Source organism: Euwallacea fornicatus, chromosome 11, assembly GCF_040115645.1.
Source record: "Euwallacea fornicatus isolate EFF26 chromosome 11, ASM4011564v1, whole genome shotgun sequence".
Classification (NCBI taxonomy): Eukaryota; Metazoa; Arthropoda; class Insecta; order Coleoptera; family Curculionidae; genus Euwallacea; species Euwallacea fornicatus.
In genome coordinates this window covers 5,046,995-5,186,891 of record NC_089551.1, presented here as the reverse complement: position 1 = coordinate 5,186,891, position 139,897 = coordinate 5,046,995, and the positions used below count along the sequence as shown (strand labels likewise).

Genomic DNA, 139,897 nt, shown 5'->3' with positions numbered 1-139,897 from the left:
CATACAGTAGTGGCAAAAATTAAAGCGACTTTATGAATTTTAGTATAAATAAACAATTATATTACTTTATTAAATCTACTGCTTATCGAAAGGCTTCTAGAACGTAAATAAAAAGTTCTCCCAATGGTCGTCCTATATATTTTTAATATAAGTATAATAAATAATAATTTTCTAAATTTCTTTAAAATCGGCTGGACAAAATTAAAGCGACTCTACAAATAATTTATAATTAGTGGTTGATTTTTCAAAGATATTGATCCTACTTTATTAGTATTTCGTCCAATAACCCTTATTGGCAATAACTGCCCCACATCTTTCAGGCATTGATCGAATTAAATTATCAATTGTCTCTTGTTTGACATGTTGCCATATTTGGACGATCTCTTGGTATAATAACGCCCTGTTCGAAAAATTTTTGGTTCCAATTTGCCTTGCCACAATCTCCCATAAATTCTCTATGGGATTTAAGTCGGGAGATTGTGGTGGCCATTTCAGAACCACAATTTTTTCGCTCATCAGCCACTGCTTCACCAGTTTGGAGGTGTGTTTGGGGTCGTTGTCATGTTGGAAAATGAATTTCAGGGGCATTTCCCATTCAGCATAGGGTTTCATTGTGTTTTCAAGGATGTTTAAATAGACGAACCGGTCCATGGTTCCCTCGATTTGTGTAATTGGACCCATTCCATAGAACGAAAAGCAACCCCAAACCATGACGCTACCGCCTCCATGTTTAACAGTGGTTGAAACATATTTTGGGTCCAGTCTTTTGCCTTTGGGTCTGTGTACGTAATTTGCCCCGTCACTTCCAAATAAATTAAATTTCGATTCGTCACTAAAAAACACCCGTCTCCAATCATTAAATGTCCAGTTAAGGTGACGCGTCGCAAACAACATCCTTGCATCCCTAATTTTTTTTTGATAAAAATTGTTTTTTCGCTGGTCTTCTTCCTGGAAGTCCAGCTTCGACCGATCTACGTCTTATCGTTCTCAAAGACACTTCTACATCTCCTAGGTCTGCCAGAATACTAGTTGAGGACTTCTTTGGTTTTTTTTGGATCCGCCTTTTGATGCGCCGTTCCAGTTTTTTATCGATTTTCCTAGGAGGACCTCCTCGTTTTAAATTAATATTGTAAGTTTTAACAATTTTGGTAACTACTTGTTTAGAAACGTTAAATTGGTCACTAATTTTTTTTTTGTGAACGGCCACTTTTGTATGCTTGAATGATCTTTTCTTTCAAATCAATCGAATAATAATGTCCGCAGGGCATTTTAAAAACTTAAATTAAATGCACTCAAGACATTGACACTCTTTAATAACGTATCTGTTGATAAATGAAGGAAGTCGTTCTAATTTTGTCCAGAAAATATTTAAGGAATTTCACAAAAAATTATTTGCAACTCTTGCAATAAACAAATGTAGGCTTTCTCTTAAGTTGTCTAGGGTTTTATTTCTGGGTTGTTACAATTAGGGGCTTACTTACTAACTTAACTAAGAGGATGCTTGCGTTCCTTCGCGACACTCCCGACACCTCGCCGAATCGTCACCTCGAGAAAAGAGAGCGTCCCCGTTTTCTCCAATACCTTAAATGCTATCTTCGGGGGCAATAAACCAGCGGCGTACCCTAACCAGAGTCCGATTCCCGATCCGCCATGTGGCCAGTCCCATCTGGACATCATAAACCATTCTTTGTCAGAACCCTGGTCGACTGTCCTTCGACCCTCTTTCCTGGTTCCAACAAAGAGATGCTCGACTTTCTCTTACTTCATGTGGCTCTCGACCAAGGGTAATTACAGGGAAAATTCCAGTAATGCTGCGAACCACATGAACTCAGTGACCATACACATGGGCGTATCATCAGGGTACCTCACTCCTCATTCCCCCAACATATCCTAAATTATAGCTACTTTACAATATACATCTTCCTATTTGCATCTCGATTTGGTCAGACGGCAACAATTATACTTATTAATTAATATATACAGAATATTGCAGCGATCTGACAAACGGATCCTACACAAATATGGGGACTAATGCTAAAAAACTTTCTTGGAATGTTTCACAGAGACGTATGATAGGCACTGAATTTAGTAAACAAGTAAATTTGTTTATTTATTGGGAAATAAAAATAGTCGCTCTAATTTTGTCCACTACTGTAAGTGCGCCTGAGTATTCAACGAATTAACTCTAAATTCACTTTCAACACATTTTAAAGACTTTTTACACTGATTTGAAAACTTGCTCGATCTATCAAACAACAAATTTGTCAGAAAAAAAATGTATATCTATCATTCAATATTATTTAATATCGTTTATAAGACTACATTCTGAATAGGGACTAAATTAACTTTTCGAAGGAGTATGCTTTAAAACAAATTATTCATAAAAAATATTTGAATGTCTTGAAAAAAAGTCCTATTTTGCGAATATGACAGAGTTTATCGGCGTCAGAATAAATGTACAACAAAATCTAAATGTTATCTTAAGTTACCTTTGTAGAAATAATGAATTCCTTTACGTAAAACATATTTAAATTCTGTGAATTTGTATTTTCGAAACTATGTATTTAAACTTATTTAATATACAGTCACAAAAGTCTACATACACCTATAAATTTTACTATAACTCGTAAATAAAAAAGTATAAATTCTTCGTTTAATTATGTAATTATAGCATTTAATTCACAATACAATATTATAACAATTAAATCAATATACAACCCTCCTTGTTCGAAATACAGGGTTATTCACGCTATACGGCGGGAAATATTGTGGCTAAAATACGAGGCTTGCAAAAAGTTTCACTTTTGGGCTATATGGGGATCTATTATGGCTCCTTTATAAAATTATTTTCATATTATACAAGGTGTCCCAAAAGCCCTAAAAGTATCAAAGTTGTGTTTTTTTAAATGGAACCCTCTGTATATTATTGCATTTTTAGATTTTCCGATCAAAATAAGTGTCTGTTTTAATAAGGTTTACTATACTTAAAACTTAAGGTTTTTTAAATAATTTGAATTTTATCAAAATTTGACCTAATTTTCATGTTTTAAACACTTAAGAAGTATTCAAGATATGCAAGTGTAATTTATGGTGTAGTGTAACAATAGATCATATTTTATATCTCAATCATGATAAACTTACCATTTTATACAGGATGTGCAAAAATTAAAACTATTCCAATAAGAACTTTAAGTAACTATAATTTGATTAATTTAAATACAATGCTATATTTTTTTAACTTACCAGGATATGTAATTTTTCGTTACCTATTGAATGGTGTTAGGGTGTTCATACCTAAGTCTTCGCATTTTTACAGAATACGCTAAATAATTGTTCTTTGCGCCATTTGGTGTTATTTAATGTGACAGAAAATGAAAACTTTTTCGATGAAGTTTTATTTAGTAATGAATGTACTTTCCATAACAATGGTCTTGTAAATAGACACAACTTTCATTACTATTCTGATTCGAATCCTCATGAATACAGAGTTATAAGAAATCAGAATAGATGGTCTGTTAATGTGTGGGGTGGAATACTAGTCCTATATTTAATTGGACCGTATTTTTTTGAAAGACCTTTAAATGGTGTGATGTTTCTAAATTTCTTTTTACACCAATTGCCGGTATTATTAGAAAAAGTCCTTTTAACTATTAGAACCACCATGTGGCTGCAATTGGATGGATCTCCGCCTCATTATCATCGCGAGGTTCGGCAATTTTTAAATGCCAACTTTAAAAAAAGGTGGATTGGAAGAAATGGATATCAAAATTGGCCTCCCAGATACCCGGACTTAACTCCACTAGATTTCTTTTTGTGGGGGTACATAAAAGGAATTGTCTACAATACGCCTCCGACAAATTCACAGGATATGAAAACACGTATGAGAGACGCGTTTGAAACTGTTACTACGCAAATGCTTTCCAGAGTTAGTAGTAGTTTATAAAAAAGAATTTGTAAGGGCCTAGAAATGGACAGTAGACATTCCGAACATCTATTATAATTTTTTTTTTCTGTTTTATTATAATTGATATGTGATTTAGAACTTTGAACTAAATAACATGAAATGGCGCAAAGAACAATTATTTAGCGTATTCTGTAAAAATGCGAAGACTTAGGTATGAACACCCTAACACCATTCAATAGGTAACGAAAAATTACATATCCTGGTAAGTTAAAAAAATATAGCATTGTATTTAAATTAATCAAATTATAGTTACTTAAAGTTCTTATTGGAATAGTTTTAATTTTTGCACATCCTGTATAAAATGGTAAGTTTATCATGATTGAGATATAAAATATGATCTATTGTTACACTACACCATAAATTACACTTACATATCTTGAATACTTCTTAAGTGTTTAAAACATGAAAATTAGGTCAAATTTTGATAAAATTCAAATTATTTAAAAATCCTTAAGTTTTAGGTATAGTAAACCTTATTAAAACAGACACTTATTTTGATCGGAAAATCTAAAAATGCAATAATATACAGAGGGTTCCATTTAAAAAAACACAACTTTGATACTTTTAGTGCTTTTGGGACACCCTGTATAATATGAAAATAATTTTAAAAAGTAGCCATAATAGATCCCCATATAGCCCAAAAGTGAAACCTTTTGCAAGCCTCGTATTTTAGCCACTATATTCTCCGCCGTATAGTGTGAATAACCTTGTATAATTAAAAACTAAAAATATATACTCCACAAAAGTCTACATACATTTGTATTTATTATCAATAATAATTAATATTTTTTGGCTAATACTTCGTGAGTCCACCATTAACATCAAGGACTGCTTTAAGGCGTTTTGGCATTGAAAAGACCAGGTTTTGCGTTACTTCTAACGGTATTTCTGACCAGGATGTTTCTAACGCTGCCTTTAACAATTCTCTATTGCTAATATTGAATTTTCTTATTCTTCTCTCCAACTCATCCCACAGATGCTCGATAGGGTCCAAGTCCGGCGACTGAGGTGGTGAATTCAGTTGTTTTGGGACATTATATAAAATCCATTCTCGCACAACTATAGCTGTATGCTTGGGATCATTATCCTATTGGAAAATCCATCGATCGCCAAGCCCCAGTTGTCTTACTGACGGAATCAAATTGCCTTGAAGTATATTCAGATAATGTCTGTGGTTCATTGTGCCTTCAATAAAAACCAATTTTCCTACCCCAGCCGCCGCCATTGAGCCCCAAACCATTACGCTGCCCCCTCCATGTTTTATCGTTGGCACAAAATTTTTAGGGTTCAGTTCTTGGCTCACTTTTCGCCACACTTTGCCCTTACCATCACATCCGAAAATATTGAACTTACTCTCATCCGTAAATAAAACTGTTTCCCAAAAGTCTAAATCCTTGTTTAAATGTTCATTGGGGTACTCCAGTGTTTTCTTTTTATTTGCCTCGGATATGAATGGTTTTTTTCTCGGAATTCTTCCATGATTGCCATGTGAATGTAATACTCGTCTCACCGTTTCACTATGCACGATTTTCCCGGTGGTACTTTCGATAGCTGCTGCGAGCTTTGGGGCACTTGATTGGGGTTCTAAACTAATTTTTCGTATGAGCACTCGAATATCTCTTTTGCTTAGTTTCTTTGGGCTTCCTGATCTTGCTTTATTAAGAATAGTTCCCCGATTTTCTTAGTTCCTAACTATGATTTAGACAGTACTTCGAGATAAACTTACGGCAGTAGCTATTTCTCCGAAGGATTTTTTTTCATTTTGCAATTTAACCACTAAACTTCGGATGGATGCTGAAATTTCTCTTCTCCCCATGATTTTAGCGTTAAGATGTTGGCACGTTCAATACAATATGGCTTTATTTGGATTTATTTCTAACACAAAATGCCCACTTTATGTTTATTTTAGTTCCGGCTAACTGATAAAGGTGCATAAGAAAGGGGAAAACAAACAATAATTCCAAGCGTATGTAGACTTTAATGGAGTAAAAATTTGTTTATTTAATTATTATCTCGAATTGGAATGTTGGAATAATACTTTTTTTTGTTATGATAATACATTGTTGTAAAGTACTTTTCGTTCATAATTAAACAAAGAAGTGATACTTAATCATTCATTACTTATAACCAATTATGGCGCTGTATGTAGACTTTTGTGACTGACTGTACATACTTCATATTAGTTTTTTCGTATGTTTGTTATTATTTAGTTACCTCAAAATAAGGAGCAAATCAACAGCAAAAAGTAAATGCTTCCCTTTCGCGCATCATATTAATGTGTAGAGTAATTTTTTAGGGGAAAAAAAAGTTTTTGAAAAAAATTATTTAAGTTCTCTCTGGTCGGTACTTAGATAATTTGGATTAGAAATGGGTGGATAAAATAATCTTTGTAAGGAATATATGAGACGGCCTATACAGGGTGGGCCACGAGTAACGCCTCGGAATTTCATGACAAATCCAAGACATTTTTTAACTGTTTCTTTTTTGAGGTGTATACAGACTAACTAGAGCTACATTTTCAAATGATTTTCTAAGTATACAGAGTGTTCCAAACACATGTAATTGATCAAAGTTGCATTTTTTTAAATGGGAACCCCTGTATATTATATTATTTTTTAACTCGACCATTAAAATGAAATTAAGTTGTATTAAGGTTTATGGTGTCTAACTCTAACAGTTTTTGTCAAGATGCAAGATAATTTTCAACACCCAATCTCTCATCCCATATTTAAGTTTTTAAAACAAAATTTTAATAGGAAGCCATCAAGGGACCAAATTTTGTGCTGTAAGTTTCAAAAAGTCGGCGAATTGTACAGGGTGTTCTAAAAATAGCGCCAAATTCGTTCAACTTTTAACTGTTAATAACTTTTTTAATTTAATTGGGACACCCGATATGTTGTGTTACTGTTAGATGTCAAATTTGTTTATCTATCGAATATCATTAGGGTTCTCTATACCTAGCTCTACTCATTTTCGCAAAAAACATACATTTTTATAAAAATATCTAAATCCCCAATTTTAACATTATGACACATGAAATTGCTAAGATATCCATGCAGTTTAATTATTTACTGGCTTCAACTCGATGGTGCCCCGGCTCATTTTCAGCACTCGGTTAGAAGATATCTGGACAAAAAATTTCCAAGTAAATGGATCGGCAGGAGTGGTCCATGCAATTGGCTAGCTAGATCACCGGACCTTACCCCCATGGATTATTTTTTATGGGGGTATGTAAAAAATGAAGTTTATAAGATTCCTCCTACCACGACCGATGATATGAAAATAAGAATTAGAAATGTTTTTACCTCTATTACGCCACAAATGCTAGAAAATGTCAGAAAATCTTTTGAAGAAACAATCAAAATATGCATAGAAGAAAATGGTCATCATGTAGAACAACTGATATAAATTTTTTAAATTATATTTAGTTTTCTTCTTTTTGTTAATATTGTTAAATTTGGCGCTATTTTTAGAACACCCTGTAGAATTCGCCGACTTTTTGAAACTTACAGCACAAAATTTGGTCCCTTGATGGCTTCCTATTAAAATTTTGTTTTAAAAACTTAAATATGGGATGAGAGATTGGGTGTTGAAAATTATCTTGCATCTTGACAAAAACTGTTAGAGTTAGACACCATAAACCTTAAAACAACTTAATTTCATTTTAATGTTCGAGTTAAAAAATAATATAATATACAGGGGTTCCCATTTAAAAAAATGCAACTTTGATCAATTACATGTGTTTGGAACACTCTGTATACTTAGAAAATCATTTGAAAATGTAGCTCTAGTTAGTCTGTATACACCTCAAAAAAGAAACAGTTAAAAAATGTCTTGGATTTGTCATGAAATTCCGAGGCGTTACTCGTGGCCCACCCTGTATAGTAGTTAGTTTTACACAAAAGGAGCTGTTTTTCAAAGAGGTTCCCTCATTTTTTTAAATATTTGATTATTACCGTGTGTCTTAAAAAAGTTCCTCTCTAGCATCATAGAATGATTTGAGCGCAAACCCGTATGTCTTTGAACCGACCTAATCTCAATTAAAAATACAAACTTGTTTCCTTGTGTTATTAGTTGGTTTATGTTAAAAATAGTCATTTCTAAGACTCCATGGACTTGTGCGTTTGGTAGTTAAAATTTTCTGACTGCAAAGAATGTTGTTTACATTCGAACAAAAAGCCTTTAGCATTGAGTTTTATTTTCAGATTGGCGACTTCATAAACAGAAAATGGACCTATAAAATTCAATCTTGTCTTCAAGACTTTCCTGAAAATTTTTCCCACATTGCAGTGCTGGATTTGCCATTTCGCGACACTTTGCATTATGTTCTGAAAGTGTCCCGTGAAACTGGCAGTTTTCAAATAAAATCGGATAGCGGTAGACCAACTAAATGAACCCCAGAACTTGTGAAAATATAAGACGAATAGTGAATGATAATAACTGCACATTTTTAAGAAGACTTTTCCAACAATTGGATATATTGCACAATACTTGTCATTTAGTTGTTAAAAAAATTTGTGATTGTATCTATTCAAGGTGAAATTGTTTCAGGACTTGCTCTCCAAATTATGAAGAGATTGAGATATTGCAATTGGTTTAATCAAACAATGTACGATAATCTTCTGGATTTGACATTTTTTACTGATTACTGATTATTTGTTGGCATATGTGAATTCACAAAATTTGAGAATTCATAGTGCAGAGAATCCCCATGTGTTTACAGAAACACCTTTACATCTCCCAAAAATCGGAATATGGGTTGCTATCTCACAAAGACGCTTAGTATGAGCAATTTTTTTTATGACACCTTCACAATTGATCAATATCAGAATATGTTGTGTGAATTCATTAGCTAACTTTGCTTTAAAGAACTGTGGTATGGTACTTCCAGTAGGATGGAGCATGTGCCTCTATGGCTTTGACTACTCTCAATTATTTTAGGGAAACATACAATGATAGGGTAATAGGTTCATGGACATACTGCATCTATCGACCAACTCAGAAATAAATATTTTTTAAATAACATAGGGCTCAGAACAGTAATATTTCTAAAATACATTCATATGTGTAATAATTGTAGCCATTATGACTTTCACATCCTATCATTTAAATTTTTTGAAGTTTTAATCAAATTAAAAATTTATTTTTTTATTGGAATTTTCAGAAAAGGTCTTCTGACACCAGGTATTATTTTGTATATAGAGACTGCCACAGAAATCAGTATGATACCCAAGAAAAGTACTACCATTAACTTTAACAATTGTCTGCATTAAGATCAAAATGATTACTACTTATGTCTAATTTGGGCACAACAAGTTTAAAACTGAAATAAGAGGAAAATGTAGATAAATTCCTTTCGGCTTAAGCACCAAACTATTTCTGTTCTTAGAAAACCTCTAGAGAGAAAATGAATGAGGGCTCGTATCTGCCTTCTTTGTTTTGATTGATTAATTAACACTGATTAGTTAGTTCCCATGAATTTGCAGTTTTAGTCTAAATGATTTAAATATAAGCCTTAAAAGGTTTTTGCAATTAACATTTTAACATATTGACTCTGCAAAGAATGTTATCAATATCGAAGTTCAAAAATGAACCTATATTTTTTCTCGTAGGTTCTCATGGTCAAACCAGAACAATCCTTAAATTGAGTGATTTATGAATTCTAATTTAATCTTTTAATATATTATAGACCCAAATTGAAATAAAACATGACGAGTTGGGTGGACATCCATCATTCTTTACCCTTTTACTTTTTTATACTAATTAATAAAGTTGTCTATAAGTCCCTTTCAGCCTGTAGACAATTTCTATCATAGAAAGTGGTCTTAAAGATGTGCTAGGATTGTCATCTATTGTCTCACATTTTCGACAAGTTCTGGGGTTCATTTAGTTGGTCTCCCGCTTCCTGATTTCCTTTGAACGCTGGCCAATTTAACAGAACAATTGCACAACACAATTCAAAGTGTTATGGCGGTGCCAGCTGAGCGTCAAGCTGTCAACTGTCAGACTATGACAGTTTGACGTGCACCAGAGAAACCTGTCGGTTCCCTAGGCGATTTAAACAGCCGGCGGGAAAACGGTCTCCAGAACTGCCAGCGGGACATTCCAGAAGGTTCGGCCGGGAGGGTGTAGAAGGCAGGGTTGCGCAACAACGCACCCTCTTACATCTGCGACGCTTCTTTTGTCTCGACACGGTAAAAACCTGGCTCTCACAATCTCTGGTGAACAAACTAATTGCATACATCTAGATATAAATTTATTGTGTAGTACGAAATATATATGTTCATAAAACCGATAATCACTCTACAGCCAGTAAGCAATCTCAAGTCAGGTAGTGAAAGTCCTACGCCTATCAGAACCCGACAGTGTCACGAAATGGCAATTCTAGTATTGCTGTGTGGGTAAATTTTTCGCGAAACCCTTGAAGACAAGGTAGAATTTTATAAGCCCGTTCCCAAAAAAAGACTCAACCATAAAAGCTCTTTGTTCAAGTTTAAAACTATTTTTTGTACTCAGAAAATTTGATCTACCCAACGCACAAGTTCGTAGAGTCCTGGAAAAACTATTTTTAATAAAAACCAACTAACAACATAAGTAAACAGAATTATATTTTTAGTAACGTTAGGTCGAATTTTAAGGATGGATCGCGATCGTAATGAAAAAAATAATTATTTATAAAAAATAATTTATTATTTAACAGGTTACGATCTGAACACACTAACCAATTCGACTCTTCCAGACTTAAGAACTAACTATATGTTTCGATCCCTTCCTTATACCAAAAAATACAATCATTAAGAAATCTGTTGTTTATGTTATGACTTCAATTAATTAGTACATGTAAGATGTGAGACTCTTCCGGTATCTTGAATGTTAGCCCAAGCCAAATTATGATTTCCCAAACATAACGTTCGCCTATAGATTTATCTGTTTACGTCTATAAAGCAATAAGACTTATGGGGTGGTTATATTACTTTACCACTCGTAAATAGCCATATAATTGTCGGCTCATTTATGTTCGAGATTACGCAGAATTTATCAAAGACATACAGATTTACGCTCAAATAATTTCATGACTGAGCAAATGGGGAATTTTTTAAGATACGGTATAACAAAGAAAGCACTGTATGGGCCCCGATATAGTTCTTACTGCACTCTAACGGTGATAATATGTATCACGCACTGGACAATGTAGTTAGATCTCTGTTTTCTAGTTGTTATGTTTATTTAAGGGGTTTGTTTCGTGCAGTGTCCCCTAATTTTAATAGTTTAATTTTAATTTGAATTTGTTAATATAATATTTCATTGAAAAGAACAAGTTGATAAATTCTTGTCGGTATTTATGTGTTCGGAAAGTATATTTTCTTTTTTTTGAGGTCTTTTTTGCAAGCAATCTATTTCAAGATGAGACTAAGCTATAGACTGATTACTGCTGCAACATGATTAGACACGCTGTGGTACGTGAAGGAGAGGTATGTTTTAATTATATGTAATTGTGCGGGATTGTTATTAAATATTATGTTTTATTTTTAGAAAATACACTGACTTTCAAAAAACCACAACACCAAGAAGAACGCATTGTATGTATTTGAAATTTTGGCATGATTTTAGACTTGTAAAGAGAAAAAAATGATAAAAATTTCAAGTTCGTATTTTAATTCGATATGAAGTTTTTCTTTACTTTTTTTTATCTGTGACGATAATTCTTTTTGCAAATTTTTTTACAGGCGGATAACGATAAAGGTACCATTGTTAGTACCATATTGAATGTTTGGTAGTGCTAAATGCCTCGTGTACGCCCAAATGCAATTTATCGGCAGTTAACCCTTTGAAAGGAGAAGAACTGTTGGTATGCATAAGGCAGGTTTACCTTTCCCCGAAATTGCACGTAGATTGGATCGAAACGCATCAACAGTGCTAAGAGCTTGGAGAGATTGGTCTAACGAAGGGTCAGTAAATCGTCATCGTGGTAGTGGCCGTCCAAGAATGACGAACCAATGCGAAGACCAGCAAATTCGTCGTTCAGCGACAGGTGCCCTGTTTGAAACAATTCCGTCTCTTGGTGCTGACTGGGTAGCCACCCTAATTCGAAGGGTTTCCCTTAGTACGATGTATCGCAGAATTCGAAGTTTTAGACTAAATTCATATCGTCCTATGCGTCGGCTTCCATTATCACGAAACCACAGGGTGGCCCGACTGGAGTGGTGTCGTCTGAGAGTGCAATGGGTGGATGAGTGGAGAAGAATCGTGTCCAGTGATGAGAGCAGATTTTGTTTATGGCGATCTGATGGACGGTTACGTGTTAGAAGGCGCAATGGAGAGCGATTAAATTTGGATTTTTTGGAAAGGCGTCATTCTGGTTTAACACTAGGTGTCATGGTTTGGGGTGCCATCCAGTATGGTAGTCGGTCTCCTCTTGTTTTCATTTATGATAGATTAAATGCTCAGAGGTACATTAATAGTCTCTTAGAACCGGTTCTTGTACCATACATGCATGACCATCCTGGAAGCACATTTCAACAGGATAATGCGCGACTACATGTAGCCAACGATACTTTCAGATATTTGGAAGCTGAAAATTTGGATACTTTGCCTTGGCCAGCTCGGTCTCCAGATTTGTTCCCAATAGAGCATATATGGGATATAATGGGTCGGAGACTTCAATGTTTAGCTCGCCCTCCAGAGACCATAGATGAACTCCGCGAGCAGGTGCAGATTGCCTGGGATACAATACCACAGGAAGATATTGACAATCTAATTTTAAGCATGTGTAATGGAACTCGCGAAACAAAACTCGGGAACACTTTTATAGGTTTTATTCCACTCGTTATGACACACACAACACTGAATCGTTACAAAACTAAAGATCTTAGGCTTTAATTGGCATTTAAAATGGAGAGAGTCAAGAGTTATATCAGTTCTATCGTTATTATTAGGGAAAAAGAATAGTGTAGAATAGAGAGTAGTACAAGGTTCGGGGTATCTTAAGTACTGAAACATGGGGGTCAGTACCCATAGGCGTACTCCGGGTTTAAACAATAGGCAACATAACCCACAGATGGTAACTTTCCAAATTCTTAACCCGTAAAGTCAAGACAATGGTAAGGAAGGATAATTTACAAGGGTGTTACAGCTGAAATCTGATTTTGGCAAGAATGAGGATACTTTAGTCTTTTGTCTTGACGAGGAAGAGGAGTGAAAGTTTTTTATGAAGGGTAACCCTTATTGGCAGATAATGGGTTCCCGACATATGGCCATCCTGGACATACCACTAAGGCAGTGGAAATCCATAGGCGTAGCCTAAGGGTACATTACACCTCCCCCCTTAAATTAGACATTGGGGAAACTGGCGAAGTTGTCACAATGGATAAGATAGTAGCACCTAGGGTACTTAGTTATAAAATAAGAGCCAGATATGGAAACATTGCACAATGATTTAGAAAAGATATACATGTCGGCGCCATCATAAATTTAGCGAATACCCCTAAGTAGACAGGCTCTGTGTATTGGTACGACCCTATGTAATCGATCGGGGTTCTGGGTTTTCTCGCTATTCTGTTGAAACTAAACCATTCATGTTCTTTATGATATGACTTCCAGGAACCCCAGGAATAAGGGACGCACTTGTTTTTAACACGCAAGGGGGGCAAAACGGAGCCAGGGGACGAAATGAATATTGTGTGACAGGGTAGTAATTATCGAGATTTTGGGTGGTAGAGATCTGGCTCCGGATTGTCACGTCTCTCATCCTTTGATTTGATTACTTTACGGTTTACCTTTGGTGCAAAGCGATTATTGCCTTAAGACATTCATTAGAATATAGGGTAGCCGATAGTTGGTCTGCTACATGTAAATTAGTGTAATCGTAGCGACAGTTGTTTTATTTAATAAATAGGCGGTGTTTAGTGACTATAATTAGTGTTTAACTTGGGACTCATGGCTTCTGAAAGCAGTTCTTCCTCTCATGATCCGACATACATGATACAGTAGCTTAATTACTAAATTATGAACTATACAGAATGTAAGTGTTATAAAGTAAATAGATACCTATTAGGTGTATAATTATATAAAAGTTCAAATAAGGATTATGAGTGTTTACAGAAATTTAAACATTTTCACTATATCGTTCAGTTTTGGAAATTCGTCACTAAAAACGTGCCTGGATCGACCTTAATAATTGCAAAGTAGTTAAAGCAAGAGTTAGAGGATAAGATTTAGGGTTTTAATCAGGATAATTAGGGAACTGACACAAATGCCCTTTTCAACCGATTTGCGTGGACTTTTACTGGTTTATTTTTTATCAGAATTGTGTAGTTTACGGGTGAGGGGTTATCTATAATTTTATATGGTCCATCATAATTACGATTGAGTTTTCGTGATTTCCCTGTTGGCAATTTTTCACTTAGTAAATAAACGTCTTCTCCTATAGTAAATGAGATGTCGTTTACCCTGCGATCGTAATATGATTTATTTACTTCTTTACTCTGGTTCAAGTTGCCCTTAGCTAGTTCATGAGCAGTTTGCATCTTGAATTTTAACTGATCTAAATAAGAGTCGTAGGTATATCTGAATTCTGGAGGCCTTAAAATTGCAGTCGGTAAGTTAGGTTTGATTCCAAAAACTAACTCGAAAGGTGAGAATTTTGTAGAAGAGTGAATTGTGGTGTTATATGAGAACATAGCGCAATCTACCCACTTGTCCCAATCGGTTTGTTCTTTATTGACGTAGTGTTTGAGATAGTCTGTTAGGGTGGCATGGCTCCTTTCAAGGGCGCCGTTACTCTGAGGGTGGTAAGCTGTGCAATTAATTTGCTTGATTTTGAAAAACTTTGCAATTTCCTTAAGTACTTTTGAAGTAAAATCGCGACCTTGGTCCGTAACTAGTGATTCGGGAATTCCGAATCGACAAATGAATTCGGGAACAAATTTTTGAGCTATCGTAAGAGCTTCGTGGTTGGGTAGGCTGTAGGCTTGAGAAAATTTAGTTAGGTCGTCTTGCAATGTTAAGATATATTTGTTACCAGACTCGGATAATGGCAGGGGACCTACTATGTCTAAGAAAACTTTCTCAAAGGGTTTCGAACTAGTGGTTGTGATTTCCATTGGCTTTTTGACTTTATTACGAACAAGTTTGTTTCGTTGGCATGATTCGCATGTTTTAATAAAATTCTTTATGTCCTTTTTCATGTTGGTCCATTTGTACGTTTGTTTAATTTTTTTATAAGTTCGATGAAAGCCAGTATGTCCTGCTGACGGCAAGGAATGATATTCTTCTAGTATTTGAGGGATCTGTTCGGGTTTGGGAGTCGAAGTCGTATTATGGCAAACAGTAATCTTTAAATTTACATTCTTAAATATTTCTCTCAACATGACTCTGATTTTGGTAAAGCTTAGTTTATTAAAAGGAGATTGAATTCGAGACATTGAAACTGAAGATAAGTCCAATTCTAACAATTTTCCTTTGAGTTTGATTAAAGAGTTATAGATATCTTCATGGGTTATATGTTCCCAATAGTGATTCGACAAGAAGCAATAAAAAAGGGTAGTTTTGTCCTCTCTGAGAAATATTATGTCACCCTTTTGAGGATTGAAGGTTTTTAAATGTTGTATATGATTGTGACGGTTACAAATTTCGTTTTGGTATGGTTCTGTCAAATTCAAGTCGCTTGATAAAAAGATGCAGATGTTGTCCTTGGAAGTCAAAATGTTAGTGTTGTCTTCAATTATGTTATTATTAATAATTGGTGCGTCTTGCAGTTTAAGCTTAAAATTTTGATACGAGTTGGACTCACTCGTTAAGTGGTTAATAGAAGTTGTTGGAAAATTGGAAAAGTCATTTGAAAAAGGGTTAGGCATGGGCGGCCTACTCAGGCAATCAGCGTTTTGATTGGTTTTGCCTGGTTTATATTCAATGGTAAAATCGTACTCTGATAACGTTAACTTCCATCGGAATAATTTAGAATTTGGATCTTGACAGTTCTTTAGCCAAATTAACGGTTTGTGATCTGTAAAAATCGTAAATTTACGGCCATACAGGTAGGGTCGATAGTGTTTTATGCTCCAAATTATTGCTAAGAGTTCGCGTTCTGTCGTGCTGTAGTTCGATTCTGCTCTATTTAGGGTTCTACTTGCGTAAGAGATGGGTAAGTCGGTTGGAGGATTTCCTTGAGACAAAATTGCTCCTATGGCAAAATTACTAGCGTCGGTAGTCAGGTAAAAACGTTTAGAAAAATCCGGGTATTGCAAAACAGGTTCGGAACATAATAAAATTTTGAGTTGATCAAATGAGTTTTGTTGTTGATCAGTCCAGTTGAAAATTTGATTTTTTCTTAATAATTTAGTTAGGGGTTGTGTAATTTTGCTGAAATTTGGAATAAACCGTCGGTAATATCCAGCTAAGCCTAAAAATGACTTGATGTCTTTTGAAGTTTTCGGATTGGGAAATTCCGAAACGGCTTTGACTTTATTTGGATCAGGTTTAACTCCAGTGGCCGTGATGATGTGGCCTAAGTACATTACTTCCTTGCGTAAGAATTCGCACTTGTCCGGTTGTATTTTTAGATTGAAATAGGATAGTCGTTCGAATACTTCGATTAATCGTTTATTATGATTTTCCAAGGTATCGGCATGGATTACTATATCATCCAAATATACAAAACATCGAAGATTTTGAATTCCGGATAGGACAGTGTTCATGAGCCTCTGGAATGTAGCAGGAGCGTTTTTCAGACCAAAAGGCATTCTATTAAATTGATAGTGACCCGTTGGAGTAGACAATGCAGTTTTGGGAGCGTCTTCCTCGGACATTTTAATTTGGTGAAAACCTGATGTTAAGTCTATTATGGAAAAGTATTTAGAGTGGCCTAACTGATCCAGAATATCGATAATGTTTGGAAGGGGAAATGAGTCGCCTATTGAGATATCGTTGAGTTTTCTGTAGTCAATTACGACTCTCCATTTTTTTGTCCCCGAAGCATCTTGTTTTTTAGGTACCACCCATACAGGCGAATTCCACGGCGAATTAGAAGGGGTTATGATCTCGTTTTTTAGCATTTCATGAATTTGCCTATCAACTTCTTCTTTATGGGTTTGAGGGTATCGATAAGGTTTTGTATTTACAGGTTTGGAGGAAGTAGTTGGGATTTGGTGACTTACCGCATCTGTGTATGATAAGGAATCACCTTCTAAATAGAACATGTGAGCAAAATCGTTACATATTTGTGTTATGCTTGATCGCTCTTCCTGGTTCATGTGTGAAGTTCGTAAAAGTGATTGAATCTTAGTTAACCTGTGAGGATTTGCTTCGGGTTTTTGACTTGAAATTTGAAAAATTTGAGTGTCTTGGTCTGTTGGGAGTTCTTCCAAAAGGACTTGAGCGTTTCTGATTTTAATTTCGTTATCTGTAGTGTTTAGAATACTGGTAATTGCATAGTCGTTATTAATTACTTTCACAATACTAGGACAAAGATACACTCCATCTAGTATTGTGAATTCTGAACAAATTCCTTCTTTGATTTCTGGATTTAGGACACGAATCTTGACAATAGCCTCACTTCTAGATCCCACGATATATTCTCTAAATTCTTTATTTTGCGGGTTAGTGAAGTTGAAATGTGAGTCTTCTACAAGTATTTGGATCGATTCATCTTTTATTTTAAGATAATTTTTATCGAAGTCCAGGAGACATGAAAAATGAGTTAGGAAATCGCTGCCTAATATACCATCGAATTTTATGGGCAAGTTATCATTTATCGCGTGAAATTGAAATTGAAATTGTTTGTCGTTGATGGTGAAATTAAGAATTGTAGAAAATAGGGTTTTATTTGGGTTCGAGACATTTGCGTCAATTCCACGGAGGGTTATGGGATTGCCTGTGCATTTATGAACATGAGGATTGAGTTTGGAAGTTTTGATTAAGGATATGTCTGCACCGGTATCGATAAGAAATGTACAAGAGTTCGGAGTGCTCTCATTTATGTGGAGGATGGCGTAGGCTGTGGCTGAGGTGTTAATAGCTGTGACTCGGCCTCGAAGGTGTGTACTCTCGTTTGGGCCGGATTGGGACGAGAGTCTTGGTAGTTTAAAGGATTCTCATTTTGGGGATGTTGGTTTGAAGTGTTTGGCTCATTACCTGGGGATTGTTGGTTATACCGATTTGCATTATTGTATGCTCTTTTTCTACATTCCTCTATCACATGTCCGTTTTTCTTGCAATATCTACAGAAGCTTAATGTTGGATAGTGATTGTTAGAATTGGTATTAAGGTTGTGATTCGAAGGGTTTTGGTAGGTATTTGAATTTAAATTAGGGACGTTGTGACTACTATATTGGGAATTTGGCGGTTCGCTTGAGGGAAAGCGTCGGTTATTTCTACAGTTTTGCGTGTAGTGACCATATCTTTGGCAAATTTGGCAGAACTTATTAATTGACGAATTGCCTACTGATTGATTTTTAAAAACATCGGTTTTTGTTTTTAATTCCTGCTCTTCATTTATTGCTAGGGCGATAGCTCTCTCTAATGAATTGGGGTTTTGGCATTTTAATAAGAGTCCTAGGTCTCTTGATAGTCCTCTTATGAAAACATCACGAGCCTGATTTTTGAAAAGGTCTTCGTACAATCGTTTTGCTTCTTGGGATAAATTTGACTCTAAGCTATTAATTAATTTACTGTAGCAAGTTTCAACCTTACTGGCAAAACTTGAGACAGATTCTCCAGGAAATTGTCTACAAGAGTTGAGCTCCGTTTGACACTGGCTTGTCGTGAGCCTTTCTGAATAGGTAGTTACTAAAAATTGTTTCAATTCCTCCCATTCATTAAAGCTTCTATGATGAGATATCGCTCTTGCATGACCTGTTAATTTAGTCTTAATGATAGTAAATAAAATGGGCTTACTACTAGGCTTAATATGTAGGAAGGCGGCATCGCAATTGTCTAAGAATTCGTGAAGTTTGGTTTTATCGCCGTCAAACTTAATTAACATTTTTTCGGCGATCTCCAAGGAAATGTATTGTGTCATAGTATCGTTAATATCAGACGAATTTAATCCTAATAAATTGGGAGAATTTGATCTTGAAGAATTCGATGAGCTTGGAGTTTGACTCGTTGTTTGGATTTGATCCTTAGTTTCTTTGGGATTAGGCTCAATGGGCATAACTTACGGTACTATGTAGTGTCCTAAAGGCTTGTTTGCTTGTCCTTATAGTTCTGGATTCTTGCGCTGTACCTTCTGGAACAGTTCCTTGAAACCCCACAACTGGATCGCGGCTGGTTCGTACGTCAAGGCACTTACTGTTTCAGGACGTTGTAGCTGCTGCAAGATCCCACTTCTGACACCAATTTTGTAATGGAACTCGCGTAACAAAACTCGGGAACACTTTTATAGGTTTTATTCCACTCGTTATGACACACACAACACTGAATCGTTACAAAACTAAAGATCTTAGGCTTTAATTGGCATTTAAAATGGAGAGAGTCAAGAGTTATATCAGTTCTATCGTTATTATTAGGGAAAAAGAATAGTGTAGAATAGAGAGTAGTACAAGGTTCGGGGTATCTTAAGTACTGAAACATGGGGGTCAGTACCCATAGGCGTACTCCGGGTTTAAACAATAGGCAACATAACCCACAGATGGTAACTTTCCAAATTCTTAACCCGTAAAGTCAAGACAATGGTAAGGAAGGATAATTTACAAGGGTGTTGCAGCTGAAATCTGATTTTGGCAAGAATGAGGATACTTTAGTCTTTTGTCTTGACGAGGAAGAGGAGTGAAAGTTTTTTATGAAGGGTAACCCTTATTGGCAGATAATGGGTTCCCGACATATGGCCATCCTGGACATACTACTAAAGCAGTGGAAATCCATAGGCGTAGCCTAAGGGTACATTACACCTACGATCTACGAGGTCCCATAAATTTTCTATCAGATTTAAATCCAGACTTTGGGCTGGCCACTTCATGGTAGTAACTTTTTCCCGCTCTAAATACTCTTTTACAAGTTTGGCAGAATGCTTATGATCATTGTTCTGTTGAAAAATGAAATTAACTGGCATTGCTTCAAATGCATAGGGTTTCATTATATCCCGTAATATGTCACGATACATAAATCGATCCATTTTGCCACAAATGCGATGAATGGGGACCATGCCATGCCAAGAAAAACATCCCTAAGCTAGCACATTACCGCCCCCATGCTTGACAGTAAGCTTAATATATTTTTTATTGAGTCTCTGGCCCTTTGGACGTCTTACATGGACTATACCATCACTGGAAATTAGGTTGTATTTCGATTTATCACTGAAAAGAACTTTTTTCCAATCTCGTACTGCCCAGTGAATATGCTCGAGTGCAAATTGTAACCGTGCTTTGATGTTCTTCGTTCGTAACAATGGTTTCTTAGCTGGACGATAGGATTTTAGGCCATTTTGTACTAACCTTCTTCTAATAATTCTCGATGATATTATAGGGTCTTCATCGGCCATAATTTTTTGCAAGATTTTTGAGGGTGACTTGAACGGATCACTATTCGCAAGGTTGATCATTTTTTTATCCAGTCTTGCAGTTGTGTTTTTAGGTCTGCCTGAACTTTTTCCCGGGATGACATGACCATTTGCTTGAAATTGTTTGATAATTCGAGACACAGTATTTTTCCGGAGGTTTAATCTCGTGGAAATATCTTTTTGTTTAATACCTTGTTTATAAAAATCAATAATTCTTTTTCTGAGATCAACCAAATAGGCTTTGCCTTTTGCCATTATAATTGATTCAGATATCAAACCGAACTGACCAAGAAAATAAATAAAATATGCAAAATATGCCCTTTAAATCCGATAAGAAAAAAGTTTCAACTATTTTCTTCAACATGATACGATTATTATTATTTTTTCCTATAAAAAAATGCAAGCTAGAAATGTTTACTATCATTTTGTTGTTGAACGTATTAAGGCATATTGGCCATGTTGAATTTGTTCACATTAGAATAGAGCTATTTTAGTAATAGAGAAATTTTGGAAGTTCCAAGTATTTTGGCCAATACTGTATCTGTAGAATTTGGGATCCAGCTCGAGATGCAATCTGAATATCACAAATCTGTATTATATAGATTATAAGTTAAGGGGTAGAAAGTATTCGAAGGCGATTCACGGTAATGACACATCTATGGTCGTTGTTGACCATCACCCTGGGTTCTGGCCAGATGTGAGCGTAACGGTCCGCCAGGGAGGGCGGCTTACAGGCCCCTTTTTGAACTTTAGACGGAGTACGCTCATGGTTTACAGCCATGAATGGGCCTACTTAAGGGCTGGAAGAATGAGAAACTCTCTTTTTTTTTTCATTACTGATCGACTTCTGGTTCTTCGGCCCATCACTCGAGACTAAGAAGTCGCGCCCGCGTTTATTTCTTCTTGTAAACTCTAGTCTACCTAATTATCCAATATACGTATCGCTAAGTTAACGCGATTATCATTGAAGAACCCCAACATTCCCCTAGGCAACAAAAGAAAAGCCTACATATCTTACAATCAACTCGAAATTTTCCTTTTTTTCCACCCTCTCTCTCACTATATTCACAGTTGTCAATCTTTGCCGTATCCTTATACACAGTTCCTCCCTTTTATCTCGCCATTGCATACATCTAAAAAAAGTATGCTCCGCATCATCCTTTTCTTCATAGCAGTTGTACAAGAGATCTTGAAAATCCCCTGGACAATGGTGCTAATCAGTGGGTCCTGCTTCCGCAGCTGGTTCTGGGGTATTTTTGTTGTGTTCCGAAGGACCACTCTCGGTTTTTGTCAGGCCGAGAGAAAACTGAATTGTACTCAATTGAAAATTTAATTACCTTATCTTTATTTACGACTAAGTTCGTAAATTAACTAATCGTTGTAATCAACGTTAATACGATCACACGGTTGATGGTGCCTCACTTCTCTGGGTTTTCAAAACTGAAGTTCTTTTTCTTCCCTTTTTTCGTCACAAGTGCGGTCACCTGCTGGTATATAAATCGTTCTGCGTCTCTTCTTCCCTTCAACCTGTTTTTCCCCCGCTCCACCCTTAGTTCGGGTGTTACTCAAGGATAACTTAAGATTTATTCCTTTTTGACATCTGGTGTGTTTTGTTTCTCTCGATTGCAACCACCAGATGTTGGCTATCACCTATCGTCCGTTGGAGTGGAGTATTTTGGAAGATTCCTTTATTGTGGACAATAAATCAAACAGTCCGACTACTTGAGTCACGTTAAGCGCTTTACCCAACTTTATGATTTGCCTTTCTGTACCCTTGTTACAAAATTTAGGAATTTTCCCAAACGTCTGAATTGAATTCAGACAGCAGTGTTTACATTTGTAATGTACCCTTAGGCTACGCCTATGGATTTCCACTGCCTTAGTGGTATGTCCAGGATGGCCATATGTCGGGAATCCATTATCTTCCAATAAGGGTTACCCTTCATAAAAACTTTCACTCCTCTTCCTCGTCAAGACAAAAGACTAAAGTATCCTCATTTTTTCCAAAATCAGACTACAGCTGCAACACCCTTGTAAATTATCCTTTCTTACCATTGTCTTGACTTTACGGGTTAAGAATTTGGAAAGTTACCATCTGTGGGTTATGTTGCCTATTGCCTAAAACCGGAGCACGCCTATGGGTACTGACCCCCATGTTTAGTACTTAAGATACCCCGAACCTTGTACTACTCTCTATTCTACTCTATTCTATACTATTCTATTTTCCTAATAATAACGATACGACTGATATAGCTCGACGCTCCCGAAATCTTGAAAATCCTGCATCCTTAACTCTTGACTCTCTCCATTTTAAATGCGAATTAAAGCCTAAGATCTTTAGTTTTGTAATGATTCAGTGTTGTGTGTGTCATAACGAGTGGAATAAAATCTACTAAAGTGTTCCCGAGTTTTGTTTCGCAAGTTCCATTACACATTTTTCGCTTTCTATTTTCCCATTTTTTTTAAATATGACTGGTAATACCCATGCCCTGTCAAGAATTGTGTCAGGTGAAAAATATTTTCCTCATGTCACCTCTTTGTCCAGGTCTGTATCTCAGATATTAGTGTTTTAGTCCATTCACTTCCCGTTTCCTCCCATCTACGTTGCCATTTCTCTATCGTTTTTTCTTTCCTTTAACTTTCCTTCCTGATCGTTTTGCCAAATTTCACCCCTCTCCATAGCCAACAAATCCAGGGGTATTTGACCACTTATCGCCAGTATCAATGATGTTGAAGCTGTTCTATACTCTCGACTAATTGCAAGTGCAATTTTGCGTTTGCAAGGTTATAAGTTTTTTTTTATTTTCCGATTTAATGCCTTTTTCCAAATTGGTGTTGCATATAGAACTATTGATTCAGTCACCCCAGTCAACATCCGTCTTTTTATGTCCTTTATCCCCCCTGTCCTTGGCATTATTCGTTTCAGACTTGTAATAGATCTCTCCGCCTTCTCAATAACTACATTTAAGTGTGCATTCAAAGTCATTCTCTGATCCAAAATTACTCTTAAGTATTTTACTGTATTTGCAAGTTCTTTTGTATGTCCGTCGTATGTTATATTAAAGTTTTTACTTTTTTTCCTCTATAAGTAATATTGCTTCCGTTTTTTTAGGCTCCATCTCTAGTTTATTCTCAGACATCCATCTTTTCACCAACTTTAAAGTTTTTTCAGTATACTCTTTCAGTTCAATTTCACTTTTTTCTACTGTAGTTATAGCTAGGTCATCAGCATAAGCAACACCCTCTACTCCGTATGGCAGAACTAAGTTCAAAACTCCATTATACAGGGTGTAATAACTTTGAAAGCGTATTCTGCAGCTAAAATAAAAGTAATTTTGTTATATAAACTATATCCCGAAAATGCTTCATTGCGGAAATACAGGGTGTAAAAATGTCTTTAAAAAATTAAACTTTTTTAAATATTTCCGAAACTACTTGAGACATTTTAATGAAATTTTACAGGGTTTGAGAGTTAGTAACGGTGCGTATTTTACGCTAAAAACAGTGGCTGTTGCGTAATCAGTGGAGTGCGGGCAGGATAATTGCTGGACATTTTAAAGGAAAAATGTGGTACGCCACTGTGGTTTTCCAATATTTTGTTCCGTGTTTAATTATGTGTTTGATTTGGAAGAAAAAAGGTCTCTTGACTTTTTTTCGTAGGATGCACCGTTTTCGAGTAAATAAATAAAAAACATTGTAGCTAAATTTTTTCATTTTTTTTTGTTATTTTTAAGAGAAGAAATACTTGTATGAAGATATGAATTTTTTTGTTGTGTACTTGCCTGTTTGGTAGCGAAATTGTCGAAATTTTATTAGTCTCCAACACCATTTATTTATCTGTGCGTGAGACATTAAATTTCAGACAATAAAATTTTCACACCCTGTATTTCTGCAACGAAGCATTTTTGGAATATAGTTTATATTACAAAATTACCTTTATTTTAGCTGTTGAATACGCTCTCCAAGTTATGTACTGTTCTTAGGAAAAACCTTGTATATAACGTTCCATAGGTGTGACCTGAGTACCGAGCCTTGAGGCACCCTATAATAAATCTTTTCTTTCCTATTTTTTCCATCCCCGTATACTACACTCCTGTTTGTCAAATTCACCTTAGTCATGTTTATCAAATACTCAGATATACCAATTTCTTCCAGTCTTTCAATAATTATCTTCCAAGATGCCGAATTAAATGCATTTTTTATGTCTACAGTAGTCAGTAAAATAAAATTTCTACATTTCTTGAGTTTTTCCCTTACCTTTTCTGCTATTTCCATTATTTTTTTTAGTGCTGTTATTGTTGCTTTACCCTTACGAAAGCCATATTGGTGTTCTAAAATGACTATTTTTTTCTTCCAATTCCTTAACCATTCTTCCTGCTATTCATTTTTGATATAATTTTCCTAGGGTCCTTATAATAGATAATGGTCTGTAACTCCCAGGATTATCAGCGGGCCTTCCAGGTTTCGGGATAAGTACCAATCTTCCCTTTTTCCACTCCTTACAGAACTCTGTTTTCTCCATTTCCTCATTCATTATTTTTTCTAATATATCCATCCTGTTTTTACCAATTCATTTTATTATTTTCATGGTAATACCATCTATTCCTGGAGCTTTTTTGTTTTTCATTTGTATTAATGCCTTATTAATTTCTTCTCTACTTAATAATTCAGGTCGTTCATTTATAGTTTTTTTCTTCTTAAAGTCACACTTTGGTTCTTTTGGAAACAAATGATCAATGATTTCCTCACTAAACTCCGGATATAAATTAATTTTCATTTTTGTTCACCAATCTGTTTTCGGTTCCGAATTTCCTTTTTCGTCTAAAGACGATGACCTAGGTCTTTTCTACATTTATTTCTATCTTCCATTTCGAAAATCATTTTTCCAAGAGATGGATTTTTTTTGTAGATATCTAACTAGCCATATCCCGTTCCAAAATCTCGCCAGTATTGCTGTATCGCCGTCGCATAGTGCCAGATTTCCCTGTACGTTGAATATTGTCTGTCAAGGTGGATCTGAAACGTCTTATTTCGAGAAAAGGATTCGACAAATTTGACGAGCAAGATTTTAAATCCTGTGTCTATCGTTTTTACCAAAAGGCCTTTGTGCTAAACTCTGTCGAATGCCTTTGAGACGTCCAATAGTATAGCTCCTACGGCCTGATTCCTATTGAAGCTGTCCGTTATGAATTCCGTCGTTCTCAGCATCTAAAATCCTGTTTGAACGTTGTTTTCTAAACCCAAATGATTCCTATGGGATTGTTTTAGGCATTCTCTCAATCTTCTCAAAATGACTCTTTTCACGACCTTTCCCATGTGTGACAGGAGACTTATCGGTTTGAACTTCTGTAGGAAGAGGTGATTCTTTTACTGGTTTGGGTAGTAAGATGATGTCAGCCTTTTTCCAGTTCTCTGGGAAGTATCGTAGCCTTAAGATCGTATTCTCCATCTTCAATAAAGCGGCCACTCCTCATATCGACAACTTCTTAAGAATCTGGTTTCCGATTTGATTGCATCCTGATGCTGTTCTTACTTTCACGTGCCGCATGATTTCTTTTATATTCTTTAGCGTTGCGTGCTTGATGATTTCCTAGTCCTCCATGTTTTCAATTTGTTCGATTCGTCTGGCCACTTCTTCCTCCCAGACTTCTGCATTGTCTTCGTCCTCGACCTCGTTTTTCTGAAATAGATTTTCTAAGCTGTCGCCAAAGGCCTCCGCTTTATCTTCCAAAATGTATACGATTTTTCGCAATTCATAGATGGGTAGTATCGGTTTCCTTTTTGCTTTCATTGCTCTGAGCGTTTTTCATATGCTTCTATTCTGTGAGTCGAGGGATTTCAGATGCACCTACCACTGTTTTCTCTAGCTTCCAGTAGGGCCGCTCCTATTTAGTTTATTTAAAGCATTTTTATCGACCGAAGCATTTGTCCTAGATACACTTTGTTGATTTGTCTCCTTTACTGAATTAGCTATTTGGTTTCCAACGGGATTTTGACCATATAGTTCCTTATTCTCGGTTTTTTCATTATTTTCGAGCTTGCATTTAAAGCTGTTTTTATGCCACTCTCCAGAGTCGAAATGTTCTCCTCGATTTCGACTACATTATCTCTTCCGTTTATGACAAAGATATCGAAGAGAGCCAGTATATGTCCTGCCACCCTTAATTACTAAAATCCCTTGGTATTAATCATGGGTGTACCTTGGTTGGGGTGCAATTAACTACATCTAGAACCACCCGCTGCCTTGAACCGTGGAGGAAAATCCTTCTTTTGAAAATGCCACCAATCAGCATTGTTACTGTAATTTTTGAGCTGATGCAGCATATTGCTGCGGATTCCCACCGTGACGAAGCATATGGCTAAGAATTCTAATACCGCCGAAGAATATTGCGGGAAATTCGAATGTACACAATAAGGCTGGTCATGGGCGTACCATAAAGGTACGTCGCACCCTTGACCCTCTTGTAATATATATTTAATACAAACAGCAACGTGACCCCCCCTCCCCCCCCCCCGAATCTGGCGACATTAGGTGATGCTGCGTTGATTTCGCCTGTTCTCCCAATTAATAAGGATGTTGGTGACCGTCACAACTTAGTTCTGCAGCTTTCTGAGTATGTAAAGGCAAGACAAGCATATAAAGAGACTAGGAAAAAATGAAGGAAGGCAATTGGAAGGGCGAAGACACAAGCATGGAACAACCTACTGAGAGACTTGGACAAAGACATATGGGGACACGCATATAAGATTGTACGGGGGAAAATAAAAACAAATCAGACAAAACTAACGAAAGAAAGAGAGATTGAAATCTACAAAAAAATATTTCCCGAGGAAAACGTAATCAAGTGGGCGAAAGAAACAGCAAATAATGTTATACAATTTCCAGAACAAGAATTAATCGACGCGGTTGGTAAACTAAAAACAAAGAAAGCACCGGGCCCCGACTGTATACAGCCAGAAATGATAAAGACCCTGATATCGACAAACAAAAAATTATTTCTAAGAATATATAACGAAATATTGAATACAGGCATAATACCGAATGATTGGAAAGTTAGCAGGCTCGTTTTAATCAAAAAACCAAAAAAAATGCGAGCAACGAGATCAAATACAGACCCATCTCCTTGATTAATAGTCTTGAGAAGGTTTTTGAAAATTGAATTTTGAATCGTATAAATATAGAATTGAACAAAAAATCGGCCTTAAACGGTAACCAGTTTGGGTTTAGAAAAGGATTTTCAACTCTAGACGCGATAAATAAAGCTTTACATAGTCAACAATTAGAAAGAAAAAAAGCATGCCAACACAGGAGATATTGCCTATTAATCACATTAGATGTACAAAACGCCTTTAATTTGGTCGGGTGGATGGAGATAGTATCTGCAATGAAAAGAAAAAACATCAGTCAATATTTAATTACGGTCATACAAAACTATTTACAACAAATAATGATTAGGGCCACAATTGTGGAATATATTCTATGACGGAATCCTACAACTGGACACAGTAGAGGGCACCGAAATTATCGCCTACGCAGACGATGTAGCAGTAAACATCAGGGCCAGGAACATAAAGGAGTTGAAAGTTAAAACAGACAAAATTATAACAAAAATCTTAAAATGGACAGAAAACAATAAATTAAATATACATTCCGAGAAAACAGAGGCAGTTTTGAGAAGTACGAGGAGAAATCTACAAGAATTTGAATTTAATATAAATAACGAGGCCATCCATCATGATAGGAAAAGCAAACCCGCCAGCATTAAACATCAGACTAAATGAATGCATACATTTCACTATACCTTACGCTAACGACAAAATACACCTATTTCTAGTATACATCCATCCACTCTCGATCATCGAAAATAACATACTAATTAAAGCAAGTCTATATAAATACTCAATAATCATAGGAGACTTTAATTTAAACAAACAAAAGAACAGACAGCTGCAGAACTTCCTGACACAATCGGACTTCGAGAAGAGACACACGCCCCCAACCTTTCTCATGGCACACAATTCAGACACAACTCCGGACATACTTTTACACACAAAAAACCTCAGAAACAACATAAACAACATAAAACTTACCAACGAACTAGGATCGGACCACTTGGCAATTACATTCGATCTTGATGTCCTCCAACCTCACACAACAACACAGCCAACGACAGAGAACAAAAGACAAAACTTGATGAGAACCGACATCGAAAATGTCAAACAATTCATAGACCGATATATCGAGACAGGAAAAGATACAATCACAATCCAACAAATACAAGACAAGCTGACAACGGCAATAAAAAAATTCACTCCAAAATTAAGAAATACATTCTACCAACATACCCTACCGAAATACATATTAAGACTAATAAAACATAAACGAGAACTGTACAGATTCTACACTAACACTCAAAACAATGAAACAAAAAACAACTTAACAATCTTAACAAAAACATCAAACGGATGGTATATAAATATAGGCAGGAAAAATGGATGGAAACATGCAGAGAAATAGAAAACGACCACGGGAAATCATACTGGACAAAAATTAAAAAACTAATCCAATACAAAAAAACAGGCAGAACCAACACACTTACGGAACACGGAAAAGAGCTTCAGACAGACCAAAAAATAGCGGACGCCTTTGCCAGACACTTTGAAGAGGCCTTCAAAACCTCGACAAACTCAAAATTCGATAAAAATCACTTATCTACGCATGCATTCACAGAAATCACAGACGAAGAATATTACGAGGCGCTCACAAACCTCAAAAATACAGCCCCAGGAAAAGACAACATCAAAAGTGACACACTTAAACAATTAACCCCGGAACCCACTGTTTTGCCCCGGAATACAACTACCCGTTTATACCCTGAAGCAAAGGTTCACAAAACAAAGGCCTGGTAATTCGGTAACATATACACTTTATTTTGATTATCGGACATTGCTCAGAACCGCACTGGCTTATAAAAAAATTGAAGAATATAACGAAATAAATAGAATGAGGTTATTTGCCTGTGGTTGGCAAGAGAATTCGGAAAAAACTATTCTGGAAAATTCTTGAGACTTTTGGCTTCGACGGTGGTGGCGACCAAGTTCATAATTTTCAGCCTCCCTCCGCCTACGTACACGCCAATCAGAACAGCCGTAGACCGATTCCCACGGTACGGTGCGCCTGTTTTATACCAAGTTATGGAAACATAAAACCTTAAAAGGTTTTTGCAATCATTATCTAAAACTAGTGCTTTTCGTGAGGCCTGGCCAATGTAACAAAGATTTCTCACGCCCTGGAGCCATGTGCGAAATCTGCCTACAGTTCCTTCGCGGTAGCGTCCATACAGCCCCTCAAGTCTCATAAACTAGATAAAGTTTGACAACCCACGCATATAACATAGAACAAGTGGGAATTAGCCAAGTTCACCAATATATAGGATTATGAACAATTACCGTTGGTCCTGACACCCACAACATCATCAAGCACCGATTTAATAAATGCATCACAAATAAAGACATACCGGACTCATGGAAAACAGGCATCATAATACCCATCCCAAAAACTGGCGCGGACCACAACACACCAAAAAACTACAGACCAATTACGTTATTACCAGTGATATCAAAACTCTTTGAACTAATCATCAAGAAAAGGTTACAAGAAGCAATTGGACATCACATACCAAAATACCAGTTTGGCTTCAAATCCAAACACTCTACGATACATTCATTCTTCGTACTGACCAACAACATTCAATCGACTCATTTAGACGGCGGGAAAACTGCCAGTCTATTCATGGACATCAACAAAGCCTTTGACAGTGTCTGGCACAGGGGACTATTACACAAACTTCACCAGATACAAACTCCCGACTATCTACTACACATAATCAAAACACTACTAGAAAACAGACAATTACAAGTAAAAATAAACTAGACTTGCTCCTCCCTTTTTTCTCAGGAACAAGGTCTCCCACAGGGCTCTCCACTCTCCCCGCTACTGTATAATGTATATTGCCACGACATATACAACCACAATTTACAAAACAAAGGAGAAATAGACAAAACGGCCTACATACTACAATACGCAGACGACACAGCAATCATTGTACATGACAAAAACACAAAAAAAGCGACAGATAGACTACAACTACTGGCAGACTCCACAATGAAGTGGTTCTACAAATGGCGACTAACACCGAACGCCAACAAAAACCAACTTCTATTATCAAATCACAAAATTAAAACCAACTCACCGAAGATCATGGCGGACGGTCAAATAACAAAACCCACAAACGACATTAAATATCTAGGAATTACTATAGACAACAAGGCAAAGTTTACAAAACACCTGAACAATACTAGAACAGACGTTAAGAGAAGAGCAAAACACTTTAGGTCACTAACATACAAAAACAAGGGAATTAGCACAAAAACAGCAACAATAATATACAAATCCATTTGCCGACCCCTGCTAGAATATGGACACATCCTAAGAGCCAACGCAACGACCAAAACCAAACAACACATACAAATAACGGAACAAATCGCAATAAGGACAATTACAAAAATACGATATCAGGTAAACCCTCTACACAATCCGTCCAATCAACTTCTATACGAACGAACGAACTTAACTAAAATCACAGACAGACTCCTACAACTACAACCCAAATGGGCAAACAACCCCAATAATAGGGCAATAATAGACGCACTATGCCTGACGAGACAAAAAACAACTTCCCAATTCCTATTCCCGTCCCATATGCTATATGAAATCTTAAGACAAACCTGACCACAACAAGACTCCCTACTAACAAAACACAAACTGAGAGTTTTTTTTTTTCTTTCTAGACATACATACAATAGTGTAAACTTGGGCAGAAACACCTAACGGTTGATAGCCTATTTCCTAGGAAATAAAGATTATTATTATTATTATTATTATTATTATTATTATTATAAATAACGTGAAAATTAAAACTAAAGACTACATTAAATACCTTGGTGTTTACGTAGAGAACAATCTGAATTGGAAGTACCACATACAGGAAGCTGCAAATAAGGCAGAACGAGTGACCAACAATCTATCGAGAATCTTACCAAATGTAAAAGGTCCCAAAACATATAAAAGAAAACTAGTAGCAACGGTAATAGAATCCATAATCCTATATGGGGAGCCGGTATGGAGTGACGCCCTGAAACAAAAAAGGAATGTTAACATACTACAAAGGGCTCACAGAAAAATATTATTACGTGTTTGTTGCGCATACAGGACCGTGTCGTATGAAGCCCTATGCGTGGTCGCGAAAATACTCCCAATGGAACTACAGGTGGAACTAAGAAACAAATTATATAAAGAAAAAAAACATAAAGAGGGAAGAAGAAACAAACAAGTTACATGAAAAATGGCAACAGAAATGGAACAATTTAACGGACAAAGCACAAACAAAAAAAAAATACCTAAATTAGACAAATGGATAAAATGTAAATTCAGTGAAACAAATTATTACCTAACACAGTACCTAACGGGACACGGATGTTTTGGAGAATACTTAGATCGTTTTAAGATCAAAAGCGAAGAAAAATGTGTATACTGTATCTCACAAGATACGGCAGAACACACGATACTTAATTGCGATAGATGGAATGGATACAGAAGAGAAATGGAAACAATTATAGAAGAAAAGCTGACAACAGAAAATTTCATAGAACATACAACTGAAAAGGAAGAAAAAAACGAAATTATAATGAAACTAATAGTGGAAATTATAAAACAAAAAGAAACAGAGGACCGGGAAATGTAGAATGAGACACATGCGGGTGGAAGTAATGTCGAAAGATAATTCCTACCTTCCATCGGAGAAAACAGAGGGATATTTTTTTAGTGGGTATTCTGGAGTGAGCTCCACACTCCCCGAGTCGATTCGAACAGCAAAGACTCGGGGGTAGTGCGTAAATGCATTTTTTTTGCCCTCATAAAAAAAATTAATAAAAAAAGCTTTCTGAGCATGTAAGAGCTATCTACTACCACTCGGTACAAGGAGCGGAACATGGTTTTCGTCAGGTGGACTTCTTTAACAAGCGTGCCGTTCTCTTGTCTAAATTTGTTTTTCATTTTTCCGGCGAGATGTCTCCTCTCAACCTTATGAAGGCAAAGGCGTGAATTTTAACTTCGGATGTGGTGTAGGTGTGGAATTTTAAATTTTCCAACTCAAAATTCCATTTTAGATTTCCCCAGTTAGCGATGTCTTCTATGTACACCATGACGAAATTCTTGACGTATTTGAGGGTGATTTTTTCTTTACTATAAATTTTATGTTGGAGGTTTAGCCTTTGTGGCGGGTAAGATTAGCCGTGACCAATAATGGGAGGAGCTTGTCTGTGTCCTTTTTCCTCTGGATGGTGGTAGATGCCCTGATATGAATTTACTAGCCAATTAGGGGTTGCCCTTGATCTCCTCTGTGTCCTCATCCTCCGCCAACTTATAACGGTTAGTCGTTTCTACTTGTCTAGGATCACGGATCACGTTTTTCCATTTGACGATATTCAGTGGGGTTTTAAACTCGCCTGGGCTATTACTTTGAGAAACGATCGTGTCATCTTGATTCCCCATTGGTGGCCATGACGAGGTCATGCTCTTGGAGATACGCGCTTTTGAACTTTCCCTGTCGCTAGAAGTGTCTGGATTCCAAGAGGAATTGAAAAGGCCATTCACTGTCACTAAGGCTTTTTTCTTTTTATTTTAAAAAATAATACTCGGTTTCTTCTTCCATGAGTGCTCCCCTTCAATTTGGTTCACTACCGTGAAGAGGTTTAGAGATCTGTTATTGTCAAGAGCCTTCCGTACATTGTTGCAACAAATGCCGGATGGAGTTTGGACGGAAACCAATAGGCCAACGTGATAAGGCAGTTGCTTCTTAATAAATTAGTCATCTGTGCATGAAAATTAGGAGTAACTTGAAGCGTAAAAAACAACTGCACGTGGCGTTCTCAAGTGGTCACCCATCCAGATTTTTTTTTCAAGAAGTAATTTTTAAAAAATATCCAGCCTGCTGTTCTGTCAGTTGGATGGTGTGGAAATCGGCTACTGTGCCTACCTAGCCAAAACCTTGAGTTGTCACGTACTCCCTTCACAAACCCGGGATCGTCCTGTGGGATAAACAACGATGCCAACAGAGGTTTCAATATCTTGTTTTGTTGGTTGTCTCGACGCGGTACCGTTTCTGTCGATAGTAATGTGACGGAAAAGAGCACGATAGTTTTGCTTTACCCTACTTGTTTTGTGAGACCTTCCATTACCACAGGTCCAGAATTTTCTTTGCGAACAGAACGAACTCTCCCTGCGCATGCTTCGCTGATTGAATTGGAGACGCGTCTAGCCCTTCAGATGCTTTCAGGAAGAATATAACGCAATTTGCAATAATCGAAATTGTAAACGTCGAAAGTTAGCTCCTTCTCTAATTAAATAATTTGGTTTTCGTTCTTTGCATTTCCCGCATTTGGTAAGGGAGAATAGAAATTAAATCCGTACGCCATTGAATCAAGAAATTTTGCAAAATGCGTATCACAAGATTATCGGAGTTTTTGAGAAAATCCAACTGTAAATCTTCGATTTTAGTCTTGCTGAGAATCAGCTCAATTCTTTCTCCAATTAATCAATTTGGATTTCTTTCCTTGTATTTTTCGCCTCTGGTTAGAAGAAGTATGAATATATTTTTCGTTCGCCATCAGATCAAGAAATATTGCAAATTTCCCAGATTACAATATTTTTCAAAATTTTAAGAAAATTGCCCTGAAAATCTTTTAATTTAGCTTTGTCGAACATCAGCTCAACCCTTTTTCCAATTAATCAATTTGGTTTTCTTTTCTTGCATTTCTCACCTCTAGTAAAGAAAAGTATGATTCAATTACATCAAAAATCAAGCAATTTTGCAAGATCCCAGATAATATTATTTTGAGCGATTTTCCAGAAAATTCAAATGGTAATTTTCTAATTTAATGTTATTGAGTATCAGTTCAACCCTTTTTCCAATTAATCAATTTGGGTTACTTTCTTTATATTTTCCGCCTTTGATAATGGAAAGTATGAATATTTTTCATCCGCCATCAAATCAAGAAATATTATAAGTTTCGCAGTTCATAATGATCTCCGGGATTTTAAGGAAAATCCTATTAATAATCTTGGATTCTAATCTCTACCAAATATTAGCTCAATTCCTTCTCCGATTAACCAATTTGATTTTCTTTCCAAGTAGTTCCCGCTTCTGGTAAAGGAAATTATGAACAAACTCCGTTTGCCATCGAATAGGGAAGAAGCCCGTGTTCTTGCATCATTGAGGTATTTGGTGTCACACGTTCTTGGCCATTCCTTTCCGTTTCGTGATATGCGTCGACTGTGATATACCTAATTTACAATAAAAAAAAAATCGAAAATAGAAATCATTTCACCTGAGCAGCTTGTGGATAGGTGTTTCTCAGGGAGCTCCTTATTTTTAGTTTTTGTCCTTAGCTTAATTTTACGTATTGCAAACATTGATACCAGATCGGAGGATTTTTATCCTTCTAATCCTTTGGATTTGTGCTTTTTCCGAGATATCCCCAAAAGTTATATGCCACTCGGGTGGCTCGGTCCATTCTCTCTTTTTCTTGTATCATTTCACATATAGCGTTACTGCAATGGTCCCATTTTTCAGAGTTTGTTAAGCATTACATTTATCCAATTTGCGGCGTTCGCAATCCGCAGGTCCTGCATTCCGGCTTCGTTTTTCCAATGCGGTGCATGAAAGCTCTACAACATTTGTGCTTACAGTCCCCGAATTAGATACTAATTCAGAAATCTGTATTTGCAGGAATCCTAGACGCCCAAATCAGGGATTCATTTCTTAGTCCATTGACTATTATCCTTCGAGATCTTCTGGCGATCCTGCAATTTCCGACAGGCCTCGCTTCTGGCTGCTTTCCCTTCTGTCCCAGTGATACTTGGAAGAAGACTGCTTAAATTGCGTTCTTTCTTCCAAGAGGATATCAATAGGAGGAGTGCCTTCCAGCACTTGCACCGCCTCGAAGGATGTAATGCGATACGGAAAGGTAACCCTCAAGAGTGCTTTTATTTGCACGTTCAGCATCATTTGCGCATCTTTTTTTAATCTCTTCATCCATTCCCAGGTACCTATCCAGGTACTAACCACGCCCAAAGTCGCTTAAATTTGGTAATTGGACGGGAACCGGTAGACCAAGATGACATGATAGTTAATGGATGTTAGTTTTTTTTATTTTAGTTAATAGATTTGTCATTTGCGTATGAAAATAAGGAGTAATTTGATGAAGAGAATAACAAAAAAAAACATTGTACGTAGTGTTCCCAGGCGGTCATCCATCCAGATACTAACACCGCCCGACGAAGGGATTTGCAGGAATAGATCGGGGAACAATGGGAAATAGGCATAGTCCCAATTGTCCTCTCTACAAGTGGACTCATTCCGAAAAATTTTCTGACTAATCTAAAAGATATAGGAATCAACTAAAATCTGTTTAAAATTATGCAGGAAACGGTGCTCTTAGCAACAGAGCATATTTTGCACAATTTTCTGCGGAAGGAGGCAGGACACCGTGCCACATAGGACTTGTGACCATCATGGGAGTTTCGCCGGATCTCATCCTTTTAATAACTGTAGTATCAGGGATGAGGCGAATACCCCGCTTCCCCCGTTGTGGCTACAGGGGAGTGAAAAGGCATTCTCCTGTGAATGATTCTCATTTGACATAAATGCTAACAGTGATTGTTGTCATTAAACGGATATAAAAATTAGCAAAATACTCTATTTACTAACAAACACAACTCTCCTATGGAAACAGGTTATACTGCAAGAGATCAAATTCCAAATACATGTGTAATCAATTTATAATGATCTCGTATGTAATGAACTGATTTTTAAGTCTCACATTAACCTTATATAAAAACATAAAACCTTCGGACAAGATAGACTCAGTTATCATAAACTCTGGTTTGTAATGGATAAACATTTTTTAGTTTATCTATCATAAACGAGGTTTTTCGGGAATTCCCCAATACGATGGTTTCTGATGCAGCTGTAAATAAGATTTTATTGCAGCTCGTCCTTTACAGTTGGTCTATGGATGTTATCCGATACGCATTATTTGTCTTTAAAATTTAAAAAATGGCTGAGAATGTAAAACGGGCATTTACGTTATACGAAAAACTGACAATAATAAATGATATCAAAAAACGATTGTCTCAATCATTTGTGTGTTCAAAAATGGTGTTAAAAAAGTCCACGGTGTCAAATATTTGGAAGAATCGTGAGAAAATAAAAAATGATTGGAACAGTAATGACCAAAAGAAAAAAATGCATTTTCCTTTACACTTCAGGGTCGACAAAATGTTATTTAAGTGGTTTCAACAGAAAAGAACGAATAATTTCTCAGTAAGTGGACCAATATCACAAATGAAAGCAGAGGAATTTGGAAAAATGATTCGCGATTACTTCAAATGCAGCTCTGGATGGCTTAATCGTTTTAAAAAATGGCATAACCCTGTGTTTAGAAACATATGCGGTGAGTGGGCCTCAGTAGATAGAAATATTATAGATAAATGGCTGGTCCGTGTTTGGCCTTTGGCAAGTAATCATTATACAGAAGAAAACATATTTAACGCTGATGAAATAGGGATTTTTATAAAATGTTGTCAGATAAAACACGTTAGTTAAACGCTGAAAGATTTAGTGGAGAAAAAATATTTAAAGAACACATCACAGCCACGATTTGTGCTAATGCTTCTGAAGCCGAAAAACCAAAATTATTTATTATAGGTAAATGAAAAGTGTTAGATTTTTTATTTAAAGTGTTAAAAATATATAAACGAAGCGAGTTCTGAATCATTAACGTTAGCATGAGTGGTTATAGTTTGTACCTTAACAATAACGTTATTTTTCAATGACGTAATTTTTAGCGTTAGTGTGGTTATAGTTTGTACGTTAACTACAACGTTATTTTTGATTATGTGATTTTTAGATAAAATTTAAAATGGAAAAAATATGTACATGGTTGGGATCGAACCTGGTTCGTTCGTTAGATTGATGGTGTGTAATGTTTCCATCGGATCCATAGCGGTAGAAAATGTTTTTGTTTAATGTGAGTATACGAATGTGCGAGGGGTTATGGGGACCCAAATTCGTTAAAAATTATGTTAATAGTACCGTTACGTTCATTTATGATATTGCTAATAAGGTGGATATGTATAAGTATAATTTTTTTTATAACATAATTAAATGTTTACAGTTTTTATCGATGACTATTAACATGTAAATAAACTGAATAACTACAATACTCTTCAATCAATTTTCAGTCAATCTAAATTGACGAAAAAATGTGGTGCAGTTATCATTTAAATACGAAGTGTAGAGAAGTGTTGTGTTATATTTAGTCAGGCAGTCGATTGACTGCAACAAAGTGTTAGTTCCCAGTTTTTTGTTTTGACTAAAAATCAAAATCCTATTGAAGCTAAAGGAAGTATAATTTTCGCTTTTGTGTAAATATTCTGTTAATAATAATATATATATTTTTAAATCATATATATGTCGGGGTAACATTAGGAATATTCTGCATCATTGATAATTTTGATGTTTTATTAAGTAAATTGATAGTAAGGCAAGGCTAACGAATTCACCACTACTCGACCGCAACCTTTCCCTTCTTTTCAATTACTGCCTTCCTCACAGTTCCCATTCCCCGTGGTCCTCTTGACTTAAGGGAATGGTACCTGTTCGTCCTGGTTTTCCCACGGACCGAAACTGCACACATGGCCCTTAATTGCGTCGGTAATAGTGCCCTCGTTCGACAGTGCTTTATCTCCACGATAAACCTGTCAACCTGCTCTTCAGCCTTATTGCTAACTCAAATTTTACATTTAAAACTTAAGAACTAATAAATCTCCGACACGGCCAACCTGACATTTCACTCGTCCTCGGGTGATTCTAAAATTCAAAGACGACAATCAGTTCAATTCGAATAATTTCCCTATTTTGTTTAGACAAAACATTTCCCATATTCAACTGCTTTTTTTTTCTCTTTTTTTTTTCATCAACACAAGAGAATACAGATCCCCTAGTAATATCCCTTGAACTACTCTCTCTCTCTTTCTCTCTCTCTCTGACACATAACTTCTCTACGTTGTCTCCTACCCACTACGCAATAAACAACATTCGACTGTTGTTACTTGCAGTTGTAGTAAGACATATGTAAAGCTACCCCAGTGTCTGCTAATACAACGTCTCTTTCAACGTTCTACTCACTAACGTCTCTTTCAACGTTTTCCCCACTAACGTCTCTTTCAACGTTTTCCCCACTAACGTCTCTTTCAACGTTTTCCCCACTAACGTCTCTTTCAACGTTTTCCCCACTAACGTCTCTTTCAACGTTTTCTCCACTAACGTCTCTTTCAACGTTTTCAAACTCCATGGGAATATTACTTTCGGGCATCTTTCGTAAACTCTCATGTGCATATTTATATGTTCGATTATTACTTAACGATTTCAAAGTATACCGATCGCCTTCTAATACTTCAGTTATTAAGAAAGGCCCTTTGAATTTTGGGTCAAGTTTTGTCTGATGTCTTTCCTCGTTTTTGAGTAAAACAAAATCCTCAACTTTATATCTAATTATTTTAGCCCTTGCCCGATCAAATCTTAGCTTATCATAATCGGCTACATTCTGCATGGCTTTTACTGCCCTATTCCTAAGTTCCTCAATGTTACAGGTTAAATTATCATTGTCTACACTATCTACTACTAATCCTAACGGTCGAGCAACCCTTCCAACTAATAATTCTAAAGGAGTAGCCTTTATAGAACGATGAATCGTGCAATTCAAAGCCAATTGGATGTCTTCCAGCGCGTCTTGCCAAGACCTATCACTAGTTTCAATAGCCGTCATCATATTTTTGAGCGTACTCATAACCCTTTCTACTTGCCCATTAGCCCTACTAGTACCAGTTGCTACCAAGTGTAATTTTATACTTTGCAAGGAACAAAATTCACGAAATTCCTTATTCGAGAAACACCTTCCCTGATCAGCAATTATTCGCACCGGTACACCAAACAGCGAAATAGCAAATTTTATAGCTTTGATACAACTACTAGAATCAATTTTTAAGGTGTGGTATAGAAGGGTATATTTGGTGAACGCATCTACTGCAACTATTACATATTCTTTCAGGTCACTCTTCCCACTTAATTTTCCCGTTATATCCATGTGTATAGTATGCCACGGGATTGCTACTTTTGGGATAGGATGAAGTTCTGACTGAATTTTCCCTGTACTTGATTTCGATAATTTGCATGTGATGCAGTTATCAACGAATTTACGCACATACTTTGTCATGTGCTCGAACCAATAATGCTCGTAAACTTTTTCCAGAGTTTTGTCCCAGCCCAAATGCATAATCGATTCGTGTACCTGGTTGATCACAGACCATCTAAAAGCGCGAGGAATGATAGGTAGACACCTACTCCTTCCATTTCGTTGAATTTTCCGATGTACTATTCCTGTCCTTATTTCATAAGTTTTTGCAATAGTTTCAGGTAATTCATTATTTTGAATCTTAGATACTAACGCTACTAGTTCTCCATCTTTACGCTGTTCCGCTAGCAGCCAGTTACTCGAAATTTTAGCAAGATTTACCCGTTTTTCTACTACCCTACTATGAGATCTCTCCGGACGATTCTGATTTATCGGAATTTGGGTTCGGGAAAAGAAATCAGCATGAGCCATTCGTTTTCCTTCCCTATATTCGATATCAAAATCATACGCTTGCAAGAATGCCCACCATCGATGTACTCTAGGTGTCAAATCGAGCTTGTTTCGCGAAGATTTTAGTGAATGACAATCGGTAAATACAGTAAATCGTCGTCCTTGCAAATAGTGCCTGAAATGTTTAATAGCGTTCACTACCGCCAAAGTCTCTAATTCGTAAGAATGATATTTAGATTCCGTGTTCGAGGTCCTCTTACTAAAATATTCTACAACTCGCGGTAAACTGTCTACTTTTTGTATAAGTATTGCCCCATAACCATCTGCACTTGTATCCGTATACAATTCAATAGGATATTGTGGATCAAATATCATCAAAACAGGTTCGTTAGTCAACAATGAAATCACTTGTTTGCGAATAGATTCATGTTCGGGCTTCCACTGGAAGTCCTTTTTACACGAAGTCATTTGATAAAGAGATTTTATCATCTGTGAGAATTTAGGGATAAATTTTCTAAAATACGAAGATAATCCGATGAATTGTCTTAACTGGGTGACGGTTTGTGGCGGTGGCAAGGAGGTCAAAGCTTGAATTTTCCTCGCGTTTGGCCGGACTTCGCCATTACTGACTTCATAACCCAAATATTGGACAGTACTTTTGAGAAAAGAGCATTTTTTTATATTGAAAGAAAATCCGGCTTTTGTGCATCTTTCTAATACTGTTCTCATCCGTACGATTGATTCATCCACTGTTGTTCCCAAAATCATGATATCGTCCATGTACAGGGTTATTCAAACTCGACGCCTCACCCATTTTATGCGAAAACAGTTGGGCTTAGCGAAATAATTTTTTCACCAGATTAAATAAAAGGACGTAAGCTACAATAAATGCTAAAAACGTTGAAATGTGGAAAGCGACGCTCGGCGTCGCGACGCCGAATTTATGTTTTTTTTCAGAAACATACCCTTTTTCTTTCAAAAATGTGAACATTGATACATTCTAAACAAGTTTTGTATAAAGAGTTTTTTGAAATTTCTAATCATTTAAAAGCTACAGGAGAAACAAATATTGACATATTAGGTAGTCTTATGTTAACACATTGCATGGGGATATACTTCGCTACTATACTTCTACAATGTAAACCGTTGCCTAGCAACACAAACATTTAAATTGTCAAGTATTTTTTATTTATTTATAATATTATCAGTTAAAATTATCAAAATCAATAAAGGAAAAACATAACACAAAATCTTAAGATATAAAACAAGTAACAAGTTAAAAAAATAAACTATAAAATGTGCTCAAAATTGCCGCCGTCTACTAGCAAACAATATCCAAAACGCTTTCTGACTTCTTGACACGTAACTTTTCCAAGAGTTCTGCGATCTATCGAATTACAGGCATCTCGAATTTTTTGTTTCAGATGTTCTACATTATTTGTAGGAGTACTGTAAACAATGTTTTTTAATGTTCCCCACAAGAAGAAATCTAAACAACTTAGATCCGGCGATTTTGCAGGCCAAGGAACTGCGTCAGATCTACCGATCCATCTATCAGGAAATATCTGATTTAGGTATTGGGTAACTATTGCAGCATTATGGCATGGTGCACCATCCATTTGAAACCACATATTTTGTCTAAGCAATAAAGGCAGATCTTCTAATATTACTTGCAGATCAAATTCCAGAAAGTTTCGAAAATTTTGCCCATTAAAGTTATAGTCGTAAAAATACGGACCTACTAAACGTTGACCAATTATGCCACACCAGACATTAATTGCAAAGTGCCCTTGGTTTTCAATTTGATTAACTATATGAGGATTTTCAGTGGCTCAGTATCTTGCGTTATGCCTGTTTGGATGCCCATTGCTCACAAATCTGCTCTCGTCGCTCCATAAAATATGATTATAAATCCTATGGTTATCGTTTTCCATAATGACCATGTTACTTAAAAAGTCAATTCTTCTAACACGGTTTTCTTCATTTAAAAGCTGCAGGTTGTTCAGTTCATAGGGAATATAATTATTCTTCTTTAGAGTGCGTTGAATTGTAGAATAACTTAAATTTAATTGTCGACTTGCAGTATTAATTGACGCTCTAGGATTGCCTTCAAAAAATTGGCAGATCTGAGCTACGACAAAATCATTAGAAACAGATTTTGCTATTGGCATTGATTTCCTGCATGAAAATACATTTGAATTGTTTCTTAAATTTGTTTCTAAACGAGGAAACATTTTATGATCAGGAATCACTCGATCTTGATACCTTTCTCGATATAGTCCAACTGCTGCTCTTGAATTATGTTGAGTCTCGCCATAAATTAATAACATATCGACTTTTTCTTGATGACTAACCATTATTCTAATATTAAATTAAAAAAGTATCTTTCTACTGTTAACTATCAAATATGAGAATGAACATGCAGTCAAACTGATCACGTAAAAGTACACGTTTGTGTTGCTAGGCAACGGTTTACATTGTAGAAGTATAGTAGCGAAGTATATCCCCATGCAATGTGTTAACATAAGACTACCTAATATGTCAATATTTGTTTCTCCTGTAGCTTTTAAATGATTAGAAATTTCAAAAAACTCTTTATACAAAACTTGTTTAGAATGTATCAATGTTCACATTTTTGAAAGAAAAAGGGTATGTTTCTGAAAAAAAACATAAAGTCGGCGTCGCGACGCCGAGCATCGCTTTCCACATTTCAACGTTTTTAGCATTTATTGTAGCTTATGTCCTTTTATTTAATCTGGTGAAAAAATTATTTTGCTAAGCCCAACTGTTTTCGCATAAAATGGGTGGGGCGTCGAGTTTGAATGACCCTGTACACTACGACATATGAATATGCAAGATCTCCCAGCGCATTTATCACAGCTCGTTGAAAAACAGCCGGAGCATTTTTTAAGCCAAAAGGCATAGCTAACCACTCATACTGACCCTCCAGAGTAACAAAAGCCGTTCGTTCAATTGAATCTTCGTGCACAGGAATCTGATGAAACCCGCTCGCCATGTCCAGACATGTAAAGTATTTTGAGCCAGATAACCTAGCGATCTGCTCAGAAATAAGCGGTAATGGGAATTTGTCAGAAACCGTATTCGCATTTAATTCGCGGTAATCTACACATAGACGGTGCGAGCCGTCTTTCTTTTTGACAAGCAACATTGGGCTCGAAAATGGGGAACAACTAGGCCGAATTACACCTGCTTCTAGCAGTTCGTCAATTCTATCCCTAACTATCTGTTTTTCGTCTGGACTGAGGCGGTACGCCCTTCTCTGCACCGTTTTATTAGAATCGACTAGCCGAATTTTCAATTTTCCAGTCGACACTCGTGTACGCGGAATCTGCTTAATAAAATAATCAGAAAATTCTGATAATACGCTTATTAAGAGGGATCTGTCTTTGCCAGTAACATCGGTTTCTATTTCGTTCAAATCGAATTTGTCACTGTTTACTTTCGCTACACATGCACTAATAGATAAAGGTTTAAAAAGATCAACCCTATCATTTGTCATGGCAACGTTAAAACCTTGGCTAAGAATTTCACGACCAATCATTATATTACAATTCAAGTATGTGTCTGGTATTACGTGAAACAAAATTTCAATTAAAATTCCATTTATAATTACTTCGGCTCGAATCTGAATTGTACTAAATACAGTAGCATTGCCTATGCCCTTTAGCGTTATTACTTTATCAAATCTTTTACCATGGAATTTACTAGCTACTTTTTCTACCATCAATGAACAATCTGCCCCAGAATCAAAATAAAAATGATACATCTCACCCGAATGTGTCAAAATGCCAGTTGGTCCAGAGATATGACATATATTGACCCGCTTCACATTGGCCTCTTTCTTTCCAGAAGATGTTGATGCCCTCGCTTCATGGTTAGTACATCTTGTTGAGATGTGTCCTGTAAAATTACTTAGGTAATTTTGGAATTAATTATATGCTGCTTCTTTCTCTACGGTAAAAATATATTTTATAACGTATCTTTAACACGCACAACTTCTGTGTTGGAGACCAGCAGAAGAAAAAAGAGAGCGATTTTTCAGTTTTCCAATCTTAAATACTAACATATGATTTGATAGACATAGGCGTACCCTGTCCTGGATTCACCTGCTAACGCAAAACCACACAACTAGCTAATTCTAATACCAACAATAACTTAAGATAGCAGTGTGCCAAAGAAAAATCGGCACTTATCACTGCCTTATCGTAATCACGTGGACTAGAAATCCATTGCCGACAAAGGCGTTTGTGGGCAATTTTGATGCCGCCAAATCAGGATAGCGAGTTCTGGCATACCCGATAGCATGCTACCAGAGGCGTACCAGAAAGGGTACATTTTACCCTCGCCCAGCCCATAACACTCAATTAAAAACCATCTTTACGTTAAATTTCGAACATGTCCAACCTCACCGCATTTAAAGCAAGTCACTGAGTCTTTGTGCTTGAGATTTGTTGATATCCTTGTATCCGAACCATTTCTTTCTTGCCTTTTGAAACGGCAGTCGGCGATTTTGTGGCCAAGTTTTCCACAACGATGGCACCTGACGCTTATTACTTTGAGTTTTTTTGAATCTATCTCCGTCGATAGTTCGGGTATTTTCCGTTTTCCATACGAAAAGGCTTTCAGTTCTTGTTGCAACTGTGTTCTCGTCGTAATTTTTGTAGTAAATAGTGTACGTTGCAATCGTCCATCAAACTTTGCCATATGGGTCAGCACTGTGGCTATTGCGATTTCTTCGGTCGTCATGGATTTCCATTTAGTCATTAACGAATTCATCAAGCGTGTTCCATATATCGATAGACATTCTCCTTCTTTCGGTTTACTATTCAGGATAGCTGTCAACTTGGCAGCCGGTGTTTCAGCGCCTTCAAAACGTTCAATGAATAGGTCCTTAAATTGTGACCAAGTGATGCCCGAAAAACAAATTTCAGGGAGCCATTGAGACGCACTTCCTTCCAGGGCTTTACTAAGTGTAATTATCAGATTACTTCCCTCCAATGGATTTTCTCCCATACACATGTCCACTGCTGCACACCAGGCTAGTGGTTCGGCTCCAAACTTTTCCGGGTCAAACTTAGGTAGGGTCACATTCGCGTTGTTTTTCACCGGTTGCGCGGCTTTCATCGCGTTGATTAACTGCAACGTATTTTCTTTTTGTGCGTCTAATAAACTACGCCACTGTTCTTGAGAAATCACTAGATGCGCGTCCGATCCCACTTCTGATGTCGGGGTAACATTAGGAATATTCTCCATCATTGATAATTTTGATGTTTTATTAAGTAAATTGATAGTAAGGCAAGGCTAACGAATTCACCACTACTCGACCGCAACCTTTCCCTTCTTTTCAATTACTGCCTTCCTCACAGTTCCCATTCCCCGTGGTCCTCTTGACTTAAGGGAATGGTACCTGTTCGTCCTGGTTTTCCCACGGACCGAAACTGCACACATGGCCCTTAATTGCGTCGGTAATAGTGCCCTCGTTCGACAGTGCTTTATCTCCACGATAAACCTGTCAACCTGCTCTTCAGCCTTATTGCTAACTCAAATTTTACATTTAAAACTTAAGAACTAATAAATCTCCGACATATATATATACAGTGGTGGCCATAGAAATAGGACCACTACTGGTTCAATTTTAAATATGGAGAAAAGTTTATTGAAAGTTATTCTATCTCGTTCGAAATAGGGTCCTAAATTTCTACAAGGTTGGTAATTATGTGTGTCAATAGAAACCAGGGGAATTACCTTATACTAAAATTGTACTTCCCCTGTTTCGTTCAAACAGTCAAAACTAAGGTTGTCATAATAATAGGACCAGTGTATTAAAAGCTCGTTATTTTTTTAATAACTTTTATAATTCCTCATTCATTAGAATAGCAATTGAAAGGTAAGTCTAATTAATTATTTCGAAGCATTTTGATGCATTTTAATAATTAATATACAAACGGATGGGGCGTAAAAACTACTGTTCTTTAACTGAAAGAATTAGAATACAAACACTTAGAGATGAGGGCAATTCCCTGCGTCCAATTTCTCAAAAACTAGGAAGATCGAAAACGTTAATAATAAATGCTCTCAAACACGAAGAACAACAAGAAAATCGCGGTAGTAAGAGGAAAACAACCATTTTGACCGACCGCCGAATAAAGCGAGAATCTCAAAAAAACCCTTTTTTAAGTTCCAAAGAACTTCAAAAGGACCTAAAATTGGAAATAAGTTCCAGAACTATCCGAAGACGATTGCAGGAAGTTCATTTACATGGCCGAGTGGCTCGAAAGGTACCGTTGTTATCAAAAACAAACAAATTAAAAAGAATAAAATGTGCGAAAAATCATCTTCGCTTTGAAAACGAAGATGATAACATAAAATTGTGGAAAAATGTTCTTTTTTCGGATGAATAAAAAATTAATTTGTTTGGTTCGGATGGTCGACGGTACGTGAGGCGGCCACCAAAACAGGAATTGCTTCCAAAACATACTCTAAAAACCCTTAAACATGGAGGTGGTAATATAAAATTGTGGGGTTGCTTCTCTTGGTTCGGTGTTGGTCCTATTTATTGGATAAAAGGAATCCTGAACCAAGAGGAATACCTTAAAATAATGAAAAATGTTATGCTATCACATGCTTCGGAAGAAATGCCATTAATTTGAAAATATCAACAAGATAATGATCCAAAACATACGGCTAGGCGAGTGAAACAATTTTTTCAAAATGAAGCAATTTCTGTTGTGCCATGGCCTTCACAATCGCCGGATCTGAATCCCATCGAAAATCTTTGGGTACACCTTAAGGCTGCTGTGAGGAGTCATTAGGTCAAAAATAAAGAAGAACTGTGGTCCGTAGTCCAACGGGAATGGGAAGCTATTCCTGTTGAGCTCTGCCAGCGTTTAATAAGATCAATGCCTAAAAGATTAAAGGCAGTGATTGCCCAAAAGGGAGAAACAACGAAATATTAAACATTAGGCCATTTTCAATTGCTAATTTCGTTTTTTTTTCCTTTTTTTTTTGATAATGTTTTACCGGTCCTATTTTTATGACCACATATTTATTTTGTTTTTATTGTTTTATTGAAGACTTTTATTTATTTTTCGTTAAATTATATTTCTGTATATTGTTTTCTTTATTATTAAATGTATTCTAGTTTTTTTTGTTCTAATTTTTTATCTCTTTACTGATAAAAATAAAAAATTGAAATTTTTGAAGTGGTCCTATTTTTATGGCCACCACTGTGTATATATATATATATATATATAACACATCGTTATTTCACAAGAAAAAGGCTATCGACCACTGGGTCTTTCTGCCCGTGATTTTATAAGTTCATTCTAGGTATATACAGTAACTTCAGCAACAGTAGAAAGACAAAAAAAAAGTCCCTATATTCCATAGTTCTCTTGCAGGGAATTGGCAAGGAAGAAGAATCGGGATTGTCTGGTTCGTCTCGTCAAGCAGAGTGGGTTTAATATTGTTCTATTGTTAGGGTTGTTCTTCCATTTTGTTTGAATGTTTAGTAGTCTGTCAGTAAATCAGTAATTCGTGTCATGTTTGTGCGTTGGTACAGTAATTGGTTAGGGGGATTTTAAATCATATTTTCTGTATTAGACGGATTTATAAGTAGTAAATGAGACATGTCTTGTAGTTGTAAAAGAGAGTGAAAATGAACCCATTTAAAAATTAATTGAACTGAGTAAAAAAGTAACTCATTCTATATTTAGTACCAAGGTAGTACCCGCAAAGTTTGGCTCTACTATACTTTTGTAGTTGAGGGAAACCGTGATATTCCTACCAATAAGAGTGGTTTCTTCATTTGAACCGCACTTTCATCACTTTACAAAGGGGAATTATTCCTTAGTAATCACAAGCATCAAGGATATTGGATTAAATAACCCTCTTTCTCAATTTGAAATCACTGTCAGCACTAGTAGCAGCAACCAACAGTGATCAATTGAACAAACGGTATGTTTGAAATGGAAGTCATCATTAAAAAAGCTGAAAATTTTAATACTATTCCAGAACTACTCATTCAAGTATTATTATTTAGACATGTCGACCTATAATGTAATAAATTTTCTATTTTATTTGTCACATTAAAATAGTTTTGAATAAGTTTGCATTGGAACGCATGTTTTTATCGCTATTAATGCCTCTTTATAAACAGCCTTTACATACCAAATTTCATAAAAATATCTCAAGCGGTTTCGGAAATATTCATTAAGTTTAATTTTTTATCCAAAACTTAACGGCCTGGTAGTTTCGTAATGGAGCATTTTTGAAACTTAGTATATATGACGAACCATAATTATTTTTTCATATAAAATCCTATCTTTAAATATCCGCACATCATTAAGGAACACCCCGTATATTATATTTTCTTTATTTTAATAAAGTACCTTTTTTCAAGTATCTTTTGTTTCGTTCAGTAAATTTCGATTTTGAACAGGGATCGGAAAACATATTATTATACCTTCCCCCTTCCCTCACCTGAACTAATCTGATATATTCATATTCGTGCATTTATTGCAATTAGTAGATATATGGGCAAAAGGGCCAAATAAAGCCAGTAACAACTCGCTCTATTAAAATTTAACAACTTCAAAATTCCAACAATTATTGTGATATAATAAACAATAGCCTGTTTTAATTTTTGCAATAAATATACATATAAACCTACTTTTACCTCCCAATGGACCTCCGGAAGGCTTTTTTACCATTTATTTTTGTATTGGAAATTATCGGGTAGTCGATTAAGAATGGATTTCTTTGGTATCTTCTACTTTGATAGATGGTCTACCAATCAACTGGAATAGCACCATACTTTTTAGTTCTCTCTTTTTAGTATTTTTTAGCGTTCGATTAACCTAGTATGAATTAAAACTACTCGTTTCCCTCAATTGCCTTCCAATACTCATAAAAGTTTGATGATTCAATATTGTGCGATTTGGATGTTTGTTACGATAAACTCTGACACTCATATGCCTATTTGTCTCACAGAATCCATATACTAGAAGCACGTTAAACTTTTCAGCTATAGAATAATATTCGATTCTATAAGGTCAAATGTTATTCAATTTACAATAAATTCAACTCCGAGCAGTAACAATCATAGTAAACACTATCAGTATGCCAGATGTACGGAATATTTATTTTATTGTTATGTAGGAAACGCAACACATAATTTTCACAACAATGATGAATTACAAGGTATTTATCAATGTAAGGTAAGATAATTTTTTTTCTAAAGAAACCGTATACCAAGGGAAAATTTTACAAGAGACAAAAAAGGGTTAAAATAAAGTCCACCAATGGTGGGCAAAAGATTAAAGTCAATCGTACAGAGGGTACTATAAATTCAAAGCTTTTTTATAAACCATGTGCCATTATTAATATTTTTACACTTAAAAAAAATCTTGCTCACGTCAAAACCTGTCAATTTACAGTAGCGACCAAAAGTTTGGAAACTTTTTTTAATATCAAGTATTTAATAAAAACGCCATCGCTTCTTTTTTTTAATATTTTAAAAATGTAATATTTTTAAATGAAGTTCAAGTATTTATACAAAAGTAAACAAATGTTTCAGTCTAAATATAATTATAAAGAAAAGTATTATTCTTGAATGACAAAAGTTTAGGAACCATTTTCTAAAAACTAAAATACCAAGTAATAATCATTTTAAAAATAAAAAATATCAATATTTTGTGGCATATTCCTTGGCTTTAATCACAGCTAAGCATCGTTTATGCATTGATTCCACAAGCTTTTGACAAACACTTACAGGAATTGCCTTTCATTCCCTTTGAAGAATTGCAAATAATTCTGCGCTATTAAATATGTCAGAATTACGAATTCTCTTCCCCAATTCATGTCAAAGGTGTTCAATTGGGTTAAGATCAGGTGATTGAGGAGGCTATTTTAAAACATGCACAAATTTTTCTTCTAACCAATTTTTCACCAAATGCGAAGCATGTTTTGGATCATTGTCGTGTTGAAAGATCCAATTTAAGGGCATTTCCCATTCTGCAAATGGAAGCATATGATTTTCCAATATTTATTTATATTTAAACCGGTCCATAATGGTATCAATAGCCACTAGAAGGCCCACACCAGATGAAGAAAAGCAACCCCAAACTAGGACATTACCGCCAACATGTTTAACGGTAGGTATTAGATTTTTTTTTCAAATCTCTTCCTTGCTGGTCGTCGAACATGCTGTATTCCATCACTTCCGAAGAGTTGGAATTTACTTTCATCACTGAACAAGACAGTACCCCATTTTGCGACTGTCCAATCTAAATGGTCTTTTGCAAACTGTAAATGGGCTTTACGATTTTTGTTGGATATAAGTGGTTTCTTTGCAGGTCTTTGTCCAAATAACCCTAGATTATTTATTGTTCTTTTTACAGTTGTTACTGACACTACGATGTTATATTTTGTGGATAATTCTTTATTAATATCAACAGAGATCAATCTAGGATTTCCATTTGATAACTTTTTGATGATTGCTTCTGCTTTTGCTATTAGCTTTTTAGGTCATCCTCTTCTACTCGTGGTAGTGGTATTATCACTGCGATACCTCTTCAAAATCTTGGAAACACTGCCTTTTGGTACTTGTAAATTTCTTGAAATGTCGATTAATCGCTGACCACTTAAATATAACTTCACTATTTTATTTTTCAAATCACTCGAAAAACATTTAGTTTTAGGCATATTGCTAAACTGATCGAAAATAATTTGCGATATTAACCCAATATAATCGAATAATACTCTGTTTTTGAATACAGTTTCCAAAGTTTTGTCCGTCGACAAACTGCAAATATTCAATAACAACATTCTTTAGAACCATAAACAATTTTTTTCTTACTGGTATTTAAGAACGTGCATTTATGCTTATCAATATTCTAAAAACAATAAAATTGCCCTTAAAAATTTTGAAATAATTCAAAATTAAAAAAGTTTATAAACTTTTTGTTGCTACTGTATACAGCAACCCTTATTTCCAAAAGTAGTGAAAATCGATAAAAAGCGTTTAACAAATATTTCAAAAAAAACTATATTAATGTAAAAATTTTGGCGCTCTGTAGCAAGAAAACGAAGCAACATTGGATGTAGACAAATTTGTTTAGAATACCTTATTTTTGGTTCAGAAATTTTTGGTCAAGTGTTCAGTCATTTCAGGGACACCTTGCAGAACAGATATGAGTCCACTGAACCGATAAAGAGTACTTTGAAAATTCCGATTTTTTGTTCGAAAAATATATAAAATGAGAAGGGACCCAGTTTTTAGTACTTTTGAAATTTTTAACAGCATTGACTCGGACAGATGAGGGACTATTTCGTCAAAGAATAACTCAAGTCAATAGTGTCAATGAGCCCTAATATACGTTGCAAACCGTGCGTTAATATTTTATGCGCCTTATCAAAGTTTCCGAAATACTGCATAATTTTGATCTTTAATTTTTGCAATTTTGCGGTACCGAAATGAACCCAGCAAGGACGCTATATAGCTAAGTATGAATTATCGGGCCGGGGAGAAGTATAAAAAGACGTTTTTTATGGCGAAGAAAGTGTCTTCAAAAATTTTTTTCTGGGCAGAAATTTATGAAAAAATGGGCGAGGTTCAGAAACTACCAAACTCGTTATGTTCTTATCTTGTCAAAGATTATCTCCAAATGCTTACCAATTATTTTCAGAAATTAAATAAATCATATCTTCCCCCTGTACATGATAGCTGAAGCCGTATTAAAGCATTCAAAGATAACCTCAAATATACAGAGTGTAACATGATGTTTAATCATGGAATAATTTTAGTTTGCGATAGTACTCTAGAAAATAATTTAAAAAATGCTAAAAGACCCATGGTCAAAAACGCACAATTTTCGATATAGAGGGTGGAACATTTTTCCTCATATTTTTTTCACATGTTTTTTTATATTTTGCTTTTTTCTCAAATATGCCTAGGATCAAATTTTTGAAATTTTGTATACGTACTTTCTTTAAGGCTCTCTAAATCAAAATGCTAAAATTGTCGTTAGCCATAAATTTTTATTGTGATTATATATTTTTCGAAACACCCTTTATGATTTATGATATCAAATTTAAATTCCTTTTTCAATTCATTAACCTTATGGTTACTTGCAGTATTTTTGTAATAATAATAATAATAACAATCTTTATTCACCCGGTGAATGGGCTATCGGCCTCTTGGCCTTTCTGCCCGATTGACATGTATAATTCTTCAAAAAAAAAAAAAAAGGATGAGAGAGGAATGACCGTTCGCCATTGTCGTCCGTCCGCAGTCCGTTCATGGTTGTTGGTAGTGTTCGAGGAGGGTTTCGGAGGGATAAAGGAATCGGGTATGTCTAGTTTGCCGTGTCAAGCAGAGGGGGTTGAGTATTGTCCAGTTATGAGGTTTGTCCTTCCAATTTTTTCCGAAGTTGCAGTAGTCTTTCCGTTATTTTCGTCATATTTGTGAGTTCGTATAGCATTTGGGTGGGTGGGTTATGTAAGGGGTTGTCGGGATGTCTTATTTTTGTGATCAGTCTTAAGGCAATTTATTCAGTTATTTGTATGTATTTTTTTGTTTTGTCTGTTGCATTCGCCATCAGTACGTGGCCGTGGTCTAACAGAGGTCTGCATATAGATTTGTATATTTTTGTTGCCGTTTTGATACTTATGGCTCTATCTTTGTATGTCAGTGTTCGAAAATGTTTTGTTCGTCGAGTGATTTCTGTCCTCATGTTTCGTAGGTGTTTGATGAATTTCAGTTTTTTGTCTATTGTTACCCCTAAGTATTTAATTTCGTCAGTTGGTTCTACTGTGTGTCTGTCTGCCTGTAATGTTGGGGAGTTGTGTTTAATTTTATGGTTAGATAGTAGCAGTTGGTTCTTCGTAGCGTTTGGTGTCAGTCTTCATTTGTAGAACCATGTCATTGTGTTGTCCATTAGAATCTGCAGTCTTTCCACGGCTTTTTTTGTTGTTTTGTCATGTGCAATGAGTGCAGTGTCGTCGGTGTATTGTAATATGTAAGCTGTTTTGTTTATTGCGTGTTTGTCTTGCAAGTTGTGGTTGTATATGTCATGGCAGTACACATTGTATAGAAAAGGGCAAAGTGGCGAACCCTGGGGAAGTCCTTGCTCGGGGGAGAAAGAAAAAGAAAGGGTGTTGTCGATTCGTACTTCCAGTCGTCTGTTCTCTAGTAGGGTATTTTTGTATTTTTCATCCTCTTTGTGGTATAAGCAAAAATATCTATAGCTGCAAATTAAGAAAGTAAAGGATATAAAGAAAAAAATCATACTGCTAAATTATCAATTATCTGAAGAAATTCGTAATATTTAATCAAATATCTTAAAATAAAAATAAATCGGAACGAAAATAAAATTATAAAAAATATTGAAAATGTGGTCAAGTAATGTAAACAGATATGTGAAATTTTTTCACCCCGTGTATCGAAAATTTTGCGTTTTGGCCATAGATCTATTAGTATTTCTTTGGTATTTTACAAAATACAGGGTGTCCCAAATCAAAATGCAAAATTTTAACAATGGTTTCTGCTAATGAAATGAAAAAACACCTATTTTTTCTTTTTGTCCAAAAGTTCGTCGTTTAAGTTCTAGAGATCTTTGAATATGGGTCTCCATATTCAAAGAGCCCTAGAACTTAAACGAAAGACTTTTGGACAAAAAGAAAAAATGCGTATTTGTTAATTTCATTAGTAGAAACCACGGTTAAAGTATTTACACTTTGATCGTAGACACCCTGTATATTTACCCTGTATATTTTTCGAACCCATGCTTAAAAAAATTATATAAAGGATAAGTTCTAAATTTTTAGAGAATTGAGCTTTAATGAACTTATGAACCTACTAACAATAGTATTCCAAAAATAGGTAATTAAACATAATAATAACATAGTAGGTAAATATGTAATTTATCTCACATTACACTGTATGTTTTGTCGATTAGTTTATATAGAGAGTCGAACGAATATAACCCTCTATCCGTATTTTGAAAACTATAACTACGAAAAAGTTGAAATTTGGGCATCACTCTAAAGTCGAATTGATCTATTGATTAAAAATATTTTCATGAAAATATTACTTTTGATTACACTGGAAATGAACATCAATTCGTTTATTGTAAGTGGAACACCTTATGGGTTTTTCACCCAACCCGTCCATTAAAAGTTTACTAAGATCTGAAACTGATACGAATTTAAAAATTTGAATTTAAGCTAACTTCGACGTATACTATTTTTTTAAAATATCTTCAACTTCCTGTCACTTCCGTTTTAACCTGAAATAACCGTTAATTTGCTTATTTTAAATGGGATTTCCAGTATATACATTTTATTTTTAGATTCTACGTAATATTTCAAATACATTTTCTGCATAATGTCCTATATTTAGCCAATGTGATTTTTATATATATGACTATATTTGACATATATTGATAATTTAAAAACGACTCTAACTAATGATCAATTTTTAAATTGCATATCTCCACAGTAATTAAAGACATAATCTTCATATTTTGCAAAATGTCAATACATAGTCTTAAGTTTACACTCTTGCCATTTATATTTCTTAATAATATACAGGGTGTTCAAAATTAAGCTCCTGACATTCATATTTTTGAAGTTGCAAAAATAATTTAAAAAAAAAATAAAACACTATACTTTATGCTGTTTCAGGTAAAGAATATAATTCTCTATTAAGCTATATTAAAGCTAACCATACCTATTCCAAACCATTTTTACAATAATTATGTTTTATTATGTAAAACTAGTAATAATGTAGTAGTACATGTTGACTTTAGTAAATTTTTTAATGACTTTCATCTATGATAGGACAATACTTTATTTATTTTTTCGATGATCAACTACATGAAAAGTAAAAACTTGCCAGAATAGACATATATTACTAGTCTATTAAAAAGTTATTAAGTATTAAAAAAGGTTTCTGGAACTTCACAAATGTGAATGTTAAGAGTTGAAATTTGGGCATCCTGTATAAACTGAGCCATATAAGTAGCAAAAGTGTAAACTTAGGACTCTGCATTGACATTTTGCAAAATATGAAGATTATATCTTTATTAATTGCGGGGATATGTAATTTTAAAATTGGTCATTATGGAGTCATGTTTTCAATTCGAGGCCTAATATGTCAAAAACAGCAAAGGCTAGGTATGGGAGACTATACAGAAAATGTGTCTGAAATGTTATGCAGAATCCAAAAATAAAATAATCCACTGGGGGTCTCATTTAAAATAAGCAAATTGACAGCCAATTCCAGTTAAACCGGAAGTAACAGAAAGTTGAAAATATTTAGAAAAAGTACATATTGAAGTTAATTTAACTTCAAATTTTCAAATTCGTATCACTTTTAGATCCTAACAAACTTTTAATGAACGGGTTGAGTGAATAACCATGTATATTATATCAAATTTCAATTCTGCGGAACATTATGAACATTTGTCGTTTATAATGCTCTGTACCCAAATTTTACGGTTTTCGAGATATTTAGAAGATTCCCAAAAGAAGGCTGTTACAGCTATTAATGTATTTTCTAATAATTCGCAAATTGTAGTTTCAATTGCTTCGTCATCAGCAATAGAATTGTTTATTCTGTAAGCCGTTTTGGCAGATTCGCTAATTTTGAAAATATGTATTATGCGTTTGACAACTTTTCGTGGTAGCTTCGTTTTTTCTGGAAAACGAGTACCAAATGCATGATATGTTCTAGTTAAAAATTTGTTACATTCACCATGAGTAATAAACATATGGAGAATCTTCATTTGTACAATTTACTGGTACTGCCATACGTCAAAGAGAGTACTGAAGATTAAAAAGTTTTTTTAAATAAAATGAAAACGAGTAGATTTAGGTGTAAACAATCGAACTGAAAGTAGTACTTATTTTTTATGTTAAATATACAGGATGTCCGGATACCCTTTGTAGAACATTCTACCTGATATAATACAACTCATAATAAGTCAATATAACTAAACTTGCTTTAGTACAAAAGTTGATAATAAGGGAGCTACAAAGTGTCAAAGATAAAAAAATAAATCCCATTTTCTTTAATAACTTTCGACTTCTTCGAGCTAATTTCACGAAATTTTTCTATTTGGGTTTTCTTGGTACGAGAAATTCAAATTTGTAAATGACTTTGTTTGATCTTCTAGAGGAAGCCACAAGCGACTATTAGGACACTTTTGAACCATCAAAACTTTTTTCTGCCACGGTGTATGTCAATTTCAAGTAGAAAACTCTTTTGCTCTATTTTTTTGCTTAAAAAAGGTTTACTTAGTTAAATGTCGCTAAAATCAACTGTTCAAAATATATTTGCAATTTTATTAAGAGGTGAAATTTTTAATTCAAGTATTTTATTACAAAAATGTCATAACAAATGCTGAAGGTGCTCACCATTTAATTTGTATTGTAATTTGGATCTTTTGTTGTTTCTATGAAGACCCTTAAGTAAACAAATTAAAATAACACTGCACGTGTTAGATGCTTTTTGACGTTATTTGAATACTGAAGTTTTATTTAGTCAATAACTATTGCTTTTTCACAATGAATACTTACACCTATAGTGAGCAAGTTGAAACGCTATTGGATTTTGCAGTAAAAACGGCCGGGAAAGTGTTCGATGTTACAATGAAAAATTTCCAAATTTTCAAACTCCCAATTACCAAACGTTTCCAAATATTGAAAGAAAATTTTTTGAAAATAAAAGTTTTCAACTGAGACAAATTGACGGGGGTTGAATCCGGACAACTAGAACGATAGATAATGAAGAAGCTATTTTAAATAGAATCAAAGAAAACCCGAGAATTAGTACCAGGCGTCTATAAAACACCTTAACAGTTCCCAAAAGTATAATTAACGAATTAAAGAACAATTATTATACTCTTCTCATATCCAAAAAGTACAAGATCTTTTACCGATGAATCTTGGAAATCATTTAGATTTTTGTTATTTTATTCAAAATCAACAGGTGAATAATCCGAATTTCAGTAAAAAAATTCTCTTCACCGACGTAGCTTGCTTTACTAGATCCAGCATCACCAATGTTCACAATGAAAATGTTTATAGTGATGAAAATCTACACGTCTCAAAGTAGCTCATCATCAACATACATTCAAAGTTAATGTATGGATCGGAATAATTGGAAATATTAATCTCGGGCCTGTTGTGACGCTTAATCGATTAAATGGACAAAGTTATTTGCTCTTTTTTCAAGAGACTTTACCGGACTTGTTGGAGAACATACCATTATTAATTTGTGACGGCATGTGGTTCGTGCAAGATGGGACGACTTCACATTATACTTTCAATGTTAGTTAATATTTAAATAATGTATTTCCTGGGCGATGAATCGAAAGGGAAAAATGATGCTCCAGTGCAATGGCCCCCACGATCTCCCGATTTGACGCCATATGATTTTTTTTGTTGGGTTTTTTCAAATTAACAGTTTATTCGATACCAGTTAATGATATTCAAGAGTTACATAATGGAATTTTCCATGTAGTTGACGATGTGAGAAATAAGCCAGAAGTTATGCAGAGAATGTCATAAAATGCTATAAATTTAAAATTGCATCTATGAATAAAATTGTAAATAAATTTTTAACCATTAGCGACATTTAACAAGTATACCTTTTTTAAGCAAAAAGATAAGGCAAAAGATTCTTCTACCCAAAATTCCCACATCGTAACAGAAAAAAAAAGTTTTGACGGTTTAAAAGTATCCTAAAGGTCGCTTGTGACGCCCGTTAGAACTTACAACAAAATCGTGTACATATTTGAATGTCTAATCCCAAAAAACCACCTAATACGAAATTTCGTAAAATTAGCTCGAGGAAATCTAAAGATATTAAAAAAAATCGGAATTCTTTTTTCAACTTTGACACCCTGTATCTCCGTCATTGTCAACTTTGTATTAAGACAAGTTTAATTAAATGGACTTATGAGTTGTACTATATCTGATAGAGCGTTGTACATGGGATATCTGAACACCCTGCATATTCGTTGAACAAATAAGGGGTTCCTATTAAAAAAAAAATGACTTTTTTACAATATTTGAATGACGCTTTTGAGCTATCTTTTTAAACACCCTGAATGAAAAACTATGATTTAACTCTCTATCCAAAGGGCGGTGCAACAGCGCAAAATTTCTACTACATACAAGGCCATTTGCGAATTATTGGACAATACGTTAATGACTGCAACTGCCATTTTTTTGAAAAATTAAAAATATCTTAAAAACCGTAAAATCCAGGTATAGAACATTATGCATGAAAAATACTCATAATTTTCCACAGAATCGAAAGTTGATATGATATACAGGATGTTCTACTTAAAAGAAGTTAGTTGACATTTATTTCCAGTATAACTAGAAGTGATGATTTTGTGAAAATATTTTTAATCCATGGATGACCTTCACTTTAGAATTACACCCAAATTCTAACATTTTTGGTCCTCGAATTAAGCTTAGTTCCGGTGTAAACACAAAACTACTTGATATTATAAAGACTTTATTTACTTGTTACCATATGCCTGTTTAAAAGAACACTCTTCATACAATAATAATTCTATTTTATAATAAAATACATACAAGTCTATGGCTATCATGATCTACACGCTATCGTTGCAATATATTTGTACAAACTAAATTGATCGTATACGTTATAAAGAGCACATTCACGTTAAACGAATGTATACTTTTTCATACCTCTAACCAATATGGTAGGTATAAATGAATACGTATACAACAGTGTTATAGAGTAAATCTACCTCGAAATCCTCGAAACGAATGCACAGCAAGTCTTTTAGTAATGGTATTTATTAGGGCATTGAAGTTTTAAAACATCAAGTTGCAAAATTTATATTTTGTGTAAAATACACTAATAAATATTTATAAATGGGTCATAGCAGATAGAAGTAGATGAATAACAAATGCTACTCAGTATAGCCCGACTAACTTACTACACAGACTTCAATAAAATTTGAGTTATTATTATTATATTTTTATACATTTAAGAACAAGACATTCTATTCAGTTTTATTGACAATCACCATTTAAATATTTACACGTATATACACACCATTTTTATGTTATAAATAATATTTATACTAGGTGTTGATTGCTAACGAGAAATTAACTTTTCGTGATTTTTATTTTTGATTGAGTTTGAGAATTACGCAGAAAATAGTTCGTAAAAAAATACGTACCCGAAAATATAGAATCAATACAGCAAACCAAGAACTAGATTAAGTTAACTGATTTATCTACTTATAATTTTTTATTATTATTTATTTTCCTAGTAAAGTATACAGCATCTTTCTACAGAGTCGGAACAGTCAAATCTGTTAAACCTATTTAAAGAAAAGTTTTATTTTGCATCCAGGACCTTCTTGGCTTGTGCTTCCATAGCTAAGTTTGTACAGCGAGAGCCCAGAAAATGGTCACTTCAAACCTTTTTCTGTCCTAAAATTTTAATTATATTTTGAGAAAAAAACATCAATATCTATTCTAGTTCCCTTCAGAAAATGAGGTTGATTTGTGTAAACAACGGTGGAAATTCGATTTTTATATGACTTAAGTTAAGAAAACCCCCAAATATATATTTTTTCGGTTAACTGGTTTAACAGATACTTTATCGTTACGGGTTTTTTGACAAAGCTTGTATATCCAAAATCGATTGATTTCCTCTGCATTTATATCACTTTTTACTTCACACATTTACAGTCATTTCTGTACTTGGTTTGTGTATTAATTGTGTAAAGTATTCCTATATAAATATTTTTGAGTTTATGCGATTAATTTTTGGATTATTTCTCCATCTCTCTTTATCGTTCACAGTCCGCTTTTTTTCAATACAACATTCATACAGTAAGCCAAAACTGTTTTAAAGCATTTTTGACTAGAAATGTTCTGATACACTTCTTATTTATGCACAGGTTGGTCCACGTAAAATGATCCACTACCTTATTTGAGAAACTGTAAGGTCTGGAAAAAGAAGTTTAATATAAAATGTATTCAGTTTTTCATGAATGTGATTTTCTTAATTTTTTCGAATTGCAAGGTGGTTATGAAAACCGTGGCCTGACAAAAATACATTTTTAAAAGGAATACCTTAATAGTTTTTTAAGGATATTAATTCTGATTGTAATTATAAGTGATTTTTGTTATTACAAAATATGTAAAATTTTTTGAAATTTTTAAGTTCATTAAATTAAAAAAAAAAAGATTTAGTTGAATCGTTTGACCTTTGTTAAAAAAAAACAGTGATTCTACTAAAGTATACTTTCAATTTTCGGAAAATGTTATGCCGGATGTGAAAAGTTTGGATATTTTCATCGCACTCCGTATAAAATTCGTCGAAAATTAAAAGTGTTGTCTAGTAGAATCACCTTTTGTTTTTAACAGGACGAGTTTTCAAAATATTAATTTGTTACTTTAGAAATTTATTGAGAATTTTCAGAAGCTTATTTTTCCTTCGATCTTTAAGCTAAATTAAATCCAAAACTGCTAAAAAAAATTAATATTTTGTAATAACAAAAAATTGTTATAATTATCAGCAGAATTAGTATCCAGTCAGGGTATTTTATTGTAAAAATGTGTTTTTGTCATGCCGCAACTTCCTGAACCAATTTGTAACATCCAAAATATTAAAAACTAAAAATTCATGAAAAACGGAATTACTTTTATAAGATTTTTTTTCAATAGCTTACGATTTTAAAGATAAGGTGGTGAACTATCACGTGGATCACTCTGCATGTGTCTCATTGTTAAAGATAGGGATTCGTCATAGTACTTCGAAAACTAGGTACATATATTCCTAGAATTCAGAAATTTTTTATCATCAGAAGTATACCACGTCTCCCTGAAGGATGGTTCACGTTAGTTAAAACTTCCTTAAAATATCAATTTATGTAAACAATGATAAAATGCATTATTTTGTGCAATGCGCGACCGAAGGACAAGCAAATCGACTTTTCGACATATGCGACGAGGTACATCGAATTTAATTCTGCTGCACAATTAGCAGGGCAGAAGAAAGGGCCGGAAATTATCATTTATTTAATTTGCACCTTGCATCACTCCAGTAACCACTTTTGTTACTGTTCCTCTTTGTGAACTAGATTCATAAATGAAAGTACCTGTTTCATTATGTCACTTGTTACGAAATGACACCCGTTTAGTCATCGACTTTGATTAATAAAACTATTCACTTTTACATTAAATCCTCCTAAACGCGCAATTCCCCAATTTACTAAATCAACCTGATATATTTTTTAGTTTACACTTACTGAGGTCCCTTTTAAGCAATTCTCCATGTTAAGCTGTAAAAAGTAAAATAATGTTATCGTGGGATGGTGTGGTGAGTGAGGGTCCTTTCATGGCAAATGGCAAGTGAAATCTGTAGCGCCACCTTCTCTTAAGCAGTAACATTAATGGCGGCATTGATTAGAATTTACTGAAATCGAGTAAGTGTAACTTACCGATATCTACCGCGTTTAGTCTGCAATTGCTGCGGCGATGTTTAGATGGCAGCACATATTTCCCCTTTTCCACTTTTAAATATAAGTTAGCGCGAAAATTTCACCACGTCTTAATCATTTGAAAAGTTACAAAAAAAAGTGTCTAAAGGGGCACTCGGTAATATACAGTTTAAGTTTTTTTTGTTTTGATTAATTTTGAAAACATTGAGGAGAAGCGACTTTCTTAGGCAAATTTATGTTTTTTCCTGGATTTATTTTATCAAATTATTAAAAAGTTATTGACACTTTATCATAATTTATCATCTCATCTTTTACGATGTGCTAACAGACACGAACGTTTGGTTATTCGATAACCCCCCTCGACTTGTCTTAAAAACACTTTCCTGAAGTTAGAATGAGTAAAAACCTGTTCGAATCAATAAAACTTCCCTCGTTGTTAGCAGATTCGCGGGTTTCGAAAAACAAATTGCTTTCATATGTTTCTTATGTTCCATGGAGAAATCTTTCGCCTCGTAATATAAAAAAATACTACAAAAAGGGAAATACAAATACCCCGGAAAAATCGATAGGACCAAATAGCAGTAATGCGATATTTTAGGTTTGAGAGAGTTTGGTCATATCCAGCCGAGAAACGATTTAAAATACTGATAATAAAATGAAGTGAATTTTGCGTTACTAACCATGCGTACTCAAAGAAAAAACATTATTTTAACGTTTTTCCCCAAAATGTGCTTAGTGGGTGGTTATTGAAGTATTGAGGTATGCCTGCGTTGTATGTGTAAGTAGTAGGACCTATTTATAATTTGTTTATATTAATACGTACGCAGCTTGCCTGAAGTACGCTCTGCTCAAGCTTCAAAACAGTTATTGCGGTAAGAAGCAAGATTTATTGTCAAACATTTTGTTTATTCTTTGTGCTAAGCTAGGCTTCAATCTATAGTTAAAACACCATAAAAATTAGTGGGTACTAAAAAACTGGCGTAGATACTGGCGACTGCTGCATTGATTCTGAGGTTCCATACACTGAAACTATTTGCTGACGAACGCGGTTTTCACATATAACACCTACAATATTCACAACATACCATCGTTATCTTCGAAACAATATACAAACATTAACAACAAATAGAAAACTACGTCACGAATTACTTCTCACATAACACCTTGTCTTGCTAGACAAGAGCGACGGTACCTCCTAAAGCTCAACGCCAGTAGAACCTGATGCGGGAGTTTCAAGCTTGAATATCCTGTGCCTCTGTATTATTAAATATTATCAGTTTACCATTTAAAAAATCCTTTAGTACTAAAATTTAATAAACGGATGCATTATTGTGTGTGTCATAGTTGATTTGTAGGTAAGAAGGGATAGTAGCATTAAGTTCCGAAGCTCGACGTCGAAGCGCAGCGATGCTGTGGCCACGCCATACATCCTCATCTTGCTCCCCTCCGCTGGGGGAGGTGCCTGATGACACCGGTGGAGTGACGGCGTTCGAACACGGCGGCATCTGTGGGGGTGGAGAACCGTCGCCCCCTCCTCCGCCTCCTGCAGTTCCCCCGCTGCTGCCGCCTCCGTTATTACAGTACGTCATCATGCTATCACCTGCAATGCATAAATCAATTCTGTAAACAAAATTTTAGATGTTCTTTCGGTAAAAATAAGTAGATGAGTACGGACACTATTGGATGTAGGTGCAGTGCGTTTTCCAGCGCAAGATTTTACTTATGAGACTTTTAACCACGCGTCAGGCGCTCTTTTGTTAGAACTGTGGCTGCGAAACTTACTGGAAGCAATACGGGAAGTCCTCAGTCCAAAAGAAAATCATTTTCCTCGTGTATATATTTTTACAGCGTCCCAGGATCGGTGGGGCAAAAGACTAAGTTCTGAAGGGTAAAAAATAGAGCGATTCGGCAGAGCTCGGTTCGCACAAAAGTTGCTCGTTTTCATTCTACTGGGTGCCATTGCAACTTTGTTTTTTAAATCTCCAAAGTGAGAATACAGGGTGTTTCAGAGCTATGGGATCTAACTCCTAGGAATTATTCAGTGCAACTATAGCCGACATTCGAGTGTAAGGACTCATGTCCGCAAATGTCCCTGAGGCGTTATGATCTTGTGATGCTTTAAGACAGTTACAGTCGCGAAATTAATTATTCGTCCACCAGAGTTATTTTCTAAAAATAGATTGTTACACACACTAAGTGTTGCGCTTGACTGAAAATTAGCTTAGGTGCAATTAAACTTTTCAATTTTTCTTAAATTAGCAACGAAATAATTTTCAATAATTATAAAAATTGCTTGAAAACAACGGTTTTAAAATCTAAACCGAACAAAATTATTCGTCCACTTAAATTTTGATGAGAAATGTCTTAATTTAACATTTTGTAGATAATGCTTTCGATTTTCAAATTTTCCTCAGCCCTTTAGGCATTGATTCAACAAGCTTTTTTTATAAAATTAATGTCTATTTTGACCAATTCCTCTTGACACTAAGATTTCAATCGTTCCTTACTGAACATTTGACGTTTCTTTACCTTTTCTTTCAATTTTGGTCATAAATATTCAATAAGGTTTATGTCTGGTGACTGAGGCGGCATTTTCAATGCTTTTAGTTTATTATAGAATACCCATTTTTTAACAATATGCGCTGTATGCTTAAGGTCATTTTCTTTTTATAAAACATATTTATTTAAAATTACCATATTATTTGCACTGTCTTGTAAAGTGTTCTTAAGAATGTCTGTCAGCTTTGCCTACTTAGGAGACAAAGCTGTCCATAATTCTATCAATAAAATGACGTCGACCCATACCATACCAAGACATGTGACATTCCCAAATGAGAACTGAATCACCTCCATGTGTTACCGTTCGACTTAAATGTTTTAGTTTATACGCCTCCTCTTGTTTTCTCTATATTAAAACTTTTTTTGATTTTCCAAATAATTAAATTTTAGTTTCATCCTTGAAAATAACGTTTTTGCAAAATTCAATGATCCTTATTAAAATATTGTTGAGCAAAGTCAAGACGCTTCTTTCTATTCACTTTACTAACAAATAGTTCCTTCTTAGCTACTCATGCCCTCAAACCGTTCTTGTTCAACAATTTTGTTATTGTAGTAAAATGTACAACTTTTCCATGATCACTTTTAACACTTTTTGCCAAATCTGTTGCAGTAATATTTGGATTGATATACACTTCCCTGATAATTTCCCGTTTCATGCGTTCGTTAAAGAGAGATTTTCTTTCTCTTGGCAATATTTGGGCTGTTCTTGTTTTATATTTTTTATGATGGACTGATCTGTTGATCTGCTCCTTCCAACAATTTTGGCTATTGTCCGTTGGGATTGCCCTTGGGTATTTAATTTCCTAATCAACCCATCTATGTAAGAAGAAACTTAAGTAAATTTACAGCCCATTTTCATAAGGAACTTGCACTAACCAGCATGTTTATGAAAACAGTCAAGAATAATCTGATATTCTAAATAGTACGTTTAAATTATCTTGAAGAATTTCAAAAAAAAGTAAAGAGTAAATGTTTTGTTGCTTCTGCATAGTGGACGAATAATTTTTCTCGTCTTAGACTTTGAAGTCATTATTATTTTTGAGCAACTTTTATAATTATTGAGAATTATTTCACCGCTAATTTAATAAAAACTGAATAGTTTAATTCCATATAGGCTCATTTTCAGTCTAGCGCAACATTTAGTGTGTGCTATAAAGGATTTTTAGTGAATAACTCTGGAATAATTAATCTCACGACTATATGTGCAAAATTATGTTTTACCGAGTTTTCGTACGTTTCACTTTAATTTTTTGGTACACAATTACCATACAGAAATTACTGAAATTTTCGGCTTTAAACTTGAACACCTGTTAAGCACTTTTTGCTAAATGTTTGACTTAGCCAAGACTGATAACAGGAATTCTTGATCGTTAGTCTGAAACATTCACTCATAAATTTTGCAATATTTAAAAAGTTCGCGAAATAATCGGTCTTTATGGAGGTGCACCAACCAACGACTGGCGCAAATAGTGAGTCTCATTTAAAATCGTGCACTCTATCGGTATAAGAACTCTAATGGATTAAAGCAATAAAATGCGAAATACCTTTAACTTTTTTATTACTAGATTTCAGATAAATCTCTAATTAAACAACTCTATGAATATTTTATGAAGCAAAATTAGGGAAATTCAAAAATTGAATATTTCATGAACTTGTGTCAAAAAATAATCGCACTGAAAATCGTGTACTGTAGAACATTAAAAATTGGTAATTTTTGTCATTTAATATTTGCATTAATATTTTATTGGGCAACCCTTATTACTTTCAACAGATTTTACCCTATTAGGTATCGACCTAACAAATTTCTTTGTAAAGCTTGTATCAATTTTAGCCCTCTCTTCTTCTAGAGCTTTCTTCAAGTTATTTCTATTGGCATTCTAAATTTTTGCGAACTTGGCGATCCAGTTCATTCCATACATTTTCTATGACGTTTGAGTCGGGAGACTGTGGATGTGCTTTTATGGCATGTAAGAAATTATATAACCACCACTCTTTAACAATATAAGCACTGTGCTTCGGGTCTTGATAAAAGTGAAATGTTTCTGGTATTCCTAATTTTTCAGCACTTAGTTTTAAATTTTGTTTCAAAATGTTCGAGTGCTCGAATTCATCAATATTTCCCTCTATAAAACGGAGTTTGCCAACATCTGAAGCACCTATATAACTCTTAACCAATGGCGATCAGCCCTCATATTTGACCGTTGAGCGAAGATATTTCTTTTTCAACTTTTCCTTGATCTTTCTCCATACCATAACTTTATCATCCGATCCAAATACTTTAAATTTGTTTTCGTCGGTAAAGATGAAGTGTTTCCAAAACTCATAGTCTTTATGCGTATACTTTTTAACGAATTCTAAACGTAGCTTTCGATTTTTCTCACAAAAATAAGGCTTCTTTCTTACTATTCGGCCATTATAGCCATTTTTTCGTAAAGCTCTGCAAAGAGTTTTCGCACTTATCTCATTGTTTAAATTAATTTCAATATTAGTTGCAAATTTAGGGGCACTAATTTTTGGATTATATTTAACTTATCTCAATATTCAACGCTCATCTTGCGCTGGTAACTTCTTTTTATGGCTGACTCGGGACGTATCGGATCTGCGATTAAACTTTTCATACTGTTCTATTATTAACTAACTAGTAGTATTGTTCTTGTTAAGTATGTCGGCAATTTTTCTTTGACTTTTTCCTTGATTATAATGAAAAATTACAAGCTTTTTCGATGGTCGTTTGCTCTTTTCCACTCATTATTTAGAATTTTTGAACAAATTTTGAACAACATTTTCAACAATTGGCACGTAATAACCTAATCTAATTAAATCTGTAAGTACAACCAAACTATCCATAACTTAATCACCGAACAGATCAACTGCAGGATTTTGACTGAGAGTTAACAACAGCGAGCGGTAACATGTGTTTTTATATCTATGGTATTATAACTCGATAATTATCTATTTAATTAATATTATTAAAAACACAATAAAAAAATTATCAATAGTTATGAAAATAAGCATTGTTAATTTAAAAGTTTACGATTTCAATAAAAATGCATATAATATAAATAAGTGCGCTATTTTGAATGTGACTCACTGTATGAATCTGGCACATGAAGCAACAAATTACAAAGCAAAAGTTACTACACGCTTTGATCAAAGACGCTATCCTGAAAGCGAACGTCCTGTATATAAAAATTTATTGTAAATCATCGACGACCGAATAAGATTGGCAGTTTGAAAGCTTACATGCACGATACTGATACAGAAAGAACAATAACAACGGTCTGCTTTGAGAACGCGTCTTTACAGAGTTGAAGATGAACCTTCGTCTAGTACTCGTCAACTTGCACAGGGTATGAGTGCAACTCAGGTTTCTGTTGGGCGAAGAAGACAAGGGCAACAACTTTATTCATACCATTTACAAAAAGTCCAAGGTTTGCATCCAGGTGATTATCACCTCAAAGTCCAGTTTTCTCACTAGCAGATGTTTTCTACAAGACGTCCTGCCGGAAATTCTTAAAAACGTCCCATTAACGTTCGGGAGCAAACGTGATTGCAACATGATGGTGCCCCTGTACACTTTTCTCTTGAAGCCCGTGAGATTTGGATCGTCAATTCGGACAATTTTGGATCGGCAGAGGTGGTGCAATTCTGCGGCCTCCTAAATCACCCGATCCGACACATTCAGATTTCTTTCTATGGGGACATGTAAAGTCGCTTGTCTTTGAAACGCTAGTGGAAACAGAACACGTGATTGCACAAATCACTACGGCATTTGAAGTCATTTAAAACAATGATCAAATTTTTAGCCAAGTCTACAGAAACCATGTGCGTCGTTTAAACAGGTGTGATGAAGTTCAAGGATGACATTTTGAAAAATTACTGTAGTGTTAGTTTGTACAAACAAATTATAATAACACGTACTAAAACTCGATAAAACACATTTTTGTCTTAAACATTATAAGGCTTTAGCATCTTAGGGGGAAATTTGCGGACACAGGTTTTTGTACTCAGGCGTTTTCTAATGGTGCATTCAAGAATTTCTAGAAATTTGATCCCATAGTTCTGAAACACACTGTATATCTTACAGTATTTTATTCACATACTTGACACTGCTTATACGGGGGTTTTTGACCCGACACATTAATTTAAAATCCCTGATCCAAATATCCAGTTCCAAACTAGTCGGTAGCCACTTATGTTATATCGAGGTACAAAAATTCGACTTAATTTTTATGCCAATCCTAGTAGATCTAATATGTTTAAGAATTCTGATATTCTCGGTTTTATTATATCAGAAAGGTAGTCCGCAAATAAACTCAAATCTCTAACCGTTTTCTAGATATTTTCGTCAATGGACTGTTAAGGATTTCTGAGTACCATCAATTCCTCGGCTACTTGCATTACGACTTAGCTCATGAGATGTAATAACCGACAAACAGCTTGTTTTATTAATGCGATAAGTAAATCGTGTTATACTTTCACGACTGCCTCGACATAATGAATCCACTAATATTGATATGGGAAATATGGTTTGTGCTTATAAGCAAACAAATTTTAGAAATCGCCATGCTGTTGAAAGATATCTGGAGCTTCATCTAATAATGAAGAACCAGATCATTAAACTTTCAAACGATTTTACGACACATTTCGCGAGAGTGGTTCATTTCGTTCAAAACCATTCAACCAGACCAATTTTTTGCCTTGTGGGACAGGGAATTTTCGAATATTGGAAGATCCCAAAGTAGCATCAAACGTGTACCTGAGGCGACAGAGATCAGCAAATGATGTAATTCTAGACTTCTACGGAAGCTGTTTTTATACAATTTTACGCTTCTTCGAACTTTGATGTCAAGGGATTATCAACCCAGGACACAGGAAATCCTCATTTAATGAGAGAATGTGGCTTTCAATGTGTGTCGCACAAATTTTCAATTAATCTCTGCTATAGGATTTTAGACGATATGATTTTGAGGTCAGTTGAATTTCCGGCAAACTTTAATGAGGAATGGTACTTAAGCTTCTTGAGAAATTACTTACCTCGAGTTTTGGAGGCTGTTCCTCTAGCCTTAAGACAATGTTTATAATTTATGCAAGATCATATTCCTGCTCAGTACCCCATACATGTAAGCAAGTTCGTGAACACGAATTTGCCACACCGACGAATTGTTCGGGGTAATGAATATCTACGGCCTCCGGGAAGTCCCGACTTAAACCCAATAGATTTTTTTTGGTACTTTTTTAGTCATGAATATATAAATCGTACTTACCAGCAGAGGAAAGTTATGGGATAATATAAAAGATGTAAATACGATTAGAAGGAATAACCAATCTCTATTTCAGCATAAATAATAATTTTTCTCCTGTGAGTTACCTATTCCTGATATTAGTACTGAACTCTTTGATTTTTGTCCAGGTTTCTCTACCCATCATCATATAATATGATTTATGCCCATTGTACAAGAGGAATAATTATTTGACGAATAAGTTTATTCCTGAAGGAGGTTAATAATCGAGGCTATTTTGACAATCGATAAGGAAGGCTTTATTAATACTTTATTGAAATAAATTTTGAAAGTAAGGTGCGTTCCTATTTTAAGTATAAAAGACGCTTTGCTTGCGTTTTGACCATACTACATGTGTACTTCAGTCCCAAATTCAAAATCCCTATATAAAATATTAAAACCTTCGCAAGTGCCAGAAATTTTCGATATGTTCCTATTGATGTAACGAGCCATGGTCGAAATCAAACCGATCCCCGTTCGTTTAAAGTTATGCATTAATGAAAAATCATAAATTAACGCTGGTCATTAATGCATGATTTTGTATAATAAAAGTAAGTCGGTAATACTCAGCGGACGGAAATTTATTAACCGCCAATATGTATCCTGTAGGTACTTTAATTTCTTTAGTACATTGTATAATGGTGATTGTTGATTCTGTAGATGATTTTATAGATGTGTCAGACACCACAAATACCTTTAGCAACTTGTAGCATTTCGCATATCACACATCGTTAGGCCAAAGAACAGACAAAGATTCCAGTCTATAGATTCTCATTAACAGAAACCGGTTGTAAGGATTTGAATTTTAACACTTCAGGTCAGAAGTAACAAGCTTATGTATTATTTCACAGATATGGGAGGCTGGGTAGGGTACATAAAACGAGTAATTAGCAGTGATTAGACACAACTGCGTGGTTCGCTACTGAAATACACCAACCTCATGGGCTCTAATTGGTACTACAAACTGATTTTACCATTAACCTGTTTGCTATGATCTTATTTTTATGTATACATAGACTCGCTTGACCAACACAGTTTACCTACAATCACGCATTCAAAAACTTGTTGTAGAGCACGACTTTCTACAGGGAGTCTACTTACGAGGATAGTCCTAGAAGTACCCGGCCTAACACTTAAGGAAAAGAAAAATAGAAAATATAACATTCCTTTTCAACATAGTCTCGTTTGAGATTGACATATTTTTCCCAGCGATATTCTATATCCTGTTTATAGTAAGAGGCATCGAATGTTTCAAAATGGACATCAATCTAGGACCTTCATTAGTGACAAATTTCATTCTACCGAGCCATTTTTTCAAGTTTGGAAATAGAAAATAATCTGAGGGCGCTAAATCTGGCGAATAGGGTGGGTGAGGAAACAAGTGTGAACTGGCACGTTGTCTTGATGAAACAAGACTTTCTTTTTCGCACATCTGGTCGTGTTTTCCTAATTTCATTACTCAAACGCTGCAATAAATCGATGTAATATTCTGAATTTCTTGTGTTTACTTTGGGAAGATAATCAACAAAAGTTATCCAACGTGAGTCGCGAAGAAATGACGTTATCACCTCATTAGATCAACCACAGTGTAGTTCGTCTTGACAGCTCGTGCGACCGCGTTTATACCCTGCCACCCCATATTTCGTAGTTATTAACGAATGGTCAAATTCTTCCGGAGTAGAATCTAGCTCCGTCTTCATGGTGGATGGGCTAAGACCTTTCAAACGAAAGTATTGAATCACGAACTGATGGGCAGTTTTTCCTATGTTCATAAAATCTCTAAAAGCTTTCATTAAAAAAGCTTCCAAAACACACAGAAAAACCTTAGACATTTGCTTTTTAAGGTTAGTTCCGGTTAGTTCAGGTTAGTTCACGTCGAATACTTCTGAGGCTATCCTCGTAGAATACACGGTCTCTTTTTTACTATACCAAGCAGTGCATTTCGTGAAACAGTTTACTTAAAATGGCAAACATACACTTACCTAAAGAATTAAGTCCATAATGAGCTTGGTATACAGTGCTGGCTGTTGAACTTATAGGCAAAGTTGAACCTAAACTAGTGGTTTGATTAAGCTGCCCTAAGGTTTGGCCGAAGCTGCCCATGGCGACTGTCCCTTGGCCAAGTTGGGATAGACCTAAGATCATTTGCAATCTGGTCAATGAATATATCGGTCATTGTTACAGACTTATGAATTTCATAAGCCTGTGACAATATATAGTATTAATATATGATATGATCAACAATAGTGTTTTTTAAAATCAGTTACGTTATCAGGAGTCATGTAATAAGTGCAACGAACATTATCGATAAATCTTAGGAAGTTTGCACGAATGCAAATTATGTTCAGTGTTTTTTTCAGTTTGAATTGTCCTGGTGCAAAGTTGTGAAAAATTACAATTCCATTTTCGTTTCATGAATTGTATTTGGAAAGCGAATTTCGTGGATTACATCGTCGAAGAATACGGCCGCCTATTGAAAAATTCCCATTTGTTCACCTTACCAGGAAACCGAGGAATCTGTGAATGTCATCACTGGATTGAAAAATGGTTTTCCTACGAGCGTATCGCACAGTGGGTTTAACGCACACGTTTGCAAGCCGAAAGCAACACGTTACCGTACATGTGCGAGCAAAAGTTTTCCCGCATTTAGATTCATATGCCACGCGTCCTTAACGCACTTCATTGCTGACGCGAACGAAAATCAGCGTGCGATATAGTGTCACTTTCCACACTTGTTAGGTGAGTAATTAATTAGTTCACGTTAGGGCACGAATTCAAGTTTGGTAACTGAGGAGCAAAGGGACGAATTGGCAATGGATGCGCCAAGAGCCCTGCGAAGGATTATCTTACATTATTCTATTGAAATCGAAAATTTCTGAAAAATAATTTTTACTGGAGGAAAATATTGTCAAAAATTAAGTTGACGTCGCTGCGAAAAATTAGTTGTGGTTTCTGGATCTCAGTTTTATAAATTTGTAGATTCCTCATTCGTAAAATGGTCATAACCGTATAGAACTTAAAAAATGATAATACATATAAACAATCGCTACTTTAAGAATTTGAATTATTCTTAGGGAATTCTAGTAAATTCACTACATTCCGAATTCTCGTCAGGTATGAACGTTTTATAGTTAATAAAAGCTACTAAATCATTTAGTTAGGTATGCCTATTTACGGATTAATTAGTACTGTTAAAATAAAGATTCTAATTGGGAATTATTGTCCTATTATCGTGGTGTTCTTTACTAATGAATTGGAAATTTATCTATTTAGCGTGGTACTCGACGTACGTTGTATGTACTATTCAATTTTCATTCAAAATCGAAATCGAAAGTGGTGAATTTACACTTGAATAAGTTTAGAATTATTTTATTGCTTTAACGACCTGTGGTCACGTTAATTATTGTTTATACCCACACAATATTGTAATTTTTCTATAAATATAAATATTTGGTGTTTTCTTGTTAAAGCTCTGCAGATCACACGTATAAGTGGATCATAAAATAAAATAGAAGTCTGTACCTGTTGCCATTCCTGCAACACCCCACGTGGAGTCTGACGTCCTGAACATCGAGGTACCACAAAGATTCTCGCCCATTGCACCGAACGGTGGCAGACCATGGGATGGAAGGAGAGCTCCTGGTGTTCTGAAAACGTTGGTGGTCTTCTTCCTCTTTTTCCATTTGGCACGCCTGTTTTGGAACCAGACCTGTTGGGAAAAAACGACCAATTCTACTAGTTTTATCGGAAAAAATGGGTATAATAGTGGAGTATGTTACCAGAAAAAAAAGGGGGCGCTGAGCATAAATAGTGAAAGCCGCAGGCCAGCTCCGCTGCGGCCAGCTGGTGAGTGAAGCACCGCAAACTCATTTTACCCCCTTTTTGTAAATGAATTATTGATGAATCTGAATTATGCATATGCATTCTCGATGGAATTATTACTAAGAGTTTTTCAATGGTTAGAGCTAAAGAGTTATTACTCTCCTAGATGCAGGCACGTCGATTCTAAGGACACTGTCAGAAACAACCATTATATTTGCCATTTTTAGTTTATATCATAACAAAGGAAAATATTTCTTAATTGCTTATTTTGTCTCTCTCTTTCTTTCTCTTTCTTTCTCTCTCTTTCTCTCTTTTTATCTCTCTATTTCTCCCTATTTTTACATTTCGATATATTTCTGTTTATTGATACGTTTGCGTAAAACTTGGTTCCATAAGAATACAACAATAAGCTGAAACGATCTTTGCATCATTTTCTAGGGACCATGGTGATGAAACCGTAAAATCATAGAAAATATGTATATTTTAATAAACCAAAACCGCCGTGCGGTCATGACATGGACAACAATTCGTTACGTGTGCTTGAACACAAGGTCAACCTTGGACACATACAACCAACCAAGCACTGACAAGTACCACTTAGAATGATCACCAACCAACCAAGAATAATATAATAATAAAAATGACAGGTTAAATTAAGTAGAATGCTCAAAGACCAATCACTTTAAATCAACCTTTTGGAGTAATGAAATGAGTCACGAAGAAAATTGTTATTACTCATCAATTGAGACGAAGTATATTACGTATTCACAATTATTCACTTTATTTTAGTTATTTCCCGTTTATCTAAATTTTCCGTAAGTTTTCTAGATGGTGATGGAGTTGTTAGTGAAACGTTAACGAGGCTTTTCGCACGAGCTCTTAGTGAAGGGTGAATGTTAGGAGGATGGTCCCAGAAGTATCCGACCTAAAACTTAACGAAAACAAGTTGGAAAATATTACATTATGTCTCAACACAGTTTGGTCCGAGTTTGACAGACTTTTCCCAGCGATGTTCTATGTTTTGCTTGTAGTAAAATGCTTCGAATATTTAAAAATAAACATCAACGTCGGACCTTCATTATTCGCAAATCTCTTTCCACCCAGAAATGTTTTTTTCTGGAAATAGAAAATAATCCAAGGGGGCTAAATCTGGCGAAAAAGATGGGTGAGGAAAAGGGTTTTAAACCAAGTTGAATGATTTTGGTCATTGCGATTACGGAAGTGTGGACTGGTGAGTCCTCTTGATGAATAGTAGTTTCTTTTTCGCGAAATGCGGTCCCTTTTTCTTAATTCCCTCATTCAAGCACTGCGATAAATTTATAGACTGAAGAGACGTGGGTTGGAACAAATTCATTTAAAATTCAGCGATTCGTTATTTCGAATAACCCTCGGTCACGTTGATTTTTAATTTTTACTTCGTTTTTTTTTAATCGTAAAGTCATGTATACAGAATGGCCCAAAAATAAGTTGTCATCATCAACTGAATTTTTTCAAATGGAACCACCTATTATTTTATTTCATTTTTGAATTTTGCATCGACTTCTAAGTATATTTCATCTAACATATCCATTTCCTAAATTCAACAATTATTGAGAAATTTACGATTGTACATATCAATGACTAGACCGCATCAAGTGTAGAACTACAAAAAAATTAATTTAAAAAATTGAGTAACAAAGTAAATAAAATGTTAAAATTGTTGATCATTAACTTTTTGGCAATAGGCCAACCGGGCTTGGAATTTTCATAACACTTCAGTCAACGTTTGTGGTGGGATTTGTTGTGTTTCGGCTTTAATTCTGTTCTTCAATTCTTCAACATTTTGTAGTTTATTGAACTAGCCTTTGGATTTCAGATAAGTCCATAATTGAAAATCCAATGGGGTTAAATCTGGCGACCTAACTGGCTATTCGATAAAACCTCTCCTTCCAATCCATCTATTTGGGAAAATATTGTTAAGGTATTTTCGTACTGTTGGCGAATAGTGTGCAGCGCTCGGTCCTGTTGGAACCATATCGAATCTACTGGTATATTTGCGTTCTGACCATTTGAGTACAGTGAAGTCAAACTGAGTGTTACGTAATTTTGAAGCAAATAATTTTCTGAAATAAGCGTTCCTTCGATAAAAAGGGGGCCCACAATGGAGGTGCCCACAATTTCGGTTCATACGTTTATTTTCTGAGGGAATTGTGAATGACTTTCCATGCTCTAGTATGGGTTTGCTGGTGTCCAGTATCGAAAATTTAGCCTGTTTCGGCACCTTTCAAGCAAAATGTTACTTCGTCTGCAAAAACTATTTTACTTAAAAAGTGCGGGTCAACATTGCATCTATTCATCATTACTTCGCAGAATTGTAATCGGCGGTCGAGATCATCTTCAATAAGTTCCTGGACTGAGTGTACTTTGTATAGGCGCCATTTGTGCTTATGTAAATATTTTAGAGTAGCAGATTTACATACTGATTTGTCTGTAGCTACTTGTCGAGTTGATTTGTAAGGATTTTCTTGTAAATCGAGTACAACTTTCATGTGTGTGTTTTCCGGAACTGTACTATAGTTGGCTTCGTATTTTTCTTTTATATGGCCCAAGTCTTTAAACTTTTTTCTATCTTACTGACTACCGAACGTGTAATCGGCCTTTCCGGATATTTATTGTTAAACAATTCGCAAACTTCAGATTGTGCTCGGGTCCTGTCGCCGTATTTTACCAAAATCAAAATTTCTATTTGTTGCTTCTCTGTTAAAGGCACCATTCTTTCAAACTTTACAACTGCACTTGCCATTTACTTACTTGCAATAAAATTCTCACACAGTTTACATGTGACTGAACTGGACAAGCCAACAATCATAAATTTAATAAATAAACAATTGAATATATTGCTTGATTTACAAAAAAAACTCTCAAAAATCAAGTTGATAAGTGTTAATGGTCAATAATCTCAGTATTTAATTTAATTTTTTAATAAAATTTTTGAATAAATTTTTTCGTGGTTGTATAAGTTTTTCGAATTTGGAGTGATTTAACAGAAAAATCCCATTTCCCGGCTAGATGGGGAAAAATTAGTATGCATGTCAAGAGCTCAATTTATGAAAAAATATGAATGGTGAACACGGTATTTCGATATTTTTACAGTGTACAGCGCTAGAGAGTGTTTTCCAAATTTCAGCAATTTTTAGAATTTCTCATAACTTTTTTGTTGAGGACACTATTGAAATAAAACAAAAATACTTTTAAGGCACTTTTTAGATGTGATTCCAGTGGCGTGCTTAGTTTTTTGCTAGAGCGTACCGTTTTGTAAAAACTAAAATAACTTTTTTTTTTTAAATCACAGTCAAAAAATGTCAGTTTTAAACTATTTTCAATTATGTAAGTATATTTATAGTTATTTTCGAAAATAACTTAAGTATTAGACTTGTTGTGTTTATATTCAAGTTGGTTTTGGCATGTCCAAGTAACATTATTTATTTCATATGGTTTAATTTTTGCGACAAAGTTTTTAATTTTTATTGTTGATTTGGTGTCGGTCTTTCAAGTAAAAATGATAGATAACTATGAAAAATATGACATGATAAAGTGCTTCATATTGTCAAACGAAAACTCACGAACAGTCTGTAAATTATAATTCCATACCTACATTTGTGGACAAAAGTATGGAATATTTTAAATCCATCATATTTTTACATCGACATAGTTGACAATTAAAAAAAAAACATATTATACGAGAACCCAAGTATATATTTAACAATATTATAAACAAAAACAAATAAGTTTATTTCTACATATATAAAAAAAATAAAAGCAATAAATTATGCTAAACAAAAGAATGGAATAAATCGTAAAATCCATTATAATAAATACAAAACTTTTCATAAATGGAAATAGGAACCTTCAACTATTTTTCCTGCAGGACTTTTCACAACTCATCCCTATTGGGCACATTTATGTCTCAAATTTTTTCGTTTTAAGTGTTCCCAGAGATGTTCAATGGGAATGAGATCTGACGAGTGAGACGGTCATTCTAACACGGAGATGTTATTATCGTTCAGCAAATTTTTTACTAATCGGAATGAATGTTTATGATCGTCGTCCTGCTGGAAACGCCAAAGTAAAGGTATGACTTCATCAGCAAATGACAGCATGTGATTCTCAGGGATGGCTTTGTATTGAAACCGATCCATAATTCTCTCAATTTCGACCAATGGTCCAGCGCCGGATCGAGAAAAACATCTTCGTACCATTATGCTGCTACTACCATATTTCACTGTTGGTTTTTGATAGTTGGGATCAAAGCTAGTCCCCACAGGTGGACGAATACAACTTTTCCCATCAGAATTAAGAATATTAACTTTAGTTTTATCACTGAAAAGAACATTACTCAACTTTGAAGGTGACCAAAACAAATGTGCCTGAGAAAATTTAGTTCTGGCTCTTCTGTTCTTCTTAGAAATTAAGGGCTTCTTTACTCCAATCCATTCTACTAAAGCCATTATGCACAACCTACAACGTACAGTGCGATCGCTTATATTGATGTCACTATTGTTAGTGATTTCTTACTTTATAATCCTGGAAGACTTGTCAGGATCTGCAGATTATATTTTTTTAATCCGTAGGTCAGTAGTGGCAGTCGTTTTTCTTGGACGCTCAGATTTCAGACCATCTTCTACATCCCCATAAGTTCCAAATTTTCTTTAAATTTCAGAGACGGCACCTTCGCTGATTTTTAATCTCTTTGCAATGTTTTTTTAGTTGTAGTCATCATGTGACATTTGGACTATTGAATTTCGAAAATATTCCGAAAAATACTTCTTCTTTGGCATATTTTGTATAAAATCGTTACACAATTGGGCTGAATGACTGATAACACTTTCACAAACAGCAACACTACATAGTATTCCATGTTTTTGTCTAACAAAAAAATTGTTTTTAACAGTAACTTTTTTATAAACAACATTCCCAAATCAAATATTGTACGGTGATTTTGCGAACATACTTTTACCTTACCAACAAACTTTGAAGACGAAAGCAAAAATGATCACCAAGGAAATTTTGGTTCAAAAAATATCCCATACTTTTGTCCACAACTGTATCTCGAGCGACATTTACCAGATAGAAGACTGTTTAAACAATTGAAAAATAATTTACAAAATTATGGAAGCTTCAACAAGTATAGACCACAACACAACAATTTAAATGAAGATAACGAAATTGGAGAACTAAATGTAATTGGAGAAATTTTAGAACATACAAACATATCGCTTATTTTTGAAAATAATTATAGTTGAAAATGGTTTAAAGTGGACATTTTTTTTTAAATCGTAGCAGACAGTGATTTTCATATACAATGAAAAAGTTATGTTGGTTCTTGACAAAACGGTGCGTTGTTACTGTTAATAAACCTAATAATGTCATTGGAGTCACATAAAAGAAATGTCTTTAGAGTGTTTTTGTTTTACTTCAATATACATCCTATAATCCTAAAGAAAAGAGTTATGAGAAGGTTTTAAAATGGCTGAAATTTGAAAAACGCCCCCTAGCGCCGTGAACTGTAGAAATATTGAAATATGGCTCTCGCCATTAATAGGTTCTCAAAAATCGAGCTCTTGACGTGTATATTGGTTTTCCCTATCTAGCCATGAAATGGGATTTTCCTCACATTCGAAATTCGAACACCCTGTATACAGGATACGGCGGAGTCACTGGTATGTACGATCATGAATTTCTCGATAACTGTTGAATTTAGGAATAAAATATGTTAGATGAAACATATTTAGAATTCGATGCAGAATTCAAAAATGAAACAAAAAATAAGTGGTTTCAGTTGAAAAAATTCAGTTGATGATGATAATTTATTTTGGAGTCACTTTGTATACATGATTCTACGATAAAAAAAAAACAGCAGTCAAAAGTAAATATTGACGTTTCCGAGCATTGTAGCGTTATTCGGAAGAACGAATCCCTAAATATGAATTAGTTTTAACCCACACGTTCTTATTGTATAATATTCTCCATTTATTTTTTCTCCTTTCGAGAAATTGTCAATAAAAATTATCTCATGCGCATTGCAAAAAACCTGATGTCATCATTTTTTCTGCAGATGGGGCGATTTTTGCCTCCCTTGGAAGCGATACTCCTCTTTGAGTCCATTGTTTTGACTGCTCTTTTGTCAGAAGTGTAAAATGACGGCCTCATGTTTCATCCATGGTTATGAATCGATCCAAAAACTGAACTTTATTGCTGCGAAACTTTGCCAAACACTCCCTTGAACGTCCTCGCGGCGTCCATCTTGCGCACAGCTTTCTCATGTCCAATTGTTCGGTCAAAATGCGATGTCCAGTACTTTTTGCAACGTCCATCATGTCTGTTAACTCGCGAAATTTTAATCGACGTTCTTCCAGTGAAGTTTTGTGGATTTTCACCACAATTTCGGAAGTGGTCAGATCTGCAGTGTCGCTAGGCCGACCACTGCGGAGTTCGCCGTGGCAGCTCGTACAACTGCGTTTAAACTCTGCTGCCCAATATTTAACAATTGTTAACAAAGGACGACGTTTCCCCAGAGTAGAATCTAACTCCGCTTTGATATTGGATGTACTAAGACCTTTCAAATGAAAGTATTGACCACGTATCGGTGACCGATTTTTTCAATGTTCACAAACTCCCTACTGGCGACTTTTCAAAATCAGTGGGGCACAATGCTGAAAATACAGGACGACCAGGAGTATGAAAATAAATGACGGATTACGTAAACAAACCACGGTCCGAACGCAAATTAGTTTACTCAACCTCCGGGCTGCGAAGGGACACCGCTAATCCTCTGGTGGCGTATGACACCAGTTATCCATTGCTTTCTGAAATATAGGGCTCCTAAATAATCCAACAACATTAGCGCCCTATATCGCAACCCTCAGGCATCTGCCGGCTACTTTATTCCAGTGGGTCCGCAGAGATTTACTTCCCTAATTCACGAATGATGACGCGTCATCCATGAAAAACACTTTCGATGTCGGTCTTTCTTCCATCAATGTATCAATCGCTGTCTTTTAACTTCGGACAGCCTGATTATGGTGATCTTTATTTATTTGGTTCATTGTTTAAGGGGAAAGTTCGTGGATCTTTCGGTTTGGTTAGCACCTCCACTCTGGATTAGTCGATATTTAGGTAAGAATTAATATATAATAGGAGGATTTTAGTCCTTTCGAGTCGGTGGATTTTCTTTGAAGATGCCAGAAAATCGCTCGGAAATGCGCGGGAGTTCGGTTTTTGGTTTTAATGTGGAAAACGGATCGGAATGCCAGAATACATCAAGAGGCAGAAGTTACATTTTTAGTTGTTTTACTCAGAAAAATTACGCAAATTGCAAACTTTTAGCGGACGTCACCATTTTTGTGAAAATTTCCGAAGGAGCTGCCTCCGGGCAACTCGCTGGTGGCCCTGAAATGGCGAAAATTTCAACCTAATCGCTCTAATCATTTTTTTTCAGGTGATGAAAAACCGACTTTTTTCTCCCAATGCAAGACACAGTCTATCCGAAATAAGGCCATTGCGGACGCACGTTGATTGGACTTTCCTTATGACGTCCCAAGGAAGATCCCGTAAAATTTGCGTACGCTTAGGATGCATCGCGTACAATATTCCAGACATGTGCTTCCATCCAGAATAGACCATTCGATCCAACTAAATTGTACGTAAAGGTGAAATTTCTGATGTAGCAGCCGTGGAGTCACGCTGAAATGGCTTTCCTCAAGCTTCAATCAATCCCATAACTACAAAAGAGCTTCAATTCCAGGAATCGCCAGATAAAACTCTGCTCATCTGAAGTTTGCATTTTCAAACAGAAGGGAAATCCTAAAGTGAATAAAATGGGAAACGGTAAATTTAAAAGCCGTGCCTACAACCGGGAGGGCCAAATGGATAGAGGGCTCTGTCGGTTGCCAGGGGGAACTCGATGGAGAGGGGAAATTCCAGCGTCAAGCGTCGCGACGCTCCGGTCAATAAATTTAACAGGAATTTTGGATGAAAAAAATTGAACGTTTGGAATTTACAATAATGGTCGACATCAAACCGTTATTTTTGAGTGAACAATTGCCGAAATTAATATAAGCAAGAGACATGAGTTTCTGCTCAAAAATTCTAAATTTCGTATTAAGTACATGTGTTGGACAAGTAACAAAAAACACAATTTGCAATAAATAATAATCGTGAAATCTGTTAATGCAAAATACAGTAATGACGAATATGTAATGACGTATTCAACTGAGAAATTAGCCCTAAACACGTGCGGTATATGAATGACCTTATACCAAAGTGTTAAAAGCAACTGTTAGCAAATAAATATTTATTAACTATGTGTCTAAGCTGTTAGAAGTGTTGGATATTACTTACTAAATTTAATGCACAAATAGGTATTTTGATGTGTTTAAATGGTTAAAATAATAACTGTTGTTGGAAGTGCAGAACTGGTGAACATGCTTATTGTTCACGTTAAAACGTTTCTATTTTTGGAGCTTATGGAATGAACATTTAGTAATTTTAAATGTTGGTGCTGTGAAAATAAATAAATTTCTATAATTTTGAGTTTTCAACAGCTAAATTAGGCTAGTTTGTGATCCCCTAAGGTAAAAGTTATCCCGGTCGGGATTCTATGGGATTCCTAGACAAAAGTTTCCCAATTGCTTATTCTTTCTGCGATTCAGCTCTTGCTATGATTTCTTTATTCTTTAAACTGCAAGTAAAGGTGAAATTTTCAGTTTTCGAGTTAGCTATTTCTGTATTAACCGCGCAAAGCGGTACGTTGCTGGTCCACGAAAAAAGGTGGAGGATATTTCTCGAAAGCGGCACTGCAATAATTCACATTCAGAAAATGAGGTCATGATCCCTTCATGCCTTACAATGTCGACCCATGGTTACTTACACCCAGAAAACTTCATTCCTTGGATATTTACGCCAGTCGATTTCACGAACAGAAAATTTCTCGAATTAAAAACGTTCTATCAAGCTTACGGAGAAGTTTTTCGGAAATAGTCCAACTACAGTCGTTGCTTCAGTTCATGTAACATTCAAGGAGTATTGACTCTGTTCAAGACTAGTGATCAAATATTTTGAAATAATCTGCATAAACAGACTTCTGAATATCGAACAGATATTACGTAGTTCCTAATGAAAATCTCAAATAAAAAAATATTGTTGGTAGACGGTTTCATGAAACATTACCTTGTACGTTGCAGAAGACCAAGCTTGTGAAAATTCAATTCTGATTAGAATAACCCATGATGATTGGTTAGTATCTAGCGTGTTGATATTCTATACTGAGTGGCACAAATTAAATGTTACCCTTCATATAACTTACGTAACATGTTATCCAAAAAATAAATATATTCATGCCATTCTGTTTTCAAGCGCGTCAATCTAAATTACATTATGGCATGGAGATGATGGATGCAAAATATGAAAATTTAATCGTGTAAAATCTCAAAAACTAAAATTGAAATTTTTGCTGATCTGTCGACGTCGATTTTTAAAATTAATAATTTTTTCATTGATAATCGTTTAGAGGTCGCTGGAACCTTTCTTTCGCACGTTCTAAGCTAATTTTGATGCGTTGACTTGTGCTTTCGTTTAAAATTTTGAGGCAGGTAGTTTGACCCGTGTTCTTCTGGGATTTTAAAATCGCAAATCCACGGAGGTGTAGGAAAGGTTTCATCTGCGCCCCCCTGTGGTATCTAAACTGTCTCGCCATAGAAATAGAAATTTTGGATCGAAAAAATCCACCACCGTATTAAGATATTTCCAAAATAGTGCAATTACACAATGTGAATTAACATATGACGAAATATTCGCTAAAATTGAGATATGTAAGAAGAAACCTGCCTGTCTCTCATTATATATCTCAATTGAGGGAGACTGCTCGAAAACATGTATAATCCCGAAATTTTATAAATGTGAACAGCTCTTTCCTCCTATTTTAGTTCGGGGTTTTGTAAGCCTCTACCATGAATTTCTATAGAGGATTAGGCTTTACGATTTTCGATTACCTTTATAGCCCTTTTATATCCCCCTTCGAGCGTTAGGTCGTAAAATATTACTATTGCGGTTCTAAAACACCTAATAAAGTCAGAGAATTCCCCTCTTCGTTACTTTTTTTCTTTCTGTAATTAGGCGGAATTTTTTCTTCATTATAATGAAAAAAAAGCAAGTTTTTAACTATTTATCTAGACATTTTTGCCAACTAATAGTGAGCAACTGAATAGTATTTAATACACATAGATCTTTCACTTTGTTGTAGCTAACTCTAAAAAAAGAGCCAGTGACGTACAGACATTTCTATGAAAAATATGAATCGTGATCATGTTACCCATTTCGGATTCATTGTACTTTTCACTTAAAAATTAAATTATTAAGAAATTAGTCTGAAATTGATGAGCAAACGTTTTAGAAGATTCATCCTTTCATAGACTCGCTCGCAAGCTCATTCGGCTATGTAATAATTCACCTCATAAAAGTTTATCTAATTATTACATAAACAACTATATATATTATCATAGTTATTTACTTAATAATTGTGGAAATTGATGCTTTACTTCGCACTCATTGCACTTCGCCACACTGCGGATTATTCGTTTAGCAATTCAGTAGAGTAAAGAAGCTTTCGCACGTGTTGGATACAACGATTTTCTTACAAGTGCATTTGTATTAACTTTATCGAATTTCGCAAATTCAATGAAATATTATCGTGCTGCAAAACGTTTACCTGCACACGTGCGACAAGAAGCTTAACAGCACGCACGTGAAAGTCAATTATTCTAAAGGAAACTCCGCACTGATCCATGTCGTGTTGATTTCCGCACGGCAAAATTTTTCTCCGCACATATGCGGTAAAGTGCGGCTTTCAGTTTAATTTTGAAAGTTTATAATATTTTTATATCGTTAATTGCGGCAGTTTAATTCCACAGTAGTAAGGCATAAGACCTGATAGTAATCAGTAACTTCCGTTTATAAGTTTCAGTAAAACGAATTTTAAATTTAAACTCTAGAATTCGCCAATCAAAAATGGGATTTCCTTAGTTTACCTCGGAAAGGTGCAACGGCTATAAAGCTACGCTGCACAGGATCAGTTTTATAGATTCTAAGGCTTTAGGACCTACAAAACTGATCCTAACGAAATTGAAACATTCAAGTTTAACCATGTTAACGCACATATGGTTAAATTTAAAGGTTTCACTTTTCTACTCGTATGAGATTCACATCATTTTTGACGATATTCCTGCGGCATTGTGAAAATCGAATGTCAGAAAGTCAGGGCGTGTCTTCGAATTCGTGAAAATCGAGTAGGGGAATCCCATATTCGAATGACGAGAACTTCACACTACGTAACATTAAGGTTTCTTCCATGTGAGTCATTTTCCCATCGGTCGAAGTCGGAATCGTTCAATTTTGAGAATAGAGCTCCTAGTATTGCTTCCATTTTGCTTCGTTGAATGTCTATATTTTCATAACCACCCAACAATTTCCTTTACATGGGGAAATCTGCACATTGTCTTATTAAACTTCACCTCGACGTCGTCAATGTGGCAGTAACGCTTCCCAGAATGGTCAACAGCTTATGGGATCAGATATGATTTTGTACAACCACAGGGACCAAGAACGGCCGCATTTCTTATAAAACGACCACATGCAAACAATGTTTTAGAAACCCATGAAATATTTTTAAATGTCAGCAATGCACGATAAGGTATTTCGCCTCTCGCAACACAAACCAGACAAAAATTTTACCTTCTGGTTTATGTGTTTGACTACCATAAAAACGGCCAAAAGCGACCTGGGTGTTTACCAAGGGTTTTTAATCTTGACCGTCAAAGTAAGGGTTAAGTCACTTGCTACTTTTAACGGACATATGTGAAAACGCAGGAATTTGTATACGTGCGTAATAAAATAAATCCAACTTCTACCGTAGTTTTTGGTAGTTTTTTAGATTCACGCTGGTGATTTTTAAAAACTCTAAAAATTCATATGCAGTTTTTTTTAAAATTTATTCATAGAGTCCCTTCATTCATTTTCAAAACTTTTCAAAATGTCGTAAAATTTCACTTTTGTTTCAGACTATCGAACATCGATTTTTAATTAGTTCTGGGTGGCCCTTCAAAACATAGATATCCGAGAAACATCAAATTTTTACAATTTGCCAATTATGGATTTTTTCGCATTGCGCGAGAGTAAGAGAAGTAATGAAATTGGAACATTTAAATTTTGCAAGCAAATCTGCTTTGCGGCAATTCCACTTGTTGCAATGGAATATGATAGATGAATCGGGAATGATATTGAACATAAAAAATAAAGCAGAAAATGAAAGAAATTAGACAGAAATTGAGATAGTCATTGAACGCATGTAGAATAATTAGGTAAAACTTACCTATTTTTGGCCAGCTAGATTTTGGGTACCAAAAACTGAAATAGTCTTTTATATACAAGATGTCCCTGAACATAGTACCATAAATTCACCCATTTATTTTAATATATGATGAACACTTCATATAAATTTAAGTCCGAAGGCGCTTCATTTTCGATACACAGGATGTCATAGGTTCCTGAGGATAGTTTTTTTTATCAATATGTTGGAAACGTATCAAAATAACTTAATAAAATTTTGTATTTTATTATAATTTTCTGTGCTCTTTCTGAATCTCTATAAAGAAGTTTTTACATGTTTCCAGGGACGGGGGATAAAGGAAGGTAATGCTAAAAAGTAGCTACGCTTTTTTGTATCTAACTTTATTGACAATTTTATAGAAAAAACATTGAATTTGAAGATTTTTACATAAAAAAGGTACCGTGTGCAAAGTTGAAATTTGCGACAATTTTCAAGAAAATTAATATTAAACAAATGGGCGGAATTTACTAAATAAATATTAGATTTAAACGTCATTTTTATTCGTTTTCTTTAGCAATAATTGTAACTAAATACTGTTTCGGTGACAAGGAAAAATCACCAGACTTTATTAATAAATGCTGTCGTGTGCGGAAATTTTAAATGTTTTTTTTTGTTTTATCTCACCGTCAACTGGCTTTAAAATTTTACGTTTATTCATTAGATCATTGTATCCACCGATTTTTTAAATCTTAAATTTCACGGAAACTGCGGAAGATTTCGACTTTCTGCAACAGATCCTTTTTTATCTAATGATTTTTTATTATTTTTTAATTTCTTATTAAAATGAAATGTTTTTACTATAAAATCGCCAATAAAGATAAGTACAAAAAAGTGAAGGTATTTTTTAAGCATTTTCCCTCCTGTATTAACCGTCCCTCAAAAATTTGTCAACTTCTCTATACCGATTCAGAAAGAGCACGAAAAGTTATAATGAACTACAGAATTTTATTAATTTATCTAGTCGCCTTTCGGAAACATTAATAATCAACTTCAGGAACCAATTTTTCACACCCTGTATATTCAAAAAAGAAAGCCCCGTTTCATATTCGTACATATCTTTATATAAAGTTTTCCTCATATTTTTGGACCTAGATTACGTGGTTGAACTTAGGGCACTATGTTCAGAGACACTTTGTAATTTAAAAGCCGTATGAATTAAAAATAATGCAGATATCCAAGAACAAAGAGATACCCGCAAAAATGTACGCAATATATATAAATAAATTTTAAATGTGTTTGATGTTTTACCTTATAAACTCAGCAACGGACCATTAGCCCACCAAAAAACCCTAAATATATCAGCTTTGTGAACATGCAGTAGAATTGTGCGTGAGATAAATTTGTTTTAACGCTGTTAAATTTACAGCGTGTCCCGAAAATGAATGTCAAAATTGGAATCATAAGATTATTTAGGTCAATGCAATACGATTTAGTTGAAAAATTATTTGAAAAAAGTATTTCGTTTAGACGTTATTGACGCTCAAAGCGCTTGAAACAAAAAATGTTGCTGTGTATGGAGAATGCTTTATTGGATTTTAATGAAATCCATTGAAGCAATCTTCGTACAAAAGTGATCAGAACTTTTCATTGGGTAGCTGCATCGTATTGATTTTTTCTGATTATTCATTAGCCCTTTCCCTAATTTGTCTATCTCTTGGAAATTTCTCAGACAGTTAATATTTCATGTCGAAAAAAGTTATTTTCTTTTCTCGTACAGAAAATTAATTTGTCATCACTTCGATAATTATTGATATTTCTCGATGCAAACGCTGATGTCACATATAGAAAATATTATAAACTTTTATGAAGTTTTTTGAAATTTCTTTTGATGTTAATAATGGCATTCTCGCATGAAGAAATGGCCAATATGGTTAAAATTGTGAGTTTTTCATCATTCACTTAAATTATTTTTATTATTACTTTTTTTTATAAATTTAGCCTTCGCTGCATATTACGAAACTTGGTCGGTCATTCAATTGAAACCAAACAACTATCAGGTGATGGCCACAAATATACATAATTTTAATCACATCGACGATTTCTTAACTAGCGAAATCCATTATCGATCTCGAAAGAAACAACTCAAAAAAAAACTTCAAAAATATTTATAAAATTTTATGAAATTTTCCGTAAGTGACGTCAGCGTTCACATCAACAAGTGTTGATAATAATTATCGAAGTGATGGCTCATTGGTGTCAAGTATGAGAAAAGAAAATAATTTTTTTCGTTGTGAAGTGTTAAGAGTAACAGTAATTTCCAAGAGATAGAAAAGCTAGAGAAAGCGTTGACGTATCATCAGAAAAAAAAAATGAGTACAATGCAGTTACGCAGTGAAAAGTTTTGGCAATTTTAGTAGGAAGATGGCTAAAAATGTATCACTTGTACACTGCGAATAGGCATCAATGTTACATGAAATTAATCCCTAGACTAAAGAATAAATACATGATGGATTTCATTGAAATCCATTGAAGTATTCTTTAGATATAGAAAATACATTTTTTTTCCAAGAACTTTCACCCTCGATAACGTATAAACGAGACACTTTTTTCAAATAATTTTTAAACCAAATTTTAATATATTAACTTAAATAGGCTTACGATACCGTTTTTAATATTGCATGCATTTTCAGGACACCTTATACAGAGTCTAACTGAATAATTTGACCAAACTTCACCAGTGTGATCTATGAAACCAGAAAGTAAAAGAAAGTAGGTCCTCAACGCCTTCGTTTAAGAGAAACAGGGTGTTGAAATTTAATTATTTTATTCAGTTTTTCTTTAATATTTCTGAACAAAGATTTAAGAATCGGCATAATTTCGTATACAGAGTTTCCTTTTTATCACGAAAAACCCAAATATTGTCTTCATTTTTTTGTTACTGAGAGAGGGCGCCACGCACAGGGTTCCATCGGATTTAAATTGGCTCTAACTTTTCTGTCACATTGTATCTGAGTTGCGACTGGAAATATACTGTTTTCCACCTTTTCTTCTTTAAAGAAGTATGCATTATCGATGTTGCTAGAAGCAACTGTTTCCGGTGAAAACGCATCTAAAACTAATGATGCATGCTGAATGAAAAGTTGTTGCACGTGTCCATTACTTAATATGAATTTCTGACATGTGTTCGGAAGATTATCTTTTATGTTTTCGTTTGTTAACAACCTAGTGGCAGCAAATGAAACTGAATTTGCAGTTGCAAAAATTTTTTTTTTTTTAATTTAATTTCGACACCCCGCATCTTTCAAACGAAGGCTTTGCGGATTTACGTTCACACGAAGTTTTTTTTTAAATCGTGGCTTCATAGATCACGCTCGTGAAGTTTGGACAAGACATTCAGTTACACCCTGTATAACAAAAAACCGATTTTTTTTGAAAAATATCCTTTTACGAATCTAGTATTTTTCGTAACACCCGCACGGACAAGGCACCTCTCCGATGATAATCAAAATTTTGACGTTCTTGTCGAGGGATAACTGTAGGATAAAATGGAAAAATATAATGAACGAGACTTACACTGGTGGCCAAAAGTAGATTGACAAAATGTAAAATTCAATAAAAAATTGTCATAAACATTTTTTGATATAAATAGGTTAACTATCCTAAAGTTTTATTAATAATCTAATGAATAGCCATTGTTTTTTTACTTCCTGTATACGTTTAGGCATAGATACTATCAATGTTTCAATAAATTGTAAATCCATTTCGTCCCACAATTTTTGCAAAGTATCAAACAATTCATTTCCATCTTTAAATTTTTTATCGCTGATTTTATGTTTCAAATACCCCCAAATATTTTCTATCGGGTTAAAATCGGGTGACTGTGCAGGCCACGTAATAAGATTGATTTTGTTGTCTCTAAGCCACTTCTGAACTACTTTTGAGGTATGCTTAGGGTCATTGTCTTGTTGGAACCAATGCTTTAGAAGCATAGTTCTTTCACCATGTAGTTCCATTTCAGTTGCCAAAATATTTATGTAATCGAAACGGTTCATCTTGCCTTCGATTTTAAAAAGCGGCCCCATTCCAAAATGAGAAAAGCAGCCCCATACCATTATGGAACCGTCACCGTGTTTAACAGTTTTAATAGTATGATTGGGATCGAGTCTGTGACAATCAGGACGTCTGACATACTATTTGCCATCAGAATTTATCAAGTTGAAATTCGATTCATCACTGAATATGACGCGTCGCCATTCGTTTATCCAATGTCCATAATTTTCGACAAATTCCAATCTTCCTTTTCTCTGTTTTTTTGTTAGTAGCGGTGTTTTGGCCGGGGTTCTTGTTTTAAAATCACTGTTTTGAAGAATTCTTCTGATAGTCCATGTACTTAAAATAACATCACAATTCGTAGCAAGTTCTGCTTTAATTTCTTTTGACGAAATAAATGGATTAATTTTCACTAACTTAAAAATTCTTCTTCTCATACGACGGGTCACTTTCGAAGGTCTTCCAGTTTTTCTAGATGGGCATAAATTTCCTTTATTATTAAATTGTTTTAGAACACAATACACTGTTTGTCTTTTCAGAGAATATTTTTTAGCAATATCAATTTGCCCAAATCCGTTATTGTAATCGTCAATAATTAGACGTTTCAAGTCAATTATTAATTTTATTCCAAAAGGGAATTTCTCCAAGAGTTAAACGCACGTATCTTTCTTAAAATTTGAACTCAAACTGCCTCGATAACATTAATGTTAGTATTTGTCAATCTATTTTTGGCTACGCAAAAACTAAACCAAAAATTGATCATTTTTTATAATAATATGATATGAAGCCTAATCGAAAAACTGAGGATAGTTTTTTGTTACATGAAGATTTGTTTACATTTATGAAGATGTGCTTAAATACAGGGTGTCTCTAAAAGGTCTGTACAAAATTCTACCACAGATTTCTGAGGTTAAAACATGACGATTTAACCCAATTTACCTTAGTTCAAAAGTGGACGATTTTCGAAATACAGGGCATAAAAGTGAAAACAAAAAAAAACAAAAAAATTGATTTCTTGGTTGGTAATGCTGCTATCTACACAAAATGTCGTATCGGGCGGTTTTTGGGGATAAGAAATCAGAATCCGTTTACATTTTCGATGCACAATGATGAGGGCGTTGTCAGCGCTCGATGAACCCTCTTTAAAAGGGCATAACTTTTTCATCATCCGGTATAAAATTTATTTATGACTAAACTTGTGTTTTCCTACATTTTTTAAGGAAAAAAGGTCTCTTGTTAAAAATCTCTACGAGACTTCCTTCTTGAGATATTTGAAGCTTAAAGTTCGCTGCATGTCTTGAACAATAATTTTAATGTACTATATATCAATTCTTACAGTTGGATCAAAAAAAATCAAAACTTAAAAATAAGTTACAAATTACTTGAAAACATAGATACCAAACATAAACACGTAAAAATTATACTTTTAGTCGATGTTCGAAATGACCACTATTGACTTGCATACAAAGATTATTCCGACGCAAGATAATTAAAATGTACACTATTCATCAATTCTTCGTCGTTCTTTAAAATGTTTACTGCATTTTGAATTCGTCCCCATAGTTCCTATTCACTATTTATGGCCGTGAAGTATACCATGGACTTTAGAGTCCCCCATAAAAAATAATCCATGGGAGTTAAATCCGGTGAGCGCGGTGACCGTGGTACCGGAGCATCATTTCCTCTACCTATCCATCTTCGTGGGTACTGTTGATTTAAATAGTTGCGCACATTTATAGTAAAATGTGGCGGAGCACCGTCGTACATAAACCACATATCTTGCCGAAGTTATAAAGGAAGATCTTCCAATAATTCTGGCATTGTATTTTGAATATGTTCCAAATAACTTTCACCACTTAATCGGGGACCAAAATGACAGGACCAATAATAAAATTGTCAATTATTCCTGCCCACACATTAATCTTAAATTCATGTTGATAATGTATCACTTTGTAGTACATTAAAATTATTGTTCAAGACATGCAGCGAACTTTAAGCTTCAAATATCGCAAGAAGGAAGCCTTGTATAGATTTTTAACAAGAGACCTTTTTTTCTTAAAAAATGTAGGAAAACACAAGTTTAGTCATAAATAAATTTTATACCGGGTGATAAAAAAGTTATGCCCTTTTAAAGAGGGTTCATCAAGCACTGACAACGCCCTCTACATTGTGCATCGAAAATGTAAACGGATTCTGATTTCTTATCCCCAAAAACCGTCCGATACATTTTGTGTAGATAGCAGCATTACCAACCAAGAAATCAATTTTTTTGCTTTTTTTTGTTTTCACTTTGACGCCCTGTATTTCAAAAACCGTCCACTTTTGGACTAAGGTAAATTGGGTTAAATCTTCATGTTTTGACCTCAGAAATCTGTGATAGAATTTTGTACAGATCTTTTAGAGACACCCTGTATATTGTGGTGATTATTTTCAATATCACTTTTTTAGAAATTGTATTTTTGTAAATCTACTTTTGGCCACCGGTGTATCTGCCAAAAAGAGCCCCGTATTATCAGACCAGCACTGCTATGCGAAAATATAACGTTAACGTGTAATTTAACGATTAGAAGTGATATAGATACATGGACTTATCCGTTTCTGGGGTATTCTGCTCCTGTCGCATTCTTAACTTTAGACGCCCCGAAGAGTTTGAGCAATGTTTCGATACACCCTGTCTATGCGAACTATGTGTATTGATTCAATTTATTATATACGTATACATATAAATTAAAATTAATGAGTAGGACTTCGGAAACTTTACAAATATTTGGTAGTTTGCTGAACCAAGGGAACAATTTCCCAAAATCGTATCACTCGGAATTCCTGGCAAACTTTCGAAACTTGCTCCGATATAATTTAAAACGTAATTAAAAGTTTTGTACTGATTTAGAAACTGATGGAATCTTGTTTAAAGGACGGTTACATCTCCATCTTTCGATTGTTACACTCGGAGGTAGCGCTAGTTTTGCCTAATGGATTTCTCCATTGCTGCTGCAAGGGCAGGACTCACGAAACGTAGGAGATTTAATGTATGCGTTCGCAATTAAACGTATTAGGGCCGCATTGTGAGTGAAACACAAAAAACAAATAAAGACCCTTAATTAAGAACTTTTTTTTCCTTTGCGTTCCGCAAATTTCAAAAAGACAACTTCTTTCCCTCATAAGGTTCGACTCTAAAAATCCAAACAAATCATTTAATACAAGCCAAACGGTAAAATACCATGAGTCATTAAATCACAGTTTTTCACACCCACTAATCAGTCGACACGTTAACCGATCACTCCTTTCACTCTCGACCACGGATGGTCTTGAACGATTTCGGTGGCCAAAGAACGTCACATTTTTTTATGAACGTTTCGGTAATTAAACGCAATAAAAATGGACACTATTTGCTCCATTATGTGATGCAACACTCGTCCTCCGCCCCTATTGTTTGTTATGTAAATCGCTCTTTGTTTACCGGCTGCACAAACGAAATGGGTTTGTTGCATTGGTGTACGTACGTAAGTGGTCTGGCGACGTGAGGTCGCAGAATAGAGAAGGTGTGAAAAGAACGAAATGCTAGAGAAATGAAATTGAATATAGTTAAAAGTTAAACGAACTGAAGTTAAGTAAAGGGAAGAGAAGAATCGTAAGGTGAAAAACACTCTCCAATGAAACAGCTGTAGTGGTAATGGCGAAACCGCCATCATCGCGAACAACGATCCTATAGCAGCCACTCCATGAGGAGACATTTTAAAAGATTTTTTTTTTTTTTTTGAAATAGAAAGTTTAATTAAATCCACCGGGCACGTGAAAATTCCTCGGCGATTGCGATGTTGATAAGAATTCTTCAACAAAAATTGATCTCTCGATACTCAATCGATACCGGGTTTTGTCTAATGTTCCTTTAGAGGTGGACTGAAAGGAAATTAAAAAGGGAGGAGCGTGTTATTCAAGTGTTGTGTTCTCTTTCTATGCCACGGAAAGCTTATTTAATTGTGGAAGCTTTTTTAGGCTTTTCTGCGCTTGTACGGGATTGATTTTTACAATGCCGCTACCGTTTCGCGGCCCATTTTATATCTGCAAAATGTATCTAATCGATAACAGAATTTGGGCCCGTTCATTTCAGAAATGAGGAACTGCAAACGACTTTCTTTACATCCACAAACGAGTAAGGATTTTCCTCATATGAGATGATGTATGATGATTGTACTGGTATGACGAGTATGATGATTAACTCACCGTTTTATGAAAAGCGGGTTGATCATCCACAGCATAAAATAAGTTCAGGTTGGGTTACTTCAGGATAATTGAGGTTAGTAAAGGTTAGATTGAGGTTAGTTCAGGTTAGTTCAGGTCGACGAGTACACCCCCTGAAGTAATGCCTAGTGGCGGTCCCGGGGCAATCCAGGGTGAAGAGAGGAGGGTTTTAGTGGGTAGGCGTCCCACTCAGGGACGAATCCCACATAACCCGGTTGTTATAACATCAGACCAGATAGCTTTTGAAGGTTTCCCTCCTCTATAAAAAAAAAGATCGACGATAACAAGGAAGTAAGGAAAACCCTCAAGATGTTAATATGGATGGCCAAGACGGAGTAATGGAAAGGGCTGTGTGAGGATCTCGAGCAGGACGTCTCGGGATTCGGCTACAAGATAGTGGCCGGGACAGTTGGTGGTCCCAGACCGAGCCACCTGGCCAAGGCAGACATTATCAAGCTGGAGGATGAGTTTTTCCCCAGGAAGTAGGGCGTCGGATGGACACAGGAATTAATGTTGGGGGGACACGAAGACGTGTCTCGGATCTCGGTAAAAGAGATCTGATAGGTGGCGAAGGCCCCCAGGAGTCATAAAGCTCCGGGAAATGGTTATACCATGGGAATGGAATACCCAAAGAGGTCCTTAGCTCGTGCCTCGGGACTCGCAGTTAGAGTATGACGAACTGCGTCACGCCAATCCTGGTGGCGGGGAAGTTCCCGAAGATCTGGAAGAGGGCCAGACTCTTTCTGGTGGAGCAGCCGAAACGGGATTTTGTTGATGCCTCGTACCGGCCCATCTGGCTAATCCAGGGACTGGGGAAGTTAGTGGAGAGAGTGGTGAAGAACAAGCTAATGCAGCATATCTTCGGCATGGGAAGTGAGAGATAATTTATATTTGTGAAGGTCAGAAGTACCGTGGACGCCATGTTAGTGGTGATGTATATCGTGGAGGTGGTTAGGAGGACGAGTGATGCACGCGAGCTTCTGCATCGTGGTGAGCATTGACGTAAAGAACGCGTTTAATTCGACGTCCTGGAAGTTCATAGTTCATGTGTTGGGGAAGTTCCCCAGGAAAAGGTACTTGAATGATGTAGGGCGGTCGTACTTGCAGGAGAGATTTGCGATGTTGCCCAACGGGGAGGCTTGAGAGTTATCATGTAGAGTGCCTCATGGGTCCGTAATGAGCTCCGTCTTGTGGAACCTACGTACTACGACAAACTGCTGACAATGGGTTATCCAAAGAGCCTCCTTCCAGCGGGGTACGCGGGCGACTTGGCGCTGATGCATACCGCGGAGAACGGGAAAACCCTTAAGACGAGGATTACTGAGGCTATAGAATTAGTCGTCTACACGTTCTGCACCAAAGATCTCACTATTGCAATAAACAAGACGGAGATAGTGCTCTTGGCCGAAGGAAGGAAGATGAAGAGCATGAGTCTGAGAGCAAACAGTGTTGAACAAAACGAGAGAGTGCGTGAAGTATATGGAAGTGCGGCTAGGAAGAGATGCCAGGTTTAGCGAGCATGCTCGCAGAACCTCGGACACGGTGGGCGGGATCATTCGGAAGGTGGAGAAGATCCTATCCAGTGTGTACGGGGTAGGGCATGACAGGAGGCGGGTGCTAATACAGGCGGTGTAGTCGGTTTTGCTGTACGCGGCGCTGGTGTGGCATGAGGGACTGGACAGCAAAAGGTACACAGCCATCCTGGAGCGGGGGAACAGACTGCTCGCAACCAAGGTGAACTGTGCTTACTGATAAAAGAAGAACAATTTAGAAGAGAGGTAAGGAAGTCAAGGTCGAGACGAGAGAGTGGATGATCAGTGAATGGGAGCGAGAGTGAGCGAGGTATGAAGGGTGGACCAAAAAATATGTCGGGAACATTAGGCTGTGAGTCGAGTGTGTATGGACGAAGTGGGAGTAAATATTAAAGCAGATGTTTACTGGGTATGGTGTGTTCGGGAAGTACCTGTGGGGAATTGGTGTGGAAGAGAATAATCGCTGATGGTTCTTGGTTCTGTGGAGTTGGAACTGCGTTTGTTGTGAGAGTGGGAGCACACGCTGTGGGAGTGTACCGAGAGGATAGAGGTGAGCACGAAGGCCAGGGGCAGAGGTCTGAACTTGGCTCGAAGTGCAATCGGGAGAGAGCTGGTTGAGAGCGAAGAGAAATGAAAGGCATTTGAGTGCATGACGGGTACAATTATGAAGGTGAAAGGTGAGCGAGACCACAATGAGAGGAAAGCGGTGAATCGAAGTGCATAGCATGTATGGTCAGAATGCTCCAACGGAATACCGAAAGACGATTTTCTTTGGCCAAGAGAAAAAGGGGGGTGATTTTTTGAAGGTAGGTGAGTCAAGATGCAAAGCCTACGCTACCCAGCTGAGACCATCAGTCTAACAAAGATCCTCAGTCGGGTGTCTTTGGAAGATTTCCATGTTATCAAGACATGAAGAAAGGTTACTTCCGTTAGTTCGGGTCAGTGAAAGTTATGACTGATAGTGACACATGTATTGAAGAAGTCTGTCGCCAAGTGAATGTCTAGGCACATACTCCAGAAAAGAAATTGTAGCTCAAATATTTTGATTTACAAAGGTGAAAAATTCTACTAAAAATATACGTTTGCTAATAAAATAAATGTATGTTAAGACGCAAGTTTTATAATCAAACGTATTATCACATCAGTCCAAATTTTACATTTTCTCCCGACGAACTCCATACTAGGAGCCCCTTAATGTGAATGTCAATAGTGATATCGGTTATTTCACTACAGCAGTTCTTTCATGTTTCCAGATAATCATCAAATTCAATGTTCTGCGTTTCTGTGGTGTTTGAGAAAGAATTTTGTGATATTCAATTGGACAATATGTATGCAAACAAGCTCATTGCAATATTAAGAAAGCAGGGCTTCAAAAATTAATGTTTGTCTCCCTGAAGCTTAATATTATGAAATGATAAGAGCAAGTTCATTTCTGGCAGGCCAACAATAGCGTTATTTATCTCTATTTAACTCTTACGTATTAAGGTCCTTGAGCTTTTCATCTTCATCTTCATTGCGTTTCACTTTTCCATCATTTTGAATTTAGTTTTTTCAATAATCAGCCTGCAATGATTAAAAAAAAAAATAGGAATATCCTCTTCTAGATCGTCATCTCTGTCACTATTGCTAAAATTTTGAATATTTACGAAGCACCTCCTGATCCTGTCAGCCTTAAGAATATTTAATGCCGGAGAAAGGTTTATTACAGCATCCTTTATATATACTATAGTATAGTCAGTTTTTTCAGAAGTTTGAATAATTTTTTTAATTTTGAAGATACAAACGAAGGCAACAAATTAGGCATATAGTAAAGTGTTTGTGATGCGGGTTACAATTTTTTCCTATGGCTGTATAAATGAAGTTAGATTTGACGAGAAAGAAAGTTCTGAATGCAAATTTTCCGCTCGCTTAAAATCTTTCTGGTAAATCATTACCGATGAAAAGTCTTTTTCATACGTTTTATCGTGCATTGAGTCGGCTTTAGCCTCTAGGGGTTCGCTCGTCACTCGGAAGTTTTTTAGTCTTTATTTGCACGAGTCTTAGTTTTCTCTCAATTCCAGGCTGTTAATATTGCCTTAAAGTTTTCTTTTTATGTTTCACTACACATTTTCATGCAAAATTGAACGTGCTAATTTCATCCATTTTTATAGCGCAGATTTTGGATTTTGTGACTTTTTGGATAAAATGGTAAGTTTTTTATGATCTCGCTCTTTCCCGTTACTTTAAAACACTTCTCTCCATATTGAACTATAAAATCTGATGTGATTTAATTTGAAACTTCACTCTTGCTCTTGAGTGCTGCTAAATGAAGAAAAAGATCAAATGAATCGGCAAAGTCGCCCTCGAAAAGTTAAAAATCATTGCAGAAGGTCCGAGCTTTAAAAGTTATTACCTCTGATTTTCCTGCGTCGAAATCCTTAAGCAATAAAGTTTCCGTATGGGGAGGGTTCGGGGCCTCTGCGTGGTATTTGCGGGGCTAACTCAAATCATACATCAACTGCGCCCCATTGGGGATTAATGATGCCAGCACGGCCGAAATTAACTTCCTGGCGGCTTACCACGGCAATCATTTTAACATATTAGCCATTTGTTAGAATAACAATATAGGTTTAGAGCTTCCAGCTTCGACTTTATTACGTTAGTCGACGATCGGAGGATTTGTGTCGGTAATTGAGTTGCAACAGCGCTGAAGACATACGAGGATAGTCCCAGAAGTACACGACTTAACACTTAACGAAAAAAAATTGGAAAATATTATATTATTTCTCAACATAGTTTGCTCTGAGTTTGACATACTATTCCCAGCGATATTTTATACCCTGTTGATAGTAAGACGCATCGAATGTTTAAAAATCGGCATCAAGATCAGGCTCCATCTCTTTGTCATTGGCGAATATTTCTCCACCGAGCCATTTTTTTATCTTTGGAAATAGAACAAAATCTGAGGAGACTAAATCTGGCGAATAGGGTGGTTAATACAAAGTAAATAGGACTTTTTCGCCATGTGTTGTCGCTTTTTCCAAATTTCTTCGCTCAAATGCTGCAATAAATATTCTATATTTATTGTTTTTTCTTTAGGGAGATAGTCAACAGAAATTATTCCACGTACATCTTAAAGACCTGGCACCATCACATTTTCTGCAGGTGGAACGGTTTTCGACTCCCTTGGAGCCGTTTCTCCCCTTTGAGTCGGTTGTTTCGACTCTTCTCGCGTCTCAGGTGTGAAGCAATGAACCCATTTTTCATCAATGGTTTTTCTCATGTTCGCAAAATCTCTACTAGAGTTCGCAAAAATGGCTTTAAAACCAACACAAATCAACCCAACACCTCAATCTTAAAATATAAACTTTTTTAGGTCAGTCCTTTGTAATATAGGCAAATTGTTAACCAGAAAATCTCTCCATTCATTTCTTTAATTGAGCTTCTGGCATAGATATTGAAGACGTTCCAACTATCATTTTAGCTATTATAATCTTTTCTAACATTGAATTCAGCAAGTTCTCTCGCTTACATTAGAGCTTCGCCAAATTCTGATCCTCTCATCAGCTTCGCCACTTATAGAGTTTCACGATTAAAACAGAGTTTTAATTTTAGATCACTGAAGATTCCAGAAAATGTAATTAATGCTTGATGAATAATAAGGATGCCCCAGACCATGAAAAGGAGGATTTCTCGACGTTGATTAAAATTGGTCTCGCATTGTTAATGTGTGTGTTTTAGGGTAATTTAGAAAAGAAAAGGGAAGAATTTTAATCTAATTAGCAAGACAGAGGAGAATTATTTATTCTGAATCGAAGAACTTAATAGACACGAAAATACAAGTTCAAAAAACAACTTGGACATATGAAGTGGTGAGGAATCGAGATGGGAATCGGGATACAGGAGAAGTCGATTGCATCTAATATGCTCTAGTTCTAAATCAAAATAACTGAAAATCGGGATTATACGAAATTAAGCAATGACTGACCTGACTTAGCTATATTTATTGATGTTTGTTGTCGTGGTGTCCAGGTGTCTATGATACGAACACTATAATTGTTACAATTCTCCAGGTTACAAGTAATCAGCCTATAAATTACTGAACTCGGTAATACTACCCAGTACTACGACAATTGTAGAAAACCATCGATTTCGTTACTATTGAGACTACATATCTACATGTCCAATAATTTGAAGGCAGTCTCGGTAAAAATCGATCGTGGACAAACTTCGAATCTTTTTCATATATATCATTATACAGGGTGCTAATCAAGTACGTCCAGATATTTCAAGGAATTAATCTCTGACCGATTCCAATACAAAAAGTTCCCATTAACATATGGTCGCAACAGCTCCGTTGAAGAGATACAGGGTGTTTAAATTTTAATTTTAATGTGACTTTCTGTGAATAATTTTGCACACAGATGAGTCAATCGGATAAAATTTAATATTCACATTTTTTTTATGATGCAAAACCCAAATGTTATCTTAGTTTTTTGATTACCGATAGAGGGCGCCACGTACAGGGTTTCATCACATTTATATTGGCCTTAACTTTTTTGCCCCACACTGTAGGTCACTTCTGTATTAAGGGCATTATTGTACATTTAATTTTATTCAAAAAAGTACTCTTGGGAAATATCTATTAAATTTCATCCGATTGACTCATCTGTGTCCAAAAATATTCACAGGAAACCAAATTTAAATTTAAATTTAAACACTCTGTATCTCTTAAACGGAGCCGTTGCGACCATTTGTTAATAGAAACTTTTTGTATTGGAATCGGTCAGAGATTCATCCCTTAAAGTATCTGCACGTACTTAATTAACACCCTGTATATAGTTGATTCCTATGAACATACAATCATCACAAACATGTGAAATTATTTACCTAAACGAGAGATGTTCTTGAGTGTGGTTACATTTTAGTGTCGGCAAAATAAATTGTTATTTAGCCAAAATGCAATTATTATGTAAAGTAAACTAAAACAAAAATAATTATTTTCGGTGCTTTCTCAGATAAACTGAGAATGGTCACATTGGTTCAAAACATTTATTTAGCGCTCATGGACAATGATTGGACGTACATCCAGTGCTTTCGTAAAATATGAAATAAATTCATTAGTATTAAAATAACATGTTTTGAAAAAAATTCTTGAACCCGTCGATTTAGTATTTAAAAAGATATATATTTTTTAATATTACTAATATTAATGACGTCATTGCTCTCCGAGGTACGACGTCATCGGCCTTTTTTTTTAAATGACAACCCCCATTTTTCATCCCATATTTTTTCCAGTATAAACCATAAAAAAACGAGAAGGATTACATAAGACATTTTTTGAGAAAAACAGCCTTGAAATATGTGTAAACTAATTATGCTTGTTGTTAAGCGAAAATCATTTTTCATTTTGTGTCCATGATTATTTGTGTAATACTTACCGCATAAAATTGTTTAAAAATAGGCAAGCTAACCGAAGGAGAAAGAATTAAAGTCCTCTAAATGATCGATAATAAATGATAAAATGATTTGCAAATAAGGTGCGTATCCAAACAGAAGTCGTAGAATATAAATTTATCTTGATAGACAACCAATTAACCAAGCCGCGGTTACAAAATTTGAAAAAAAGTTTAGAGAGTTTGGACATGTCCAAGATATGCCTAAAACTGGTCAATTCTCTATTGGAAAACAAAAAAATCAATATTTCTATGGTACTGTAAGAAGATCCATATTCCACAATAAACAATGTTTCATCTCTGTTTAATATCGCCGCTTCTACTGTGCACAAAACATTGAAAACGAATTTGAGTACCATCCGTGTAAAGTAGAATTCATTCATGAACTCTCTGAAGATGGTTTAGATCGTCGAAATCAGTTTTCCGAACAAATGCAAAAATTCTGTAACAGTGATGAAACTTCTGTTAAAAAAATATTTTTTCTGACGAACCCACGTTTACTTTAAATGACCACACTAACCGTCAAAACTGTCGTTATTGGGCTCCTGATAATCGCCATTGGGCGATGGATTTGAGTTTCATAGCCAACACCCTCCAAAAATTGAATGTTTAGTGTGCCATAATAAGCGATAGAATTCTGGATTCTTATATTTTCAACGGTGCTTCAAGTGAAGAACGATATTTGAGTTTTCTTCAAGAATGATCAGTGCCAGCGCTAGTTACTTTATGTATATCCCCATTCAGAAGAACCCGATCTGCCGAATACAAATTTACCATTTCAACAAGATGGAGCGCCACCCCATTATCCAGTACCTGCGCGAGTATACTGAAACAAATGTTTTCTAAATCGTTGATAGGAACAAGAGGAGCTATAGAGTGGCCAGCTCGTTCACCTGATCTGACACCCCGTGACTATTTTTTGTGAGGATATTTAAAAAGCATAGCGTAATCCACCAAGCATTTAAATTTGCACGATTTACAAGGACGGATTCGAGAAGAAATAGAACTTATAACTTCAGACATTATCGACAATGTTCAAAAGGAATTTGTTTACTATGTTGCTTATTGTCAGGCAGCGAATGGAACTCAGTTTTGACATAGTGTTTGGTAATTTGTTTTTTTTTCTATATTTTGTAAATTGAATCAATGCTATTTTTCTCAGAAAATGTTTTATGTCCTTCCCTAATTTTTTTACGATTTGCGTTTCAAAAAATGTGCTCTTTAATATTTTCAATAAAAAACGTGGGTTGTAATTAAAAAAAAATACCGATAGCATCATATCTCGGACAGAAATGATGCCATCAATATGACTGATATTAAAAAAAAAATTGTTTTTTGAAAACTAGTGTCCGAGGATTTTTTCCAAAACATGTTAATTTCAATTTTAATGAATCTATTCCACCTTTACGAAATCAATGTATGTGCGAGATACCGTGAGGCATCAAGTAATCTTTGTTGGGTAGATTTACTTCTGGTATATTTTTCCATTTTGAAATAGATAACGCTAGAAAAACTGGTACCGACAAAACAGGCACGTTAACCTAAGTCGGCAATATGGTACTTTATATCATTGGAAAAGAATCTCCCATTATTTGTAAGGTGTTAGTATAGAAATCGCACTACAACCGTAGGTTCAGGAATCGCTCACCAAACCAATCTCAGAGGAAGAGGAAAGCACTGCCAGCACAAGCAAACCTATCTGTGTTGTTAATGTATACAGTGTGTAACATTTAACCTGAAATATCGAAATATCTGAAATACTAGGCATCCCATAAAAAATATTTAGTATCAAGCTTTAATTACTCTAAGGGGAAATGTATTAGTGTCTAAGTCGATTCACCTCCTCTCCCCCCCTTGTGATCAGGTTGAGGGTTAACTTTTTGGTTTCAAATTCAATATTCGGATAATACGTTTAAAAATAAAAAGACATTTATCCGAAACATTTTTTCCATTTATGCTAGAAAACACTGTAATTGATGAAATTCAATTTCACTTTCGCTTATGATTTGCCAAAAGCTTTGATGATATCGGTCCTCGAATTATTGAAAATGTGAATTTTTATATAGCTTTTAATTAAAATAGATGCTCGAAATGGTGCCCCTAAACGTCATTGTAGTAACTTATCCGTTTTTTTTTTAAATAAGCTCTCACACCTACCAAGTGTGTGTTCTGGAATATTTACACAAATGTTTACAATGCGCAGAATCATATCCTCACGAGTCGTTGGTATTTCTTTATAAACCTGATCTTTGAGATATGACCCCAAAAGTAAATCCGGCGGAGTAAGATCTGGAGATCTTGCAGGCCAATTCACTGGGCCAGATCCGCCGATCCATTGACCGTTACAATTACGATTAAAAACTTATAGTGAAGAACTGAATCGTGAGTTGGACAACCGTCATGTTGAAATCACATATTTTAACGCATTTCTACATTGAAGTCCTGGAGTAATATGGGCTGTTCATTTTTCAAAATATTCCGGTACATTTCATCATTTATGTCTTTCAGTTATACGAGGGCCGATAAGTTTACTGCCAATAATTCCAGACCAGACGTTAATAGTTCAAAGTGCGATCAAAGTCCAAGTACTCAACTTGTCGAAGCCAATGTGGATTTTCAACACTCCAGTAACGCATTTTATGCTCATTAACTTTAACATGATTTGTAAACGATGACTCGTCAATGAATAATATGCAACGAGAAAAATTGTGATTGCGTTCAATCTGTCCAGATGTCCACCCACAAAAGTTTAAACGAATTTGAAAATTTTCCTCATGAAGCCCTTGAAGTACATAGATATGATAAGGTTGAAAATTGTGCATTCTCAGCATTCTCCACACACTCATATGAGAAATTCCTGATAATCCTGATATTTGTTTTGTGCTCACTTGGGGGGATTAAAAGCCACAGCATCTAAGGCTGCAATTTTATTGTTTTCTCCACACACAATAGCTGGGTGAGTTCTTTTCTTGTGATTTACAGTCACTTCGTTAAATTTTTTAATCACCCGATAGAAAGAAGTCTGGGCTGATGGTCTTTCAGGAACACGCTGAACGCAGAGATTAACAGCATTATGTAAATGCCTACCAGCTTCTCCCTATACCAACACCATTTAAATTTTCTCTTCTAGGGTCAAGTACTCCATCGTGAAGCCGTATTAACAACAGAATGTTTAAAATTAGACGTTTTATTCGTTCAGTTTATTGTTTAGTTGTCACATTTTATTACCATAATTTTTTACCATACAAGAGATGGAGCGGAATCAACTTTAGCACCAATACATTTCCTCCTCAGAGTAATTAAAGATTGGTACTGAACTTTTTTTTATAGGATACCTAGTATTCGAGATATTTCGACATTCCAGGATAAATGTTACACACTGTATATCATATAATATATATTCCAGAGCAATGTGGCTATTATTTAGTTCGCTTATAGGAAAAAAAAACAGATTAGCACGAACAGCGCCTTTACAGAAAATGCTGTAGAGGAAGAGAAGCTCCAGCACCAAGTCGAATACCTAAAATCGAAAAAGTATAAAACTAAACGAGAAATTCTAAAATAAAAAAAAAAAACTTCGATTGTTTCTAATTTTTCGTTTTAGGTCATCCCAAAGATTCTCAATCGGATTTAAATCCGGCGATTGAGACGGCCACTCTAAGATAGTAATTTCAGTTCTGTCATGTAATTGATGTTCTGTCAAAATCAAAGACATTTCCTAATTTGTAGATGGTGACATATGTTGCTCAATAATGTCTTTATATATATAGAATTCGATCCATAATCGCGTCAATTTTAACTAACGGTCGAACACCGGATGGCGAAAAACATCCCCATACCATTATACCACCACCACCATCTTAAACTCTTGGTTTTTGATACTTAGGGTAAGACCAATTGGTCGCAAAACATGCATTTACCCATCTGAACCAAAATGTTTAATTTTAGTTTCATTACTAAAAAGAACAGTAAATCACTTTGAAAAAGACCAAAACGAATGTTAGTGAGAAAATGTTATTCTTTCTTTCTTATTTTTTTTTAGAAATGAATGGTTTCTTCGCTGCAATCCTTCCTACCAAGCCCCCCTCACATAACTGACGTCTTACAGTTCGATCACTTAGAGCAATGTTGGTATTACAAATTTCCTTCTGAATAACTATAGATGACTCTTGAGGATCTCCAGATGGTATATTTTTTATACTTCGATCAGTAGTAATGTTGGTTTTTCTTAGACGTTCAGGTTTTAAACCATTTTTTACATCTCCGAAATTTTTAAATCTCTTAAGGATTTTGAAAACAGCCTCTTGATTAATTTTCAAAATTTTTGCTACTTTTCTTTGATTGCAAGCACGACCGGACATTTCAACAATTGCACTTCGAAAATCTTCTTTTGAAACATTTCTTTGCCATAGCACGTATGAAATTTAGCAGACAATCATGTGGAATAACTGATAATGCCTCGTAGATAACAAAACTACATGGTACTCCATACTTTTGTCCAGCAAAAAAATTGGTTTTAACAATAACTTTCTCGAAAATAACATTTCCAAGGCAAGTATCATATGATAAATTCAACAATATTTACGTTTCCTTATTCATAAACTTTGAGGAGACCAACATGGGCGATCAACTAAAAATCATTTTTCTTAAAATTATTTCATACTTTTATCAACAACTGCATAATTATTTGTCTTTCTTGTTTTTGTGTTCATTATTCTTTTTGCTTCATGATTGGTTGTTCACTTGCAAATATTCCCTAATCTAAATAAAATACTTTTTACAGCATAATAAAAAAATATATATATATAGAGTCATTCACGGTGAGGGTCCTATTAAAAGTTTACGGGGTTCTAATAGAGCTAGAGATCTGAAATTTTGGATACTGACGTAGTGGAGTTTGGTCTGTTGAATTAAAATATTGGTATCGTTGCGACGTTGACAGATCAACGTGTAACTGACAACAACTTTGTTATTTTAAATGGCACACTCTGTATTTTATTATATTTTCGAATTTCCCGGAAGATTTACACCCCAGTTTATCTATCATATGCCATAGCTATGATGAACCGTTTTTGAAATAAATATTAGAATCTTTGAGAGTAAAAGGCACCACTTATTAGTTGATTCGGTTAGGAGGAGGCTATAGCTTAACAACGTACAATAAACAAAATTGTAACATCCTTTATAATAAACTAGATCTACGTAATATAAATAAAATTAGAGATTTTGCTGAAAATGGCCACCGTTTGCTTTGAGACATTCCTGGATTGAATTCAGAACACGAATGTTTGTAGCTCTCTGGAGCTCATATGGATCAAGCAGATCAAGTGCTTCTCTCACCCGTTCCCGTAACTAGTCAATATTTTGCATCTCGTCCCGGTATACTCTATCTTTAATGACACCCCATAAATAAGCATCAACCGATGTAAGATCTGGTGACCGGGGTGGCCAATTCCAAGAACCGTAACGCTGTATCCATCTATCTCCGAACATCAAAATAAGTTGGCACTCACTTCATTGGTGCAGTCAAAAAAAATTATTTCGAAAACGGTTCATCATAGCTATGGCATATGATAGATAAACTGGGGTTTAAATCTTCCGGGAAATTCGAAAATATAATAAAATACAGGGTGTGCCATTTAAAATAACATAGTTGTTGTCAGTTACCTTTAGATCTGCCAACGTCGCGACTACACCAATATTTTAATTCAACAAATCAAACTCCATTACGTCAGTATCCAAAATTTCAGATCTCTAGCTATATTAAGACCCCGTAAATTATTAATGGGATACTCACCGTAAATGACCCTGTATGCATTAGATACTGAGAGTGCTCCCATTTGGTTACAGTGTTGTCCTTTAGCACATAATTTCTTCTAAAATAATTAATAAATTCTTGCTTGTCCTTCGACATTAGGTAAATAATAAACACGGTTTTTGTCATTTCTTTCGTTGCCTCAGATGTCTTCATTTGGTGCTATATATTCATCATCATTTGTTCTTGTATTCCGATGTTATACAGAGTCGGACAACATTTAAAAATATTTGCAGGAAAATTTGTGATTTCGATCAACGCGTAAATGATTCAAACATGGAAATGTCTTTTTTAAAGTGCCAAACACATTTTCAATCACTCTTCTTGTTCATTTATCAGCGCTGTTAGAATCATTCTGAGTTTGAATTGACGGATCTTCATAGGATGGTGGAATGAACCATTCTTTTCGCGAATAGACTGTCTCCAACCATTTTCTATACTCTCTAATAATGTACTATTACGAATAGTATGAACAAGAACGTTCTGAATACTAACATAATAGAATTTTAGATTGGGACCGCATAGGGCCATACAGTTTATGGAATGTTTATCGGGGCGATCTACATAAGCTGGCTCGTTGATTTTAGGAGAGTCTATATTAATAAGTGCTCCATCCACTATACCATGTACTTCTGGAAAATTGGTCAATAAAGGAAATATTTGTATGGCATCTACCATGTGAAGAGGCCGTGACACTACTCCATCGATTTTACCTCATTAACGGCATTAACAACGTCATGAACGAATCTAAACGTAGTCATTGTTCAAACATCACGCACGTCGCAAGCACCATAGTACTGGCCTCCATTCTCAAACCAGTATAAAGCAATTAATGTTCTTCTGGATGGTCTCAATCCATACCATCGCACTGTACTATTTGCCAGCATCGATCCTATATCCCGAAGAAGGTCTTCAAATTGTAGTTGATGTGGACAAAACTTTCGTTGAGTTCGGTATCACTCAGAAAATTGAAGTCTTAAGTAGAATCGATATTCACGAGGATTATCTTTGCAATCACGTGACCACATATTGAAGCTGTCCATAGGTCTGACAAACATTTAGGAATTGGAAAACATCAGCTCGCACGACTATGACTTTTATAAGCTCTTTTTTGAAGATAGTCGAGATACTAGAGAATACATAATTCAAATCCTTACTTTTAGGCTGGACTTGTTATATTTCTTGACCGGATACAATGTAATGGTGTTACTAGTCAGGTCAAATTACAGCGACTGCTTTACTGGATGATGACGAAGACGATCAGAATATCACCGCTGCTGAGTTCAACGTCTCTCTAACATTCCATCGGAGTTGAGAACAATTCGGAGACCAACCAACTTAGAATAATCATTGCAAAAGTGTTATAATCTATTAAAGGGAGCTCCATTCGGGTTAATAAAACGCGAAGCGGAGGGTAAAACCACATCTAAAGACTAGCAAGGACGCCGTCAAAGCAAATCCATGTTGGACAGCTTCATATAATGTAACTACTCGATGTAATGAATCAAGAAAAAAGTATGATTTTCTCAAGAAACCACTATAAACCTACTAGACTTGTGTACTTTGTGAAAATTAGGATTATAGTTTTGTTCGTTCGCTATATGGTGCAGAAAAATATGGCTCGTCTCAAGTCGGCCATAGGAATAAACCAAGCTCATTACAAATAAAAAATAAATGTAGATGATGAATGATAACTGACAGTAATATCCAAATCCATTCATGAATACGTCAATCAAAGCTAGATCTCATCATCTTTAACCGGACAAGAACTCTATGAATAACGCATCCGAATCCAGAGTTCAGATCTGAGAAATGGAAAGAGAACCAAATTGCACGATGACCACAACGATTAATCTCTTGGAAATTTGTGAACGAGAGGAATAGCGAGATGGAAAATATTCAGAAGGCAGGGTCAATTAACTAAGTCAATTAATTTTTGAGAGTTGGAAAGTCTAGAATAGGTAGTGAGCTAAGAGTTAAAATGATGGAGTAGTGAGGAGACGCTTCTCTAGGAGTAAGTTTGTTGTTTCGGAGATTTTACAATTAAACTTTTACATTTACAATGTTTCTAACTTTAATACAAGAGAGCTCCTCTCAAAGGGGCGATAATTCGTTAAAAAGGTAAGTTTTGGCAAATATCGTAATAAGGATTACTCCATAACTTGACTTGTTCCACGGATTGCTAAAAGAGAAACTTTACCAAAGACCATCTTTTTCTGGAACCCAGAAGGAACTGTATGATAGACCCATATGACGATGGCCTCTACTCTGGATCTGTAACTGAAGCAACATGAGGGGCATATTTGAAAGTGGGGCAATTCGAACTATCTACATTTACTCAAACAGCACTCTTGAAATCCATTCAAGAAAAAGGCTTCGACCAATTGTAAAATCCAGGGATGCTACTCGCATTCTGTCTACAACAAAGAAGATAATTGTAGAAGAGCTTCCTGACAACGTGCACTCGGCAAGGGAATCCAGAGTTTCTTACAGCGGGGCATCATCAGCCATCTGCATATATTGGCAAGTTGCAGTCTACTCAGGTCAATAAATCACAAACAATACAACATAATCACCTGATTATAGCAACAACGTGTCTGGGTCTCCCTATCGCGCAGAGCAAATTAGTTGGACTATCTGTGAGTAGTACCAATGCCAGAAATGAGTCTCGGTTCGGTATCGCTTGTCTCCAGGACGAGATATTCGATTTCTGGAGAAGTGCAGGCCCTTTTTGATTTTTTGGTTTCACTACTGATATTATCTGCAGAGCGCTGTTTCGCAAGAGAACGTTCCTCATTGTCTTCCAGCAGAGTTATCTGGATTCGGCGCGCACGTGGAAAACTCATGTGCCTAAAGGCAATACACAAAACGAGAAAAAAGTGCTGTTTGACGTCTAACCGGCGCTAACCAGAACCCCCATTTCCTAATTTGACTGAAAAAAACACGGAAGCTGAAATCGACTACCCATAAATCTAAACGCCTCTGATGAATCTTATAAATCGGATCATCACTCTTCATTAAATATTTAAATGGGCATTTGACTGCATTATGAGCTATATTTTTGCGGGGTGTTATAATGTCGGGTTTACCCTTAGGGGAGTGATGAAAGCCACCCTTTGTTATAAATCAGTCGGAACATAAACACAGAGCCGAGATACAAAGGACAGATTCGGTTAATATTAAATCAGCAAGCACTCTATGCATAAAAATTGCTTCATATTTAACGTCCCGATCTGTTTTGAGGCTCCTTACAAATTCAGATAAGTTCTTGTGGGGTTAGAGAACGCCAAAAGCAGGAACGTGAAGTCGACTCGGTGGAAATTTAAATTGAGGTACTTTTTCTCGAATTTTCGACATTTCGGTAAAACACACGCAGACTTTGATCCTCTTCAGGACAGCAGATATTAAATTCTAGGAGACCTCGTTTAGTCATTAAATCCATTTCAATTTCCAACGAGCAAACTTTAATCCGGCACGCACTTTACGAGCACCCAAAACGACTTTGGCAGATGATATGCTAAGCAAGGCAGGTGAATTTAATAAATACATCTGCCACTTGACTAATAATATTAAAGTTGGATTTACTTGCTAAATCATGCCTGGCGAAAGGGCGAGGGTCGCATTTATTAGACTCGAATCACTGTGGGGCCATAAATCCCCGACGAAGGTTCATTCCCTTTAATGATCATTAATTTTTCGATAAGTTCCTTTTATATTGTTCTGTTGGGTCGTCTGTGGAAGGTGTTAATTCGTGAAAAGTTAAAGAACGCCTAGACCATGAAAACCAAAAGGGGTATGAAGGCAATACGAAATTTTCTCTATATAGGTATATTATTATACAGGGTGGGTATTAAACATGGAATAAATTTATTTTCTCGCTCTGGAATTAAAATAAAAAATTGTGCCCGGACACGTAGACTTTAGTTTACATTTCCACATATTTTGGGTGGGTAATATTAGCCGTGACGTCATTATTGTTCCAGATATGATGTCAGCGTAAGTTGTTTTTTAGTGGGCACCCCTCTTTTGGGTCATTTTATATGAAAGGGCACACTTTTTTATGTACAGGAAACAAACTTTTTTACTAAGTTGCATAAACATTTTTTTGATAAATTTTCTAAAATATATTTTTCCTTACGGCGACGATAAAATGAATTTCGACGAAATACGGTAATTAATAAGTAGAAACATTAAGTACTTACTAGATTAAACGTTCAAATTGGAACTCTACTTGCGCCTGGCAATATTTCAAATGGTCGCTAAATTCATTCTGAACCATATTTACTCTTTCTTGATTAATATTAGCGCATTCTGTTCTTATTCCATTGTTTAATTGTTTCAGGTTTAATGTTGTACACAACATTTTTCAGATAATCCTACAAAAAATAGTCTACAGAATTAAGATCCGGAGACCTTGGTGCCCACTAAATGACTCCACGCCTTTCGATCAACTTGTTGGAAAATGCTACATCATCGAAATATTTCCTGACCTGAACGAACATCCTGTATATTACATTATATACAGAGAGGGCCAAAAAACTCACATAAATTCGTTAAAAGTTGAAGGAAATATTTTTTTGATAATACTGGAACACGTGAAGTATTGTGTTGGTTGTATAATTTGTGACATTTAAAATATACAGGGTTGCCCATATAGTAGATAAACGGGCGTTTTTATTTTTTTCCTGTGGAGCCCCATGTATATTACGACTTTTTTAAGTACTTTCAGAAGTTCTGAACATATTTCAAGCAACATACCATGTCTAAAGGCACCAGGTTTCGAAAAATATGCAAAAAAATTAAATGATGATAGAACTATTAATTCTTAAAAAACAACAATATAAAGTGCTATAACCTAATCTATTAAATATTTAAGATATGACTTCTTGACAGTGGGCGTGCCGCAATTCAAATTCCTCAAAAACTTTTCTTATCATTTGAAGAAGTATTTGTTCAGTTTCTTGAGTAATTTTATTTTTTAACTTTTCGATATTTGCGGACTTATTTAAATACACGCACATGTTTCAGAAAACCCCATAAAAAAGTCGAAAGGAGTGAGATCAAGCGATCTATAAGGCCGCTCTAATAGCCATATTGCGCAAATATTTCAATAACTGTTGAATTTAGACATGGTTATGTTACATAAACAATATTCGGGATTTCTCAAAGAGCTCAAAAATGTCATAATATACATGGAGTTCCATAAAACAAAAATAAAAAAACACATTTATCTACTACATGGGTAATCCTCTATACATATTTATTATATTTGACATGTTCCAGCATTTTCATGAAAAATATTTTCCTCAATTTGTAACGAGTTTGTACAGAATTTTTAGTTCTTTATATAAAGGGCATATCATAAACATGCCTACAAACTTTCAGGGGACATAGAGCTCATGAAAACAAGTATTTAGAACGGATAAAGTTAAGTCCGAAATCGCTTCGTTTCCAAGATGCAAGTTGTTTAATATTTCATTAATTTTTTTTCTTAATATTTGAAAAACGATTTGGAATATGGACATGAAATTCGGGATACGCTGTGCCGAGATAAATGTGCACGTTCCTGAATAGACAGAATATGTTCATTTACACCAGTGGCGACTGTGTGGCGATTCAATGAGATGTTTTTGATGAAAAAAAATGGTGCGCAACTCAATTTTTTTTAAAACGAATATTTTTTTCATATTATTTCATTAATTCTAAATAAAAAAGAGCTCTTAGTGTTTTGTAGTTCAAGTAGCCGTTTTTGATATAAAAACCATTTCTTATTTATATATCTACCAATATACCCGGTATACGTTTCCAAGTGGGATTTTATTAGAATTATTTAGGAGAAATTAATTTTATTTTATTTTAGTACAGGTGGAGGACATAAAGACAAACAATTTTATGTCCGCATCCCAAACCGTTTTTGAAATTAAAAAAAAAAAATTACATTCTGTATTTTGGAAACGAAGAGATTTCTAACTTAACTTTATTCGTTCGAACTTGTTTTTATGAGCTCTACATCTACTGAAAGTTTGTCGGTATGTTTATGAAACACCCTGTATAATAGCACGTCAAGCTCTTGTACCGTGCAGTTCTAAAATGGATCCTCTATCCCTATTAAATTATTACCAAACCATTTTTTTAAAATCAAACGCAATTATTGCGATTCAAAATCTATTCATTAATTTTTGAGGAAACTAACTATATTTGGTAAAAAATTCAGTTTAAGAGTATATAAAGAATGAAAACAATTTGTGTGAGCGCAAAATCGACAACAATTTTTGGTTTTTGGTTGTTTTTTTTTATTTATTTATTTTAACCAAACTGTTTGTGAACACAAAATCGAAAACAGGCCAATCTCCTGTCAAGGAATAAGTTTTTTCTTTGTTTACGTACCATTTAATTAAGCTTGTATTGCATTTTTTTACCAAATTTATAGCTGTTTTTCTCAAAAACTAATTGACAGATTTTGAATCACGATACACCATTGAATGCATTTTTGAAAGACTTTCACTCAGAGGCGTCACTTGACCAATATTGCGATTTAAAAAAATCGGCCATTTTGAGCTACCGGTAACGTAAACAGCATTCAAAAAATAAACAAATGTCAAAATATTTTTTTCTCATATTTAATGCTGCTTTTGAATTTTGAAAAAATAATAATTTGTTAAAACGTTAACAGAGGGGGTCAAATTTAGATATCCCCTAACCAACCAATGTTACTAAAAAATTGTTTTTTTTTAGCTCACATCTCTTTTTCGACTCGGCTATAAATATGGCCGCGACAGTAAAATTAGTAACTTTTAGTCTTGTGACGCAAACAATTATTTTCCATTAATTCTTATTTATTTTACATTTATTTTTGTATATATCACGAAAAATATCTTATATCTCACGGACACTAAATCGCTATGAGAAACTCATTTTTGCTCTTTACGGATGCATTCGCGGAACATTTGATAGTATTTTATATACCAAGATCGTGAAGTACACTATTATAACCCGAACGTCACGCTTAAATCCCGTAGCGCGCATCTAAGACGTAGGGAGGGTCAAAAGTATTACACAACCTCGTTGTATATACGAATTTTTCCACTATCAGATTTTATAAATGCATAGGAAACTTACGTAAGTTAAACATACATTATATCCGTAAAGCAAAAAGTCACCGCATTTTGAACTATAAGACAACACGTGACATCCATTTCCATTTGAACCTTAATTTCGTGTTTACAGAGGTTCCAAAAATGAAGTTCGCACAGAGTGTTGTAGAAAGAATAGCAAAATCTTTTTTGTTCCTATCGTAATACATTCGAGTCAACATGCACTATAGATGTACAGCATTCGGTATATTGGGCTTTTGTCACGAGTTGACAAGTAATAAGCTTATTTTAAAGATACTCCCTCCAAACCACCCATGTGGACAATGATATATTATTGAATGATTCGACTCGGGGCGTATATGTTCAGGGGTCGCATGGATTACTTTAGCACCTCATCGCACCATCCAACCTAATTCTACCACGGATATTTAATGTACGTATGTGTGGGTGTGTGGGTCCAGATACCTTTTCATTTACGTCTTTAATACCACCAACACCCTAAAATTAAGTTGGTTTTTACCACGTCGTCTCGGCCACATTACTTTTATTTGCCCTGGAGGGCTGTAGCGATCCACGCGACTAATCTCATTATTATGTAAACTCTCTTAACAGGGTATTAAATTATTTGCTTACTTTTCGCTTTTATTTGGCAAAGTCCGATTTTCAAAGAGTTAAACTTGTTAACTGTTCTGATTAATATCACAAATAATCTGTTTTACTTGCATAATAAGATTAGTACGAAGACGTCATTATTGAACGGCCGGCACGTTCACCTGATGTGACTTCCTCAGACTCCGTCTATAGTGGAGACGCATACAATTTCGTTTTTAAGATACCTCATCTCTAGAGGGGGAAGGCAAGTTGAAGATATTAGGCGGCATTTGATCCATAAGTCTTTATCCCATATTAAATACAGGAAGGGCTATCGGCCTCATTGCCCTTTCTATCCGTGATCAAATATTTTACATGCTTTGGAGAGTTTGAAATTAACAATACTTCAGCTAATAAGTGGAAAAAAAGGACAAAAATCATAATTCTTGAAAACAGTATCAAAGCGCGGTGGAGGGGAAGTTAGATTGTTTTGCCCATCTGGTTGAGTATAGAGGGTTCAGTATGGTCTAACTCTTTATTCTTCTTCCATTTGTTCTGCAGTTGTTTCAGCCTTTGCGTAATTTTTGTCATGTGTGTTTGTTCATATAATAATTTGTTGGGGGGTTCGGTTACGAGTTATCAGGATGTCTTATTTTCGTTATCATTGTCGTTGTAATTTTTTCTGTTGTTTGTACAAATTGTTTGGTTTTTCTTGTTGCGTTTGCTCTGAGAATGCGTCCATGGTCTGGCAGAGGTCTACAAATGAATTTGTAAATCTTTGTTGCTGTTTTCGTGCTGATCCCTTTGTTTTTGTAAGTCAGAATTATTTTATTATGATGCCACGAACAAAATATCGTACACATACTGGTTAATTTAGCAAATAAAGAGTTTTTTTTTTTGAGAAAATGAAGTAACAGTTTTGACAATCGGAACTGGTGGCTAGGGGGTTTCATTTTCCAAGTGGTTATGTAACAAAGCCAGATGCCTCAATTTAGCAACTCAGTTAAGCAATGTAACCTGTAACAGCATTGTTGGTGTGTATACCCCATGTAGTTTTACTGATGCAACGCAGTGTGAATTTGCTCATATCTCAGATATTTTATTACAATTTCATAATAGTAATCATAGCAAAATTAGCAAATAATTATGTGTGACACTCATTAGGAAATGGTTTTTGATATAAATCACGTTATATATATCGGCAGCTAAGTTTGTTAGGTAGAATCTGCTGCTGCACTTGTTATGAAAATAGCTTTTAGTAAAAATGATTAGAAACGATATTATTAACGATTCGCTAAACAATATGAAGGGGATCTAATGAAAATTATCTTAAATTATGTTTGGGACTATATAAAGTTGACAAGAAGGCAATGGACACTATAGCAAGCCCCCCGTGATCAATACCATAATTGCTCAAGATTGTTAAACTCGCAATGCCATTTTGAGGTGTTTAGGGTCTGTAAGGTTTGCATCATAGAATTTCCACCATAGAGACTAGATTTAGGTACTCAAATAAATATTTCCTCAACTGTCGGTAAGGATTTTTCTGGAAAAATTGCAATTTCGCCATAGTTTTCATCAATAATTCGACCACTATAAGATTTGTCAACAGGGAAGTATGAACTTCCGCTTTATACAACTGTTCGCTTAGGTGTATCTATTCCCACTTACTTGAACACGACTCTCGGTAAGGCCTATCCTCATAGCGATCTCCTCCCTCATGAAGATGTCGGGATAGTGCGTCTTGGAGAAACACCTCTCCAACTCGTTCAGTTGTGCAGGTGTAAACCGGGTTCTATGTCTCTTCTGCTTCGAGGGTTTCTCACCATCGTTGGAACTGTTGTTGCTCAGTGGGCCACTAATACCAACCCCCAAACTGTTCTCGCATAGTCCGGAAATTCGCGGCTGATCTAACACTTTCAAATCACCCTGATGTCTCTTTAGTTCTTCACCGCACATGTCCTTAATACCTAGAATGGAAGATGACTCGAAGTGAGGGGGTGCGTTAATTAAATTAAGTAATATGTATGCAATTAATTAGTTGCAATTTGTGTAATTGGTATAGATAGTTTAGAAATAGTTAAGGAAAAATCATGTTTGCGAATCGCGAGCCCCGTCCCTACTGAACATGGCAGAACAGCTTCAGAGCCTCGTTGGTATATGTCCTAATTGTTTGGCCTACCAGCGAAGCCCAATAATATTGCCTTAATGAGGGCGAGGCTGCTCCAATTTAGCCCATTTAACTAGCCTATCGTTAGTATGCTGAACCGCTAAAGACTTTCACGTCAATTAATGCCCCCCCTAACTTACCAACACCGACAGAGCCCAAAGTATTTAACATATTTTTGGGCTGACGATAAAATTTGACGCACTGCACTGTTTATTTAATGAGTACTGATTTGATACTGAATTCTGAATATGTTGTTGATGCCGAAAAGGGACATAAGTGGGAAGCGGACCGATGGGGGCCAGACCCCTAAATGGGCGGAGCGCTATCTATGGGCGGAGCGCGCGCTTCCATTATTTCTTTGTAAAGGTATCAGGGATAATAAAGATGAAACGAATAAGTCCCAAAGTCTTTTCAATATGAAATTGTAAATTTATTTGTCTTTTTTCCTTTCGATAAAAATTCTTTTCTGAAACATTAAACATTTTAGGTACCAATTTTGAGATCATATCACTTTTGGTTTATCACAGGATCTGTTTCTGTTAGATTTTATTGCGATTTCGCTTTGGAGCGTTCGTTGGACCTCAGTCTCAAGACTCTCGTCCAATCGCATAGCGAATTTGTTTTGTAATGGTGCCATGAAATGATTTTATGGTCACTGATTTCATCGCATCGCTTCAGTTGTACGTAGCTAATTTTAGTAGCAGAAAGTTGACTGATTAAAGAAGTATAAAATATTATATAAACGGTGAACAAAAAACAAATTTATTTGGCACTTTTCGTCTGACTTCACGACAGATGTGGCGTGGTGAATGGAGCGAGTAAAAATGAAGTCGGTGTAGTAATTCGCGCACTTGGTCCAGAATTCGGACTATGTTTAAAATTTTATTAATATCGTATAAAATATGAATAATTATTCCCCAAAGCGAATATTAGATTTATCGCCATACCAACTTGTTCCACAGGTTTTTTTTTCATTATCGGTAGTAAATTTGCATTTTCGCCATATAAATACAGGTGGTACCATTTACATCCAACAAAAACTCATACTTCACCATTAACACTTCTTCGTTGGTTATGAGCCCAAATAAGTCAACTAAAGTGTTACTTTCCAACTTTGGAAACCCAATTTACTTTCATTTAACATGAAAAGTGGCAAAGATTTTCAGTTAACACGTTCGGAGGGATGCGAGGCCACCAGAAATAGAGACGAATGAATTATACCCAGGAAAATCAATGAAAATATATGACGACCCTTATGACCAATTTCTGAAGCAGCCGTGAAAATGTAAAAGCACAATTGTTGAAGTTATCGCATGCATTTTTTTTTTCACTTTTTAAAATATGTTTTTGTCTCTTTTTAAAAAAGCAATTTTTATAATAGACATTTTTTTTTAATTCAATCGGTTTCGACCGTTATCGCAAAGTCGCGGCTTTCTGAAAAACGGATGGTTTCTCGAAAAATTCACGAGAAAAATAATATTGCAAAATTGAATTTGTTATAAAACCGGCCGATCTCAAAGGTGAATTAAATTAGAGCGAAAGAAAATCATAAAATATGTTGAGCGACCCACTCTTTCGGGAGCTGCCAGGCACTTCAAGCTTCTCTACCATCTAAACAATAACAATTAAAAAAAACTCTTTTTCAAATCTGTCATGTGTCAAAACATTGCTGAAATACAAAGTTAAATTAAAAAATAAATAAAAATGCACTTGTTTTGAAGTCATCTGAACGCATTTACTCCTACAGGTATCGTAAAGTTGAAGAAATACTGATTTGCCTAAAATTATAAACTCTCAAGAAATGCACGGGCCTCTGTTGCCGTCGGACGGGACGTCCGTTACTGAATCCATGGGGTTTGAAGATGACACCACAACACTGAAGCGACATTGAAGATCCGTCACAAACGAAACGATGGTTAAAAAAAGTCCTCAGTTTGTCAAAAAATATGACTGTTAATGGCATAGGACAAGTTGTAAAAGGCCACTTTTAACGCCTAGGCTATAAAGAAACGTACTGACTAGTATTAATTTTCTTAAACCGCCGCAAGCCTGATAGATAAACGCCAGAATCTTTTTTAACTGCTTAAGCCGTAAAAGTTTTTTACAGCCTAAGCAAAAAAATACATTTAAAACGGCAAAACCGCAAATTTACTCCTTTATAGTTGAAATTGTCTTGTTTTTTGCTGATTTGCTACATCTTCTCCTATTAACATAAATGACTGATTACTATTCAGACTTTAAAAAATTCTAATTTAATGCCTAAAGACGAGACAGGAAAGTGATGTCACTTTCACAATCTGCGAAAGAATTCAATTGGGATTTCTTAAAATTTTTGCTCATCGTCTAAAAAATGTGCAAATGCAGAAGGTAATGAATAATTATTATGAATATGCACCCGTTTATATTCATAAAATATGAATTTAAGCTCGTACACCTGTTTGTTTTTTTTTTAACTAGGATCTTTCTTAATGCAGTAATCCCCTAACTTAAATTCGTCCACAAGGGCGAAAGTATCCTGTCAGAGGAGCTGGAAATCGGGAGTAAAACAGAACATGATATTTCACTTATGCCGTCCTCTCACGGGACCCGAAATAATGTGGGGTGTGTATTTTATTACCCCGTAGGATCCTCGTTGCAATGCCAAAACTGCTTAATATATTATCAACTTTTAAATCTAGGATGAAATAAATGTTCCTCCTCCTAAAGACTATTAAATTGCTTCTACCAGCACCTTCATCAATGCTAATTTTTTTGCATCAATTAAATCTCGGAGATACTTCAAATGCGAAGTAGATGTTTGAAACATTAGTATGTGCTACCTTTTATGCTAACGACCCAAAGGGCATATGTCCTCAACAGGTAGAAGCTTTTTCGATTTACTGTGACAGGGCCTCAGAAATTAAAAAACGTTGGAGGTAAGTTAAATACTTACAGTCACTCACAAAAGTATTCTTACAGCTGAAAAAAAAAATCTCTAAACCGTAATTTTCTACTGATTCTCTTCAAATTGTGTATGATAAAAATTGAAACTTTAACTCAGCTCACGTTTTCGAGCAACTTTCGAAAATTTAAATTTTTAGAGTTCTTTTCAGGGTCTTAAAAAAATCTCCGTTTTGGAAACTTCTTATGGAGTGAAAATTTTTCAATACGGTTTTAATAATCTTTTAGAGAGTGTTCTTCCACATATATCCCGAAAATTTGATCAAAGTCGTACCACAAATAAAGAAGTTGCGGCCTTTTAAAATCTTGAAAAATATCTAAATTTCATAATTTTACGTAAAACTGTCACTTTCTGGCAAAACTATGAAATTTGGACATTTCAAAGGATTTTGAAAGGTTACAACTCCCTTATTTGTGGTGTGACTCTGATCCAATTTTCAAGATATATATAGAAAAATACCTTCTAAAAGATTATTAAAACCGTATTGAAAAATTTCCACCCCATAAGAAGTTTCCAAAGCGGCGATTTTTTTAAGACCTTGAAAAGCACTCCAAAAATGAAATTTTCAAAAGTTTCTCGAAAACGTGAACTGAGTTTAAGTTTGAATTTTCATTATACAAAATTTGGACAGAATCAGGCAAAAATTACGATTTGCAGAATTTTTTTTCGGCTATACGAATACTTTTTTAAGTGATTGTATGTAGCTCCTTTTTCAATTACTACTAAGTTTCGAGGTAAAATTTTCAAAATTTACAGGGTGAATCATGGCCGATGGGACGTTTGACTTTTACAGAAAAGAGATACATGATTTCTCTGAAAATGTGTAAATATATCGAAAATCATTTTTCCTTTATCGACTTAAAATATTTTCAGCAATGCGACGTTATTAGTTATATCAAAAAAGTGGTAGTAACTCTAGATATTAAATGACGCACCCTCTTTATTGCTTCACTTTTAGGTTCTCTATTTCTTTTGAATAATTTCCGCTCAGATATTTTCTATTACTATCTCTAGTGGTTTTCGAAACATGTACCAATTAATATTCTCATTTTTCCATTCAAATTAAGACACTAATAGAGCTTATGTTCTAACCTAATTTGAATTCATAGGAAGCAAAGAAGGTTTTTTGGATCGTTTCACAAAGGTCCACGAATTTGTTCCATGTAAAAGAGATACATCGGGCATGTATTTATTGGACTTTTTCACATATGAATTGGCAATAGAAGCTTTGACCTGATATTAGTTCGTTTTATTGATGAAACGTGGGTATTCCACAATGAATCAATTTGGCATTTCTGGCGAGGTAGGGACCCAGCAAATATAAAGTCAATCAAAGAGCATGGCAAAGGTAAAACATAATTTAAACATGGAAATACTGTTTCTAATTAAATTTCTTGGTTTATGGATACTCGACAATGAACCGCTTTTCCAAAGTAACAGAGACCATATTCACATCAAAAGCACAATTATCAAATTACTATGGAGAATTGAATCAAAAGAATTTTCTAAAATGGTTTAAAAATCTATCGATTCGAAATTTCGCACATTCTTCTTGGAACATTATGGATAACACTGAATATCACAGCATGTGGGGACCAAAGGCTCTATTCAAGGGTGATTAATCATGACAGATATTCCATTCCCTATTTTTATCTTCAAAAGGGAATTTTTGAACTTTTTATAGTTGAACAGAATACGCGAAAAATATTTCTTTTATATACTACATAAAAATTTGTCAGTCAAATGAGCTTTCCTTCCAGACATAATCCGCAAAGAAGATTTATGGTAGACAAACTGGCAGAGAACTATGAATATCAGATATTATATGTCTTTCACCTTTTGACATGTTTGGGGCGTTACCGAAAAGCATTATAACATAGAGGTTGATTGAGGAAGCTACTCCCAAAAGATTTCTTTTAGCTGTTTGGAAAGAGGCGTTGTTTACCGTTACACCAGAAATGCGTAAAAAATGCACAGAGAGTACTGAAAAGTGGATATCTAAACTGAAGGAAAAGAAAGAATTTCCGGTCAGCAGGAAATTCAACCTATGATTATCCACGTCGATGGAGATTTTACTGGCCCGAGTTCGAAATCAAACAGTTCTGTAGCGTATGATATGATATATAGAAATACAGGGTGTTATGTAAGTGCGTGATCAAATATGAAGGTGTGATTCATTGATTTATCTTGAGGCGAAAAGTTTATATAAACACATGTCCGGCATTGCTTCGTTTTTAAGATACAAGGTGTCAATTTTATTGTTTAATTCTGTTTTTCATAAAAGTCTTAAATATCCTTCAGCCAATTTTCTTGAAATTTGGCAGAGTTATTTATGATTATTATTGTTAATTATGAGCCGCTGGCTTTCTAAAATCTTTTATATTTTTCCCGCATTAGGCACAGTCACGGCGGCCCAGGTCACCAGATCTAAATCCGTTAGATTTTTTTCTTTAAGGGCACGTGAAGTTGTTTGTTTATGGAACTTCGGTCAGCACTGAAGAAGACCATTAATCCAACGGATGCGGGATTCATGTAATCAGATAAGATATACGCCGGGAATGTTTCAACGTGTTCGGAAATCGATGGTAAGACGAGCTAATGCTCATATTGATGTTAGAGGATATTTACGCCAAACCATTTGAAGTTTTGGATCACTTGTTGTTAAATGGTTTTGTATTAAAAAACACTGCATACCGTTTGTTTAAGTGCGGGGTTAATAAAGCAATTTTCTTGTTTGATTTTTCTTAAATTTCCGGCGTTAGTCCTGTGTACGTCACTTGTCAAAGGAGTCAGAAAATTTTTCATTTAAAAGATTTCTTTGTATTGGATTAAAAACTGTCACTAAGTTTCGCCGTCACATTAGTTTGCGTGTTTTTGTTACTTATAATTTTCTTTTACATGCAACAATTCTTTAAAAAGTTTGTCATACTGCATCTTCGAAAACGACTCATCACTCAATCTATATTTATATAAATGTTTCGTCTTAAAATCACTCCTTAAAGTTTAGCCACGTATTTAAATAACACCCTGTATAAAATAAGCAAAAGACAAGTAATGTCCTATTCATATTGGCGACATTTTATCATCCCCATTTTTACTGTCACTTCCATTGTTACTGTCTTGATGAACTGCGCCTTTTTGGAATGTCCGAGTTTTTTTCTGTTCAATAAAAACGACCTGATTAATTTATCCTCTGCTGTCATTTTAACTTCCTAAAGAAATTGATCATTTTCCGTCATTCCCCCTCTGTAGTTCAACTAATCTATATCTATGATTTAAAAAAAATTTAAATAGATCTTTTTTTTACAAGTTCAGAGAGATTAATGACTTACCTGGAGAGCAGGGGCTAAAGGACAAGTGAGATGAAGACGTCACAGACATAAGTTTTTCGCAACCACAAGGTATACCGGGTGATTCAAGAAGGTGGCTCACCCTTATAACTTTTTTCGTTTTTAAACTTAGAAAGTTGAAATTTTGGGGGAAGCTGTACGAGAATAGAGCCGATTGATTGACATTAATGACGTTTTTCTAGCACTGCCAGTTTAACCTAGAATGACCACAATTTTCGATTTTTAAATGTAACGCCCTAAAAATTTTTACTTTTTTCGAATCTAGAGGTTATTTTAAGTTCAAAAATTTATAATAAAAAAAAATTCTGTGAAAAAAATAATATGCTATTAGTATTTGCAGAATGTCGTCAATGTCTCTCCGATCTTGCGCGGCTTTATATGGAAAAGTTTCCACTTAGAAACCATCTAAACCGCCACTATTTAAAAAAATTAATGAGTAAAATGAAAATGGGAAATGCTAATGAAGGAGAAAAAAGACAATTTCGACAAATAGAAATATTTTATTCTTTCGTTTTGTCATTTGCAAGGCGGCTATAATGTACTCTACGATCAACGTGTTTTTTTCAAAATTTGAGGGTTTTTAAGGAATTAACGGGTCATTTCTAAATTAACATACATTGTGTTTGGTATCAAAAAATTTAGGAAAAAATAGTTTTTTAGAAAATTGGAATGAGCCACCACATTGGTATTTGAAAAACGGAAGATAAATAGGACACACTTTTTTCCGTATTTAAATTGCTTGTAAAAGTAAAAATTCTCAATAAAATGATAAATCAGTATTTTTCCCCATAATTCTGACCTAAAATTGTGCCTAATGCGTATGCCTCAGTGGCGTAGCTCGCCATGAAAAAAACCCAATTTATTATTATTATTATTATTTTTTTATTTTATTTAATTACTTGTAGAGATACAATCTGTCACAATAAAGGTAAAAATAAATTGGACATTCAATATCTATGCTGGCAATTACAGATTATAGTACTAAGTGGTGTAGTAAAAGGACCAACATTTCAGTCCCTTACTTGGTTGAATCTATGTGGCAAATTTAGAGGGTTGAATCTCTTCAACCTGGTTGTATATGTCGCCGTGTCCAGTAAGTTTATGGCTAAGTGATTTGGGTGGTGATCTAATCTTCACATGTATTTATTCGAGTAGCTCTCTATTTCTTCTCGGACTGTTTTGATTGAGAGGTCGGAGTGAATTGTATTGTTGCTAACATACCATGGTGCATTAACAAGCATCCGTAACGTCTTAGATTGAAAACGTTTGTAAAATTTCGATATTATAGTTGCATTTATTTTAATGACATATTTTTAGACTAAAAATGACCTTCAGATTCCAAAAAAGTAAAAATTTATAGGGCATTATATTTAAAAATCGAAAGTTGAAGTAATTTCCAGGTTTAAACCAGAAGCGCTAGATAAACGCCATAAACGCCAATCGATCGGCTCTATTCTGGTACAGTTTCCCTCCAAATTTCAACTTTCTAAGTTTAAAAACAAAAAAACTTATAGAGGCGAGCCACCTTCTTGAATCGCCCGGTATGTGATATTTTTCTAGCACTAGACTTAACCACTAAGTCCAGAACGCGACAAGAACGAGTTTTGAATCATCACAACATCGACGGTGATATTTTATTTAAAATTAATTTCAACGCATCTATAAATAAAACAACAATGGTGTGATGACAGCATTATGCCACTTTATCTCGCTAGGTAAATAATGAATCACATGCAAGTGATCATTGTTATTCAAATGTTTCTAGAAAAAAGGCCGAAAATAGGATTAGCAGACATTCGGTACACCCTCCAGCCACATCACCTTTAGCTTAAGAAGAAATACTTGCCCGCCAGTGAAGATAAACAACGTGGAAATTCCCCAGGCAGAATCAGTGAAATACCTAGGAATGCATGTCGATAGGAGGCTAACCTGGAAGAAGCACATCAAGACCAAAAGAACTCAACTGAATCTCAAAACAAAAAAACTTACCTGGCTACTGGGATACCGCTCTCAAGTATCACTAGAGAACAAAGTGCTAATTTATAAAACCATCATCAAGCCCGTGTAGACCTATGGTATCCAGCGATGGGGAACTGCCAGCAACTATAATATCGAAATTTTACAAACGTTTTCAATCTAAGACGTTATGGATGCTTGTTAATGCACCATGGTATGTTAGCAACAGTACAATTCACTCCGATCTGTCGATCAAAACAGTCCGAGAAGAAATAGAGAGCTACTCGAATAAATACATGTGAAGATTAGATCACCACCCAAATCACTTAGCCATAAACTTACTGGACACGGCGACATATACAACCAGGTTGAAGAGATTCAACCCTCTAGATTTGCCACCTAGATTCAACCAAGTAAGGGACTGAAATGTTGGTCCTTTTACTACACCACTTAGTACTATAATCTGTAATTGCCAGCATAGATATTGAATGTCCAATTTATATTTACCTTTATTGTGACAGATTGAATCTCTACACGTAATTAAATTAAAAAAATAAATAAAAAATTCGGTACACCCAACGATGGCGCCCTTCGTAAACGGCAAAATATCCGATCCAAGGAATGTCTGCGCGATTGAGGAACGACTTTTGAGGGATGAATTCGGAAGGTGACCGATTTGAGTGCGTTCCGCACTTCGTGTGCGGGAATTTGTGGTAGTACCAACTGAATGCATGTTTTATCCTGATTGTTTATTCACCGTTTTCTAGTGGCTACTTCGTCACAGATTCCTCGTAATACAGGTAGGAAGCAATAAGAGCATATTAAGCCAGTCTCCGAGCATCATCGTCATCAAACCATCCGTCAAGTCTCTTTTGGGAATGCAATATATTTCGAGTGAATCACGGCATTTAATATAACCAGCAGGTACACACATAATTTATACAACGATACGCCCTAGTAATTTAATAAATTGATCGAGAAGGGTGCTAAAAGAATCACGTGCCGAGCACGTGCACGAGATTCGCCCGCTTTCCTTTATGGAAATAATTGCGTAGCGCATCACGCAGGTAATTTTTCCGACAGACAAGCATCCATGAAAAACGACATACACGACTTTATCCATTGTGCTCCTGCGAAATGATCAAACAAAATATTTTTGACCTGCGTTTGATATTAATGGGGTGCATGACAGGTATGCAATTTTCCTTGTTTCCAGACAAGCAAAAGCTTTTAACGGGATGCATAAATATTAGTTTTCCGACGGCGGAAAATCAATTGCTGTTCACGAAGAATGCCGTATACAAAAAGAAATGGAAACTGTTATCCAACAGGCAAAGGGCCAAGATAAAGCAGCAAGGAGAAAAAGGCAGTTGTGTAAAAGGGACACCTTATTTCAGGATATAGCATTAGATTTACTGTTGTTTATTTGCTTTATTAAAAAAGTCGCCTTTTCTTTCGTGTTCTCTTTGCAACTCTTCTAACCTTTGACACGTTTAATTCAAGTTTCTCTCAAGAATCCGGATCGCTGGTCCCTACAGCCCGTTCAAGAACCAGGAGCCCGAAATATGGTAATATTTTTATGTCTTCTAAGGGTCATTATATCGTCACAGATATTCGAAGTTTTCTATTTCTCGTTTAAGTTAGGACCTTTTTCGCCTTTTTAATATTTTCGTATCTGTCGCCTGTTTTCGGGTAATTTGCAAAAGTGTAAGAGAAACGACCCATTTTTAACGTGATCGCCCATAAGCCAGCTAATCGAACACATGAGCACACTGAAAGGTAAAACCATTTGAATATGGGTTCTCAGCTGTTATAGGTTGCTACTAGACATTAAATTTTTTAACTCTTTTGGTAGAGTTGCGGATGTTAATTGAAAAAAAGTGGTCAAATGCCATACAGGGTTGTCCACTAAGCGCGCATCGGACGATTATGGCGTTACTTATATATTTTTTCTAAAATTCTTTTTACAGTTATATGCACGATCTTATAAGGTACCTTTTAAAAACATTTTCATTTATACAAGGCATGTCAAAAAAAAAACACAAAAAAAAATTTCGTTTTTTTAAGTGGAACACCCTCTATATTATTGCATTTTTGGATTCTACGTTCAATTTAAATAAAAAAATAAGAGAAACTTTTAATGCAGCTACTCTCTTAACACCAAAAAAATATTTTATCATCTCTATTGGTCTGTTTCCATAGATACGTCTATCATATTCACATTGTAAATTAGACTTAAGGATGTACCGCCCATGCATAAACTTGTTAAACAAAATTACACAAAAACTATGCAAATTTAATATAGGTAATTCAGCGTGAACATAGATTTCTTTTAAATGAAGTTCATAATACATAAAAAAAAATAGTTGTGTTCCATTTGAAATTTTTAAGTTTTGACTATTTTTCGATGGTCAAGTTGGCTTTATTTTTGTGGTCGTCCTGTAGAAAACGTTAAGAGAAGCTTAATACGCTACAAAAATATGGACCTTTTATTGTATTGTGACAAAAAAGAGTTTCCGGATATTTTTCCGTTTGTTAACAATTAGCAATTTTGCAAACATCTGTAACTGTCACTTTCAACATTCAATTGCACATATCTTGAAAACTATTAATTCCAAGATTGCCAATGTGTTAATAAACTTGTATTAAAATTGAACGTAGCATCCAAAAATGCAATAATATATAGGGTGCTTGTCATATAAAAAAACAATATTTTTTGTTGTACCTTTTTTGACAAACCCTGTATAAATGAAAATATTTTTAAAATCCGCCTTATAAAATAGATCATACTTATAAATGTAAAAACAATTTTCGAAAGAAACTGTAGATAAGGCCGTAATCGTTCCACGCGCTTAGTAGATAACCCTGTATATTTCGTAATACCTGCTCAAGAATCATGACAAAAATGGCACGTTTTTCCAGGTTCTTTTATAAATTACTGGAAAACAGGTGACAGAAAAAAGTCCTTTTTCTGTATATTCTTTTATTTTTCTGCAGCAGTTACCCGTAAACTAATCTCGAGATTTTTCACAAACTTCCTCTACCTGACGTGAACTGAGACCGTCGCCAACATTTATTTCGCAATATGGTTTTAGGCCTGCTTAAATTAGTTCAGTGGCACTACCTATACCGAATGTTATTTAAGCAGGTGGCCAAACTTCAAGGGGTGATTCTTTCAGTGCTTTTAAGACGAAAAGTGTATATAAACATATGTAGGTCCAGTAATGCTCCGTTTTCAAGATAGAGGGTGTCAAACTTAAAAAAAGTAAATTGTTTTTTTGTAAAAATTTTAATAATTCTCGCCGATTTTGTTGAAATTTGGCAATGTTTACGATTAGTGCTATTTATGCGCCACTGACTTAAAAAAATATTTACATATACCGAGGGTTTCGAAACATTTATCGGAAAATGAAGGGCGTCATTCTTTGGGTGGTTATAAGGAAAAAAGTTCCCATTAACATAAGTCGGCAAATACACCGATTTCGAAATACATCACGTCAAAAAACAGTTTTTTTTCCAGTTTTTTGACGATATCTCAAAAATCGTCTGAGATACAGAATTGAGATATTATACACCTATTATCAGTAATATTAGTTACGTTTTGAGTCCTACTTCATTCAATTTCTTTCCACATGCCAGAGGTGGAGATTTTAGGGTTGGGTGTGGATTTTTTTTCTCCCTAATTTTTACGCCACTGGGAAAATTAGTATTTCAGACTTACGTTTTATAGCGTCGACGTGTCCACACAAGAAAAACACTCATGTTCAAATGTTTTTGTTATCAACAAAATACTATGTGACTGCTTTTTTCGTATTTTTCAAAACTTATATTTTTGTTGATAAAAACGTATGTTTTTAAGCTAGTTTTCTGATTAGTGTTACTGACTATTACTGTTTGTTAACAAATACCGTTTATTGTTTAATTAATATGTTCATGCTTAGTATTTTGTTTGTTTAGTGATAGAAAAATTAATAATTACACTGATCGAGAGATATGCAATATGCATTTTGTTTATGGCTGATAGAAACGCGGCAAAAGCTAGATAAATTTGTCAAGAATGGTTTCCAAACTGATAGATATCAAATTAAAGAATTTTTTTAAAATTATTATTATTATTATTTCTTTTTTATTTAAGTGCCTCGACTACTACGGGCCATTGGCACTAAGGATCACAGCATTAAATTAAATATCAAACACCTATTTGTTATATATCAATATAGAGTCCAATTGCTTTTATTTACTCTATGAGTTTTTCCTGTTATGCTATGGAGTCTATCCTGAGGATATCCTGGATATCACCGTATATCCCATGTATTACTCTATTATTCGAATACTGTGGGCAATCCACTAAAAGATGCTGTACAGTAATGCGGCTGTCACAGTGGACACATTGCGGTGACGCTTCTCTGTTCATTAGGTAATCATGAGTTATTCTTGTGTGCCCAATACGCAATCTTCGTATCACCGTATTACTTCTCCTGGATAGCCCTAGGGCTTTTGCCGTACATATCAGTGGTTCTCTGACAGTTTGGTATTTGAAAGGGTCAATATATTCTGCCACCTCTCATCCAAGATTCTAGCAAAATGTGTTCTGATTTCTACTGCCTCCACTCCCCCATCGAACCTCCGTGTCTCCTGCGTTACCGGCTGTTCCTCCATCCATGGGGGTGTTTCACCCATGTTTACTCCGTGGATATTTAGATAATTAGTATTCTTTAATAGCTTGTGCAATATTTGAGGCACGGAGTAGGGCCGTTTCCATGTTTCCTCTGGTCCGAGCTGATTTTTAAATATTGCTGCTGCAGGATTTCCTGGATAGGACATAGTGCGCACAAAGTAATTCACGAGCAGTTTTTCCCTTCTCAGATTTAATGGTAGTTCATGCTCTTCATAGGCAAGCGAGTCCAGTGGACTGGATCGGCATGCTTCCAAAGAAATTCTAAATTCTGTATTTTGTATTGGGTTCAGCAATTTCAAGTATGTCTCACACGCCTTTGAGTATACAAAAGAACCATAATCCAGTCTGCTTCTTATAAGCGTCCTCAGGAGAATTTGCTCATTAGAGCCCCAATGTTGATGTGCGAAAGCTTTTAGTATACTCATCCGCTGCATGCAATTAGTCTTGGTATGAAGGATGTGTTTTTTTCAGTTTATCTTAACATCAAAAATCAGCCCAAGGAACAGATGATCTGGAACCACCTGCAGAACGCCTGAATTTAAAGTAATTTTCGGTATACAGGGTGTCCCACAAGTGTTTCATTATATTTCAGTGGGTAATAGTACGTTGAAAAATAATATGACTCCCTATATAAACCATATTCCAATAATGATTCATTAAGAAGATACAGGGTGTTAAACTTAAAACACACCTGAAATATTTCAACGTATCAGAGTATCAATGAACAGGCGAGCTCAATTATGTATTGAACAAAATGGCCACCAATTTGAACAATTTCTATAATGTTATAGCAAATTAATAATATTTAAAACAAACTTAATATTATTAAAACCATTTAGAGAATATCGTGCATATAGACGGTATTCAATTTTTTACTGGCAAACGATACATCGGACGAAAAAGAGTCAAGTGAGCATTTTTCTTCTAAATGAAATTAAACTTCTAAAAATAATTTTTATTTTGATAAAAAGCAGTGGCGTACCATGTTTTTCTTTAAAAATGTGCTGAGAGGTGTCCGTACGCACGTCACTGGTGAAACGAAAAATAGCCCTTTTGCATAAATAAATGCGTCTACATTAACTCTCAAAATATGCTAAATTTCACTTACATATCTCAAACGGTTTTGAATATATCAATAAAAGTTAGATTTTTTAAGTAAAGTTTAACACCCTGTATCTTCTTAATGAAGCATTATTGGAATATGATTTATATAGGGAGTCATATTATTTTTCAATGTACTATTACCCACTGAAATATAATGAAACACTTGTGGGACACCCTGTATATTGCATCTTTCTGCGGCTGAAAAGCATGATCTGTGATTTTGCCGTGGAAAATTTAAAACCAGTTTTGGTTGACCAAACTTCCAGGTTATTCATTACATTCTGGACTAGCTTGCTAGTCGACTCAGTATTGGTACCCGAACAGTACACCACTAGATCATCAGCAAATAATGAGTGTCTAACTGGGGGTGGTATACACTTGCAAATGTCCATTGTGGCTAAGTTAAATAATGTGGCACTGAGAACCGCTCCTTGCGGGACACCATCTCTTAAAAAGACCTCGTGCGACATTTTACCATTAACCAAAACCCTGGAAGTTCTTTCACTTAAAAAATATTTAAGACAGCATATTTCCGGTTATATAGCTTCTTTCAAGCTTATTGTAGGTCAATGGTTTCCAGACAGTGTCAAAAGCTGCTTCTATATCCAGAAAAGCAGCAATAACTTCTCTATTAACCATCGTGGAGTTAGCTATTTCTGACTGCAAAAGAACTAGATTATCTACTGTACTGCAATGAGTGCGAAAACCAGCTTGATTCTGATTAATGACCTTGTTACATTCAAGATACCATGCTAGTCTCTTGTTGACCATCTTCTCCATTAACTTGCACGTTGTACAGGTTAACGATATTGGCCGAAAGTCTTTTTCATTTGGAGGAGAGATATTATTTTTCTTGAATGGCAGAATGATGGATTGTCTCCACGAGGCGGGGAATAGTTGACATGTCCAGATTTTATTATAAATCATCAACAATTTCCCAAGGTACTCCAATGAAACTTTTTTCAGCAGTATGAATGGAACATTATTGGGGCCTGCTGCTGTGTTTTTACAACTGTTTAGGCCAGAGGTGTGTTCTTCCATTGAATACGGTAGATCCAAGCTGTCTGAAGATTGGAGATGATTAGGTTGTGATATGAACAGGTCTTGTGGTGGAGATTGGTTTGTTGATTTCCGTTGAAAATAGCACGCCAATATGTCCGCAATGGATTAGTCATCTGTGATGGTTTGATTATTGTGTTTAATGGAATTTATTTTGTGATTGAGAGCTTGACCTCGAATGCGTTTGATCTTCGTCCACACTTCCGCTGGCGGCGTATCAGGCACTATGGAGCCAACATAGTCCTCCCAAGATCGTTTTTTGCTTTCCCTTATTATAGGCCTAGCTCGGGCTCTTAGCCTCTTGAAATTAATGAGGTCTTCCAAGGTTCTTCTACGCCGATATCTATTTAAAACTTTTTTGCAATCCTTAGTAGATGTACTGCAGAAGTCATTCCACCATGGAACTCTCCTCCCGGAGCGGTCCACCCTCCTTTTGCCAATGTGTTTATTTGCTGCAGAAAGTATAATATTTGTTAGGTGATTTGTTGCAGTTTGAACGTCTTCCGAGAGCTGGATTTGTGTACTGGGCATTCTTGTTTCAGCCAAATATTTGTCTCATTTTGCTTTTGATAGGTTCCACCTCTCAATTATACATGGCTCGAAGGTCGTATTATTAGAAATCAGAATAGGAAAGTGATCACTGTCATATAGACTGTCCAGAGTTTGCCAATTTAGTTGAGATGCAATATTTAGATCCGTAAAGCTTAAGTCTATCGCACTGAGTGTACCCGAGGAGATGTTAAAGTGTGTGGATTGCTCTAAATTTAAGAGGTGTATGTTAAGGACATTTCTCATGTTCTCAATAATTTTCCCCCTTCCTGATGTGTGGACCGATCCCCATAATGGGCTGTGCGAATTGAAATCTCCGAGAAGAACAAACGGTATTGGCAATTAGCTGATGATTCCACTTATTTCAGCCTCCATGAGTGGATAATTTGGGGGGATGTAGACATTACATATTGTAATCTTATTAGGATACCATACATTTACTGCTATCAATTCCAGTTCGGAGTTTATTGGTAAATGTTCCGAAAAATTTTCATTCGAGATGAACATTGAAACTCCTCCACTGGCTCGAGCACAATATGTTCGCAAATAGTGATATCCCTGATAATATTTGAGGAATTTTTTATGAGTTTCCCTAAAATTTGTTTCCTGAAGACAGACAATAGTTGGCAGATGTTCCGCGATCAGTTGTTGTAGATTGGCAAGGCGTGGATAGAATCCATCGAAGTTTCACTGTATAATCTTGAAGATGTTGGTTATGGTTGTTATTGTGCTGAGCTATTCGACCGTTGGGAACTGTCTGACATAGTGTCCTCCTCGTCTGAAGTGGATGCAATCCTCTCAATCGAGGCTTTCTCAATGTTTAAGCCTGTTTTCAGTTTTTTATGCAGTCGTGTGAACCTGTTTTTAATACACCTCTCCTGGAGAAATGGATAAATGGAATATCTATTGTCAAGTAATTGTTTGACATTGGTTGTGAATTTACAGGCTTCACTATATGGATCCTCATTGTTAAACGTGTCTTCCAAGAAAGCTATAAAAGTGTCAAAAAGTAGGATGGAATCATTGAGAGATGATTCATAACATTCCTTTATTACACCTTTGCTATTATCCGAAAGGGGCGAACAGGTGACCGCTGAGAGAATTTTTCTTTTATTTTTTGGCTGTTTTTTGGTTGTAGGTGGTGGCATTAAATTCTGTTCCTCAATGTCATTTTCTTCCTAATCAAGGGTTGATAAGGTGCTAGAATATTGCCTCTTTTGGTGTCTCTTGTATTTCCTTCTGAGCGCCTAACACCTCTTCTAAGTTAGTGTTCTCATTGTTATCAACTGTGGTTGGTGGATTTGGGCACTTGCTCACAATATGACCTGTTTTTTTTACATAAAAAGCACTCCATTTTATCAGTAGATAAAAATATTCTATAATCTACTCCCTCATAGTGCAATAACTCAGATGTCTGTAGTTGAAAATCCTCAGTGGGTGATTGAGTATACATTAGAAATCCTAGGTTTTTGATTATATTTTCTGTTGGATCATGTGGGATGAATGGACTGACGTTAGAAACTGTAATTCTTTTGGTTGGAGAAACTAGTCTTCTAATACTATGTTGGATTCCTTCAATTACCACTGTTTGCTGAGTTTGTGTGAGTTTTGCTATGGCTTTCTCACTTTTTAGATGTATGCAAATTCTATTGTTTGATATTCTTGAAGCAAATATAATATATTTAGGCTCAACCAGATTCCCTATTGTGCTTACATAATCAAACAGCTTGAGGGTTGGTTCCGCATGCAATACTATTGCTTGTTCTTTCCTGGGAAAGCTTTGCCTTGGCGTTGATTTGGTAACTGCTGAGTATGTCACATTCTTGTTGATTGAATTTTGTTCAGTTGGATTCATTTTTCAATTGGTTTAATTATTTGGCTGCTCTTGTAGTCAAAAACAGAAGAAACTATAAATAATTTTCATTTATATAAGCAGTATTTAAGTATCGGAAAAGAAAAGAAAAGAAAAGAAACAGCACTCGTACTTTTTTATTACTGCGGGAGTTCAAGCAAAAAACCAAAGAACATTTATTCGCATTCATCTACATGAAACTGGAAGTTTTCATACATGAGCTGTTGGAAATAGACGACCTAATCTGCTTCCTCCACAAATTGAAGAAGTTGTTCTTCAAAAAATTGAAGAGCATCGAACAAGAAGTACCAGAAAAATAACTTCAAACTTAAACCTATGTCACGATACACTGTGGAGGACATTAAAAAGCAAGATGATACATCGTTATCACATACAGCGGGTACAAGCCCTTTTACCAGAATATTTTTCACAAAAACTGTCAATGTTTTCAAAACAAAATTACACAAAATCCTCACTTCTTATCAAAAGTGATCTTTACTGACGAAGCAAATTTTTCTCGCGATGCAATTATGAACTTCCATAATAACCAATTATGGGCTAACGAAAATCGATATATCATAATGGAAGGCCGTCATCAGCAAACATTTTCGTTAATGTTTGGGCGGGTGTAGTAGGAGACCATTTAATAGGGCCATATTTTTTACCACCAAGACTAAATGATCAGCCATATCGTCATTTTCTTGAAGAAGAGTTGCCAGGACTTTTAAAAGATCACTTCAATTAAGAAACCAAATATGGTTCATGGCAGATGATGCTCTTGCACATTTTACTTTGGTTACGCGGCAATTCTTAAATGAACAGTGTACGAACCGCTGGATAGGTCAAGGAGAATCACTAGTTTTGCCCCCTCACTCGCCAGATCTAAATGTTTTAGATTTTTTTTTTAAGGTCACTTAGGAAGTTTAATTTACACTAAATCAGTTAATATTGTTGGAGAACTGAGGAATCCCATTATTACATCCCGCAATACGATTCGTAACACTCCAGACATTTTCGAACGGGTACGTCAGTCGATAAGATGTGGGTTGGAAGCCTGCATTACCATAGGAGGCCATTTTCAATAATTGTTGTGATTCTAAAACGCTAATTTTCCCAGTGGCCTAAAAATTAAAACGATTCTTGAGATATCATCAAAAAATTGAAAAAAAAAACTGTTTTTTGACATACTGCATCTCTAAAACGATGTATTTGCGGACCCATGTTAATAGGAACTTTTTTCTTATAGCGACCCAAATAATCACACCCTTCATATTCCGACACACGTTTTGAAACACCCTGTATATTTGTTGTATTAAGCAAAATCATGGTCACCCAGGAGACCGGGTTTAAATCCGTTAGATTTTTGCTATTGAGCTCATTTGAAGTTTCTTGTTCATAGAACTCTTGTTAACACTAAACAAGAATTAATCCGACGGATTTGGAATTTATGTAATCAAATAATATATGCACATATATAATATATGTCTGCACTGGGAATATTTCAACGTTCTCGGCAATCGATGTTATGACGAGCTCATGCTTACTTTGAAATTAAAGGATATTTTTAGCAACTATCATAAATTTCATGTTGTCAATATTGTTAAATGGTTTTTTACAAAAGAAAAATACATAAAATTTGTTTAAGTGTAGTTTTAATAAACCGATTTTCTTGCTTGAGCTTTATTTAATGTATGGCATGACCTCTGCCTACGCCACTAGTAAAAGTAGACAAACAATTTCTAACGTAAAATATTCCTTTATACTACAGCAAAAACTGTTATCAAGTTAAAAGGTCACATTAGTTTGGGTCTTTTCGTTATTTAATATTTTTTAAAAACATGTAAGGATTCTTTTTTTTTAAGTTTTACATTCTGTATCTTGAAAACGAAACAATACCGAACTTGTGTTTATATAAACTTTTCGTTTTGGAATTGCTCAAAGAATCACCCCTTAAACTTTGGTCACCTACCTAAGTAACACCCTTTGTATTGGCAGTGGAATGCTAACCTCATAACTTTATTGCTTGGTGAATTTTCATTGTCATTTCAAAGGGTAATAAGAGAGTCGTTTGTGAGGGTGATAAGTGGCAAAGTGATTCATTTCACGTAATACGAAATGTCTATGGTTAAGGAGCTGCTTAGAAACTCATCCTAAAATCATTAACTCACCAAAAATGCTTGTCCAGATGCCTGGAGCATGTTTCGTTCATTCTCCAAATATCTCCTTTTTTGTTAATTGCGTCTATCTGTCCAGAACTACTTCATAATAAACCAGTAATTAGCCTGTTGGTTGAACGCACAGTATTTAGGGTCATTTAAAGCCATCTAAACAACGAATGGTGACCGTAACAGATGGTCTGATGTATACGGTAGATACGGTGTTGCAAACTGATTACCGTCAAAGGGTTCACTCATTAATGAATATAAAGCGGTGCGATGTTTGCGAAAATTTTCTATCTTTTTGTAAAACGATTGATAGTATAATAATACAGAGTGTTCCGAATCGTTATATTTAAATTTTGGGAGTGTGAAGTGGACTTAATTCTTCGACTAAGAAACTCGAAAGCGGTAGGTTGATTTTTATTCGCTGTAAAGTTACAGCCCTATGAAATTATAAAAGTAAATAAACAAATTTTAATTTGAGAATCACACAAAAATGTACTTTTCCACAAATATGCATTTAATTAATAATATTTTCAAAATGCTCTATTTCTTGCTGAATGGGCACTTGTGCTCGTAGGCAATGGGTGCCACGAAATTATTGGAGCGTATTCAGCAAAGAGAACATTTTGAAAATATTATTTAATAAATATTTGTGAGGAATTATTTTTGTTTGGTTTTCGAATTTAAATCGGTTTATTCATTCATATAATTTCATAAGGCTGTAAATTTAGAACGAAAAAAATTGACCTATCATTTTCGTGTTTTTTAATTTTAGAATTAAGTTACTTTATATTCTTAAAATTTAAATATAACGATAGGGAACGCATTGAATATACAGGGTGTGCCATTTTGAGCTGTAATCGAAGATTTCTCAAAAACGGTACGTTGTATGCAAAAACGTTTCAAGTAGAAGTTTTCCGATAAAAAGGGGACATGTCATGGAGATAGTGACTTTTAACCCAAACGTCATTTTAAGGTCCCTTCAAAAGTAACTTTTTTTCCTCAAATAACAATTCCGTATTTATTTTTACAGATCCTTGTAGACCTCTAAAAAATGAATATATTTTTTTCGAACAATTTTTTTATTAGACGTTTTGCTGCAGTTATCTTTGATTTTTGTCAAATTTTTAAGATGGTCAAAACTGTTGCATTTTTTTTTCTAAAAAGTTTTGCAATGCTTACTCTTTTTCATGACAATCTTTCTATCTAATCAAAACAAAAAATGATTTCCATGGAAATTTTTTTCCTCAAATTTCCTCTTGTTACAGTCTATTTTATAACAAGATCTACAGGAAACTAATATCTTGTTTCGGCAATCAATTTAATTATATTGTGTGAAATTATTCTTTTCATTTCAAAATTCGATAATTAAAATAGATCGTTGCGCTTCGCATGAAAAATAAAAAATGGTTTTATTTATGGAATTATAAATATAGATATAGCTAGAAGAATGACTCAAATACACTCATATATCGTAGATAAATCTCGACTAATTCTCAAGATACTGAGTGTTGTCTTTTTTTTTACTCAATTACTTTAGAGTAATAACTTTTGACCTACTCACTATAACTATTTTGTTGTATTCAGTTGGTAAATTGCAATTTCGCACTAGGAAATAGCATTTTAAGACATTTTTATGAATTTGAATACTCTGTATATTATATTTTTTTAATCATTCGGAGGCTTCACTAAAGCGTTAAAAGCTGTCTATACCATATTAGTTATATAGTTCTCACACGTATCATTTTGTTTCAATAACAGGACTTTTTTTTTTTTTTAATAAAACACTTTATAATTTCTTGAAATAAACGCCATATTTGTGTTGAAATAATGAAAAGTTAAATTAGATAATAACAATTACAACACAACAAAAAAAAACAGTTACAAGAGTTGTTCAAAATAACTGCTATTTGCTTGTATGCATTTTCTTGCTCGAAGTGAAAGTTGCCTTATTGCCTTTCGTACAATGTCGAGAATGTTTCAAAACGTTGCACAGCAGTCGCTTATTCTGTGAAGGAGCTCTTTTCTCGTATTTATCCCTCGTTTGCAAATATCAGATTTTAAACACCCCCCAAAAATAATAATCCAATGGATTTAAATCTGGCGATCTTGCAGACCATGTATGCGAACCTCGATATCCAATGCGTCGGTTTTTGTAATGAGCATTCAAAAATTCTGTAATTCCTCGTGTACAATGGGGTGGCGCTTAAATGTGTAAAAAAAAATTTCGGATATTAATATTTCCGAGAAGAAGCGGTAATGCATTTTACAGAAATGTCCAGGTTCCAAGATAAAAATATGTTCCTAATAGGTGATTGTTTATCAGTCCACACCAAACCTTCACATTAAACTTCTATTGAGAATGAATTTGCCTTATTGTGTGTTAAGCCCGCTTGTGATTGTTTCTCAACTAAACGATGCCGTCCCTGGCGAATAGAGCTTCATCCGTAAAGAGAATTCTGTAATAGATTCTCTGACTTTGTATGATCCACCTGCTGAATCTTACTCGATTTACTTCATTCATAAGTTCAAGTCTGTGGATTTGCTGCACATAAAATGGATATAAACCTGCCTTGTTTAAAGCACGCCAGACCTCAACGCGAAGTGTATGATTAATTTCTCTGGTGGTTATTCCTAGGTGGTTTTCTGCCACATTAGTTTCGTTTTTTGATTTGAGTGAATCTCACCACTATGGTCACCATGTTTACTATTTTTAGCTATGGGAAAACAGCCTTTTCCTCGCAGGTAACTAAACAGCTTTCTAAACGATTGATTGTTGAGCAGTTTACGTTTAGGAAAACGCTTTTCATACACTGCACCACGAAATTAACGCATATTCTAAATTTTTACGTTTTTTCGGTTTTATGATTTTTGAGTAAATATTTTACTCTTAATAACGTAGAATGACGATGATTTTCAATAGAGATTTAACTTGACGGAGTCAATAAGGGACATAGTTAAACGAATACATAATTTATAACACGATACAAAAATGTATAATAAACAAATGATATAATATTTTTCCTTTAATTTGTGCAAACACTTTAACATTTCACAGCGTGTATTGTCCCCTCTTGCTCTGATTACTACTTCACACCTCGTTGACATACTTGAAATTAAGTTTCTAAGGTCATCTTGATTAATGAAATCCCACATTTCCATGATTTTCAATGACTGCTCATTTAAGTCCCTAGGGGGAACCCGTAAAATTCTAACTTGCCGTCCAATGTCCACCCATAAATATCCCATGGGGTTTAGATCAGGGCTTCTTGCTGGCCAATGCAACGTTTGAATTTTCACATCTTCGATGTAATTTTGTACTACTCGTGCCATATGTGGACGTGCATTATCGTGGATCAATAAAAATTTCTCGCTAATAAATGGGATATATGGCACTACACGGGGTTCTAAAATGTCTGATATATATCGGTGGGCTGTCAAAGTACCGTTCTGAAGCACAACTAACTTCGTGTGACCTTCCAAATTAATGTCTCCCCATACCATAACAGATCCACCTCCATTGCCCACAGTTCCGACAATGTT

General features: G+C 35.2%; 1 protein-coding gene across 3 annotated transcripts; it reads right to left on the bottom strand.

The window, feature by feature from the left end:
* Window positions 1-58,792: 58,792 nt before the first annotated feature.
* LOC136342282 (homeobox protein orthopedia-like) lies at window positions 58,793-136,450 on the bottom strand. 3 transcript variants are annotated; one of them, XR_010732618.1, is made up of 6 exons: window positions 116,844-116,926; window positions 116,205-116,503; window positions 73,114-73,300; window positions 71,574-71,726; window positions 61,559-63,350; window positions 58,793-59,732 (listed from the first exon to the last, which is right to left on the bottom strand). XR_010732618.1 is itself a non-coding variant. In XM_066287939.1 (5 exons), exons 2-5 carry the CDS (start codon window positions 116,490-116,492, stop codon window positions 63,061-63,063), a joined length of 918 nt encoding a protein of 305 aa, XP_066144036.1. In that variant the 5' UTR covers window positions 116,493-116,503; window positions 136,361-136,450; the 3' UTR covers window positions 58,793-63,060. The 3 variants fall into 3 exon arrangements, 2 of the variants coding, with proteins under 2 accessions (XP_066144036.1, XP_066144035.1); XM_066287939.1 differs by lacking the exon at window positions 116,844-116,926 and adding an exon at window positions 136,361-136,450 and having other exon boundaries at window positions 58,793-63,350; XM_066287938.1 differs by having other exon boundaries at window positions 58,793-63,350.
* Between the last annotated feature and the right edge of the window lie 3,447 nt (window positions 136,451-139,897).

What these genes read in the sequence shown, in the direction of transcription:
- LOC136342282 (XM_066287938.1), bottom strand. Translation starts at nt 116,874, where the DNA reads ATGTTAAATACTTTGGGCTCTGTCGGTGTTG. An exon ending in TGTTGCAGGAATGGCAACAG is followed by an intron (nt 71,727 to 73,113) that starts GTACAGACTTCT and finishes AAATGATCTTAG; the next exon opens with GTCTATCCCAACTTGGCCAA. An exon ending in TTATGGACTTAATTCTTTAG is followed by an intron (nt 63,351 to 71,573) that starts GTAAGTGTATGT and finishes TATGCATTGCAG; the next exon opens with GTGATAGCATGATGACGTAC.